The following is a 133835-nucleotide window of genomic DNA, read 5'->3' on the forward strand; positions in this document are numbered from 1 at the left end:
CTGAATTGAAACAAATTTGTAAACACAAAGGAAAACTTTTTGGTCGTATCTCTGGGCTTTCCTCCAGCTCATTTTTTCTCTGTTCAGATGACAACTGAGCTACGTGTACTCCCCATGTGCGTGGTTGCTGGAGTTTTTCTTCTTGCTCGAAGCTTTCTTCGGGGTTTTTGGCAAGCCTTGTCGGAGATATCTTCTCGGTTGTCTGATGTATGCCAGCAAGCACTTTGGTGTGTTCGCTTCGTTCGTCTGTTCGACTGCATTCCACCGAGGAGAGCGCTGGGACTCGGACGGGAAAAGCGGGCAGCGGAGGAGGAATAGCGGAAGAAAAAGAGAGTGTTCCTGTTGTTCTGTCCGTAGTATTGTTCCTAATGCAAAAGGTTCGCTTCTTTTCGCGTTGCCTGGTCGGCATTTCACCCTGCATCGTTGCCTCGACGGAGGAGCGGGAGCAACGACGGACGGACGGGCGAACGGACGGACGGACGGACGGACGAAGAAGACGACGACCGAGGAGGGGCATGACAACTTCCAGACACCCACACACACCTCGGTTTCCATCGCGAGTTTCGCAAATTGGTCTCACCGACTACTCGAAGAACTCGTAGACAACGTAGCTGTGGCCGTTGTCCGGGTCGTTGTTCTCACGTGTTTTAGCTGCAAGCGCCGCCCATCGTCCCCGGTGCAGTTCGCGACTCAAAACGACAGCAGCGAGTAACTCGACTGGACAAAACGTCCCCCCGCTCCCACGTCATTCGCGCTTCCTCGCACATCCCCACGTCTTGTTTTGGAGTCCCCCTCCCTCCGGGCCCGAAAGAGTTTTCCTCAGCTCCATCCCGGTCGCAGCTCGAGGCATCTCTCCTCGGTAGAGCTCTTTTTTCATATCGTTTTCAGGGAAAGGAATCTTTGTCCTGAAAACACCCCGGGCCGTTCCACTCTCCGAAGTAGCTGGTGAGCGGCAGATAGACGAGCCGGATGCTCGCCGTATCCCGACCCGTTCGACTGTGCAGCGCGCGACTTTCGTGTTATTTTTGACATGCCGTGGTGCTATATTTTCCAACGAAGCTCGTTCCTCTGCGTTCTCTCAGTACTTCCCCACCAAGGGAAATTATCATTCACGCGCGTCAGACTGAAGCCTTCCAACTGGATACGTCGCAGGAAACCCCATTCTTCCCTCTGAAATATCACGTTGAATATTTTTCCGAGACGAATGATTTCACCAGCAATAAATCGGAGAATATTCCGTGTGGCTACCGCTTGGGCCGGTTCCAGGAACTTCGGGGCCCCCTCTCGATACACTGCAGGAGCCAACGATCCCTATCTCATTGTCTGTCGTCATCTACGTCAATTTTTTTTCTGGGATGGACATGCGTGCAGAGCACGTCGTGTGACTTCCGCTCTCTGTTTGCTCGTAGCTCCCGTGGGTTGCCGTCTGTGCTTTCCTGGTTTGTTGTCCAGGCAAGCGGGATGCCCGGGGCTAAAAAGCGACCCTTGCCACGTAGACGTCAACTGAAAGCCTACAATGTCAGTGGAAGAGAGCGCGTGCGGACGAATGCCACAAGAGAGGGAGAAAAAATCCAAAGCCGGCTTTTTCCTCTCAATCTCCTGCCCGCCCGCTTGCCTGCCAGCCAGCCCGTCGATCTATCTATCCGGCCATCAATGCAGCCGACCAGCCATGCGTTCGAGTCTGGACGTTCGCAGTTGCCGGTCCATAGATCGACGAACGCTTGATCTGATCGGGTCAGTCGTCCTGACACTAGGGTCTCTCAGGTCAACGGAATACTGCCCGCCCGGCACTGGGGCTTCCTGTCCCGGGAATTAGCCCGAAAAACGCTCATCTTGGATCCGGATCTGCACGTCATGTCGGCTTATGGCACGGTGCTCGTTCCAGGCACGGGGATGATGCATCGAGCGAAAGAATTCCTTTCTCGGGAGCGAATCTCTAGAGGAAAAAATCCTCTTCGAAAAAGCCAGGCGAGGAGGAGTGTTGTTTGAGGATTTCACTCCAGGGTAGTGGGTACGATCTGAGCCAGGACCATACAACTTCTCGAAACTCATCAGATGTTCAGCCAGCTCTCAGACGGCGGGACCGGCGGCAGCAGCAGGAGCAGCAACAATCGCACCGGAGACGACCACAAGTGCGGCGACTGCTTTTGAAACAGCGCTCTTCCCGGAACGATCCATCAAAACACCTTGAAAAATCAACTGCGATGTACCCTCCGAAAGAATTCTCGCTGCGGCAGAGGGAATGCTCAACACCATTTGCGGAAGTTGCGCAATAATTATGCCCGAGCAGCTATCATCAGGGAAGACGAAATAAATTTTTGTTGCTTGCTCTACGTGGCAGCTGCGCTCCTTGTGGTATCTCTTATGATATTCGATAATCTCTATTCCATCTCACTCTCGACGTGAGCGGAGGATCGCTAGAGGAAGACGCGTAGGTGATAGCGATTTTTCATGAACCTCTGAGGAGCTTGGTTGGTAGACCGGCGGACGGAGCAGCTAGTCGACAGGCGAAGTGGGCCGCTTCGAAGTGGCCCTGGCCTGATTTGACATGAAAGCGAAGAGAACAAAAAGCCACAAAGAGAGCTCGAACACGGCAGAGATTGTGGAGAATCTCCGTCTCTTGAGCGCAGTGACTAATGACAGTTATGATAACGAAGATAAAAGCTCTAACCCGAATCTTCCCGTGGACTCCTGGGCGATGGTGGCGCTTCGCTAGCGGTGTCAGAGCTTCTCGCGAGCACTTTGCTTCAAGGGAGAGCTTTGGGCCACGATAGCGAGAGGGAATCGCGGAGTTGGGTGGGGAATTTCGGATGAGACGCACATGAGGAGCGGATTAAAAGCGTCGACCCTGCCATCGTACAACTACCCCGTCTAAAAACAACACTCGAAGCTTTTGAGTGGACCGCGGAAGATAAGGCGGACGAGATAAAGAGTGCGAAACAACTACATAGCCTGATGCCGAAGAGCTCCTCTATCGATCCCAGTGTATGGAGAAAAACATTTCCCGTCTCCGTGAATATCTTGCGAGGCGTTCTCCACCCGGAGCTTCTCCGATTCAGGCAACTTCTTCGTTGAAACGGAGGAGCACGATAATCACTCGGATCCTACAACGAGTATTGGTGGATATCGCGATCGATTCAGAAGAGGCATTCTTAGTTTTAAACTCAATTTATTATATCTTGCGGTAGATACTACCACTATCATTTTTAAGGGTATAAGTTGGAGTTTCATCAATCCTCCAATGAGTTAAAGCTTTCGGACTGTTATCGTGTGATTGCGCTCATAGGAACGCTCTACCTAGATTGGATATAAGAAGTAAACACGGTAGACGACGTATTCACGTGACCAGACTATCGGTGTGTATAAGTTTCTGCCCAAGAGGGCGGCCGACAAGCGAAAATTCGATTGCCGGTAAAGCTTTTCGACTGTGATTGAACTTCGATTCCCTCTCCTCCGGACAACTCCTGTAGCGAGTCGATCGGTCGATGCCTAACTTGGTGCAGCGAAAGAGTTCGCTTCGTTGTAGATCTCGGGTCGTGTGATGATCTCGGCTTTGGTGGTCTCGGCTGATGATTTCATGCTCGATACTTCTTACCAGTTCTCTTTTCGAATTCTAAACGTTTCCGACATCCCACACTCAAGGGAAGAATTCGTTGTCCAAGCTCATCACGATTTACGATCATCGGGACTGCCGGAAGAGTCTTGCGGGATCTCGGAGGGAATACCAACACCTGGAGGTATGGGTAGACCTCCGAGGCCGCTCTGGTATGCGACAATCCTGCGGAGTTCCTCGAGAGCTTTCGTTTGCATGAGAATGTAGTTTTTGGCGAGTAAGAGGGTGGCGATTTTGGATAGCTTGCGCACAGAAGGCGAATGAGCGTAGGGTATCACTGAGCGTAGTTCGTCCAAGGCATCATTGAGGTCATGCATCCTTCTACGTTCACGAGCGTTGATACTCAGTCTCAGAGAGCGGCTTCCTTCACGCGGATCTTCGAGCGCGCGCCGTTTGCGAGTCGATCCACCGTGCACTAAGCCAGGTGGACCTTGGTTCTCCTCACCTGCACCACCTGCAAGCATGTCAGAGTTCATACGTCGTGGATAAGCCTGAGTGGATGATGCCGAGTGGCTCCCATGCGGAAAGCAGAAATGGTAGAATGCGGGGAAAAACGAAAGGAGCATAGGAACGCCCCGCTACAAATGAACTCGTAATTTCTCGGCCCCGGACTGGTTCGGTTTTTTTGAAATCTCTCCTTAGGGTGGGGAGAGGGGAGTTCCCCTCCCGATATTCTGATTTTGTGGAGGGGGCTAACGACCTTGCGAATGGAAGTCGAAGGTACGACGATTGGCCGGGAGCAGTTTCTCGCCGACCGCCCGCTCAGCAGATCTCGCTTCATGGTCTTCGTGGGTGTGACTGTTCGCCGTGACAACTGCTCCGGTACGTGGGAGCGATTCGGAAGCAGAAAACATTAGACTCGAAAAAGAGGAGCGGCAAGAGGCTCTAGGGTGGCAAGAGAACAAAGGAGGCGAGCAACGACGAACGAGGTCTTTCATGAATGGGCAGCGCTCCGCAAAGTCACTCGGCGTGAAGCGACGTGGGATTCGGGAGAGTGGATATACATACTCCTCATCCCGCTGTTCCGTCGCAGCGGATGTGGTGGGTCAAAGCGAAATTAGCGAAAAGCCCTAGAGTTTTCAATGGGAGACACAACAGATGGAACGGCTGGCGGAGGCACCGCTCTTAGACCGAATTCACTCGAGTCATCTAGTTGGATTTTCAGAGTTGCGCGTCGAGCTCGCTCGTAGCGGTTCAACGTCAGCCTGACTTGGGAAGAGATCACTTGCCGTGATGAACACGTAGGGAGCTACCGAGAGATAGGGAGTCATCAGGAGAGCAGCAGGACGGAGCGGGCATGTGAACTCCTGCGTCAGGGAAGACGAGGCACGAGGGAGAAGAGGGCTCGGAGATGGGATGGCGGGCAGCTCACAGAGTCGAGGGGACAACCAAAACAGGCGAACAGGGGAGGGCAAGGGGCATGATGACGCCACTGAGGAGGTCGAGTTGAGGGTATAGCGCTCGCAGGTCGCTCACTCGGTCGAGCTAACTGACTGTTGTATTATTCAGCAAGGAGGGACGACTTTCCGGCAGCTTGCTCGGCAAACTGGCTGCCTGGCAGTTTGACTGACTGACTGGCTGACTGACTGAGCGACTTGCAAGGAAGCGAGTGGCGGAGCTTACCTGGCGGCTGCTGCTGCTCCAGTGGGGGCATGGGACCTCCGCTTCGGAAGGCGTCGTGGTCCGGAGGTACGGCCTGAAACTGCGGCCCAAACAGTCCCTGGCCGGAGAACATTGCTTGCAAATGCAGGTCCATTGGGATCTCCCGGATTTGCTGACGAAGCTAGCGGATCGATAGATGATCAACGGCGATCGACGCTCCACCGGGACGGACAGGACCACGACGTCGACGACAACGACCACCACCCGCAGCACCACGAACACCAGAACTACGGTCAAAACAAAAGCAACAACAACGATGATAACGGAACCGCTCGCCCGTTCCCTATAACCGAGACGAGCACGAGTAGACCGAGCCACGGGCGAACTTGGGGAGAATGAGGTGCCGAATGAGGTGCTTGCGAGCTCCCCAGCTCGCTTACGCTTGAATTTGTGAGGGAATTTGGGGACTACGTTGGTGTGTGGTGCGTTCCACGACAGATGGTGCGTTGCCTGCTCCACGGAGTGTGTTGCTGGAGCTCGGTGGTTGAGTCAGAAGACGCGGAGCTGCGGAGCGCGAGGGAGTCCCGCACCACGCGACGAAGGTTCTTGAATGCGGGACGAGTCCCGAACCCGAGTCTCGCTGTCGGGCTTCGCTCCTTGTGTAGGTAGAGCCAGGAAGCCGTCGGCGCTTGCGGAATCGCCCGACTGCCAACGAGCGTCGATTTGGCAATTTCTTCGCGAGGCCGATTCGGAGACACCGGTGGACGGACACCGAGCTATCGGAGCTCTTCTGAAGAGCGAGTTGTTTGACCACGAAGGATCATTGCTAAGGCACTTCATAGTCGAGCCTTCGGACGAAGGAAGGCCAGGCTAGATATTCAGGGGTTTCGTCGTACCGGCGCCGCTACCACCGGGCGAGATTAGTTGAATTATTCCTGTTTATGGTACGTCTCCGCGTTCGGAGGATGCTTTTCCCCGAGAAACAAGCTCTCCCCGAGGAGTCACAGTTCCTCCTTATTGTTGTTGGGCGTTGTCGGTTGGTAGCAGGTAGCGGGCTCGAATGCCATGACTGCCGGCTCGGCGCAGGTGGCGCCGGGTAGGTGTAGATACACCAGACCGACCAGGTGTGGCTTTTCGCATCGGCGTAGCTATCTACGAGAAACACCGTCGGATTCACGATGCGGCTCGACCCACATCACTCGCATAGTTTTATCTCGCGGATTTTCCTCTCGACGTCGTATATATTGATCCTCTCTCATGACTGCGGTAGCAACCGTAGAACTCGGATACGGTAGATTGCGGTGAAGATGTGGCGACAGGTCTAGGCGACAGGACGCAATCTACTCGAATCGAATCCGTACCTGGAGGCGACTCGAGGGATTTTTCAGCCCAGGGTCGAGTAAACGGAATGACGAAAGATCCGTCGAGCGTGGATACATTGGAATTTTCATTGAGAAAATACATCCTGTCTGGCTACTTCGTTCCCCGCTTCGAACGAAGGCCAGGGAGCGTATTATCATTTTTATTAGTTTTTATTTCACGCCAACTCCTCCGGGAAACGCCTTCGAGCTCCAGGGCCCGATCGGAAGAGCGCTGTCTCCGCTGTCTGGATCTGATGCTCCTCATGACATCCCATGGCTCGGCAACAAGTCCGATAGATATCACGTTTCGGGAGAACGACCGCACCGCGTATAAGGCAAGGGCCCGAGTTGTACATCACGACGGCTAAGTGTCTCCACTCAAGAGCCGCTGGGACGACGTAAATCGGGCGAGCTGCGATCTTGCTCATCGCTAGAATGATTGGACGCGGAAATGTTTTCCAGATAATTTTCGAGATTCGTTACTTTTCGGGAATCGCTAGGAGAGACATCTCTCGTTTCCGCCTGTATTCAGCGAGTGCAGACCGGCTTCAGCGAGGCCTCCTCTGTATATGTACGAGCCAGGTTGTCCCACATTCGTGCGTTCCGTTCATGGATTCACAATTAGCTGTGGCTTCGAGGGTAGAGAATATGATATCAACAGTCAACAGGCTGCTAAAGCTATATTCATCCCCTCGTCGGGGTGGCTCGACAAAACAACAGAATTATCCGGGCGATAGCGTATATTATGAACAACGTGTTTGTGAGTGGCTCTGACGAGATGTGCGAGGCTCGTCCCGCTACGCGTGGGGTTCGAGGGAGAAAACGAAACTATGAGTGACGTTGCTCGTTCTTGCATGAACAACCAGCCATGGCTCTCTCCTATGCGATAATTAAATATTCAATTATTATGAAAACATTTTTCGCTAGACACCACAATACTACCAAAGTTCTCGATGCGTCGCCTCGCTAGCAATATTGATCGAAGCCTGCGGTTCCATCAGCGACACTCAAACCGTCCGACGACGATGATCGGGGGAATCGGATATCGTTCATCCGCATTTATGTCCATCCCTTCCTTTCCGATCCACTTCGGTTTTCCACTCCCTCTCACGCAGAGCTTTCTTCGATGGACTTTTTTGGCGCTCCGATCGAGACGACTTACGACGAGAGCTCGACCGTGTGCGCGCCCTTAGCACGAGATTTTCGCATGAATTGCGACACAAGGGAAATTTAATGATACGGTCCTGAATTCGAAAATAGCATTTCCACGGACAACAAACAATCTGACATCGGTGTGCTGTTGTCGCTGGGTCCGCCAGCGCCGACGTCGTTTTCGTGTTCCTTTGAAACGAGGTGACGCTATCTGAAACGATGCAAGCATGACTTCGTCTATTCTCACCCGGGCGAACAAGACCTAAAAATCTCTGCATTCAGAGTGGCTGTGGAGCTCGCGTTCGTCCCCGCACGAGCTCGGTTCCTTTCCTTCCTCGAGCGCCGTCGTCGTGTCGACCTGGGCGAAACAGGCCCCACATCTGCTAACTAAGCAGGCGTATCAATTGGCCGTCCTACCATCCCACCTACCAACCGAGCAGCCCACCGACGGACGGGACCAGCGAGCTGGCAAGCGACGACGGGGCACCAGCCCTCGCTCATTCTCTCTTCACGAGGAAGTGAACCTCAATGGGGAGAATTCGCTCTCTGCGGAGAAGAACTGGAATCCACTCTTTCATTCGTGTGAATAGGTCTCTCGAACGATCCGAACGAAGCGAAAATAAATGTGGGTAGCATGGGCTCCCAGACAACGGCTTCACGTATCGCAGAAAATCTCTGGTTCCGAGGTGGAACTGGCGGTCGGAGGTTCAACGAAGCACGGAGTAGAACTCGGGACAAGAAAAAGAATTCAAACGAGCCCTCTGGCGAAAATATGAAGGGAGCTCTGTTCGCTCGAGAGAGTTCGTAGCAGACCCACTCGTTGTGCGAATTGGAAAATAATGGCAGACATATTTGCGCAAGTGCTGTTTCTCTACTTTCCTCTCCTTTCTTCTCGATTGTTCCCCAATCTTCGTCGCTTCTCTCAGACCAGAAACCCGTCGATGGATGCGTTGTTCTTTCTGAAGTCTCGTACGACTCCCCGAAACTGAATCGGTACGCGAGGATTCGTTCAATCGTCTCTATGTAGACCCCGTCTCTGCTTCGAGGGTTGAGCATCCAGTTGATGCTAGGAGGTGATCCCATGCGGGTGGTAGCACCTGACTCGTGTGTGAGAGGTACAAATTCCCTGTGCGCCGGCTCCGAACTGAAGGGTTGGGGTGGGCACTCTTGATCTCCCCGAGCTTGCTCCTCCATATAGGAGTTTCCTGAAACGTCTCATCGGAAGTTCCGATTCTTTTTGAACAACTGTTAGCTGTCCTCACCGGAACTGGCGAGCTTTTGTTGATCCCTGGTACTCGGCTCCTGAAGGCTTTACGATGATGGGGGAATTCGAATCCAGGAAGAAGAAGAAACAAAGGGAGGACTCCCCGATATCCGGTCGTCTCCCCGCTGCGCCGAGATCTCGGACCAGACGCTCTCTCGAGGGACGATCCGACGGCAGCTGCCTTCACGGCGACCATCTCCACCGCTCTCAGGAGTCATCGGACGAATCAGCAGTATCGTGTCGTGGCCTCTAAACGATATATGTACGTTGCTGATAGTGTCTACGTCACCGAACGGGCGTCATCGCCTTCGGAGGAATAAGCAAGTCTCCGAAGAGCGAGCATCTGCGTCTCCTGTTCGGCAAAGACTCGCAGCTGTGAAGGCATGCGATCCCTCGCTCCTGAAGGTATCTGCCTGAGCAGATCTGTCAGTCAGGGGCTCTCACTGAGCCAGCGGAAGAGACGGACGAGAGCGCGATTCGAAGCCTTGCTATAATGCGTCACATATTACGCCACGGTGCGCTGAGCCGACTGGGATCGTACGACACTGCCTGACAGCGTAACACACGTCGTTCGTTCCGAGCGAAACGTTTTCGCCGGGGCTGCGACGCATGGTGCCATGGGCAAATCGTCCCACGGCAACTAGCGAAAAGAGTGCAGAACGCAGACAGCGATCATTCGCTTGAGGCAATTCCTTGTCAAAATCACACTGAGCGCTTCCAGCGGTTACCTGAGTTGGATAGGGTTCCAAGCGCGTACGCACGTCGGAACGAACCGAGAGTTCAGCTCCCGACAGGCTCGCAGAATCGTTGTGATCGAAACGCTAGACGGTGAGCCGTTCGGAACGAGACGCGTATCTGTAAGGGCAGGAAGCGAACACTCACGGGCGCAGCAGAGTCCAGTGAAACATGCACGCCTCGAGCGTTTTCGCTCTGATGCTGACCCCTCTGAACGTCGCGGTGCTGCTCAGTCGGAATCGGCCATATTCCAATGCCTAATGCTATCAAATCTGAGAAACCTAGGCCATGATCCATTTGGATTATTCCACATTCCGGGTCATTCCTAGGAATCAAGGCCTCGAATGACGACACGGGTAATTTCGTCGGCCACCTCCGACTATTTTTCCCACGGAACCCATCTTCAGCTCCCAACGATGGCCCGCGCCATGGGCGATTGTCTAGAACTTTTTTCGTTCCAATTTCAACTCTTTTCACTTTTTGCGTCCGCTACAAGTGCTCAAAGCCGCCATCCCGTCGGAGAATAGAGTAGTTCGAAGCGCCGTCAACTTGACCATCCGTCGGATTTAGGACCACACCTCAACGCGTTGTGGTCATGCGATTCAAAAATCACGATAGGATGCCCCGACTCAGTCCTCATGCGAAATTCGAGGAAGTAATTCCACAGTCTCGGTATGCGCGGTCGGAACGGTCATTTCTGACGGCCGCTCTCCGAGGAATTCACAAAATCAGGGAAGTATCCCTCCCCGATGGGATGCCGAACGGAGCCCCGCTGAGAGGAGGAGGTTGAAAAGCTCTTGGTTCAGCCCTCTGTCGCCTCGATTTCCGGCGCTCTATGCCCTATCGGTAGATGTGAGATCGAGCGAGGACCGTACGATGGAACCTGCTGGTCGTCGGAAGAAGAAAAAGTTCATTTTGGAATACATTAGTCTTTATTATGCTTGTCTTGGAGCGTTGGGAAGCTTCTCCCCAGACGAGCTCTGTGCATGCGGCATGAGGGTGTGCGTTTCGAGGTTGGACGCGGAGGAGCGCCGTGTCCCCCTTCTGAAGTAACGCAGAGCGCACACTGTCCCATCCGGGATCGTCGGCAGTGGACGCGAGAACGGGAAGACAAGAGACACTCGAGACACTTGAATTGTGAGCAACTAAGCGGAAGAAAACTCCGCAGAACTCCGCTTCTTCCTCCAGCCAGCTGCCGGTAATTAAGGCAGCAACATGTCACGGAAAAGCTGACGTGAGCCTCAAATCTCCCAGTGAACACGCACCGCCTCCTTCACCCCTCACTTGAGTCGTTTCCTCCGCTGCTCGTAGAGAAAAGAGTCTCGAGTGCGACAACTTGCGCCTTAGTTGAATCATCGCTGCTGAGCTCGGGTCGTCTCACTGTACTCTGCCGCGACGAGCCACAACTCATCCGGGTGGTCACTTGCGCGCACTAAAAGTTTGAAAAACAATCTCCGGACTAGTCCAACAGGACAACCATCGTGGAGATTGGAGGGAATGGGGGAGTCAATGGTAGACCAGTCGCAGGAGAAGGAACTTCCGCAAGATAAGAAAACTCGACAATGTTAATGAATGGACGGAATGTGAGCGCGGAGTGCTCCTCACCTCCCCCGGCATCGATTTGAGGGCGAACGAGAGCGAGCTCGTGCGCCGCAAACTGTACCAGAGTGTTTCAAAAAGGAAAAACGTGTCTTTTCCGCACTCCGATGTCACGGATCGCGGATGCTGGTCGTTGTCGACTCGTGATGTTGCTGCTCGAGAGACTTCGTTGAGTAGTCTTCATGCATAATTCACCACAAGGACAATACTCCTCCTTCGCTACTTGCTTGGTTTCTGGAACAGTTGTTGCTCTCTCCCTAAGAGCTTCGAATTCTAAGGGATGGAAGGCGCCGGAGAGCAAACCACAGCCTGTGAACTAACTCGCACGCATGCAAAGTACGGACTTCAAGTTTGCAAGAAACTCTCCTTATTGAAATCGCAGCGAATTTGATTATACACCGCGGGCTCGCGAGTTTCTGATAACGGTTATTTGGACTACCGATGAAGAGACTGGCGTTCGCTACAATCGCTTGGAAGGACGCTCCGTTTGTGCGCCTTCTGGGGAAAAATCCTGTATGCTAAACGAGACGCATGCCTCGGGAAGAACATCACCGGTTTGATTGAATTTTTTCTGACTGTATGATTCTCTCCAGTGTCGCCCGACGGAACACCGTCGGGACCCGGGACTCATGGGAAGCTCATTCTCACCGAGGGAGGAATCGGGTCGAATCGCATTCCAAAATCCCTAGGGAACAGGTGTGCCTCAGCTCTAATAAGTCGGCGGCCCCTGAACAATGGGCCCCAACCCTTGGGTGTCGCCGAGCTCCCACGGGGAAGACCGAGGAAATCGGTGCCACATCTCCTTCATGTGATGGAGTGGCTAAGCAGTGAGTAGTGATAATACGTCATCTTGGACGGATGTGGCGATGTAGCTCGATCTCAAGTCGGCACTCGATGGCACGGTCTATGATCTAGCGCTGCTGGCCAGGTCTCGTCCCAGCCGGAATCACATCGATGATCCTCGTACCATTGAAAACGAGTCGTCTGCGAACTTGCGCGATATATCTCCCCCATCGGTGAGCTGGTGGAGGAGCGTGTGATGGGGTCTCCTTTCCATTCCCGAACTGAGCTCCCGACATACGGGAGCGGAGCTCTGCGGAAGCCGAGTGCGGAGTAAATTGACTTCTTTCAGAAGACCGCGGCATTAATGACGAGAGGAACTGCTATGCCGGGCGCTTTGATCTTTTCCGCGGAACGGAAGCATAGAGAGGCGTTCCCACAGAAGCTACCCCGATCCGCATCGGAATCGGTGATCCGAATTTCGAAATTTCGCCACGCTTCCTTTACCCCACATACATAGAATCGCTACGACCAGAAAATGGCGCCATACCGATACTTATTGTAAACAGGAGCAGGGCTCTGTTTCCCACAATCCCGAATCCGGAGGCTCCAGAATTATGACTAATTTTTCTTGCAGCAGACCTGGACTCCGATTCGGAGGGAACTCCGCGATTGAATCGGAGCGACCTTAGAAACCGGTGCGCGTGCCGGACTTGGGCGACGGAAGTAGTATAAGTTGCACAACCCGCGACATTTTTTGACGGCTCCCCGGACAGAACGAATAGAGAAGAAGCCAGGGAGTTTCAAGTTCGCAATCATGGGTCTGACACGCTAAATCGTTGGTCGATGAACCCCGTCCGGACCTCGTGAGTGACAACCATATAAACATCGGTCGGGACGAGTGCCCTCGAAAGATCTCTATTCCGGACGGATACATTGCGATTCCAGGTTCATGGCGAGAGATGTGTAGGCGAAGATCTCAAAAGGTAGGAATCCGGATCTTGCCTTCATATTCCGGAGATCTACTCGTGGGTCGCTCGGATGCAGGAAAAACCTATCCGTGCACCTCTTCACCATTCCCCGCGGCCGAGAAAAGTCATGTTTTCCAAGATTCCAAGTCCATTCCATCTGGAGCGAGATGGCTCTCATCAACATCCATTTCGGAAACTGCTCGATAGGTAAACGAATAGCATACAGGAACGGGAGATAGGCAAGAGAGCGAGGAGAGGACGTCACTCAGTGCCCTCGGATCACCAACAAACAGCTCCGCATCGCCACCTCAAGACCGTTATCTATACCCCTATTCGTAGAGCAGGAGAACTGAGATAACATCGAAATGGTCGAAGTTCGCTGTGATCACAGCGAGGTCACGAAAGGAATTTTCGATGAATCTTTATTGGTTTTCCAATCCCCGTTTCTCGGGAGCAGGAAGACGCCTTGCGCACACCCAGAAATTATTCCGGCTTGTAAGAGACTCGCTCTCACCACACAAGACCTACTCTGCTTTTGCTGCATTCCTGTACTCCTTCCATTCCTAAAGTGAGAAACATAGTTCACTATTTCGCTCCAGGCCGATCATCCCGCAAAAGGGTGATTCCTTTTGAGAGTAAGAGACGAAACTGTCTACGTAGAAAAATTGATACATGGATCTGGAATACTACATAACGATTATCAGACTAGAATTACTATTGATCGCTGTTTGCGACTTACGGCCGTGATCACGTTTCGATGTTTCCTCGGTCTATCTGCGCGAAAACCTTTGAGGCCGTAGGAAATTCTACGGCTCTGAAAACGGTAGCAATGGCTGTCGGAGACGATCCCTGGCAGAGATTCTCACGAGGAGACGGTCGTGGGGAAGATATCATCGAACAAAGAAGATGTTCGAAGGCTCATCGTGATTCTGAGTCTCTTCATACCTTTGATTCACGAAAGGAGAGACTCTCCAGACGACGCACAGAGAGTCGATAGCGAGCATGAATCCCACAGCAAGTTTACTGCTCACGCAGAATTTATTCAGGAAAACGAGATTTGAAAACCTCTCATTAATAAGCCTTTCCCGCGGGGACTGTCTGATATGAGATGTCGATACTCGCTGAAACCCCCTCGGAGGCTACGCTCGAGGGTAGGATGATCTTCAGTTTTCTCGCTGAGGATTCGGGGGAAGAGGCTCGAAGATCTCTGAAGAGCGAGCTCTTTATCGACGGCCATCAGCGACTCACAGTATTTTCCCGCCAATGTGCCTGTGTGCTAATTGTACGCTTGTACAACTGCTCAGGAAACCGGGCAATTTTGCGCGTGTCTATGTGAAATGCGGCAGATCATATCCAGGTTCGATCCTGGGTCATCCTGGCGTGATCCGCCGTGATCCGACGTAGTCTGATGTGGTCCGTCGTGATCAAGATAAGATCGATGGTTGATCTGCCGTGATCCGGTGCGGCAAAAAAACAGAATTGAAAAATGGCGTATGGCGCCCGATTCCGGTCAAACTTCAAGCAAAGATCATAAGCATGAGTTACGTCACCCTCTCTCATCGAAAGATTCTCCATTTTTGTAGAATTTCACCCCGCGCACTTCTTTCCCGCTTTTCTCATCGACTCGAAATCCGTACAATAGCACGCTGTCCCGAGCAAACGCACAAGCGAACAGAAGTACGCCGTTCGAAGCGTAAAAAGTACAAAGTGGATCTCATGTCTACCCAGCAGACAGGCATCAGCCAGATGCCGGATCGCCGATCTATCTCTTCGTGCCGTACCGGTAGATTTCAACCCTATTTTCGGCTGCTCCGAGCTCTCTTCTTTTCACCCATTCCCATTTCCTATACATGTCCCGGCTCTGAAGAAGACCCTCTCTCGAAACGGCTGTTGTGGTGACGCTGTGAGAGCTGCGCCTACGGCTTGGTGTGTTGCTGGCTGCTTTTGGCTGGCTGGCTAGCGAGGAAGTCTAACAAAGACGACGACGACAGTCACCATCGCCGCCGCCTGCAGTAGTGTATAGGCGATTCCATCGAGGCTAGTCCACGCGTGATTGACCATTTTCACAGGCGTCTCTATAGCTGGAAACAACTCGGAAAGCTTAGCCTCCACTACGACGGCACAATGTTGCTCACAGTCAATGTCAAGTGTTTAACCAACGAACTTTTCACCATCGAGATCGATGATGACTGCACGGTGAGTAGGCCGCCGCCGCCGTAGACACTCGCGAACAGCGGGATGAGTCGGCACCTTTCGCTGACTGTTGTCCGTTTCTGCCGTTATACGATCGTTATTAGAGCAGCTTGTTCGAGCGAAGGTTGAACGATCGTTTCGGTTCGATACGAGCATCGGTTCGGCGGCACACCGCACGTACCTGGGCGGACAGATGGGAGTAGAACAGGGAAAGATGCATGATGCCGCCGAGAAGAGAGAGTTGTCGAAATCAGTCGATCAAGTTAGGTAGCCTCATTAGCGATTCGATGTTCGAGTGGAACACTTAGGAAGACGAGTAGGGACTCGTAATAGCGTTCGATAGCAACCGGGGTGGGGAGCTTCTGTATATTTTCGGCGAGAAGGAATCCCGGCTTTCGGCTGCAAGATCGATAATCGACTCGTTCACTCGTCGAACTTGGATAAGAATGGTAAGATGGAAACAAGAATCCGTCGAGAACCCGGCGTCTGATAGGTTTCAAGCCGGCGCCCCATGACAACATGAGTCGACGGCTCTACCGGCTTCGATTGCGGGCCGTCAGAGCGGTATCTGGGAGCTCCCCACCGCGTATCGGGCCATAGCAGCATTCCAAGGGAAACTGAACAGGACTCGATCCTGGGAGCGACGCGCCGTTCGCCCTCTAACGTGCTCATGTCGGCGAGGGAGCTCTCCCGGCGCGTAGAATCCGGGAATATTGCACATACCTATGCCCTGTTTCTCCACTCCTCTTAAAGACGTCGCCTAAACATTGAATTCCGAACTTTTCCAGGTGAAAGATATGAAAGAAAAAATCTCGGAGATCAAGGGAGCAGCCTTCCCGGCCGTTCATCAGAAACTAATCGCTCAAGGCAGGATCATGGCCGATCAAGATAAAGTGAAGACCTATGATCTCAAGAGCGTGAAATTTGTCGTTATAATGGTTTCGAAGCCAGCCACTGGTGCTCAGCCGGGGGCGGCGTCTACAGAACAGCCCGCTGCTCCCGCCGCGGCCGCGGAGGCGAAGCCGGTCGAGTCCCCAGAAGAAAAACCGAAAGAAGGTAAGATCACTAAACTTCCCGAGGGATCGAGCTCATGAATCTCGAGGTCCTCGTCCCAGAAGCCGCTCGTTGCGTCATAATCTCCGATTTCGTTTTCAGCTGGTACTCCCACGGCGACCCGACCGTCGACCACGACGCCGAGCACAGATTCGAGTGCCGGTAATGAGAGCACCCTTGTTGTGGGCGAGCAGTACAAGCAAATGGTGGAAAGCATCACCGAAATGGGCTATCCGCAAGACCAGGTTGAGCGGGCTCTCCGGGCTTCGTACAATAATCCTGACAGAGCCGTCGAGTATCTCGTAACGGTGGGTTGGACGACGTGAAGCTCGAATTCGGGACAATATCGAATGGCTCGATCAGATCGTATCAGCGTCTAACAATCCACGATCACCTCACAGGGCTTTCCCCCGGAAGAAGAAGAGGCTCGAGCCGCGGAGAACCCTCGAGCGCCGAGACAACCGGGAGCCGGAACCCAGGGTGACCTCAGCTTCCTCCGCAATCAACCGCAGTTCCAGCAAATGCGGAACGCCATTCGAGATAACCCTGCCTTGCTCGATACGATCATTCAGCAATTGGGCTCGAATAATCCGGATCTTCTTCGTTTGATCACCCAGAATCAAGATGATTTCATGCGACTCCTCAATGAAGAGGACGACGCTGCTGAAGGCGCGCTGCCTGAACTGGGTGAGGGTGCACCAGCAGGCGGTCCTCTGGTGATAGAGGCTCACGTCACGCCGCAGGATCGGGAGGCTATCGAACGATTGAAAGCACTCGGTTTCCCTGAGCACCTTGTTGTCGAAGCGTACTTTGCTTGCGACAAGAACGAAGACCTCGCGGTGAACTTCCTCCTTCAGGATGATTGAAACACACTGATCCCTGACGACGCAACAAGAGGAAGGAAACTAGGTTTTTTCGGGAAACTGGGATGCTCTGGACTGCTTCTCTGCACGATATGGGAGCAGGCGTGTGTATATTTGGTGGAAATGCAAAAGATGTCGAGGAACCGTCACGGTGTTGAGGAAAACCATGAGCTAAAGAAATGTTATGATTTGATGAGAGGAGACACCATAGAATAAAAGAGAGTCAAATCGATCAGCATCTGCCCTCCATCATTACGGACCGCCTATATCTTGGACCCTCAATGTTTTCGAGACAAGAGGAGAAATTCGCAGAAACTCCTCGGGATATCGGAATATCGCTATTTGGCGATTCCACGAAATAGAGAGCTACTCCTCGAGCCTCGTCAACCTGAAACTGTTTTCCTCTTCGGGATGCAACAGCGAGCCTCCCTCCAGGAGGGGAGAAGACCTCGATCCGGGATCCTGCGAAGTGGGATGACGGTCATTTCGCGAGCCGCCATCAGTGGAGGACCGCGACCCGGGATCCCAAAGGAGCGGGATCGCGGTCAATGGTGAAAGACCGCGATCCCATTGATGTCGAGCACGGATCATTATCGCCAGCGTACGTTGAACATTTGTCTGCAACCTCTCACAAGTCTCGACCGGCCTTCTTTTTGAGATACTTCATTGGCTGTTTGTCTCCCCGGGTTGTTCACCACCTTTTAGGACAAATGCTAGAGTCGTGCCCTCCCTCTGTGACACAGGTGCGCGCTCCAGCGCTCCTGCGAAACCGGGAGTTCGAACCTGAGCTCAATCTGCTCAGGGATACATTCCGCGACCAGTTGTGGCCACATTCGCCACTGAATTCAGGTGAGATTTCGGTCTTATTCCTCTTCGATTATCAGTTAATGATGATGTGAGCATGAGGCGGCCGAAAGTTCCTAACTGTCCTTATCACGACCTGGAATTCACCCACGATGCCTTCAGCTCCCGCTGCCGGCGGCCTAGATCACTTCGGACGTACTAATGGATCCCTGAGCCATACAACCTCGTCCACTAAACATACGCTAGACCGACCCCCTTTTTCTCTGGGAACCATCGGATTGACTCTGTGTCCGGATGCCAACAAGGTGACCCCGCAGCCCCCTCTTGTTCAATTTGGTTCTTCAACTCCTCCTCCGGGAGCTCAGGAGCAAACTGACAGTATCGTTTCTCGACGACTTGGCACTCACCGACGCTCACCCGGCAGCAATCGGAACCGATCTCAGGATCGTAGCAAACTCGTGCGACAAATGGTCTCACGATCGCCCCTTGAAATCACGAAATCTTCCACCCGTTACCCGTCTAGAGCCCCTCCTGGCCTGGAGGAGTATTTCACTCAGTCAGACGGGTCCTCCCTCCTCCTGCCAAGCATCCGCAACGAAGAACCTCTGCGCTCGATGAGCGGTGACATTTTTTCTGGGGGCCCTTCTTCACCAGCACTGTGCAGCCCAACCGAAGAGCTATCCTGGATGCAGTCCCGTCTTCCTCTCGTGAGCTCTCAGGCAGACTATTCCGTACTGCGCCACTCGCTACATACACCGAGTGAGATAGCGAGTGAAATGCAGCGCAGGCACAACTCCCGGTCAGATTGGGTGGTCTTGGTCTGACTGAGAGATGCCGGATCCCTGGAGCTCCTGAATTTCTTGTCGTCCACCTATGCCTGCCGGGAACTAGTGGAGAGCCTCGTGGGCCCGAACATCACCCTGGAGTACTCGATTCGTTGCGTCCTCTCCACAGCTCAGGCCCCAAAGCGGCTCCTAGTTGCCCGCGAGACCCGATGAAAACCTAGGCATTCTACTTCTGTACCGTGAGTTCAGGGTCTCTTGCGCTGAAGAACTCGGTCTAAACCTGTTTCCCTCCTTGGGAGACCAGATGATATGAGATTCGACCAGATGGTATGAATCTGACCTCCTGATGCAGGGGCAGAACCAATGCGGCAAGCCACGCAGCTCGTTCAGAGAGTCGAGTTTTCACAGGTCCATTTCGCGGTCAACTTTCCGGCTACAAATCCACTCACGCGGCTTCCCGCTTCCGCTGGGTGTCTCGACCGAGGTTGAATTCGCAAGTGCTTCTGGTATCTTTCTGAGCTCATTCCAGCGACTAGGCGACCTGTTGGAGGCTCTACCCAGGAGGTCTCTCGTTTCGCAACGGCTCGTATGCCCTCCGCTCAGCCATGAGCAGCGTTGGTGACGGCGGGGAAGACGAAGATGAGCCTACTCGTAGATATTTCTGGGATCGTTCCGGGATCTTTCGAGTTGTTTTATGATGTTGGAATTTTTATCCCGAATCAGGACAGCGGGGTTATCGGGATTCGATTAAAGAGGCAGGAGGTGCACGAATTCTTATGAAACATCGCTCGACCTCACGCGGGCGACGAAGATCGAGACGGTTAAATTTTCAAAGTGTTCATGTGTATCACCGTGCTTCTGCGGCCGGCTCCCATCGTACATTCTATTCGCAATTCTGTTTCCGATCCACTCTCACTACGGTCCCAGCTCATCGGAAGCGTACGGGAGGAAAGGAGTCCGAAATGCTGCGACTCGCGAAGGATGAAGAATTGTCCCATAGGCAGATTTCATGCACGTCGAAAACTGCTCTTCTCGAATCTATCGACGTATTCGCTCAAAAATATCGCGAAACTCTTCATTGGAGCTCAAGAAAAGAGGATCAAGCCCTGCTCATGGGTGGGAATCGATCCACGAGCGAGCGAGGATTCGGAGCCCCCAGATCTCATTGATCTCATATCTTGCATCGGCGCGATTTCTAGGAAATCGGATCATCAACACGTTTCCGTTGAATATCTTGTCACGTAGGGGAAGAGCCATTAGGAAATGAACGAGGTGGCCGTTCCTATACATCGCCGGCTTGGCCGGAAGGAGCTCAAGGAGCAGTCTAGTCAATAGCTCTTTCCGGCCGCCCTAAAGACTGGTCAGTGAAGCCACACTTCTCCTCCGTGCCTCTGTTGTCCCGGCAGAGACCAGAGACACAGGCGGCTACTTCTGCGCTCAGTCAGCTGTTCACAGATCTAACTTTTTGCTTGCGTAGTAGAATCTGGCCGAAAAAAATCTTCGCCGTAAATTGGCCCCTTCCTCATGCTCACCTAAGGACCCAAGGCTCCCAAAATGAAGGCGAAGTTCACGTCAGCCGATATAGTGGCGATGGTTGGCGAGCTCAAGGCACTAGTGGGCATGCGAGTAAAGCAGGTGTACGACGTGGACTCCAAAACCTACTTGTTCAAACTCGTCAGACAAGAGGTACGATATCGTCGAGCGGTTCTTCGATCATGGATCACGTTGAGTCCGAAATCGTAGTGAGACGTCACGCAAAGATAATCCTAGGCTGATCCCTCATGATGGAGGACCAGAGGGTCTAGACTCAGACGAGGAGTGCTTTTCAGGAGAAAGCCGTATTGATTTTCGAGTCTGGTATTCGAATTCACACGACAGAGTATGATTGGCCGAAGGGAATGGCTCCGTCTGGATTCTCGAGCAAGCTCCGGAAACATTTGAAAAATAAACGTCTGGCAACAATCTCGCAATTGGGAGTGGACAGAATCGTCGACCTTCAGTTCGGTGAGTGGATTCTACGGATCTATACGATCTCCTCCCAAGTACGCGATGGTCTTGGTGGTCATCTCGAGATAAGGACACGAATACTGACTATCCTGATTCGAGCTTCCTTCATTCTAAATATCGAGAATTTGAATTCAAGGAATCAACGAAGCCGCTAATCATGTTATCGTTGAGCTGTACGATCGGGGGAACGTTGTTCTCACTGACAATAATTTCATCATTCTCAACATTCTACGGCCCCGCCAAGCGGGCTCTGAGGATGTGAGATTCGCTGTCCGCGAGAAGTATCCTATCGCTGGCGCCATTCAAGAAGTACCCGAACCCTCACAACAAGATGTGATCGAGTGGTTGACCGCAGCTAAGGAAACCGATACAGTGAAGAAGGTGAGCCGCGTGAGAGAACGTCTCGTTCGTTCCGCGTTTATTTCGAAGCAATTATAGCGAAGTTTTCCGGCGTATACTTTTCATCGATAAATCTATACCGCTCAGCCTTGAGTTTTTTTGAATTCAAATATCGCAAGCGACCTTCGTCGATGATTGCTTTGACCATGAATCCGATCTGTCGCCTCCTTTCTACACTGAGGCCGATGCTCTGGTATCGGTTTTGTTTGTCGGGGTCCTCCACGGAGCTCTCGGGCTCTTCCTTCGCCTTTGGAGCAGACTCCTCCATCGTGGTCTCTGGAGCAAGTCCAGATCCTGCGGTTTCGTCGGTTTTCGAATCGACTCCGAGTGGTGTCCCCTCCGAGATCTGAGGGGCTTTGTTCCGTCGAGTCCTTCCTTCCCGGACTGCAAGAAGAGAGTGATTCATTAGGAGAATGGAGAGAGAGTGATCCATCATGCTTAACAGGACTATATTCTTCCCCAGATCATCGTCCCAAAAGTGTTCTTTGGCCCCGCCGTTTTGGAGCATGTTCTGCTATCCCGCGAGATCTCCGCCAATACTAAGCTGAGGAAGGCTGTCTTGACCCCGGACTTCTTCAAAAGCATCCACAGTTCCATTGTCGAGGGCAACGCCTTCCTCGAGAAACTGAAGCAGCCCGACCTTTCCACTGGGTGAGGAAATCGCTCTAGGAGTTCAATGAAGCCGAAGGAGCTCTGTGCCGAAAGTCCGATACTAACCTACTCGTCTCTTTCCCCAGTATCATCAGCCTGAAGGTCGAACCCAGAGTGAAGGCTGCTGAGGATGGAAGCATGGAGATTGCTTCGTACAACGAATTCCACCCATTCCTATTCAAGCAATTAGAGGGAAGTCGCGTGGAGCATTTCGCCACATTCGGTCAGGCGGTCGATGCCTTCTTCTCAATGCAGGAGCAACAGAAGATCGATCTACGAGCTCACAATCTCGAAAAAGAAGCGGTCAAGAAACTAGAAAACGTCAAATTGGACCACGAGAAGCGCCTGAACGCTCTGGAAGGAACTCAGAGGACCGACTTGGAGAAAGCAATGCTCATAGAGAACAACCTGGAGCTCGTGGAGAAAGCGCTGTACGCGGTTCGGTCCTTCGTGGCCTCCCAATACAGCTGGGACGAGATCGGGCACATGATCAAGGAGGCCCAACATATGGGCGATCCCGTCGCTTGCACGATAAAAGCACTTCATTTAGACAGAAATCAATTCGGAATGCTCTTGTCGAACTCGTTCGAAAACGATCTCAGCCCATCGGTGGTTGACATCGATATCGATCTCTCGGCCTACGCGAACGCCCGACGCTATTTCGATATGAAGAAGCACGCAGCCCGAAAACAGCAGAAAACAATCGAAAGCTCCGCGAAAGCTCTGAAATCCGCTCAAAAAAAAACGAAGGAGATTCTCAAACAGGTAGAACTCACTACCAATATCGCTCGCACGAGGAAATCGTACTGGTTTGAGAAATTCTTCTGGTTCATATCGTCGGAAAACTATCTCGTTATCGGAGGTAGAGACGCACAGCAAAACGAAGTGATCGTAAAAAAATACATGACCAAAGGCGACATCTACGTTCACGCCGATCTGCACGGCGCCTCCAGTGTCGTCATCAAGAATCCGTCAGGTATTTTCCTCCAGAGCCCAAGATTGTCTCCGAGCTCCCCCTTCCACGACTCCTGGGAGTAACTCATAGATTTCTTTCCGTTTCAGGCGGAGAGATTCCTCCAAAAACTCTCAATGAGGCTGGAACCATGGCGATTTGCTATAGCGCCGCCTGGGAAGCCAAGGTTGTCACGTCGGCCTGGTGGGTACATCACCATCAGGTCACCAAAACGGCTCCGAGCGGAGAATACCTGACGGCCGGATCTTTCATGATACGAGGGAAGAAGAATTATTTGCCCCCTCTGTATCTGATAATGGGCTTTGGCTTCATGTTCCGTCTAGACGAGGAAAGCGTACCCGCGCATCAGAACGACCGCAAGGTAAAAGCTTCGGGCTCAATGGGCCTCGAATTCGGAGAAAATCCGCGCTCGATTCCGGGCTTTGCCTGACGCTCAATTTTCCCTGCAGGTTTGGACCGCCGACGAGACTACCGCGGTCGAGGACAATGCCATCGAGCCGGAGGGCGTGGATGAGCAGAACGAAATCGACGTCAGTACCTCGGAAGACGAAGCCGGGGAGTCGGCTTTTCCCGACACCCAGATCAATCTCATCAACCCGATCGGAAACCTTCGGCAGAACAGTCTCGAGCCGGCGGCCGATGAAGAAATAATCGTTTATTCACAAGCGACGAAGTCGAAAACCACGACGGTTCAGGTCGATAGAAAGAAAGTCAAAGGGTACGTCTTGACTCGACGTAATCACAAAACCATAGCCGGAGTGCAGCAGCTGATGAATGGTTCACTTCCAGGCAGAAGAAAGGAGCCCCACCGCCTGCTGCCAAAGCTTCGGAGGGAGAGCAGAAGCAGCCGAAAAAGCTATCGAAAGCCAAAATGAGGAAAATCAAGCAACGCTACGGAGATCAGGACGACGAGGAGCGAGAACTCCGAATGAAAATTCTTGCCTCCGCAGGGAAACAATCGCAAAACACTGAGACTGAAGAAGGATACGACTGTCGGAGTGGTGGACAGAAGGAAGCGTGCGATGACGAGGATTCAGAGCAGAAAACGACAGATCGGACCCTGCCGGAGAGCACGAAGACGGAAGCACGAACGGAAGAGCAGCAAGACGGAGTGGAAGATGAGGACGACGCAGATGAAGATCTCCCGTCAACCGATGACCTTACTGCCATCTTGAATTCCCTAACCGGAACTCCTCTTCCCGAAGATGTTCTCCTATACGGAGTCCCAGTTTGTGCCCCGTATTCTATCATGACAAACTACAAATTCAAGGTACGAGAGATAGCAGCTTCCATGGAGATTGTATGAATATAAAAGTTTTGCGTTGGCTTGCATGACGTAAGTCGAAACTTTCCCCCGCAGGTCAAAGTGACACCCGGCACGGCTAAGAGAGGGAAGGCTGCGAAAATTGCCCTGAATATGTTCCAACACGATAAAACGGCCTCTCAGCGAGAAAAAGATCTCCTCAGGGTCACAAAAGATCAAGACATTGCGAGGAACATGCCGGGAAAGGTCAAATTATCGGCGCCAAATTTACAGAAACTGCGGAAATGAATCACTCCGAGCACTCAAGCTGTCTCCAAGATGAACTGTTGATAATAATAAAGATAATTATGGTCATCACCGCCGAAGGCTGGCACTCTGTTCAACCCACATCCAGATCCGCACGTTGCCCAACCAGCGATTGATACCATCAGCTGGAAATCTCTTTCAGTCAGACCGAGCGATTCCAGCCACTCCTTGCCGGAATACCAGCGCCATTCGCATCTGTGATGACAACAGACAGCCATCACGATGCCTGGAATACAAGGAGAGAGAGCTTATGGACGGTTTTCCTTAGACTCGATACATACGCTCTCTGAGGGGGACTCTTTACAAGGATTAGATATGTGTTTCATTCCTGGTCGAAGAGTCGAGGCGACTACAACCCACCTTGAGGTAGACGATTTTCGCCTATTGAACCGGTGATGCAACGCAGAGCCAAGTCGATGGCGACCCCGCATAAATGTTTACAGAAACCGACCACCCGACCCTCGTGTTTCTTGAAGGGATCAAGCCGTTCGAGGCAGAGATGTCGTATATCCGCTCGGATTCGATGGATGCTTGCGCCCCATTTGTCGACGAATCGATTGTCTGCCTGTGATTTTGTAAAAGAAAGGAGCCTTGCTGAAAGCGCAGGCGGAATCGCCGAACTGGATGATTGGATCTTCGCCTACCTAGAACGCTCACCTTATAGCGCTGTGATCCTCGATCAACCAAGACGAAGGCGCTTCGATCGACCCCGTCATCCCCCAAGGATCGCATCACCCATGTCGCCAACTGGCCGCGACCTGCGCCAAATTCGACGAACATCTGATTTGCTTCCAGTAAGCCCTTCTCTCTGGAAGCGAGGGGTGCTCTCGAGTGTGCTTTCAAGTCCCTAAATTTTCTGCCCAAGCGGTAGAACATATTGCTTTGACCCACTCCATGATTTTGAGGAGCGCTCCCTGTTGATTGAGATGCTTGTTGACCATGGCGCAGTCCTTGAACTTCTCCAGCTCTTCCAGGATCAGTTCATGACATCCATCATATTCCACCGGCTTGGAAACATGGGCTGCCGTCAAGAGAAGGTTTTCGAAAGTCAGATCATCTCTCGCGTGAGCGAATCGCAAGAATTTATCGGATTTTTCTAGCCTTCAAGATTCAACACAACGAGTGTGAGGAAGAATTCCTGACGACTATTACCGCGGTAGACCCCGTCGATTCGTTCGATGAAAGAAAGTAATTCCTCGTCGCCGACTGTGTGTACGCTGATTCTTTCTGTCGACGCCTCGCTGTCTGCTCCATTGATACCCTCAACGTAATAATCCGGCATCGGTTTCTTACGTGCGTTGCATTTCTTCAGGTGAGCTTCGAGGAGGTGAGCGTAACAGGAACTGCAAACACGTTCATTGTAGTCTCGGCGTGCCTTGAGTGGTGAATTCCATTCTCAAAGTTCGAACAGCCTCCGCTCCTGGGCAAGAAGCATATTTCCGGGAATTCAACTCACTGAGAAGGATCCAGCGGACATGGAATACGGCCGTGATTTCCCTAAGGTAGACAGAAAAAAGAAACACCTTCAATCCAGGCTGAGAAAATTTGTCAACCCCTTGCTCTCAGCACGTATGGGGCTCTCGTAATGCATTCCATGCGTAAGCAGTTTGCTGAATTCGGAATCGCGCTCCGAAATGACACATACATCTTTTTGATTGGACAGAAGGAGGTGTTCCCCGCAGTAGTCGCAGTCTTTGTTGGCACGTTGCCGACATCGTCGATTCTTCCTGACAACGAGATATTGACATTGTCTGCAAGAAACCCGGCTTTACGTCAGACGCGGGGATTCTTCCCGGAAACGAGGCTATACATATATCCCGATACCAGGACGCGCTCACAGATGTTCGACGCCGCTCACCTGTAATCGGGGTTTGCGATCTTTCCCGTGCTCTGATCATTTAGTTTGAACTCTCTCTGTTTTTTCGAACAAGGATCGCCGAACTCTTCTCGCACGGCTCGTTTCGAAGACTCCCCGGTGCTGGTGTCGAGCTCCGACATTTGATTCCGATCATGGAAACTTCTTGCAACAATGTCGGTCCTTAGGGAGCCTGTGCTTGCCCATATAACGAAACGGGGAATTGTGGTCCGAGACAGCAGGCACAGCTGGACGTGAACCAAGCGGGGCTTGTTCACGGAGCAACACGTGGTTTGATGTTTGATAAACATTGCCCTCTCCGTTCAAAAAAAAAGACAGAGTACGGTCAGATCCCCTCAGTCCTACCGAGGATTTTGAGCTTGGACTCCCATGGAGGTCTGGGCCTCCGTGATGATTGTCTTTCTGAGAGTACCCCGACTTGAGCAAAGGGGTATCGAGGAGTGTTTTTGAAATCGCCCGCTGCGCCTCACCCGCACGGGCTCGAAGGAGGGTCCTTCGGATTCGTCCCCATCTGGGAGCGAGCACGTATCCATGAAATGATGTTCACGGGCGCCCGAATTATAGAACTGCTCTCCTGAGCTCACACGTCAGCGGCGCGAGACTCGCCGATTTCTCCGCGCGTGAGGCTTATCATACGAAAGCCACTAAGCAACTTCCAGAGACATTCTGTGATGATCGTGGGTGCTCATTCGGGCTCGCGCGCGCCCGTCCAGCTCCATGATCCTTCTGACTAGATTCAGAAGCATGATGAGTCGGGATTCTGACACCGCAGTGGTGACACGTGTGACGCCAACTCCTTGTTACGCAAACGCACGCGACCCGCCTGATTCTCGCTAGTCGCTACAATGAAGGATCATCTCGCCGCAATGGCGATACTTGCCTGAGAAAGACATGCAAACAACTCTCACCCTATTGCGACCCACGATTGCGGTCGCGATGAGGGCACGTACTAATCTAGCAGCTTTAAAAACCTTCCCGAGTATATGTCCGCTTCTCTTAAGTTCCGAGGAAATGGCACTAGGTAATTCCGACCGGAAAATGAAATCCCGCGTTGTTCGTTTAGTCTCGGCAGCGAGGTCTCGACGGCTAGAGTATAAGCCGAGAGTGGGATCAGGGATCTGCTCCTCAGCCAGCGCTTCGTCCCTGAGTTATCGTATCCTCATATCGTATGAGGATATCATAGGAGCCCACCCGAGAGTTGCTCATTTGGAAAAATAGGAGAAGAGTATTGTACAGCGGGTCAAAAACTCGGAAAGAAGTGTCTACTATTCTTCACGATGTCCTCGCGAGCAGTGAACTCTTCTCGGGGAGGGGGGAAACGTCGCCTCATACCGCGAAAGCGTCTATCTAGCGGTATCCACGGAGAAGGAGAGAAGTCTCTCCTTTGATTCCCCGGGCTGGTCGGTAGAGGGAAGAGTCCCCCATTGATACGGATCCTCCACATTCACCGAAAGAAAGTTTTCGACTGCGCGAACGATTCACTGAAAACGATTGATGTCTTGCTGTATCGGAATTTCGAATCCACCGCCGTTGCTCCGACCGTCTGCTCCTCGCCGTCTGCTCACCATCCTCCTCCGGTGGCGACGGCCATCTGGAATTCGTGACCGGTTTGTTTGTAAATACCGGGATATAACGAATTCGAGAACTTCTTCCGGCGGAGCCGGTGTATAGTGCACTCTCGCGGCGTCGCAATGGCTCGAAACGCGGAGAAGGCTATGACCACTTTGGCCCGGTGGAGGGCCGCACAGTTAGCAGATGAGCGGACAGACGAGCGACGACCGTTCTTGGCCACGTCTTGTCACGATGTCAAGAAAGCTGAAAAATGGAGGCGCCAAGTGATCTCCGAAATCTCCAGAAAGGTGGCGCAAATTCAGAATGCAGGTCTCGGCGAATACAGAATTCGCGACTTGAACGATGAGATCAATAAACTACTCCGCGAGAAATCGCATTGGGAGGACCGAATCAAGGAGCTCGGGGGACCCGACTATGCGAAGGTTGGTCCGAAAATGTTGGATGCAGAAGGTCGAGAGGTTCCCGGTAACCGAAGCTACAAGTACTTCGGAGCTGCAAAGGATCTTCCGGGGGTCCGAGAATTATTCGAGCTTGAGCCCCCGCGACGCGCTAGAAAAACCAGGGGGGAGCTCATGAAACACATCGATCCGGACTACTACGGGTAAGCTGACGGGGAAACGATTGGAAAACGCTGCAGGATTGACAGCTGAGAAGACTCACATCACTGACATCAGGTCCTATCCCATCCAGGTATCTCGATGAGGATGATGGCGTGCTTTTGCCTCTCGAAGCGCAAGCGGAACTCGTAGCCAGAAAGAAGGAAATTGAAGCGTGGAAAGCTCTCGAGGAAAAGGCGGTCTCTCAAGAAACTCGAGAGTCTCCGATTTCGCTGTGATCGTAAATGAATTGTAAATGAAACCCTCTTTAGAAATCCATCTCATTTTCACGGATCAACCTCGATGTTGGTTGTGAGTAATGCCACAACTTTGTACATATATCGGTACGGAAAATTATGAGATGTCCAGCTTGAGATAAGTCGGCAGTCAGAATGGCATCGATCCCATATGCGCATGAAGAAACAGAAGTTTGGAGATAAACCATTTATTATGTCATCGAAAACGGATGCTCTTCCCCAAAAACGGATGCTCTTTCCGAAACTACGTCATCAGCCAAGGCACTGTCATCGGTTGAGGGTTCTGAAGATAAGTCATAACCACCGCTGACACGGAAAGCCTGTGGACAGAAATTGCACCGATAATGAACCGATGCATGGATTCGCGTGGACACCTCACTCAGAGCTGCCCGCTGAGGAGCTTCATGCTTGACAGATTCATTGCAGAGAACTCACATGAAGCTACTGAATATCTGTCTGGTGTCCTCATTGTTTTTGGAATTGCTGAACGTTATGCTCGAGCAAAAGATGGCCATCCATGAGCACCATTTGATCTGGAATTCAACATGATGTCGTATTGCGAACCTCGATGCGCGGTGAATCTTTGACAGCTTTCATCGTAAGCTCAATCTCTTACGATTAGCCCTGCACCCATAGCATCAGAAAACTCACTTTCATCATGAGTCCGAACATGGAGAACGCTATGCTGAGGACATTCATGTAGTCAGAGATGGGATCGACAGCTCCCGGTGCATTGATTTCATCGGGACTTGGAGCCTTGTACCTGGCAGAGGAAAAATTTCTCGAATCTAATAGGACTTCGCCAGTGTACGGAGCCCAAACTCCGGAGGCAAGTGACTTACCGCACGATTTTGTCGTGACGAACTAGTGATTGAGAGTTCATTCTGTCTTCTGAGGAATTATGCGGCCCGTGGAACTTTCAGCGACCTCCAGAAGAATATCCTTGCGACGTGTCAGAGTGGAATAATTGTTCAGTCCGTACCCCTCGGTATGGAATGCCTGCTAACTCGCAACCTTCGTTGGTCGATTGTCGGTATAGCACGTTAGACCTTGCCGTGTCAGTTCCCACCACCAAGATCTCGATGAGCCCTCGAAAAACTTCCCTCGGAGACTCTGATACAGTAGCGCAACCCGTTTCTCTAGCTCTGACCCCGAGTTTAAGAAGAGGATGCCGGGCGATCTCAGCGAAGTCTAGAGAATGTAGTGTCTCTCCTCGGGCTCGACTTGGTTAACGTTCAGAAGCTGTGTGCGAACCGCGGCCGGATGGAGCAGAAATCGGATTTATGGAAAAAATGGAATCTGACGACGGCGGCGACGGGCTGTACGGGAGAGGGACAATGATTTCGATGATCTCTGCTGGGTGGTCCATCTGAATCGCATCGTCGAATGACTTCTCCCAAACGATGCTCATCGCCAGACCAACCTTCGAGAACCGGAGTTCCAGATTCGACATGTTATCCGGAGGTCGAGCACGCCCGCTCGCTTGCTCAATGATCCGCCGCAGCGTGCCGCCCATCAGAGATCGCCCACTCTTTTTCCCTATTCTCCGAAAAGAGACTCTAGTCCTTCGCTAAGGAATCGGGAGCCGGGTTCTTGAGTGGATCGAGGGGCTGTGTGATTCGAAATCGGGAGCCTCTCTTAAGGGGGTGTCCGTCTGTGGGGGATCGTACCCCCAAAAGATATCACCCGCGAACAGTCCGAGACATCCTGCGTCGCTATTCCCTTGTTCAAAGCATGCGTCGAATGTCTCAACCGAAGAGTGCCATTTCGAAGACGCTAATCGCCGGATTTCGATGTCATTCGTGGGAGTTCTCGATATATAGTGATTTTTTGGGCTTCCGATTCCTTCCGCCGAGATCAAGATATCCCCTGCCTCCGGGAAGATCGGAGCTAGCCTTGGAGGAGTCTCGCATCATCGACTCTGAGGGCGACCTCGGGGACCACCTGTAATCCTCCTGAACTCTCCATTCCAAGGCTCATTCTGTTGCCCATCTCCTGTACTCGGCAGATCGCGCGAAGAATTATGATTAATGACGGATGCTCCTCACCGACTCCTGAAGATTGGTAGGCAAGTCGAGGCTCCCGACAGAGGGCAGCTTCAACGATCCGAAGAAGGACCATCGAGCTAGGACTCTCCGATCGACGTTGAATTTCGCAGTATCGGAATCTTACGACGAGGTAGTATCAATGTTAGATCCGAGAATGCCTTCGCGAACGAGGCATTGCTTCATTCTGAGAAGCTGTCGATGATTCATTCGGAGTCCGAAGTGTTATCAGCGAGCGCCTTCCTGGTTCGCCCCCGGAAAGCAATCATCGACGGACGATAGATCCTGATAGGGATTTCGGTCGTCGGACTCAGGATGTTCGGGGTTAATTACATAGCGATACGAGAGAATGATGAGCCGGAATTTATCGGAAACAATGAGTTCAATATCTGCATTGCAGCATTTGAATGTCCCGCTCATGAGAGATCATGATGATCATTGTCCCCTCTGTCAGTCGTCAAAGTCCATTTCGAGAGAGTTCAGATCTTGTTTCAAGGAAAGGCTGTCAGATAACTCCCTCCGGACGAAGGTTCGCTATGCACAGGCAAGTTTACAAGGGTATCGGATCCGATTTCTTGGTATTCCCGTCGGACGTACCCTCTCGAGAGCAGTACCGAGTCACGTGCGAATCGACTGTTGCGCCCCCTGGCGCTCGCCATCTTGCGGGTGCTGTCAGGTGATCAAAAGTCACAAGACTGAGCGCAGATCCCGTGCTGCAGTGAATCGTTCACACCGTCGGAGCTCTCAGCAACGAGCTGCTAAGCTACTCCAAGTGCGAAGATTTTCGAGCGAAGTTCTAGTCCTACTCCATCGTTCCCAGTCGTGATGGCTGCTCCAACGACCCTCAACCGAGTCGAGGCTTTCCGCGAACATGGAATGGCTGTAACTCGAGACTACATATCACAGCCCCGTATGATCTACAAAACCGTTTGTGGAGTCAACGGACCCCTGGTCATCCTCGATCAAGTCAAGTTCCCCAAGTACGCCGAAATCGTCCAACTGGTTCTAGCCGATGGAACTCCACGCACGGGTCAAGTTCTCGAGGTTTCGGGAGACCGAGCTGTTGTCCAGGTGTTCGAAGGAACGTCAGGAATCGATGCCAAACATACCGTGTGCGAATTCACCGGAGATATCCTGCGTATTCCTGTGTCCGAAGACATGTTGGGTCGAGTTTTCAATGGATCCGGGAAGCCCATCGACAAGGGCCCCGCCGTACTCGCCGAGGATTTCCTGGATATACAGGGTCAGCCCATCAACCCGTGGTCCCGTATCTATCCCGAGGAGATGATTCAGACCGGTATATCCGCTATCGACGTCATGAACTCGATCGCTCGAGGCCAGAAGATCCCGATCTTCTCGGCGTCCGGTCTGCCGCACAACGACATCGCTGCCCAGATCTGTCGACAGGGCGGTCTCGTAAAGCGACCTGGAGCCGCCAAGTCGGTCATGGACAACTCGACAGAAGACAACTTCGCCATCGTTTTCGCCGCGATGGGTGTCAACATGGAGACTGCTCGATTCTTTAAGCAGGACTTCGAAGAGAACGGCTCCATGGACAACGTGTGTCTCTTCTTGAACTTGGCCAACGATCCGACCATCGAAAGGATCATCACTCCTCGTCTCGCTCTGACGACCGCCGAGTTCTTGGCGTACCAGTGCGAAAAGCACGTGCTGGTCATCCTGACGGACATGTCCTCGTACGCTGAAGCTCTTCGTGAGGTCTCGGCCGCCCGAGAAGAAGTGCCTGGACGTCGTGGTTTCCCCGGCTACATGTACACCGATTTGGCCACCATCTACGAGAGAGCCGGACGTGTCGAAGGCAGGAATGGATCTATCACCCAGATCCCTATCCTGACCATGCCCAACGACGACATCACCCACCCGATTCCCGATCTGACGGGATACATCACGGAGGGACAGATCTGCGTCGACCGTCAACTCAACAACCGTCTCGTCTATCCGCCCATCAACGTGCTCCCATCACTCTCTCGTTTGATGAAGTCTGCTATCGGTGAAGGTTTCACCCGAAAGGACCACGCCGATGTTTCAAACCAGCTGTACGCTTGCTACGCTATCGGCAAGGACGTTCAGGCCATGAAGGCCGTCGTCGGAGAAGAGGCACTCAACGCCGAAGATATGCTCTACCTCGAGTTCCTCGCCAAATTCGAAAAGAACTTCATCTCGCAAGGCCGCTACGAAAACCGAACCATCTTCGAGTCGCTCGATATCGGATGGAATTTGCTCCGCATCTTCCCCAAGGAGATGCTCAAGAGAATTCAGCATAAAATCCTCGCGGAGTACTATCCCCGAGGCGAGAGCAAGACCGCCGCCTCCAGCGCTCCCGACGAGAAACACTAGAGCGCGTAGCGAAACTCATCTTTACTTCTCGACGAGGGAAACTGAGCAACATTCATTGCGCAGGAATGCAAGCTTGAGGAGGAACGCATGAACGCATTGTTATTTGATTCCGTAGGCTGAAAACGTTTGTGATATGGTCGTCCCAAAAAAACGGCCGATTCCATCTTCTCCCCCTCCACCCATGATCGAGGTTATGTGTGGTCAAATCCGATCTTGAATCTGATTTCCGAAGTAACTGTTTAACACCCGGGAGACCGCCGGCATCCTCCGGACGAAATTCCTTTGTTTTCGACTGAAATCACCCGTAGAACTCATTCAGAGTCAGAGGAGACTAGGTTGCATATCAGATGGTCGACAGGAGAGTTTCGCGACGCTCAGACGGCCCTGCTGAAAACTCGCTCCAGGGTGACTGATGCTTTTCGGAGGAGGCTCCGGAGAAACGCCTCTTCGGAGCCTCAAGGTTCCGGTCCAGAGCGTAAGAGCAATTGAACGGGAAATGTGAGCGAGAGAAGTGAACGTGACGGAGTTGATTATTATTTTTTCTGTTGAACAATATCGATGAATTTTCAAATATGATGTCAGATTCCTCATGGTGGTAGCTAGATACACAATTAGCGCGAATCGGTCGGGGCTGCTGAAGAAGGCGGACACTTCGATTCCTGAGTGTCGAACCGGCTCGGTACCGTCCGATCCGCATGTATGGTCTATCGATATTCGAATACGTGTCTGGTTTATCGATGGATTGATAAAGGTCCTTGGACGTCGATTATATCACCGAAAGCAGTCTCTTCATTTTATTGAAATCACGTGGCTGGCAGGAAAAGCATGTGACGGCGTTTTCGTAGGGTCTACCGCGATCGATCGTAGGGATTACTCGTTAGGTCAATGGAATTACGGATTATTAGGTAATCGGAGAGTTCTCCTGGAATTCCGAAAAGTTGGCGGACTCCTCAGTCCATGTGGTGCTAGACTTACTCTCCCAATTTGATGAGTCCAACTGACGGTTTCATTGCGTTGAGAAACGTCGCAAGCTCGAGGAGACCCTCCGGACCGAAGGGAGAGCCGTACAGTTGTAGTTCCGCGGACCTCGAGTCAGCGACAGCAATCGGGATATATTCCGGCAAGTGAAGGCTCATCCGCCTCCCCGATCTGCTTCCTCATACTTCCGGATCTTCCATGGTATAGTTGTCAAGACCGAGAGGATTGGTACCAGGGAACTCCCTGTTCAAACAAGATTGCGTAATTTCGATTTCCTTTGTTAGAAAAGGACCTCCTCCCCGCTCATGACTTGGGAGCAGTCGAGTCCCTCCAGAATCGGAGTTCAGAATCGGATCTTTGCAACTACCCGGAGATTTTGTTTTGATGGTTTTCAAACGTTCGCGCGTTGCGGTCTCGCGGATAAGTGGCGCGGCGACGGGGAAACACACACACGGGGCACGCGAATGTTTGTAAATACTGCTCCTGTATCCACACACGTCTTCTCCCAGTGCATCGGAGAGGTCAATAGGCTGTCGGCGGTTGACGATCGACGATCATTGAAAGATGATTATCGACAAAGTCCATAAGACTCTCCGTGTCATACAGGAGAATGGAGGTTGGCTGAACTCGCTCCTGAAGCTGTATCGATACGATACCCTCAAGTCAGGAAGATTGGTCGGGACAGACGATTACGGTGAGAGAAACTACCGATACAGCTGATCACCCTGAAGCAGCTATTGTATATTTCCACTTCTTGTGACCGAAAGCCATACTCGAATTTGAGGCGATCGCCGAGTATGGAAGGATGCATTGATCCCAAGCGAAATTTAGCCTGGAGCCCCGGCACAGCGTCGGAGATAATATCCCCTTTCATGCAGTCCTGAGTCCTGCTACGTAAATCTGAGTCGAACCCTTTCCGTCCGCGCTCCAGGGAACCGCTACTACGAGAATAAGGAGTACTTCATGGGAAGAGATCGTTGGGTCGAATACGCTGATAAGGTGAGTGAGATACGGCTCCAGCTGGGTGATGCCTATCCAAATGTATCGAGGGTATTTCTGTCAGGTTCGGATATCTCTAACGCCAGTTCGTCGAAACCCTACCTCTTGACTTCATGGTGCGTCGAATCAAGTCTCATCTGCTCCTAGGTCCGCTTAGATTACGATGGATCCCAGATCCCTGCCGAGTGGTACGGATGGATGCACCATAAAACCGATATACCCCCCACTCTGAGACCCCCTCCGAAATACAAATGGCTTGCACAACATACCGAAAACATGACAGGAACTTCCCGGCAGTACGTTCCGTACGATACCGTGCCGCCGAAAATTCAACCCTGGATACCCGGCAAGAAATAGAAAGTCTTCAATTAGCGGCGATATGGCCTAGTCTCGCATATGTTGTTGATAAAGAATAAAACACAGAAGCTTCAGATGTTTGTAAAAATCCTACGACACCATGGCGCAGTCGTTCATTAACACAACTCGATTCAGGATTACGTTTCGTATGTACATGCGTCAGGGAAAAATCGTGATGCTGGAGTTCTCTCCCGAAAACGAGTCGGAGAGCTCGGCACAGTATAGAAAAATATAATATCTCACAACCATCACCAGGAAAATATTGCTTCACCCCCCCCCCCTCTTCGAATGCACCTTGTATCGGGAATCCCGCGGTTCTCGCGAGGATTTTCGCGAGTCTACGGGCGCTTGGCCTCATTGCGGAGTGCCTCGATCCGTTTTCGTACGATCTCCAGATGCTTCTTGATGTAAACTTCTTTCGGAGCTCTGCGTTGAACTGAAAGCAGACATTTCTCCGCTAAGTCTAGTCTCCCGGCGTTCACATGCACAACACAAAGATTGTGCATGGCTTGTATGTTGTTCGGGTCGCTCTGCAGAATTTTCTCGTAACACTCCCTGGCTCGCTCCGTGTCCTTCAGCTGATTTATGTAAATATCTCCTAACAAGATCAGAGCTTTGGTGTGATCGGGATATCGCTCCAGGAGAGCCTCGAGATGAGGTTTTGCATCGAGAGGTCTACCGGTGTCCGAAAGGAGCAGAGCCAGGTTGAAGAGTGCGCTCCGGAAGTTGGGTTTGTGTTTCAGAGCGAGTTTGAAGTATCGTTCAGCGTCAGTGAACTGTTTGTTATCCGTGGCAAGCATCGCCAAGTTGAACCAGATCCTTTCGTTCTCTTGGCCTTTCTGGAGGAGTTGGTTGAGGCGTTGAACCGCTAGGTCGCGGAGTTTAGCGTTCCCAGACTCCTGGATGAGGATCGCCGAGTTCATGAGAGCTTGCTCGTGATCGGGACTCACTCGCAGCGCCTCCTCAAAATACTGCAAAGCTTGAGTGGGTTTCCCCAATTCGATGAGAACAACACCCATGTTATAATAAATGTCGGGATTGCTCTTGTCAAGCTCGAGAGCCCTTTCGTAAACATGCCAAGCTTCTTGAGTTCTATTGAGTTTGATGAGGACATCGCCTCGATTTATGTATGCCTGAATGTAGTCTGCTCTCATGGAGATCGCCTGACGATAGAGGGCATCGGCTTCCTCGAGCCTCGACGAGTTCCGTGCGTACAAATTGGCCAAGTTGAGAAAAACATTCAAGTAGTTGGGGGCTATTCGCGTCTGATATTTCTTCCCCTTCCTGGGTCGAGGCAATAAAAATTTAGCTGCCAAGAACGCTTTCTCCGCTTCGTCGTACAACTTCAAATTATTCAACGTGCGACCCACGTTTATGTGTGCTCCTACATCGTCTGGTTGAACCTCAACGGCTCTCCGAAAATATCTAAGCGCCTCGCCGTAAAGGTGGTTCTGTTCCAGCGCGTGACCGATATTGTTGTAAAGCTTAGCGTTTTGAGTGTTCACCCGGAGACCACTCTTGAAAATGTGAATCTCCGAGGTCCAGTCGAAGTTCCGCTGGAACGTTTTCCCGGCGTGACACAACACAAGAACGACGACGAGAAAGTCGATGAGTTTCCCCCATCGGCAACGAAGTCTCTCACAACCGAACGCGACCAATAAACAGAAACCCATGCTCGGAAGGTACAGTACTCGCTCCGCCACAACGAACCCGACCGGGAAGAGGAAATTCGAGGCCGGCAAGAAAGTGAAAACTAACAAACTCAGAGCGAATACGACTACTCTGTACTGTTCCGAGCTCAGAGAAAAACAACAGCTGGAGGCTATCGAGATAAATACCATGTAAAACACAATAATGCTTGAGATTCTCGGATCGGTCAAACTTTCGACCAGAGGTATCGTTCCCATAGTCCAATCGCAGCACAGGTGGAAGGGGTTCAGAAGTAGCCAGAAGTTCACCGGGAGAAGGTAATTGAACGTCAATTGGCGGACCGGGAACTCGGCCATAGCTGCTGGATTATCGAACTTGGTAAATATCGGCAATTGCGAACCCATCACCTTGATTCGAGCGTACATGAAGAAAGCTGCCGCCGCCATCAGATACAGGCATCTGAACAGGGAAGCTCTCAACCATGACGGGAGGCCTGCTTTCGGTGCCGAGTAAAAGTATGAGATCAATTCTTGAGGGCGAACACAACGAATCACTAACAGCTCATACGCCATACAGAGTCCGACGACGGTGATTCCCTGCTCTTTGCACAGAGTCGCCGTATAAGTAAACAACACACATAATAGAAACTTGAGCGGTGTCTTCAGAGAGGTCCTGTACGTTTGAAAAGCCGCCAGGAAGAAAATCGCGCTCAGCGATTCGGCTCTTCCGACAACTCCTGTGACCGCTTCCGTGTGAATCGGATGTACGGCGAACAATATACCGCAGACGAATGCCGTCCAGGGAGAAACGAGTTCGCTGACGACAGACATAAGAAAACATGATACTGTCGTGTGCAACAGCACGTTCGCTAAGTGGTAGCCGAACGGCTCCAGTCCATGGAGAAAGTACGTGAGACGGAAACTGAGAACTGTTAGGGGACGATATGATTTATGGCTGTGCTCTTTGTTCATGGGTGTCCCCCAAAAATCGTTCAAAAACAACCGGTAGATCGGGGTCTCGGGCCGGAGATCCTTGTTATCGCGGATTGCGGAGACGTCGTCGAAGACGAAACCACATCCCACGGCGTTCGAATAAACGAGACAGCATGCGACAGCGACTCCGATGTAGTGCCACCGATTGAGGCCGGGTTTTCGGCGGAATTTCTTCACCGGTGTGGAGCGAGCACTATTCGATGCTGAGCTCGATGAGAGTTGTCTTCTGTCATCGGGAGAGGTCTCCCTCGACATCGAATGTCGCTCTCGCACAGGAGCATCATCCGATCTTTCCATTTTCTCGGTCAGAGCGGCGCTACGCGAGCACGGCCTCACATGGTCTCACAACGTCTGGGGCATCGCACTGTCGGAACGCACTGTAGAATCCTCACGGAATGAGATATTCGGTCCGCCGACTGAGAGCTTTCCCGCGGTGAGGAGTGGCAAATGTTATAGAGCTCGCTCTCCCGTGGTTGCGCTGAGAGCTGCTGCGAGCTGCGGGTCTTCAAGCAGCAGAACAACATCAACAAAGGGGAACTGTTGTCTGTTCCGAGCATTGTTGGATACAGCTCATATAGGCGGATTTCGGTATGAAGTATCGAACACGGCTCCTGAGTTCTACCTCTCCCTTGGTCGAGAAATTCGAGTGTTGATCAGTTGTTCGCGCCGATCAATCAGATGTGAGTTGCATGGGAGCTAGCGGATTCCTCGGGTCTCTCACCGGTACCACCCGTGGCCACGGAGTCTGACTCAATCCATGGAGCTGTCGAGCTAGGATCGGCGTTTCTTCCTTTCGACGGGTGTTTTTCCCCCCTCACGAACCTTCGAATGCTTCTTTCAGAGGATTTTCAAATCTTTCCATTCGCACACGCAAGATGAGTGAGCTCCCGGTGGTGACGTATGACAAGCAAGAATACATAGAGACCGCTTCTGGAAACAAAGTCAGCCGGAAATCTGTTCTCTGTGGTGCGCACAACATCATTCTCAGTGGCAAGACCATAATTCAAGCAGGTGAGTACTGAGACCCTTCCTCGGGGCTCTGGCTCCGTTCATTGACGTGGAATGTTCAGTCTCACTCATGTGTCATTCCCTAGGTGCAATCGTTCGCGGTGATCTTGCGAATGTCAGAGTCGGTCGCCGCTGCGTCATCTCGAAGCATGTGGTCATCAGGCCACCATACAAAAAGATATCCAAGGGTTTGACTTTCTTCCCCCAACAAATCGGAGATCATGTGTTCATTGGCGAGGGCAGCGTTATCAGCGCCCAGTCCATCGGCAGCTACGTGCATATCGGCAAGAACTGCGTGATCGGTGAGAACCCGGAATATTGACCCTAGGTGGCAACATAGGCGCAGAGACTCGATGGAGCAGAGTCGCATTCCCTGAGCTCTCTCACTAATTGAGCTTCCCCCTGAAACAGGTCGGAAAGCGGTTCTGCGAGATTGTTGCATGATCGCTGACAACAGCGTTGTAAGTCCAGAAACCACGGTACCTTCATATGCGATCTACGCGGGTGTCCCAGCAAGATATGCGGGAGAACTACCAGGGCCATGCCAAGACATAATGGCAGACTACACCAATTCGTACTATTTGAACTTTATACCGCAAGATCCGATGACGGTCGAGAAAAAGTAATATGTACAGGTCGGAATACGCCATCATTATTTATTTCTCAGTCTTAGGTACACCCAGAGCGGAATAAATTATTTCCTAGATGTTCTGGTATTCTAACCCCCGACCTGAGTTTCGGAGAGTCTCCGATCACGAATATACACGCGGCCCGCAGAACTCGACGACCACACACAGCTCCTAGGTCCCTCTCATTCGCGGAAAAGAGCCTCCGCCGGGTAGTACGCGAAATAGTCTGTAGTGCCTTACTGTCTTGAGCATGTCGAGTTCTTATCTACAAGTTTACAAATATATATTTCCTCCATTTCGCAAATCAACTAGATTCGACGTCAGGCTCCGCATTTACTCCAGGGGCTGAATCCTCCTTTGATCTCCCTTCTTCCTCTCCGCCAGTTGCGTCTGCACCCTCCTCCGAATCACTCTCTGACGACGACGCTCCTGAAAGAAACAAACAAACATTCTCAAGGTATCAGCTGCTCGCTCTGACTAGCTTTCCCCTGATGGGAGATAGGAGGACATCTCCAAAAATTGACGTAAGAGCCTCCTCGCTGGTTCCGGTCATGAGTAAACGATCCCGGAAAATGGGAGTGTCAATTTCACTGCAGAAAATGAGGTTGGATAATGAATACTAGATTGAGAGGAGACTCACGCTCGGTTTCAGGTGCCGAAAGTTTGTTCTTCTTCAGTTTCTGCTTCATGTTTTGCTTCTTTTTCTTCCGCTTCTCGCGTTTCTTAGCTGTGCGCTCTTCGGCAGCTTTCTTCGTCGCTTCAACTCTCTCCCGGAATTCTCGATCGAGACGCTCTTTTTCAGCCTCTTCCTCCATCATTTTCATTCTGCAAGAGAGAACTTCATCATTTTGTTCCGCTTGCAGAACCCATTCTTCTCGAAAGAGCTGAATCTTCTCCTGCTCCAGACGGGTTGCTTCCCCAAGCTCACCTGACATTCTCTTTCTTTCGCAATTGCCTGTACACGTGAAACTCCCCGCTTCCCGCGCCGGCGGACGAGCCCATCACGTTCCGCACGAAGTCAGGCGTCCTATACTGCTTAGTCTCGACTTTGCGCTCTGGTATGAAGACTTCTTTATCAGGATTCCTCATGAGTTTTTCCAGATGGAATTTCTGGGCATCCACCGCTGATTTGATGACCACCACTTCACGCTTCTCGCGAACTTTCTTCGACTTCGGTTTCGGGAGACCGAGGAGATCGAGTTGCTCCTCCGCCATTCTTGACAATAGTTCTGTCTTGTTGGCGGCTCTGATTCTTCTCGTGGAATCCGCAACAAGAGAAAAAACACACCACCGGTGACTTTGTTTACTTTCTCAAATTGTCAACAACAGATTCTCTCTCTGCAATTATCGTCTGCGTCCTATCTAAACTTTTGCGGCCATGGGAGCAATAACTGGCGCCAGCGCGCACGCTCCCGTTCTACCGCGAGTCCTCCATGGGAATGAGAAATCATGAGTGCCCATTGGGCAATGCTAATGGAGCACTCGCTGAATCATCGACAGGCGTGAGAGCAACGTTCTAGGTCAGCTGAAGCCGAATTCAGGCGGAGAGGGTTCAGAACAATTCAAGTATCGCAATAGTTCCAGCTGTATCAGAAATAAGATAGAGATCAACCTTGATCCGATCATTTCAAAGGACTCGACTTATGATACTTTTGATGGATTTTTTATCCTTCTTTGATATTTTGTTCCACCTTTAATATTTTTTCCTGACCAATGATGGAAGCTCCCCCGCGCGGCAACCCGTGAACGCAAACAGGCCCCGCCTTCTTCGCAACGGGCGGGAAAGTCGTCTGCTACGATCGAGCTCTGTATTCTGTTTGGCTTTTGTGCGGTTTGAAAGTACAGTCAGTAAGTTTTCAGGTGATCGATAAGTCCCCGTCTTGGGGGAGTGAGCCGCGTCTGAAATACGTGAGTGAAGGTGCTGACGACCTACCCAGGAGTAAGACTCATTGGGAAGAGTCGGCGGCTTATGAAGCGCACCGACGATGTAGTTACCTGGAAGTTCTGAAGCCGAGTCAAAGTGCTATTCGATTGCTATAATACGCATATGACCAATCAGGACGGCCGGGGAATAGTCTCACTAAAATCTAGAAAACGGAGGTTTGTAAACGGCACTATGCGTAATCATCGTTCTCCAGTGCGTCCGTCTGACCTGTTGAGTGTTTGTGGTGCAAGTTGAGCGTCCAATCCGTTCTGGAAGACACTTCTCTCCAGCAGCCGTTCGCTCTCCGTCCGAGTTTTCTTATAAGGGTTGAATAGTCGATCTTGTCTTCGAGAATTATGCCGGAGGCTCCCCGAGTGGGTCTCAGTGGTTGATTCTAACGGAACCTCATTTCTCTAATGAGCGCATCTATGTTTCTTCTCCATGCAGTATGTCTTGCATGGATCGTACTCCGGAACTTCCGAAGGCTCGTCGGACGACAGCATCTCTCTCATGGGATCGAAAGCGACCAGCTCTCTTCCCCGCGGTCCGACCCACCGACTCGACAGAGAATGCCACTCCGGGATCCGCGACAATCCAGAGTGGTCATTCGAAACCCCTACAGCCACACCGCTTCAGAAAGAGACTTCCTCCAGAACAGCTCTCGGAAATCGGAGAGCTTCTTAAAACGATCGAGTTGGACGAAAGTAAGTTCCGAGCTCCCTTATCCCACGTTCGAAGATATCGAGTCAGGAATATAGACATCAAGAGAGTTACCATAGTAATATTCCGGCGAGCTGTGTTCAATTCGTATCCAATTGCGATTTCAGCTCAAAAAGAAAATGAACCCGAATCGGTCGAAGCCATTTCTCGCAAACAGATGCCCCCGCCACTCCTCACCTCGGTCTCAACGAAAGCGACTCGAGTCCCCCAAGTCGAGGTCACCAAACCCCTCAAATTGTTCCTCCCTATGTCAAAGGTCATGCAAGTAAACGGGAAGGATTACATGATAATCGGAGATCTGGGGACAGGCGGCTCGTGCAAGGTTCGTGCCGGAGCGAGAGACCGATGTACCGCTCTCAAATGCCCATGACTCATGATAGTCTCGTCAAACGAGACCGATTTCTCGTGACACGCGAAGAAGTTCAATAATACTCGAATTGTCTGCAGGTATTTTCGGCTCTATTCGATGGTCAAATAGTAGCCATCAAAGACGTCACCCTCCCTGAAGAGGCCGTCGTGAAAGAGAACTATCTTCGCGAGATACAAGTCTTGAAAAAATTAGAGGACTGCAGTCAAGTTGTTCATCTGATGGACTTTGAAGTGCGCGACGCCGAGAATAAGCTCTACATGGTGATGGAGAAAGGCGACTCAGATCTCGAGACTGTTCTGCAGCAGGCTGTGAAGGATTGGATTACGGTTCGCTTCTTCTTCCGAGACATGCTGATTGCGGTCGCTCGCATCCACAGGCTAGGGATCATCCACCAAGATCTTAAGCCCTCCAACTTTATTGTGGTCCGTGGCCGTCTGAAGCTCATCGACTTCGGAATTTCGGACGATATCGGTGACGCAACATCGGTTTTCCGCGAATCTGCGATCGGAACGATGAACTACATGTCCCCGGAGATTATCCAGCAATCGAGAGAGACGTCGATCAAGACGAGTAGAGCGTCCGACATATGGAGCCTCGGCTGCATCCTATATTCGATGGCCTTCGGGCGTCCACCGTTCGCTCATATAAAACATCCCGCGAGCAAAGCACTGGCGATCGTGGATCCCAAACATGAGATCTTCTATCCTCCGGACGCCGACCCGGACTTGATAGATGTTCTTAGAAAATGTTTAATAAGATTCCCACGCCAGCGCGCCTCCGCCGAGGACCTGCTGCAGCATGACTTTCTGCTCGGACCACCGTGCGTGCGGAATTTCAGCGGTCAGTGATTGTATAGCATTTGTAGAAGTGACCTTTTCCTCATGTACATAATAGTTTAAGCTGTGACGAGGTACCCGATGTTGACGCTTTTATTCTCGAGCCGCGAATAGAATGTTCCGAAGACTCTAAGCACTGCGGGAGGTGTACTGGTGAAAGCTAAATCGCGATTATCGTGTCACACCTCAGCCTGGCAATAAATCTCGGTCTGGAAGAAATCGATCGTAAAGGAGGAACATCTGTCGTTTGAGGAGTTTATGAAAAACATTTATTAGTGAATAACGGATCAGTTATAACGTAATGACTTCTCGTCATTAACTCATTGTGTTTTCCTAATTCGTAAGAGATTCAAGTGGGGACCGGTGTGTGGTTCACCTTCCGAACGCTTCGAGCGTGCCTTCGATTTCGAGTAGGACTAGGTGACAGAGAAAAGGATATTTCTCCACATGTCATCCGTCCTTGGCAAAGCTCGATCTCTCCGGGACGGATCGGAAACTGAAGGTCCCCGACGTGATCGGCGGCTTTGACGTCACCCACGACTTGATGAACATTGAAAAGAATAATCTACGTATGAATGAATGAACGAATGAATCCACGAATAGCTGTCTGGCTAGGAGGATGAGGGAATAAGACAGATATGACAACTATAGTCGACAATCTATCGGTAAGACGCCCGCGGCTCTGCAATTGCTTAAAATAGGCTCTCATCGACAAAGTTTAGGCGAGGAATTCCTTAAAATTCTCGAAGACTCGAAGTCTAAAACAGACGTCCGATGATCATCATCTACATATTTGGAGCTAATAATGGATAAATTCACTATGTCACCGATTTGTTGCGAGTCGACTTTCCCTCATCGCCAATCGTCGAAACTTCGTCGTTAAGCCTTTGCCCGGTCTGATGATCTTCAGGTCTCGAACGAGACAGGCGAGTGCTTCCGGAACAGAACGTCCCAGCGTGCACGTCCTCCGTGCGTTCGTGTCTGTTCCTTGATTTTTTTCATCATCGGCACGAAAAGCAATTAGCGGATCAATATCAATGTTGTGGCTAGTGACTAAGTTATGGTGACTCGAGTCCGGTCTGCCGGATATAATTCAGAGACCGACTCCCCTAAAAGTATTTTCAAGAAAGTATAAGATATAGTAGACAAATGGAGCTGATTTCCATCCACGCCATAGTTTCAATAGCTGGCGGGAATCAGCGGTTTCCGATGCTAAGAGATACGTCGCGTACCACGGATCCCTCGGCGCATGAAACACGAACCGGCTGCGGTAGGTGAACGGACCGAACCAGCAATAGTATCTGTTATGATGGCAACTTGGGGGGCTTAAATTACATCTAGACATGGATTGCTGAGATCCGCGAAGCGAAAACCCTCCCGTTTAGAGGGTCTTCGCTCGATTAGGACGATTGACGTTATGATTCGAGGTCGAATGCATGCCCGTGAAGCCGTTATTGCGATTCCTCATTACAGGTGGATGATACTCTGGCATTTCACGACGGTGTTTCTCGAAACACATTGGACAATAGTAGCAGAAGCATGACGGGTGGCGACAGAAGATCGGTGTCGCGGTCTTGCATTCGGTACAGATACCGTCTTCGATGTAAGCATCCAACTGAATGATCTTCGAGAACCTCGGCGTCATAACCTGGACGAATTCGGCCAGCACAGCTTGACGGAAGGAGTCTCGCGACACAAAGGTCGCTCGTCCTGAGCCGTTGGGGTACCTGTTCGAGGCATTAGTCCGCGTGTTGGTCAATCGAATGCCTCGACAATTGTGATCATATACCTTTTACATATACATGTATATAGTGAACAGAAATCCAAATTGACTCGATCCAGTCGAGCTGTCGATAAGTCCAAATAATGAGGGATTGATCGCTAAACTTTCCTCACCTTTGCTTATCGCAGTCAATAGCTACGTGAGCAACTGGTCCGAAGAGATCGGACAAGATCTGTTGGAGTCCTTCAGCTGTGATTTCACCATGGAGGGCTCCCACGAAAACCGTGTTCTTCTTGTAGGCGTTACTCTGCGGCTGAGTCTTCTTCGGTGCAGAGTTTTTCGTGGCATTTTCGAATTTTCCAGAATCTGTGTCCGACAGGGAATCCGTGGACTCGGTATTGGATCCGGTCGACAGCGACGAATCACAACTTGATTCGGTCGACATGATCCAATCACTGTCCTCAATCGCCCACGGAATAACCTGGGCATGACGGTCCTTCCCTCGACGGGACGAAACCTGCGATAACGATCGGTATTCTCAGTGGAGAGTCTCAGCTTCCTGGACTCGGATATCTCTGCTGTACAAAATGATCTCATGACCGATCCGGAAGAATTATCTCACCCAGTAGAAATATTGTCCAGGACCCTTGTTTTCGCACGCGTTCAGGAGTGCCTGCACTTGCTGTTCACTGTCGAACACAAGGTAAGCGTGTCCCCTTCCCCGAGGGGGAAACTGCACCGTGACGAGTCCGAATTTCCCAAAAATCTCAGTTAGAGCGTCAGGGGTCACGTCGTAGGGCAGTCCACCGACAAAAACTTTGGGTGCGAAAGTCGGTGACGGGTGGAAGCGAGTGGTCAGTGTACCTTTCCAAGAGAAGGTGGTTTCCGACTGGCAAGCAGAGGTTCGTCTCAGCTTCGCCTCGCGTTCGATGCGTTCCAGAACGAGATCGTTCCCTGTCGGTTGGCTGTTCGAATAATTATTGTAAGTCCCATTCACGGCAGCGAGAGCAGGGGAGAACGACGACGACTGGGTAGAGCTGTTGAATTCGTTCCGGAAATGGCTCCTCTGGTTAGCCATTGCGTTCACGTGTCTTTCGCGCTCCAAGAAGTGACCCCCGCTGCACGCTACTGAGGCTCGTCTACAGCCATCGCTGGTGAGGCTGAAGAGCTCTTTGATCGTATCGACTCGATCGTGGACGCTATTGCCGCGTGTCATGAGCAAGGAACTTATCGCTTTTGCGATCAAGTTGAGCTGCTCTTTTTCATTGACCATCTCCGAATTGTGAAGATGGTCAAACGAGTCGTATAGGCTCATAGAGTCACTCCTCGTCGGGGGAGACAGATCGAGGGAGTTATCGGAGCAGCTACCGGTCGAGAACAGCGAACTGGCTTGACCGGATGAATAACCTGCGGACGAAAGATATTCTTGGCCGAGCTCTTCGTTCCAACGGATCACGTGAATTCTCGCGGAGAGTCAGAGAGCAATCGATTCCGAATCTGAGTATTTCTATAGACTGACCTGATGAGTAGTCCCACAATGACGGCGAGCGCTTCGGGGAGAATCCTGATTCCATGCCGCAGCCGAGAGAGCTCAGATTCGACAAAAAAGATCCGCTGGAACAATCATACGCCCCCAACGATTTCTTTCTCATCGGGGATCCCACTGGTCCAAAGGTACTCAGACTGCGACGGTCATTCCCGGCAGCCGGTATCGGTATGCTCGAGTGAGTCCTCTGCGACTGGTTCGAATTAGCGAAACTGATCCTGCTGGTCGACAACGAGCTGTAGCTCTTCGATGGTGAATAGCCGTCTTCCCAGATCGAGCGGATCTTCGCTGCGTCCAAACCGGAATCGCCTTGTCGACAAGTCATGCTTTCCGACGCTTGCTCGTTCGTTCGCTTGCTTGCACACAAACTCACTAGATGCTAGTAACGAAAGGCCACAAATTTCGGGCACAAATATTTCAAGCGCGGCGCCTCGAGCAAATGCTTCAGGGCATACGAAAGGTCAAGAAGACGTACAAGCGACATGTGCTCTGAACGAACGTCTCCGCCGCAGCTAGAACATGTGCCTAAGTCATGCTCGACGTACACGTGCTTCACAGCCACAGAACAGCCGGGGATTTCGATAGCAAGTCTGCTCGGCTCCGAGAAGTTCGATCGGATTCTCCATCAGAATCTTTCGGAATCTCCCCTAACTATAACAGAGAGTCGACAGCGCTGGTCGGGAGCGTCTACGTCTCTGTGGATGGAGCGCTCTCGAGAAGCCTAGGGGAACCCGACACCAAATTATTTTCTCGCGTTCGACCCTTCCAGCGCTCCCATAAACGATTTGCAATCCGAGCCGAGACTCGAAAACCAGCCTGTCTTGTGTCGTCAATTATTGGTCACGGTTTCCAAAAATCCTCCGAGGAGACTTGAGTCCTGCTGAATCAAGAATGCGCTCCCAGTCGAGATCTTGGGGTGAAGGTTCGGAAAAACTTTGGGGGTCCTCTCCCTCCCCATGAATTAGTAGACCGTGCGGGGAATGAGGAATTCTCTAAGGAAGATCATGCCTCTACCTGTTGGAGGAGTCCGGGTCAGGGGCCGATGGATGTGTATTTTCCTCCAGATTGGAACGGAGCCGAAGGGAGTTCATTGCGCTCGTAGAATATAATCCGGAGGCTCGTCGAGGTGGGAACCAAGCCGCGTACGCGACGTATGTCGTAAACGTCTCCGTTCTCGAGATTCCTGGAGCAGGTTCTCCGAACTTGGAGATTTGACGGGCCACATTTAGGCGGCGGCAGAGCTCGCGGGCTGTTGTCAAGTTTTCCTTCGTATTAACTAGTTGATATGCTGCCGCGAGCGGGAGATGCGAGGAGTCAGGGAGGACATGAGCCGCGATCCCCGATGTTGCACCTTACAGAGATACTGAGAGAGCCGCCGAAATCTTTTTCGGGACGAAATGAGCCATGCTCCGCGCTCTCGCTTTCGAAAGCTCCTAGGGCCCCGGGGTCGACTCAGCGCCTCGATCCTGACACCCGTGCCCTGGCGGACTTCAAGGGGGAAAACTCGCCTAAGCTGCAGCGACTCATTGGTATTTAAGGAAGGATGCTAATTTAGGCAAATCTTTTCTTTATTTACTTATGCTCCGTATGGTTCATCGTCGGGCGAATTTGTAATCCTTGATCGATATCCGTTCCCGCAATATCCGTAACGATGTGATTGTTTTTACACTTTCCAGTTATAGCATCTCATCATCAATGACCTCCGTAGCCGTTCAGCAACATCTAATTCCTTTCGCGCGACAACGATCAACTATCCCCATTTTTAGCATACGATATACACTACTGATAATGCGTTCGCTCAGATAACTTCACGTAGGAAAATGTAACTTTTTCCTATCAACTCCGAGATACTCTTGACACGGTGTATAAGGAAGGCACATGAGGTGTATTTCGGCACCAATGCTTAGATTCAACAAATTCAGCTTTCGTCTGAGGAATCGCGGTTCGTACATTCATTCCGTTCCCTACGGACGCTCTCAATCCAAGTAGAAAGTTTCGTCTTGGAGAACGCCGTGTGGCGTTCTTCATTCCACACCACCGAGGATGCTGCCTGTGTCAGTGTGTGATTCCGGAGATAGGAAGATGAATCGTCCGCGAGGGCGCTCCGAATTCGAGTACGGCAATGAACAACGTTTGGTCGGACATCGGTCGAGTCGTCGCCAGATCAAGCTCTGCGTATTTCGAATAAGATTTGCTGGATTGAGTCTTTCCCATCCTCGGCAGTGTTCCCAGGTATCTAGCCAACTCTCTCAACGCTCATTCAATCCTTCCTGGCGGAGTTGCCAGATTGGCCTACGAAACAAGTGCAGACCACCACCAAATACGCTCGATGCAGCATTTTTGCCTTGTTTAACGATTTCTCAAGCGGTGCGACAGCAATCCTTGTCGTCGTGTTGAGCTTCCCGACGAGTTTCGCTGTCGTCATACAATTTCACTTCGGAATACAAATGCAGCACAAAATCTCAAACTCACACGCTGACACTCAATCGCTGACAAGTGTTTACTGCTGCCTTCTTCCGCTTCTGAATCAGAAGCAATTGAGAGAGGATGGCGGATGCCGCCCAAAGGTGTAGGCGGGCGATCATAAAAAAATGATCTCGGCTACATGGGAGGTTCTTAAATAGCGAAATGCAGGGAATATATATATGTGTATGTGTATAATATGCTGGTGTCTGTCAGTGAGGGTCAGTGCGGACAGTCAACGGCCAAACCCGTCTTTCAGCGAATTCTCGAACTTATGATCAGAAACTGCCCTGATCGAAGTCAAGCTCCCACGTGGTTACACCCAGTTTTCTCAAAGAAATTACGCCGATCTTGGTAGCCTAGCAACACTTGGTAATTTAGTTTTATGAGAGACTTGATTGAAAACCATCCTTCCTCCGTCGGCCATCGGTCGAGATGGGTCTACATAACGGAACAACGGGAATCGTCCATTCCAGTGTTGTTCCCATCCGTGTGGAACACCTCGCCGGGTGCGAAACTCACCCTCTGCTGGGGCGAGAGATGACTGCGTCTTGTTCTTGTGACAAATCTGCGTTGCTTGCTGACGCGCTTGGCCATCTCCGCGTCCTCTTGATTGAGAATGGTTGTCGTCACCTCGATGTCCCCTGTTTGGTTCTCGTCCGGTGGGAAACGAATCCCCTTGAGGACGTAGTCGGACGGCGGGTTGTGAGAAGCGCCCGAATCCGATGACCACAAAGTCATTTTGCTTTTCGCTTTGATACGGAACCTCTGCGGGAACTTGTGGGCGGCCTGGAAGCAGAGAACATTCGATTCAGTGCCCGGAGAGGAATCCGTGCAGCTCACGGGAGCACCACTCCGACGGAGCCCGAAACGACGTTGTCGTCGTCGTTGAGATTGGTATTTGAATCTTTATCGAAATTATTCTCAAAACCATTATTCGAATTATCAACTGAAATAGGGAGATACCTCGTGGGCTCCGCTCTTGTGTGTAATTTTCCACCCCCCGAGCTGGATGTCCTCCTCGGAAGTGTTCTCCAAAGTGACTTGTTTCCCGTGCAGGACGTCGTGATCAACGATATTGAGCGGCCCGACGCTCTCGTGGACGCATTCAACGTCCCCGTGGCTCTCGGTCGAATCGAATGCAGAGGAAAGACGTTTCCTCTTGCGGGACGATGATGACAAGATCGAGGCCGGAGAAGAGCTCGGCGTAGTGATATTGAGACGCGATTCTTCTTGCTCGAGCAGAACTCTGTTGATTAGATAAAGTTTCAGATATTCGGAAATCAAAGCGACCGGAAGGAGTCCTTGAGAGGGGCGGTAGATGGAATCGATTTTTCTCCGTCTCACGGTGATTCTTGGTCTACCTGTAAGTATCGAGTTCTTTCTGCAGACTCTTCTTGACGTCGACGATATCATCGAACTCCTTCTGGAGATTTCGGAAGCGTTCATTGCCGTCACGAATGAGATCGTCCTTCTGTCTCAGCTGTTGGGCGTTCCACGCTCGTTCCTGCTCAAGAAGACGTCGCTTCTCGTTGAGGTCGCTCCTGACCTGAGTCAGCTCTTGACTTAAAGTTTTCAACTGACTCTGGGCGTGAACGTAATCGGCCGCAGGCACATAGTCAGCGAGCCGATGCGCGAGCTCCTTCTCGAACTCTGCGCGCGCTTCACGTTTCTCGATCTCGTAGATACGGCGGAAATCCTCGATCTTTTCTTGGATAATCGAATCGGCATTAACTCGGGCTTGTTGATTGATCTCGGTTATCTCCTCCTCAGTAAGAGTACGGGCTTGGTGTAGTTCCCTCTCGTGGGTCTCCCTTATGAATTTGGTATCATCTTTTACTGAAATGAGAGGAAGGAGGGTCCCGCTTAGGTCATCGCTTCACTCTGTCTCGGTTCGGAATGCCGTTGGGACGAGCGGCCTGAGACGCCGTACATCCCGAAACGAGGGAGCTTCTCTATGGAAGCGCCGCGAGCGAATTTCTTTGCGATTTCGCTGGTCTATCACGGTTCCGTCGCCCTCCGAAAATTCAGCGGGTGATCGTGGCCGAAATTCACGGTGGAACGACCCCGTGAGACGGATTGTTTCTGTATGATACGTTTCAATTCGTGGCCGACCACGACGAATGACATCACGGCTGACATCACCGCGAGCACTTTGCGCTCCGTCGTCAATGAGCGTGCGATGGACAATGAGTCGCGAACTTCTGTAGGTAGGCGACAGCTCACACTGCTGTCAGCATCGGTATGCGAACACGCGTCAACAAGCGCGATATCGCGAATAAGTTTCTGTACGATATTCCAAGGAAACCGCGGCAATCGCCTCCCCGGTTGGCATATTCTGGGCAGAAGCCCCGGACAGGATGGAAACTTACGGCTCTCGACAGTGTTCCGGAGCGACGCGTTTTCAATCGTTGCTTCCTTCAGACTATTCTCAGCGTCCTGAAGCTGTTTCTTGAGGTCCGTGATTTGTTTCTCTCTCTGAGCCCCTTGAATGGAGGCGTTCTCGTATTTAGCTTTGATATCGGCATTCTCCTTCTCGAGGTCGTTGATACGTCGAGCCGCTCTATCGTAGTCGCTTCGAAGTTGATTCGCACTGCAAAAGCACAGAAATCTTTGAGGCCCATCCGAAACGGCAAGCTGTGAACTTGACATACTGCACAGCGTTGATCTCCCTCCGATCAGCCGGTATATCGTTAGCATGGAGGCTCTCCGAAGCGACAACGTTCCCCGGGTGAGACTTACAGTACGTTTGTACGTTCGATCTGTTTTCGGAAATTGTCGGTCTCGGCTTGCGCGGTCGCGCGACGTTTCGCTTCTTCATCCGCGAGTTTTCGAAGCGCTTCGATCTCTTTTTGGAAGGTTCCCTTCAATGTCTTTATTTCTGTTGTCGACTTCTCTTCAATCCTTCGTTTGCTCAATGTGAGACGTTGGTTTTCGCCTTGAAGTTCATTCACGTGTTCGATGTATGCCGCGAGTCTGGAATGAGAAGGAGAACAATTATTATTCACGGGATTTACGATCGACAGACCTGAGAATCGCTCCGACAGCGCCTTTCAGCTCGAAGCGTCGCTCGCAATCGTTCTCATGTCCAACGGTCCGGTCAACTTTGCACGCTCTCCCGGCTCGCTCGACCCGCTGTCATACTCATGTAGGGGAGCGCCAGCTGAACGTAGATAATTTCACAGATCAGGGAAAACTGCAAGACGTCGGACGTAGAAGGGAAGGTTCGAATGAGCCAAAAAAGCAACAGCCGGTACGAAAATTATGAATCAATGATTTTTCAACGACAGATGCAATTTCGGAAGGCACAGACAGGCTGCGTCCCGCTCTCCTTCTTCGGTGGATGAACGCTCATGAAAAGCTTGACAGCGTCGCTGGCGGCGGCTTACAGTGGGCCCCACGAGCTGAGCAGCCGCGGAGGCCACGCGAAGATCCCGAGTATTTTTCTTTTTCCTCCTTCGGCAAGTATACTCCCTCATACGGCGATGCAGCAGTGTCGGGGATCTTGCCGCCCGACCGAGTCGGTTCCGCGAGAGATGCGAACTGCTATAACTAACCCCATATAACTTCGATAGGGAATCGATCCCCGTTGCGAAACTACTGTATTCTATGGAAGTCCTCAGCAGATCCCAAGCCCGACCGCACGCCCCCTCGCGGTATCGTAGTTCTTATCGCTGGACCACAATTATTTCATGAGTCCTAATATTTTCCGAAAATTCAGTATGTCGGTCAATGGTCAAGCCAAGTGGTGTGAACCGAGAGCCGCATCCGCGCTGGTACGAGGCGAGCTATTCGCTGCTCCATAAAAGGAAGTGAACGCGGCATGGCGCAGACCGCCATTCAGCGGAGCCTGAATAACGAAGTTGTATAGTTCCCTTCGAAGCTCGTGCCTTTCGAAAGCTCATCCAAATGACCCGCAGACAAGCGATGGAGGATGTTAAACATCGGAAAGTGGACGACCCTCACGGCGAGGGATTTCCTACGCAAGGATTGAATGAAACACCTAGTTCTGTACGCAAGAGAGACCCCATTAGACTCTGAGAACACCTCCTTCCCTGACTGGGCACTTATGGTCTTACGAGGCAATTTCGGATCCATCGCTCATTGAATCGGCCTCTTCCCATCGGAGATCTCTACCATCGATACGTTCGACGCACCGTGAACTCATAGGGGTTTATGAAGTTCTCCTCCTCGCGCGACCTCATGCTCGTGGTCAGTCGCGTAAATGCCCCATTTCGCATATCCGGTACGGAATATTGAGGGATACCATCGGCGTACGCTTCATGAACAACAACTCTGCAGCCGTTTCTCCGGCGTGGACCATAGACGCATCAGAGCATGCTTTCAAATGAAGACTCCGCCCTCAGTACCAACGACAGGCTCGAGGAAAATATTTCAAGCGAGATCTTCTGTCAACGGCCGGTGTCCATCTCACACGCCGAAGCGCGGTGCGCGTTTTTGGAAGCCGGCTGCCGGGAATTCAAGCTACCGGCAGGCGGGCACTCGGACGAGAGCTCGATCCAAGGGTTTGACCTGCGTTCGAGAAGGATTCACGGAGACAGACACGCGGGCAATTCTGGCAGCTATCTAGCCAGAAAAATGTCTCGCGTCGAAAACGCTGCGCCAGCATGACTAAACCGCAGATCCAATACTCACCGATTGTTCAACAAGGATAGTTGTTTTTCTCGCTTTCACGAACTACAAGCCCTGGACTCACTGGTCTTTCGGGCGTCTCAGGAGGTTCCTGTACCGAAGGACCCGGTGAACTACGTTCGAGCGGCGTCGAAGTCACGAGGCCGCGGGTTTGCCTTTGCGGCGTCCCTTTTCGAGGACTGTCTTTCGGCGGTGCTGCTGACATGCTGTCGAGTCCGGCGTCGTTGTTGTTGACACTCGCTTACAAGTTTGCACCACGCTGTCGGATGATAATGAAGTTTGTTGCTTTTTGCTTACACACTGTGACTCGCTGCTACGGCCAACTCTAAGATGCCGCTTCCAAAACAAGCCAAAAACGAAAACCCGCCGCGTTCAAACAAACGGGCGAATGAGCCGCAGCCGTACCTTCAACAACAGCAGCCGAAACACACACACTACCGCACCCTGAAGAAGAGGAGCCGCAACGGTCCCGATGTGCCCGCTGACGTCATAATCCCGCCTCATTTCGAAACCGGAACGAAACTCGGCGCGCCGAATTTGAATGGATGCCTCCCCGAATCATCCTTCTCGACGGAGTCGCTCACCGCGGGCCTAGAAGTCACCGATCGCACTCGAAAGCACCCGAATTTTCGGTCAACGCCCCGGGCGGCAGTCGAATTCACCGACCCCCTGCACGCTGCTGGAAAAGAATCGGATGGCAAGCAACGCCGAACGATCGGAAAAACCGAATTGAATCCGGCATGAGTCTCATGTGCTCGATCGGATGAACTCGGATCGGACTCACTCATACTTGGCGCGAGTTTCTAAACTATTTCCTTGTCTGGATGACAGATCGACCGTCGCCGGTTCTACCACAAAACCAGAGCGAACTCACGTCGAGTCATATATCTCCGATATCAGAGCTGTAGAGCTGTAGCCCCGTATAAACGAAAGCGGAAACTTCGGAAGCCGCGCACGTCTCTGCCCCGTTGACGTAAGAATGGAGGTTACTCGATTCCGTGACGCGGAAACCCCAGCTTGACCATTGACATTGACGAAAGATCAGATTTCTCACTCCTCTCTTCTGGCGGAGAGCCCGGGCGGCTCGTCCTTCCGGAAGTCATCTTCGGAGGAGCCACAGTACGCGCGACTTCACCACTTGAACTCAAGCCTCCTGATGGGCGGCATCGGGAATCAGTGATCGATTGTTTCCCATGTTTCAGTTGCCAGAGAGGCCCGATAGGCCATATGAGCCATTCGTGTCATTTGTGCCATAATTGATAATGAGGTCTTGGCTCAGGTCGTGTCATGTTCCAGAGAACTCCAAGGAGGTAGCATATGATCATCAAGGCATCACCTGAATAGAAGTTCTACATGTGGTAATACAGGAATCTATACCCTTGTTGCACTGCTCCCTCACTACATCTCGGACTCGGAACCGGAAATCTTGCCGCAGGGAGACGGTTGAGTACGTCTTCGTCGCTCGTGTGAGAGCCGGGCAGGGTACCTCCTGGAATGAAATGTCATTTTTTCCTAAATGAGTTCCAAGGCATCACCTGGGACCCGGATACCTAGGAGTGCCGCATGAGGAAGATACAGGAATCTTCCGCCTCTTTGCACCGCTCCGTTTCGACGTGTCGGAAGTCTCGCTGCATGCATCTCTTCCTCGCTCGTTTACGAGCGTAGCGGGTGTCTGTGAGAAATTCAATTTGGATTAGGCATTCTTCTCGAAACCCTGCAGAACTCTCGCCCGCGACCCAGAACTCTAGAGGGGGCGAAACTCCCTCGTTGTTCGATTCGGCCGTCACTCGAGTGCTGTGATGGGAAGTGTCTGGCCAGGAAAGTGTCAAGCTCTGACCGGTCGTCGAAGATCACACCTGAAAGACGCTCAGAAGACGGTCTCCAACAGACATCCCTCAGGGGGCAGTCGAGGAAATTGAGAGAGGAAATCTATCGGAGACAATAATGGATTCTGTTCATTCCTGCGCATATCTTCAGGCTTGGAGTACTCCGTCGTATCTTGCGACAAGGGCTGTCGCTAGCTAAAATGTACCTACGAGTAGCTAGCGATATCAAGCTCCCCGCTCACAATAATCCAATATACCCACGTACACCAAGATCTCGGGGACGGTTGACGATCTTCGCAGAGACGTCCGAGACCAATAATTTATTTACAACCTTATATTTTACAACAGTTTCTTAGAGAATTCAGACTGTCTTCAAGGGGCTTCTTTGGGTCGGCCTTTCCTCCTCTCAGACTTTTTGAATTTTTTTTTGGAGGCGTCAGATCGCTTCCCCATCAAGTCCTGACTCTTGAGTAGAAGTCGTTTCCTCTTGTATATCAGCTGGCGCTCCTCGAAGTCTGTCTCATCCATCCGAATTTCGGCTTCTCGAACGGCAACGTTCACTTGGGCCATTATTTTGACGATTTCTCTATCGTCGATCTGCAATAATCGAATGTTAGTAGAGCGGAATATTCCCTCTTATAAATAGTTGACCAGCCGGGTAATTTCGACACATGGCGGAATGCACCCAAGTAGAGAATGAGCTGCGTCACCTTTAAAATGGTCACTCACTTTCATTTTGGTCATAGTGACGCCGACATGCTTCTCAATCTCGTGAAGAAGGTGAATGTCCTGGGGAGTAGCGAGCGTCACGGACAAACCGCCAGCTCCCGCACGAGCTGTCCTGCCGACTCTGTGCACGTAGAGTTTCGGATCGTTCGGGACATTGTGGTTGACAACGAGCTCCACCCGGGGTATGTCCAAGCCCCGAGCTGCCACATCTGTCGCGACAAGAATCTTCGTTGCACTCGACTTGAACGTCGCCAGAGCCGCCACGCGCTCGCGTTGAGTTCGTTGAGCGTGCAGGGAGACATTTCTAAAGCCCAGCGAATCCATTCCGAGAGACAACGCCTGGCACTTCTTGCGGGTGGCCACAAATATTATTATCAAACCCTTCGAGTTTTTCTCCTGGAATTGCTTCACGACCTGGATCAAGTAGGTATCTCTCGCATGATCGGGAGTGAGAACAACTCTCTGAACCAGGCTATCCACCGTGGCGATAGAAGACGGCGCCATGTAGAAGAATGGATCCGTCATGGCCAACATCTGCAGCTCTTGTATTGTCCGCGTCAGTGTGGCAGAGAACAAGAGCGTTTGACGTTTCTTGGGGAGAGCAGAGAATATCATCTTCAGCTGATCGTTGTATTTTCCGCTCAGGAGTTGGTCAGCTTCGTCCAAGATGAGCATTTGGATTTTCGAAAATAGGGGTTTCATATCTTCAGCCGCGAAATCGAGGTGATCCGCAAGTCGTCCCGGGGTCGCGACGACGATATGAGGTCTCTGTGCTAACTCGCGACCTTGGTCGACGATATCCGTGCCTCCGACCACGAGACAATCTTTAAGGTTGACCTTTTTACCCAATATCCGAAACTGCTCCGCTATCTGAATGGCCAGCTCTCGAGTCGGCGAGAGTATCAGAGCGAAAATACCGTATGGCTCTCGGAAAAGCTTCTCGAGAACCGGCAGTGCGAATGCCAAGGTTTTCCCGGAACCTGTTTTCGCACACGCGAGGCAGTCCCGCCCTTTGAGGATCTCGGGCACGCAGTTTCGCTGCACGGGTGAAGGGGATTGTATGCTAATGATTTTCAGCCGTTCCAGCAACCAATCTGAGAGCTTCAGCTCTTTGAAGGTTTTGATTTTGTTGTCGTCCGAGACCGGAGCCGATATCTCGTCGTCCTGCGACATCGCTTATTTCTGGAACACGGGAAGAAGCCATTGATGAATACTTTCTCGATTCAGACTCAAGGGATGTGTCCGAGAAGTCGAATGTGACATATTCTAACGGGGGTTAAAAGTGGAACAATGGGTCGGGATCTTCCTGGGGGGGGGGATTAGAGCGCAGCGCTGGCCCGCTGACAACTCCGCTCGCCGGAAGCATGCCTTCGACTATGGGGAAAAATTCTGACCTGTTCAATGTCGGACGCAGATGGATGAAGCAGCTTTGTTTTCGACCACCATCCGGACGTCTTCCAATCAGTTACCGCACGTGCTTCTGTCGCGTCGTCGATTCTGTTGTGTTGACGGGTGCGATTTTCGCGGCGGGAACCATGAGCTGGCAGTTTTCACCGAGCCACCTCTCAATTCTCTCGAGACGTTCGACGCCCGATCCTCGGATGAGAAAAAGTAGGATCAGAGAGAGAGCATTGCGTTTTGGAATCGTCGTCCCCGATTTCTCCTTTCACAGATGGCGCGAGATGAGAGCGCTAAGAAAAACATTTGCGCGTATCCTGTATCTCTGAGCGTGTGTGTGGTGTCTGAGTTTCGGAAGAAGAACAACAAGGAACGCTCACTCAGGGAAGTATTTCACTCCTCCGGGAGTTGAGTCGACCAACACTAGAAATCTCCCCTTTCGTAAGTGATGAACGACTCATTCATCAACATGGACGTGTCAAACAAGCCAGGTGAGATAATTATTCCCCTTCTCTGCGTTGTCGCAATCCAGCGATCGCGGACGGACTCTGTGCGGTCTCATCCGGGACCCTATCCTGTCTCGATGTCCACCGCTGGCTGACTTTCGGTATTATCTCTCGATTTTGCTGATCGATCCACGACTATAAGTGATGAGATAGGGCTATCTCACATTATGCTCATTGCTTGATTCACTCGGCGATTCTTTCCGGAATTTTCTGGATCGCAATACTGAGACGTTCTGCAGCACTTGTCAACAACGCACTCTACGCAGAGACACAGAATGAATGCAATGAGCATTCCGTCGCTATCGACAAGAGGTCTGGCCGGAAGCTGTGAGTGAAGCGGCTTCGATTCCATCATTAATCTTCGTCAAGGATATCCTAATGAATCTGCTGCTGAGAGACTTCGGTGTTTCTCATGATGGCTACACTCCGCTTTGGCGGCGTCGACCCCGGCATTAGAGATGAGGGATTTCTACCAAGGAGCTTCCGATGAAAGGCTTGACCGATGGGCGAGCTTCTTCCGATTAAACAGAAGCGAAATACGGAACCTGTTCCTAGAACATCGAATCGAGTCATTATCGGTCTGGGCCTCGCGCGATCGATGCCTGCTCTAGATCGATGGCGGATCGTCCGAACGGCATTGAAAGTCATGGAAACTCGACCAAGAGTCTCGTAGGGTGAACTCTCTCTCTGGGCAGAGTCGAGGCTCGAAAGGATTGAATAATTTATCTCCTGCTCGGGAAGATCTGCGCTTGTTCCAGGCGGAGATCTGGAACGTACGCATCTTTTGCTGTTGGCGGCACTCACGGCGGAGGTATCGAAGGCGCGGTCGTCGTTGAGTTCCATATCTCCTATTTTCCGCATCTGTGATATGAAGAAGGCCTCACAGCGGTGAAGTGTGGACGTCAACAGCAAACATACTCTCCTCAATTTTGTGGGTGTTGTCCGATTATCATTTCAATGATGACTTCCGTCAGTACTCTCGAGCATCGCTGTCGTCTGCCAGTGTCTTTCCTAGCATCGTCCATGGAGATTTTCGGCAACTTCCTGACGCTCCGAAATCAGCTTGCTTTCCTCACTTCCAGAGGCGCGCACAGGAGGGGGGGGGGAAAGGGGGGCAAGGAGGCCATGGCCCCTACCAAAATTCTCCGGTTTCAATGCTAAAGTATGGACTCCGAGAAGGCGCGTCATCATTTTTGGTCGTCTGGCCCCCTCCAAAAGTCTAGTCGCCCTCCCCAAAAAAAAATCCTGTGCGCGCCCCTGCTCACTTCTCGAGACTTCCGTCGAATTCGGAAGCCAGACTCGTATGACCGTCTCATGATCGAGCGTGTTCTCAAGACGCCAGGTCGAATCGCAGGAGTGAGAATCTCCGAATTTCCCTCCGTTCAACACAAGAGTGTCGCTTGAGCTGCATGGAAGTTCCCGAAGCTTCGGTTTGAACTCCCAGATAGGGTTCTGTCGGAGTTAATTAGAGAAATTAGTACGACTCGCGTTCATCTGTGCCAGAAATGCATGACTTGCAGTTCCGGACAGATGACTTCATCCGGTTGCTCAGACAGTCGACTAACGAGGGAACTTGTTTTCCAATGAAGGTAACTCGTCAACAGTTGCGGATGAAATGTTCCCTGAAGGAGCCGGTCCCTACGCCGACATGGAAGAAGCTGGAGGGTCATCGAATCTCCTCATGGACCTAGCTGCGTATGAAAAGAGCATCCATCAAGATTTTTTCAACGACTTCGATGACCTCTTCGACGACGAAGACTTGAGTTGAACGCTCACCGCGAACGACGCCGTGGAAGACGCTCTCGGAGCCTTCGGCGGAGTGAAACCTGTACATTCTTAGTCGAATGAGAATAAGGAACCTCGAATAAAAAATACAGCTGTATTAGATTGTATCCGCTTCTCTTTTGTTCTTCTCTCTTCCCTTGGTTTTTGGATCATCCGAATAGACCACAAATCCGAGGCGGCTGTCTTGAGTCGCTACCGTGGGCCTTCACACGACGCTTCTCCTCTCCCAGACGTTCTTCAAATCCTTGACGTCACGCCTGCTCGCAATCCCGAGTGGTTCACCCTCCCCCTTTCGTCTCTGGGTACTTCTGAAATATCAATGAGAGCCGCGCGGGACCCGCTCCAGTAGAGAAGGCACTGTGGAACGACCGGCGTCGGAATGCAGCGAATCTTCGCCGTCTTCGCGCTCTTTTTCTATGCTGCTGCGCATAGTGTTTCCGGTGCGGCTTTCGTCAACCTGACATCGGGCGGCTGGAATGGACTCGAGCTCGAGCTCCCGGGTGTGTCGAACAAAGTCGAGGTCTTCTACGGAGTGAGATACGCCGAGCCCCCGGTCGGGGATCTTCGCTTCAGGCATCCGGTACCGAGAGCCTACAGTGGAGCATCCCTAGATGCCACGAAACCCGGTCACGCTTGCATTCAAGGCAACACGTTCTACATCCGAAGCAACGTGAGCTTCGGTTTCGCCGAGACTTCGGAAGACTGTCTGCACGTGAACATTTATCGTCCCAAAGGGGCTCAGAATGCGCCCATGGCGGTATACTTGCACGGTGGAACTTTCGTCGCCGGGTTCAACAAACTCTTCCTCTACGACGCCGAAGAATTGGCCGCGCGTGAGAACATCATCATAGCCGTTGTCAACTACCGGCTTTCGGTACTCGGATTTCTCTATCTCAACCACACCAACGCCCCCGGCAACCAGGGTCTGTTCGATACGTTGCTCGCGGCAAAGTTCGTTCAACAAAATGCCCGAGCACTCGGAGGAGATCCGGACAGAATCACTCTGTGGGGACAATCCGCCGGAGGAATGGCGGCTGGATTCCTGTTGGCCAGTCCTCTGGCCAAGGGTATCTTCAAGCGTGCCATCCTTCAGAGCGGCGTGACCGCTGCGGCAACGCCAGCACTGCGACTGAACAACGTCAACAACGCTGTTTCTGCGGCGAGTGTACTCGACTGCGTGGACAGTAACAGAACCGTCGATGAGCAGCTCGGTGACATGGCTCAGTGTATGAAGAAAATTGACGCTCAGAGATTATTCGATGCCGTTAACGTGGATCTCGGAGAAAGGTACACTATAACGTTCCAGCCCATGTACGGTATCGATGATATGCTCCCGGTTTTCCCGTTCCCTGCCAATTATTCCGAAGTTCCCCTCAACGACGACGTCAAAGAAGTCCTCACCAGCACCGTCTCCGACGAAGGTGCCATGTTCATTTGGGGTGTTCTCGAGCGCTTCCAGTACGCCGACTCGTCATCGGTGGAGGATTTCATTAGTCTGAGTCAGGTTGTTCTGAAGGTTGTTCTGGAAATGCCAGCCGAGTACGTGAAGAACGGTATTCCCCGCTACATTTCGCCGAGCGTGACCGATCAAGCAGAGATGAGGAAGCAGGTCAGCGATCTGTTCAGAGATGTTCTCTTCGAGTGCCCGGTCGACATGTACTCGGATTTCCTCGCCACCAGAGGTGTCAAAGTATACCGTTACCTCTGGAATCACAAACCATCAACGAGCTACTGGCCCGAGTGGGCGGGAGCGACGCACTGCGACGATATTCCGTTCGTGATGGGCTCTCAGTTCGACATTGGAAATAAGGCGGAAAAGTCCAATCAAGCCAGTGCAGGACTCGTTCATTTCCTCAAGACACCGATAACCGAGGCCGAGAAACAACTGATCAGAGACTCGCTCAAAATGATCGGTGACTTTGTCAAAACAGGGTGAGTTGGGATTTCCGTTTCTTATGCTCAGCGAAAATTGTTTCTCAACGTTCTGTCACATTTTCTGTGGCACAGATCCGGTGGAGGAAATGAATTAATGGTTCAACAAGTTGTGAAACGGAGAAAACGCGACGAACGGCAATGCGGTGCCTTTAATGAGATCTAAGTTCTTCTGTTCTAATCACTTCCTTAATCGACACCGATTGGATATCGATCACACTGAGAAAGGAACCGCGCACGTTCTACCCTTCGCGATTTTGGCAAACAGAAGAAAAGTCCGCTTCGGTCTGTGCGTCACACGGTCCGTCTGGATATTCTCCGATCGCAATTGCTCATGTTGGAAATTTCCGAGCAGAAAATGCGATGATCGTTCTCAGATGCAGATAGAAGACCCACATAGACGATTGCCGAGTTCGCGCAAGATATTTTTTCTCTCATCGCTGAGACACATGAATCCATCAGAAGCGCGGCGACGGACACAAAAAAAACGTTTTCCAGTGCTTAGCGCCGGATGTTGCTATGACTTTGGCAAGCAAGCAAGTTCGTTCCATTGCTGCCATCAGCGGCGGCATCCCAAGTCGTCTCGATCTTTCATTAACCATGTACGCCGGATCTTTCATGTTCAGTGAGTTTTTTAAGTGACAATCGTTTCTGCTTGGTTACCGTATACAGGAGTTATCTAGACACCGGATAAACATCAGAGTTTGCGCGATTCCCGATTGTTGCGGCAAAACATTCTCCTAAATGTTTCTCGTATCCGGGAACGGAAAGAGCAGCAGCCATCCATCAGATGATGAGTATCTCGATTCCTCCGGATGTCTTCTTTTGCTGAGCTCCTATTCGGAGAGAGGCATCCCCGGGATTCTCTTGTACCCATGAAGATCGGAATCCCAGACCGTCTGAGCGCGGGAGTCGAGTGATTTCCGCCGACTATTGTCGTCGCGGGATGCCGTCCGTCTCAACGGAACTGGTATGGAGCCATTATTTCCAGGCTCATCACGATTTCCGGTGCAATGAATTCTCGACGTCTCCACGGGGACGGAGCCATCAGATCCTCTTGAAAATCGGCGATCTCACTTTGTCGCTCTTCGCGGAGAGTTCCATGTCATCGGGTTTGGCGCGCGAAGAGCCGCGTCCGATTTACCCTCCAAGGTCGACATTTAGATATCGGCATAGGCTTACACCGAGCCGACGGGGCATCGGTAGAACCCACAGAACAGATTTCTCCTTCGGCACGAGTGGCTACGAGATGAAGAATATCGGCGCTAAGGTGCTGAAATGGATTCATCTTGTTCAATGCGCTAAGCCCGGAACGGCTCGAGGTTTGACATCAGAGAATGACTGCGATTTCTTAGCTGTTAAGCATGGGCAGCTTTTGTTCTTCAATCGCGTCCTGAAATCGATGAGTCGGAAGAGCAGTCTGCTCCCAGAAGAAAATGCGTATGATTCGAGCGTGAGTGGATTCGTCTCATTATTGATGAGCGATATTACGAAAACGAGCGGAATTTCGCCAAGCATCACGACGGTGGTCGTGGATCGTCGCGGGCAACGACCTCGGGCAAATTCACCTCACAGCGTGCATTCACTTCATTGCGTTCCCGGGCCCTCGACACGGCTCCGGGTCTTGAGTCCCATCGCGGCGTAATGAGCCAGCTGCGAAAGAGCTCCCGAGCTCGAGACGCCACTTCAGCTCAAAATCCTTTCTCGGCTAGCCGGCTGAAATTTTTTCCTTATTAACCGGATCTTGTTCAATTTTCCACAGAGTACCCAGCAGACCCGATGGTTCGCCCTGGCCGCTGTATACGGCAGAGAAGAAGGAATTGGTGCGAATCGAAGTTACGGCGTTTTCCAACATGACGGGACCGCATTCGGGCAAGTGTTCGACTTGGAAGGATTTCGTCACCAACAAGTAAGCAAACATCCCAAGTTTCGTAAAATTTCATGTATCCCCAAGCCGCGACGCTGCTGATGAGGGCACCTGGAGCAATGCCAAGCAGTCACTCACTCAGAGGAACTGTTCATCCTGTGGAACTCTTAAAAATAAGATTCTGTACCATCAGACCGAGACCGTTGGCTGCTTCAGCGGGACAAATTGCTATCGAGTCGCGATAACTGCCTCTGACTTTGCTCTGCTGCGCGAGATCTATCTAAGATCAGGATAATAACTGCCAAGTCACTATCTCTCCACATGAAGATAATTTTTTCTCTGCTCCCGCAGGAAGACGACCAGACTCCCGATATACACCCTGGAGGACACCACAACGGCGAAAACCCCAGCCGTCGAATCGAATGAGATAGTCACCAAACGACCTCGCAAAAAGAAGGGAAGATACAACAACGGTTCTCCCGGGACGGCCTCATCGCACCCTTGGATTCTGTCATTAATCTTGATGGCGACGATCAGATTCCTGTGATAAGCTCCGTACGCTCTTCTTCATTCCTGTATATACATTCCATCGAATCGCGAGTCGGTTGTGAGGAAATACATAGTTTTATTAGTCGCGGAAGTAGATGTGTTCTCAATTCTCATACCCTCCTCGGTCATAGTCTTGGACAGTCCTACGCTTCGGTCGTGCTTTCTTGAAACATGTACATGATGACAAATCGATTCATACTATTTCAAGCCTTCGAGGGATCGGGACCATTCGCATCCTGATCCGTAATTCCATCCACAATCCATTTCAAAACCTTTTATGTTCGACCTGGGGAAGACCAACCCTCCCTGAATCGACTCCAACGTTCGCAGCTCTTTGCTGGAGCAACCTTTTTCTCCAGGCAGGTGATTGCTAAAACGAATCACCATAAAATGAGTTCATTAGGCGGCTAAAATATACCTAGTCAATCACGATGTATACTGGGGTTTCTGTCAGAGTTTGCTGTTGTAAAGGGGGTTCTTCGCATGGGTCCCTTAAGGCCGGAGGTTCCTTGCAGTCTAATCGGCGACGGAGCTGCGCCTGAGGGGCGCTCTCCGGCGCTTGAAGAGGCTTCCGCAGACTCTGGACATTCAAATTCTCGTCCAGACTTGGACAGAGGGCTCCCCGTTTCCGCTTTCGACTCGCAGCTCCGGAGGCCAATGTCTGGTTCAGAGAAAAGAAGAAAAGATGAGGAAGAAATGTTCTCCATCTTGTTCCCTAGCATGCGAGGTGAGAGCATACATGAAGGAAATTGAAGCCTAGAAAAGTGGAATTCTCGAGAGAAATTCTCACCGGAGACAGGGGCTCGACGCTTTCGGGAGTGATCCTGTAGCTTTCGCAGCTCTTATTGCTAGCGATGATATCCGCGGTGAACTCACAAACCCCCAAGCGTCTGAACTCTATCAATTTGTTACAGATGGGGCACCGTCCTTTCGGTCGTTTCTCTTCCATAGCTAAGAAATTGTGCAGATCGAAGCACTCCAGATGCTTGCAAGCCTCGAAACGTGCAGGGGTTACTATGCGAGTCCCGAGACCTGAATGACGAGAAAACCATGCCATGAAGATTCTCTAAGACCATATGGTGCGTAGCCGCTGATTCTCGACGTTCGGAAAACTCACAGGGACACTTCAGGCTCACTATTTCTGATTCGACTCCTTCGTCTCTCATACGCTTCCGTCGTTCCTCGACTGTGTCCCGCGACAGTGGATCCGCAGCTAATACCGATCTATTGGGCGGACGAAAAAAATTCTGTCGCGTCAATCTATCTCAACAGACGCATTTGCATGCCGACAGTAAGGCGATGTGGTATCCACGGAACCCTATCTCGGAGCAGCGATGCATGCCCAATACGCGCCGGATTCTACCTGATCAGAGTCGCCGTGCTCACACGCCGACTCAAGAAAATGTCGGCGACGCCGCTGGCGTTCGGGCTGTCTAGGATGGCGATGGTCAAATCGAATTCTGTCTTGAAAGGTTTTCCCTCCGCCTTTTCTCTTATTAGGAATCCGAGATCGACGGGATCTTCGTGCACCCAATAACCTGCAACATTTTTGAACATTCTGGATCACTCTATTCCGAACCAATCTCTGTGAATATCGAATGTTCCGATTTGGAGCAGATCCTTACCTGAGAATTTCGTCCATCGCGGTTGAACTATTCCTTGTGTAGATTCTGCGGATGTGACGGTAATTGTTTGTGGCACCGGTTTGTCTTTCTGCGTCGGGGGTACTTCTATAGAGATAAGCACTCGAAGCTCCAACCTCGTCTTGGTGCTGATTTGACGCATCTGAGCAGGATATATCAATATCCGGTCTTAGGTACTCATGTGAGACATATTCGATACCGAGAATCATGGTGAGACAGACTCCGCAGGATGTTGATGGGAATGATAGAGGCGCGACTGAAAGCTCCGCTGATCGGAAGCAACTGGATAAACGCTCGATACTCACAATAGACTGGGACAGGTCGAGCGCGCATCGTGTCGTCGCCGTACTCAAGGGAAAGGAGCGGCCGATGGGACCATCTGATGGAAATGGGAAATATCTTACCCTCTAGTCGACGCATTCAATCATGTTCTTCTCGTCTGAAACCTATTGCCATCCTCTTCCGAGAACATCGCTCGTCTGAATATCGAGAGATTCTCCCTATCGTCCGTTGTGACTCTCGGAGAGATCAAAGAAAGTTCAAAGACTCACGGATTCGCATGTTGGGAAGAAAATCGGGGAATTTGAGAGCTTTCGGAGGCATTTCAGAGCGGGAAGTTTAGAGTGGTCTCTATCTATTCGAGCTCTTCTCTGCCCGCACCGACGCCGTTGGAATCAGATCGAGCACTAACACCGAGGAGGGGTTGCTTGTTCTCGCCCACATTCACCGATGAAACTCGTCCGAGTGTAGATTTTCATCCAATAATTACAGGGGAGAAATACTAGAATGCGATCGGTTTTTGTTGTGCTGATTTGTTCGGAGGAGCGCGCCTGATGATTCCGAAACCAAGACTCTCCCTATTTCAAAACAAAAATGGCGCCGAATGCTGTCAATAGAAGAAGGTAGGATCCTTCGATTCTTGTCATCTCTCACCTCAATTCATGGATATTGAGTTGGATCAGCACTGTCGCGTCTTCCGCCCGCTAATCGATCGAGCAGCAGATGCTTCGCCCATCCCGGTGGAACTCGATCGTCAAGGGGTTTTGATGGTCTCCTAATTCAGGGGCGACCAAGATCGAATTGAGAATCGAGAGAATTCGAATCATCGCATAATCCTGCGAGCTCCTCGCGAGTTACAAATATTTCCGTGACCTTCATCTCAAGAATTCACATTTGATGATTCCATTCGACGGTGTTTTTCGAGAGGTGCGCGAGAAACCTTCATCTTAATTTCCTCGCAGAGCGTGTAAAAAAAATTATCCAGAGTCAGTTTCTGTGGCACTGACGATAGTTGGCCTGAAACCGTCCGATCCGGTGTTGCGCCGACGTTCGTTGAGTTTATATGGAGAGCATATCGTAAGGGATCTTATCGAGTTTGTGGTGCATGGTGAAACCGCCTCATTGGCTGAGATAGGATTTGATCGGAACCGATCGATTCGAAAATCGCTTCCGTGGCTACTGCTGAAAATCCGTGATTAGGACAGATGCTGCCCGGAACCTCGTGTGGCGTCTCGACAACAATATGAATAATTGTTCCCCCAACAGCCTACGGCGTACTCGATACTCAGCTATTCTCTGGGCGCTCCTTTTCGGTTTCCTTGCGGGATTGTTCTCGTTTCTTGCCCGCTCGTGTTCATGACACATCCGTGGAAAAACATAAGTAGAAATCATCTTTGCCTGAAGAGCTGGATCAAAGCTCACAGAAGATGTTGCCGCCGCGCTGCCGAGACTGATGTGCGGTTTTCCGTCGCCGGAGTCCATATGAGGCAGGAGTCCGCTAGAAGATTCTCGACTGGGGATGCGTGGTTCTGGACGGGGTGGAGGTGTATTTTGCCCGAGTTCTCATCCCCCTCGATTATCAGAATCGCTAATAATTCTCAGAGAGTATCAATCCATGGACGAGAAAGAAAGGTTGTCAATGCGTATTCTGCAGATCCAGAGACGTCCGTTACAAGCTGTTATCTCTAACAGCAGAACGATGCCCGGAACGATGACCAAACTCCACCGAGACTGGATGCTGAAAACACCGTAGATTCGCTACCAATGAAAAGGAATGAGGAGACGGTCCGAGCCTCCTGGATTGACAAGATTCGCTGCATGGAGCCACGTTCGCCTTGCAGAATCGTGATATTCTGCAAGGCGCAAGATGCAAGGATCTCTTCGATTTCCACATCAAATGGCAAATCGAGTAGACCCGGAATCAGAATCCTCAGCGGTGGGAGCTCGAAGCTCGTTGTGCACTGCCCGTCGACCATTCGTATTGAATCATATCCATTACGGTCATCCGACTAATGCAATTCATACATGTTACGATGGACAGTGTCTGAGGACAGCCTTAAGGACGACATTAAAACCATGTGCCCATCTGTACATACTGATTGGAGCTTGAAACAAGGGCGTTCCGCAGGGGGGGGGGTTGTGGCCCATGACGCGATTCCAGCCCGAGCATGAATTTGACTACGAACACGTTCAGCTCTGCAGGCCCAACGGGCCTCCTATTCGACGTTCGCGCGGCGATAGCCGAGGGAACAGGAAAGTCAGATTTTCCCTATCTCATCCTCGTAACGGGTCGCCGTTGAGGAAAGAGGGTCGAGGTACGGGAAGACCAGCTCATCCGGTCGAGCTACGATAATGAAGACATGTTGTGAAGCTAAGCGCTCGCCGTTGTTTACACCTGAGAGATTTTCATCGATCTTGAATGTTCGAATCGCTTAGACTCCTGCAGCCAGACTTCCTGAGCGTCCGACCATGTACCCGAATGAGGCGACTCACGGCACAAGGAGCCGTCAGAAGTTCTGTTTTCCCCTGCGTCGGTAGGGGCCCATAGCTCAGCTTCACCGGCGACAGATCTTGGCGATATCATTTTGCGTTTCCCCCTGGTCTCCATGGGCACGCTTTGCCATCCGCAACGCCCATAGCTTCTCTCCATTTCCGATGTGCATGGGCATCCCGGAAGTACCTAACCCTGGTCATTGTCGATCCTCGGCGAGGACTGGAATCGTCTCATTGATGCCTATCACTCCCCGGATCTCGTGGGTCGTCAAAGCCGGACAATAGGAGTTCGGGATAATCCTGGGGTAATCCAAAACGTGTTGAACGCCGCATACTTGGAACTCTGATGAATCGGATGGGGCGAAACAAAATCTTGGAACAGCGCTACCAGTTAACGATTCTCGCTGCGTGACACGGGATTTTCGAATGCTTCCAGAAAGTCCCATGACGTGAGCTCCATACGCGGCCGATACCAGAAAATAGGGATAGAAGCTCCTTTCCCCCGCGGATCAGAATCTGACAAGCCTGGCGACTACGCGTCCGAAAAATGCACTGACAGTTGCAGAAGTCAGTCTCGAAATTCTCTGGGAAGGTGACAGACCGTGCAGTTTGTTCAGCATTTCCTCGATTCCCATTGTCCATTGTAAAGCATCTTCGACGACTCGACCTACGCACGCGTCATCGTATGTGCTATCTGTCAGATATCCGCCTGCACAGTGTTTTCAGATCAGTATAAAACTCGCTTGCGATGAGGCCTTTCTTTCGGAATGGCGCACAGGTCTCAGCCACGAGGCGCGGCGTCCAATCCCACCGGAATGCATCGGAACGATCGGCTTCACATTCAAATTCATCGCGAGTCATACACCTCGAAGCTAAATGTATGCTGAAGTTCCAGGGTCGTACGAGCTGCGATCAATCAAACATGCCGGACGACGAACGATCGGGAGCTGAAGGTGGAAAGCATCGAGAGCCCCCGAACCCGACTGCGCGAAAAAACCGTCGAGGAAGGAGTTCCTGAGTCAAACGTCTTCAGTACGCCACCATCGGAGCCCAGCCCTGCGTTTCGCGATAAATGGAAGACGACCACTGAGATCGATTCTCTTCCCGCAGAAAATATACTCATCCCCCTCATATATAAGATGCTTATACCAAAATAATGCGACGTGTTCTTCGGACATGTGCTCGCAAGCGAGATTTGCGGTCGACGCGTCGATCTCTCGATGCGTAGGGGAAGCTCCGAGAAGAATCCTTCGCGAATCGATGCATGTTTAAAAGTCGAAGCAAGTCGTTCGGGAAATCATTCGCAGATCGAGTCCTGCTTCGCAAGTCGAATCTTCGTCTAGAAACGGAACTTTGTAAGTTCGGCTTTGACTCTACCCGGTCGTTGAGAGAAACCAGGTCAGGATCATACGGATCGTAAAATGTACATAGATTGCTCATCCCATTCATGGATTTATTTTGATTCGGCGAGCAAACCTCAGCCCTCGTCAGATTCATACTCCCCACCTGAAATCACTGCCCTGTGTGCGGGAAAGGCTGTCGAGGATGGTCACCAAATAATTATTCCCCCATTGGCGACACTGTAATCGTGATTCCAGATACCTATCACTGATGAGCGCCTCTCGGGAGGATGGCGATTCCCCTCTCAATCAATGAGGTCGCTTTCAATATCGTCGAACTAATATTGGACTGGATTGACTATCTGGTATCGCATTAAGCTGTATGATAATCGCACGAGCGCAGTTCTATAATGACTCACGGGAGACCAGCTGACGAGAGCCTTCGATTCTAGGACTGATCGAGGCCCAGAGACTGTGGAAGTGAGCAAGTACACGACAGAAGTTCGCCCACTTGAATCTCCGATCAACGTATTATCGGTCGTTTCCCTACGATATCTGTCGTGCTCCGAGGAGTTCCTCCCCGCACATGCGTCAGTGTGCGTCGCCTTCACGAGTCGGTGCGGAAGTCACAAAGTAAAATTTATTCAACTGGTTCACATCGAATCAGACGCAACATTCGGTTTCTAAAGTGATAGGAAAGGGTAATAACTGATTTCCCGCAGGTTGTGGGGTCTTGTGAAGGCCTCAGCATTCGCAAATGCATTTGAAGAGAATTTTGTTCTCTTCACCGCATTTCTTGCAGTGTATGACGCATTTGCAGAGGCACGACTTCCTCGGTTTGTCGACGCTGCACGACGTGGAATTACAGCAGGACTTCTCGCTTGCGGTTTTGCGACAATTCTTGCAGGTGCATACACATTCGCACCTTTCGCAGCATTCCCCGTCTTTGCAAGAGGTGGGAGATTCACAGCTGCAGTCCTTCTTCGTGTCACCGCCACAGGCACCGCAGGAACAATTACACTTGCAATCTCCGCAGATTTTTCCGTTACCACAGCACAACTCGCAGTCGCGCGTACATTTGCAGACGCAAACCTCCGATCTCTCCGGTTCCTTGCCGCAGCTTTTGCAGGTGCATTTGCACTTGCAACCGTCGCAGCGTTTCCCATCCTTGCAGCAGTTCTTGCATTTGCTCATGCACTCGCAGGTGCATTGCCTGCGTGAATCCGATGACTTCTGACAGCTGTCGCAGACACAACGGCATTCACCGACGCATGTCACCTCTCCCTTGGGTCCATTCTTCTTCGGAACTGGTTTACAAACACAAATCACTACGTGTTCGCCCCCGTCTGACGCTCCTTCCTCTCGTTTGAACGCTCCCTTGCAATTGCCTCCGCATTCCGAATCACCCATGGTCGCAGCCTGAAAAATATGGGAATTTGCCATCGTATAAAGGTGCTGACTCGAAACCGAATCATCGTCGGACCGAGAGCTCACTGATGGATCGAGGTCCAACGATAAATTCTTGTGTGAAGAAGGCTTTACTCACTTTTTCAGATGTCAAGATGCCGGTGCAGATGGGGCTACTCCTTTCTGCTTCGTAATATATACCCTTTTTTGACAATGGCGACAAATCCAGTAGTGCCGTGTGCAAAATTCTAGCGAGCCGTGTGCAAACTGCGCATGCGCTTTCGGAGCAGAGTGCTTCCTTGGTGCCACATGGGTGGATTTGAGCAAATACTCTAGCACTGAGGACATGTGGAAAATCTATTCACCGTTGAGAACAAGTCTTGTGGCGACCACAGGCTCTCATGCGAACCATGGGCACCATTAGCAATGGGCCACACTTAGCACCGGGCACATCAGAGTCAGGGAGGTCATGACCTGAGCCGAATATCCCCCGAGAGCGTGAAATGAAAAAAAGAAAACGCGGCACCAAGCCGAGGGGCGCTTCAAAATTCGTTCTCCTTCGGATTCTTTGATCCACGGATCTAGCCTGAGGTATGAGTGCATCGCTGACTGAGTAGGAGCGCCGATCTCCGCGGAAGAAAATCCTGGGGCGGTGTCCTCCATGCGGGATGATATTCACATTATTACTGAAGAATGATGCTGGATAGAAGAATGCTGAGTAGAAGAATGATGAGGCCAATCGGGAGAAAAGTCGCTGGAAGCCTCCGCTCTGAATACTTAGGAATGTTCAACTCAAAGGGATTCGCTTGCTTCGCGTTGCCTACATTCTACAAGCAATGTCAGCACAGGGGGTCTGCTGAACAACTCATGGAAGGGCCGGGTGCAATGGAGGAAGGCTACCTCGGGAAGTTGCTGGGAAGAAGCATATCGTACCACCCAACCAGAGCCGCAATCGAGGGCAACCGGCGCGCTGATGTACCCGGGACTCTCGGGCTCCTTACCAGCAGGAGCTCCAACAGGGACAATCATCTGCTCTTGACCATGCGAACTTGATGGGAGAACGCATGGGAAACTCCTCGGAGCCCGGAGGGTCCTCATCGCACAAGTCACGACTGTGTGTTGAGGGAACGATACGGAAGCAGAAAAGGAGTACCTATTCGACGGAAACATATTTATTGTTCTATACGACCTGGGTTCGGACCTTCGCGATCGGAACACAACATTCCACCGCTCGGAAGACCTAATAAGCTCCGCAGCTGTGATTATGGGTACCATCTCAATCATTGGGTGACTCCTCTAAACTCTCGCATATTTTCCGATTCACATCTGCCCCGTAGTGAATGAAGACAAGGAACGATTTTTCCGAAAACAGGTTTCATATTCCGTCTGCCCGGTACAAAGTAACGAGAGATATTTGCATTCATATGTACAGGAGCGTGTGAAAAGAAAGGGACTCTCCCTACGTCTTATCAGGGTCGCCCTCTTGGGACTTTTTCACTCTTCTCTGTTTTTCGCGCATAAGAAAACTCTTGAAGGACTCATATTCTTTATGCTCTTCGTCGTCCGCGTCATTTTCGTTGACGACGACTTCTTCTTCGGAGTCTGGTTCCTCGAGATCCCCTCCGTAGCTTGGCCGAATGAGAATTTCGGATCCGGGTTCTTTCGCAGGAATGTCCTCCACATCTCCGATGACTGTCTCACCGAGCGCCATTTTCTGAATGACGACTTTCTTCTCTTTCTCGAGCCGCTCGTTCTCCTCCCGCAGCATTCGTTCGTATTCCGGTCTGTACTCTTCTTCGTATTCAATGCGCGCTCGATCGATTGCACTGAGGAACTCTTCGCAGCCCAGTCCAGACACTGCGGAGCAGCCAACTGAATTGATGTTCTTATAGAACTCATCCAGAACCAGACCCAACGATGAAGCCAGAGTCGAGATATAGGAGGTCTCATTCCGGAGCGATGCCTCGAAAGCTTCCGGGTCTCTCATCCATTCCTGGGCGTAACTGTGATTGACGATGTCGATCTGCAACAGAGGCGTTTATCGATGAGAAACGCATCGCAAAAAGTCGTCCGTCCGGACCTGATACTCGTTCTCGATGTCTTATAATTTATGTTCGAGGCCTCGCACAGATACTCGCCTTGTTCATTGCGATCACAAAAGGCAATCGTGTTTTGTATAGGATCGAACAAGCGTACAACATATTCGACATGAACGTGACCGGTTTCGTGGAGCGTACGACGTCCATCACATAAACGACGACAGTCGGAAATACTGAAGCCAGAGCTTTCGTGATGATGTCCCCGGACGCTGACCATGTGAAGACTTCAATCTGTCCCGGTGTATCGAATATAATGTATTCGTGCTCGTCGGCACGTTTCTGTAGCAGGCTCATCATCTGCGAAACCCAAGCTGATTATTGCGCGGCCTGCCATACGTCCCTCCACTGCGCGGGATGCGGTAATCTATCGGTAGAATCCTATCATGTGAGTTCTCAACAGAAGCGTACTAGTACGATCGGCTAAGAATGGTTTACCTTATCGAAGCGCGTGGAGAACAGATTGAGCGAAGTGACGATGGCGCCGTTAGGTCCCAGCTTATACTGCTTCATGACGTTTTTGTACTTGACAGTATCCCGTATATCGATGTTCACCGGATAAGGGACTTCGTGGCAGGCTGGATCTAAATTGACAAGGAACGGCCGCTTTTTCTGCGCGTAAAGATGCGCCGCCAATCGTTGTACCCAACTTGTTTTGCCGCTACCTGCCATGCCAAGAACTATTATGCATACTGGCAGTTTTTTCGATGCACACGCACCTTCAGCCATCCTGAATCCCACCGCGGGGTCGTTCGGAATTCCCACACTCGATGAAGTATCGGCAACAGGTTCGGGCCTCAAAAATTGTTCCGATCTCCGGACTCAAAACAAAAATGAGGAGAGAGGTTGCAGTAGGACAGGAACTGACGACGACAGGCAAGGGTGCATTTCCGGCACATGTTTACGGCGCGTGATTTCGAAATTCTCCAGCGACTGGATGGTCCTGACATTCCAAGTATTGCATTACCTACGCAGATATACGCAGGCCTGACGAAAGGGGGCGGTTCAGGTGACTTCTTACCCCGGACCCAGAGTTCCCGTCGCGGCCCCTAGCTCTCGCTTCAGTCAGATGGTTTCATCTGCGTCCCATATTCTTCCTCATCTTGTCAGATGCATGGAGTGAAACTGCTGCTCTAACCCGTTCCATCCATCAATATTCTAGTGGCGGTCAAACGATTAAGAGGGGACCATGTCCGAATTTCCTCCCGGGCCCGGAATTTCTCTCGGCGGCACCGGATATACAAGTTCTTTCAAGGCATTTCAGGCATTCGCGAAAGGAAGTCGGATCATTACTTTCCTACTTATTTATTGATGAATGAATGTTCGTCATCGTTCGGTATGAGAGAGCGAGGATTAAAATTTTTAATTTCGCGACGCCCCGGGTAGTAAAAGTTGTTGTTAAGATCAATTCGACGAATCGCGATTCCTTTCCCGGGGTTGTCGGTGATATTCATCATCACAACGTATTTCATTTGGATCTTTCCGCCGAATAATTAGTCTCAACAACAGAGCATACAAGCAAGATCAGGTGAAGGAAAACTCGTCGAATTCCCTGTCGTCGATGTATCTCTCGCTAATCGTTTCGGGGACCCGCGATTCCATCGGCGTGTTGAGGAAGCTCCTACGTCGTTCCTGAGTGATCTTCAAACGTTCGGTGAGCGACAAGTACAGGTCATGCCAAAGAAACTGGGGGAAATCACTCAATAGATCGTTGCACACCCTCAAGTAATTATCATTAAGACAGTTTCTCGTCGGACCCAAATTATAGGCGCGGAAATATCCAAGCTTGCGATAGGAGGTTATATAATGGCAGACTTGGATCCGGAAAGCAAGTGTCATGCGAGAGATAATTCCCTGTGGAAGAAGTTTCCTGAGTTTAACCCTATCTCTCCACAAATATCGAATAGCCGGCCGACGATCGCCACCGCGGGGAGCTCCAAGCGTTCGAGCACCGATCACAATGACAGCTCACCTGCAGGTAGGACCAAGCGATTTCTTCGCTTTGTTTGACGGCGCCTTTGACAGTTGTGTAAAAAATGGTAACGATGACAGGAACCATCGAACGGCGTATCCTTCCCTTGAAATCAGCCGCGCAGAGCAGGAGCACTCTTCTTTCATTCGATGTCAAGCGATACATCCAATCTCTGATCCTCCGTATAGAGCTACGAGTTCCGTTCACCCTGGTCAGCAATGATTGCAGCAACATCCAAGTTTCGTGAGGAGAAACCGGTGACGAAAGATCACTCCGAGCGACTTGGAGCGGACCCCTTCCTGACACTGCCGTGATGATTTTCACGGCGATTGCGAGCGGGTTGTGGCATTCCTCCACTGGCAGTCCTAGGAACTCATTAGGACGAACACGGTTGTGGAGCATGAATTGACACGAAATCATTGCCTCGATGATCGACTGTCTTCCGCGCGGTGTCGTGTGGCTCGAAGTAGAAACGTATTCGGCCATGCTGGTCGTCATCCCTAGCTTGATAGAGCGATGTGCCCACATGACGAAGTTCAGGAACATCACTGCGTCCTCCCATCGGCCCTGTCTGGGCAGCGAGAACAGAAGAAACTCGTAAAAATTCTCATGTCGAGGACAAACCAAAGATTCCTCACTCCCATCGGAGCTTCGAGCGGTGCTTGGAGTTTGCCCCACGACCCACAGGCACACGAGCCCGCACCGGAGTCCGCTCCGGTCCAGTGATTCCCCTGCGAGTCATTAGCTGAAGTTCTTACCGGATAAGATCATCCACTCCCAGTTTTCCATTTGCCAATAGCCACTGCCAAGCTCGAGCCTCGAGTTCTCTTTGTGATGGAGTCCGCGGAGCTGATCGATCGTAGACGGAAGGAGGCACTACTCGAATGCCTCGATAAAGTCTCTGGTGCATTTTGGGGCCGACCCTGATGAGTTCGAAGGATACCGCTTGCCACAAACCGAAGCTGTATTTGTTTATTTTTCTCGATCGCTCATGGGTCTGCGTGAGGTATTCTGAACGTCCACATTCACGCATACATTGGTGATTGCGTTCGGGCAGGACGAGAAGTCCGCCATTCGGGGATTCGCTGCAGTTGACCCTCAGGGGACCAACGGAGAGCCCCCGCCCACACTTCAGCCTCCTGGGTGATCGGGATGAGTGATTGGGATACGTAAGTCGGGCGTGGATGACCGAGGCGGCGAGTCCACCTTGAGCGTTGGGGTCTGCTACGTTGGGGACCTCTGAGTGAGAGGCGACTCCACCGAGCGTCATCGCTGAGAAATCGTCACCCTCTATTTCGACGGAAGGTTGCAAAGTCTGGAAGAGCTTCTTCCTCTCGAACAGATTTTCCGGCGAACCTGGTGCGATTCGCCGGTGTCCGAGTTGTGCGCAAAATACAATCGCATGTCTTGGTTTCGCAGCACGAGAATCAGCCCACTATGGGAAGATCGTCAATTCAGATGTGATAACGAAATCAGATGCAGTCTGCGGACCCCTCCGTCACCGATCCGCAAGCTGTGGTTTCCCAGCCTGGTCCCGGGAAACCTCCGATGCCTGGAACCCGACCCCAAGTTTTTAAGGTCTTCACAAGGTCTTCGAGGTTTGACGAAAGCCCCTCGTTCCCGGAGAGTCCTGACCAGGCCCATGTGAGAAGTCGGCTCCCCACTGTCCGTGGCGACGCGAACGGTCACCTGAACGGAAACTTCCGAATAAATCGCGCTCCGACGAATCAAAGACCCATGGCCCTCCCGGTCCGAGAGAACGCGCACACAATGGCAGCACTGTTGGACCTCGTCGACGGTGTTGGGACCTACCCTCCAGACCACTTGCTCGACCTAGACTGAGGCTCGGTCTCGAGAAGGTCGCCCTGCGCATCAAGAAGATTCATTCGCAATTGCCACAACAAAATCAATTTGTGACTCGAATAAGTTATTATGACTAGAGCCCTCGCTCTGCTCGGCTCGTGGTCTCCCCCATTGGCCTTGGGACGGCCCTCTAAGTCAGTGGTGCACTCTTTCTTATCCCCTAGCCCTAGATCATTCCCCGCATATTCGGGGTACATGGGGATCCCCAAGCTCTGAACAAGGATTCGAACCGCAGAACATCATCTGTTGGTTCCCAGTCAGTCACCGTTATGAGTTTCATGACTCATCAGGCATGGCAGAACAACATCTGTTATCTTCACGGAGACACCGGAGCCCGCCTGACGCTGGGGCTCGGGTAGGGGGACCGCCCTCTCCCCGAGGGTGCCACCACCGCCAGAGACCAGAACATACATTCCAAAAGTACATGTCCCCATAATTTTTCAGCTTGCTTGTGTCGGCGTCCGCTTACGCCGTGGAATCGGCTGCTCCGGTGTTCAAGCCCCTTCTTCGGGGCGCTCTCCATGGTTTAGTCCACATAGTCGTGAGCCAAGAGCTCCAGTTCCAAGGCTGATCGTGAGAATTCAGAGGCGAGAATTCGCGGTCGAGGGTCTGTGTAGCCGCCGCCTCCGCTGTTGCTGCCCAACCGATAGTCTATGGATGTTAGCCATCACGTGTGACAGGTTGGGCCCTTATTCGCTGACTCAAATTGGAGCGAAAGGAGTCCGCCGTAGCTGAGACTTCTCCAAAACAAACGGAATGCCTCGGGAAAGTGGATGATATTTCATGAAGTTTAGAATAACTCCTTGGTATCATTCCATGTTTTGACCATATCCGGGTTCGGAGTGTTCACGCTGCGCGCCATGTTGCCAACGCCCCCTGGAAGTGACCAACCTAATCAGGAGTAAACGGGAACCTCGCTGAGCTTCCCCTACCGGACCGATCGAATCCAGTGCTTTCCTCCCCAATGATACCGAATGGATTTCTGCGAGGGGAACATCGATGAATGCGCGCCGTGAGCTTCTCACTTCTCGTGGCGGAATCGGCTCCCGGGGCCGACAGCAGATCCCGACCACCTGCGCGAAAGCCCCAAGTTAGCGCAAAGTTCCGATAGCGTGGCTAATAATTAGCGAAACATATTCCATGCGGAAAGTGTTCTCTATGAGCAGTGAGATAGCTCAACTTCCAATATGATGTGTTCGCAATTAGCCGGAAGTGTCAACCAAGCTCACACGGACCTCGAGGATGACTCCAACCGTTCGGACATCGAGCCCGAGTTGAAGGAGTCGTGTGAAGAGCAAGCACAACAGGGGAAACATGAGCGATACGCGACTGAAGCTCCCAGCAGTGCCGAGAAATCCCCGTCGTCCAACGATGGCATGTCCGAAGTCGGGCTCGAAGCCGACGAGGAAGTCGAGAGCTTGAGCATACCGCGGAGAAATTCCGAAACCGAAGTCCTTCTGAACGGACGGATATCGCGCTGCACAACTGAGAGTCATTCCATGCGATCGGATTCAGATATAGATCTGTCGTCGGATGAGAACTCCGCGAATCGGCAGTTGCAGATGAAGCTCCTGACTTTGGAGCGACGTCTCACCGAAGTGACCACCGAACTAGCAGAAGAGAAGGAACGCCGAATGTGCGACACCGCTCACTTCCAGAAAGACAAGGAAGAAACTCTTCGGAAACAAGAGCTGCTCGTCCGAGATTTAGAACGAATGAAAAAAGAGAAGGAGGCCGCTGTGATGAAGTACGCCAAGAGCGAACACGAGGCGATCACGGCGACAAAGTGTAGAGAAGCGTCCGAGAAGAAATTATGTGATATGACTAAGGAACGAGACGTTTACGTGACCAGGGTTCGCGCTCTGAATCAAGATTATGCGAAACTGCATTCGCGGCTTGAAGCTCGGGCTTCTGATCTCAACAAATTGGAGCGCATCATCGACCGCTTGACGGACGAGAAGTCCAGAGCTCAGGAGCGTTTACATGACCTCGAAAAATACTGCGATAAACTATTAGCCGAGCAACAGCAGGAACTACTGAAGACAACGACAGAGCAATCCCTTGAGTTTTCGACGAAGTTGGAGGAAACCAAAGCCCGATTGGCTGAATGTCAGAGAGAACGAGACGAGCTCTACACCAGAGTTACTCATTTGGAGGACGCTAATCGAGCCCACCACGAGAACTTGTCCCTTTCGCAGATCGAAATAGAAAGGTGAGTTGAGTGGCTAAGCCCCTCCGCGGGAATCATCGCAGTCGCTCGCAGCACTCGCGTCAGCGTTGCAGTTTTCTCCGTGATCGCCGTCGATGGCAGGTTCCGTGTTTAACCGAATAAATTCGTGATTTCAGGTTGAAAGCAGGCTTGGAGCAAGCGATCGAGGACCACGCCAACTGTCCGAACCGTGAGGCTGAAAGTCTGCAGTTCACCCAGCAGCTTACAGAACGCACTCTCAAGAGCCAGGCTGAGAACGAGCAGCTGAAAGCACAAATCTCGCTGCTGACTGAAGATCTAGACTCTTTCAAGGAGAAAAACTTCAATCTCGATCGCGGCTATGCGGATGCATCTGAAAGACTGCGAATCACGAGCAACGAATGCAAATGCCTAAAAATCAGACTGGCTGACACGGAACGTGAGCGGGATACCACTCAGAGGAGGGTGCGCGAACTTGAACACGAGAAACTATCGGTGAAGAGAAAGAGCGAGCAGAATGTCAAGCAGCTCAGCAAAGAGCTCCAGATAGCCCGCAAACACATCGACGAGCTAGACTCGAAGAGCGCTCCCAAGTCTAACGGGAAGGAAATTCTCCAGCTGGACCAGCGGGTTCTCGTTGAACGAATCGTTAAGTTGCAGAAGAATCTGGCTCGGAAGACGGAGAAAATCGAGTTTCTGGAAGAGCACGTCAAAGAGCTGACGGCGGAGGTCAACAGGAAGCGTACTCGATGACGTTGATAGTGTGATACCGAGTGTAAATAATACAGCCAGCGCTCGATGAAGTAAACCGCGATTCAGTGAAAATTTTGAGCGAGTCAACCATTGTCCTGGTCCCGCCCGTCGGTAGCGAAGGTTAGTCGAAGACAGGGCGGATGGTCAATGGAGGTTACTAACGAGTTTACTGAATCGAGCGCTGACGGTGGTCGTTCAAAATAAATTATCGTTTCAATCTCTGAATGGAGAGGAAAGAATCGAATCTTTTTCCTACACGCACAAGTTCGTTGATTAGGGACGATGAACGAAACTATTTTTCGGATGTTCATGGAAGGTCTCGGCGAAATCCTTCACAGGAACGCTATACTCAGCAGTTTTTTCTTACAAACTCCTCCGGTGGAAATTTATTCAACGTCGAAAACATAAACCTCTCCTCGAGCTGCGTGTTTCCGTTCTAAATATAATACCAATATGTTGACAGTATCCCTAATTCACTCAATATATACACATCATCACGCTCGGGCGCCTTTAGCGTACTCTGCGGGGAATATGAACGTGTGTTCGCCTTGCCCTGCGAAATTCGGCAGGAGTCCTGCATTTGGGATGACGTTCCAATTCAATGAAAGTTTCACCGGAGTCTGGCGCAAACCTCGACCATCGTCCCAGAAATAGTATTTACTGTGGACGTTCTTTGCGCTGACGATTCCGGACTGCCCTCGCTGAATAATTTTGTCCCATAAGACAACCTGGAACGAAAAACGATATAGCTCATAGTTTCCGCTCGTTCCAGAGTGATGATTGCGGAACTCTCGAGCACGGATAATGCAGCGCGGATGTTCACAGTCTGAAGCCAACATATGGCTGAGGCGAATGGGCAAGATGCTCGGGCCGGAAACTCACCTGGTTGATCTGGTTGTCTTTGGTTTGATACTCGGCAGCGAGGTAAACGAAAAGTTCTTTCACATTCCAGTTGAAGAGATCGGTGAGGTTAGCGTCGATGTCGAAGGTAATCACTCCGAGATCCAATTCATCGCGTGAAACTGTATAATCCGGAACACTTTTCCTGTATCGAGAGAGAAATTCATTCGAATTTACTCATGACAAGTCGGAAATAATTCTATAGGACTCATCGAAGGAGAGTCGGTTCGAAATACTCTGACATGGAATTTCTATCACGTTGGAGACACAACAGGGCTCATGTTCCGCCTGGAACTCACACAACAACTTTCCCGGTTCCCAGTTTGACATCGGTTGTATACTGGTGGAAGGCGGTCGATAGGAAAAACAAGAAAGTCATTGCCGTCAGTGAACTGAGGGTGAACGCGAAAATTGCGTGGAGCCGCGTCCATAATGAGTACATCTTCTCTCAGTCGAGTTCGTTCGTCGGTGAGCTCCACTTGTGCAACCTCAACTACGTGAAATCTACGAAGCAGACTGGAATTTCAGAACATTGAGGGAGACCGAAGGAACGACACGTCAGGAGAATTGGAGTCCGTCGATTTTGCTGCACCCGGAACCGGGACTTCCGCCGAACAGACCGCTCCGCCACGTATATGGAATTGGCCAATGTGCCGGTCGCGGACGCGGTCGCGCGATTGTTCTTGGGGCTGTCGTCGACGGAAGACGGAGAGATCGAGCGTTCTGAAGCCGTGAGACCGAATCCACGAATACAATGGCAGAGATCTGCTCCCGGAAGTCACGGGCACGGCTCGGGCGCACGGAACCGGCTCGCGCTACTGCAATGGACAACTGTTCAAACCGAGCTGGCCGCGCTGAAGCACCTGATCAGGGGAGTGAGTCGACGGGAGGACATTCATTCCTATGGTCGAGGACGTAGCTATCGCCGAGCTCCGCAATGTTGTTGGATCCGAGCAATTCGACACAGCAGCGAGAAATGAGCAATAGAGATTTTGAAAGAAGAGACAGAGAGCTCTTGTGAGAGCTTGTCACTTGTCAGCTGAGTAGAGCAACATGAACAGAATCTCACCGATGATCTTTCTCCGATGCGTCTGAGCCGAACAGGGCGGCCAAAAGATGAATCATCTGGAATCCATCGACGTTCGAGGGCTGAATAGACTGAAGAAGCGTCTAGCGTCTAGTCTCCGATAGGACGGTAATCAAGGTCGGAAACATTCGCACAGGTGGATAAGCTCCACGAGGGATCCCACCAGCAGGAGAATTTCCAAAAACTCCAAGTTTGCCCGAGTGTTGCTAGAACCTTATCGAGTGTGTCCCCGCTGCGGTATGGATCAGGAGACGTGATTGACGCAAAAATGGATGTCGGGCTCTCGCCGCCGTCCACAACTTCCAGGACTTGGTTCTGGGTATTCTTTACGCAACACATTAATTTTATTCCGGAACTAGGCGGAGGAATGCTGATGAGTGGTCAGCCACGTTCCCCGTCTTTCGTTGCGAACTTCATATGTATCGCATCTTCTCAGGTGCAAATCGAGTATTCGAGATTTCGATCGACCTCCGCGGCTTTTAGAGAAGTATGATTATCGCATGGCTGACGGCATGCTTAATGTAATCGCCGTCCGCCGTAGTTACTTTCGCTTTATCGAAAACGCATGGCGCGACCGCATTGAAGAGCTCACTGGCCAAAGAGGATCCCATATCGAAGAACCTTCCGCGATATCTCCAGTGAGAAGTGTGGTTCAGCAGTCTCCAAGCTGATACGATCCGCCCGAGAAAATCGAAAACTATCGATGTGGGAGTCGACTCTGGAACTATCAGGCCGCCATTCGAGGCAATGAAAGCGTATCCGATGTTCGTGCACATACACAGGAGCCTCGCGAGCTCGACGAGGGCTGCAAAGATACCGGATCAGGGGAGGATAATTACACGATTCCTCATTTTAAAGCTGGGAGAGGACTCTAACGGGTTTAAACTCACTCCACAGAGGAGCTTCGGGGGTGAGGAGCTTGCGATATCACTGGGAACATGAATGAATGAGGAGAAAAGCATGAAAACTCAAAATTCTGACCGAAAGCGGGAAGCTTGAACTCCGTTGCGATTTTAATAACATTCCGCGGTCCGCATTTCCTGAAGACGGACGCCGCAAAACCCTGCGCCCTGAATGTTTCGACAGGATCGAATATCCTCAGCTTCTTGCACTGATCGAATCTTGAAGCGTAGTAAGGATCGCTCCAATTGATTGGCTTCATTTTCATGCCCCTGCCAGGCCGGGCTGCGAAAGAATTGTGATCAATCAGCGACAAGGAGAACAGCAGAATCATTCGAGCACACCGTGAACTGAGGAGCTCCATCAAAGCACTTGAACTCTTGATTAGAAGCGAAGCGGGTCCGTCGGGCAACGAGCGCACGTTTCTTTGAGATTCGAAATTCCGAAAAGAAAATGGAAGCTTCCAGTTCTGAGGGCGTATGAGGAAGGTTTCGAAATGTTCGGAGCAACCATCGATTTGAACAGCTGCGCCCTGCGCCCCATGAAGCCACCCGAGTGCGCATTTCCATTCATCTGCTCGTTGAATGGAGGTCTACAGCAGGATCAAGTCCGTAACCAAGGCAGCCCGATTCCGAAAGATATCTCTCCCAGGTCTTCTCCCTCCGAATACCCGAACTCCTTCGCTACGGAGTTAGCCGATTCTGCGATTGGGAGCCCGACACTCCTTCAACCAGCTCCTTCAATCAGTTTCGATTTTCAGTCAAGATGTGTACCCGCCATTCGCGGATCGCCGAGATTGAGGCAGAAAGGAAACCTGATCAGTCTGCGGTGCATCCGCGTTGTTGCGGCGGGGCATCGAATGCAGAGCGCTGGATCTAAAAGCCCCAAGTTTTCCCCTCATCGAGCTGTTCTCCTCGAGGGCGCCGTCGGAGACCGAGCATCGCTGATTCCCATGATTAATTTTTAGCGGTATTTACGCGTAACCATGGTTGTGAGGTGGAAACCGTCGAGGCCTTCCCGAGATACGTCATCCTTCTCTAGACTATCGGAGTCCATCAAGACTGAAAAGAGCTCATTGTCATTCCGGAGGTGCTATGCTTGAGCATGGACGCGGCTCGGACGATATGGAAATCTTGGAGGTATGTTGGATGCGGCACCTGCTGCGTTGCAGCGGTCTTCTTGTTCGAGATATTCTGGACGACAGAGAAATTCGATACGGAGCTCCTCGACCCGATAAGGTCCGAGCTCCCCCCCTGGAGATTCTTCAAATCCACTTACGAAACGAACGAGATCGAAGAGAGCATCGTCGCTTCGATCGTCAGCCGTGTAGAGAGACAGCTCGCGTCGAAGAACGATCTGCAGATAGAATTCGTCGACTGCCGCCTGAGACTCTGGTTCGAGACATCGCTCCATTTGGTTCTCACGAGGGACCACAGGAATTTCGCTGATGATGACAGCTTTGGTCACGATCGAGACTCCCTGCACAAGCGCAGAGCGGTTTTCTTCTGCTACAACAACACCGCAGAATTCAGTGATCTGAACCTCGCGCAGGCTTTGATGACAGCTGATTCGAAACTTCCCCGCGGGAAATCCGCCACGGACTTGCTGGTCGTCATTGCCCGCGGTGAGCACCGGATATCCATCGTCAGGAAAGAGATACAGATCTTCCCGAACTACTTCAAGGGAATCATCTTCGTGAATGCTTCATCTCACATCGAATCCTCCCCGGTGCTTACCTACATCATGAATACATTCCGCAAGATTCCATTCGGCTTCAAGATAAACTTTGAAGATTCCAAGAAGACACACCGGATCGATGAATGTCTCCGTGATTGGTTTTCCCCCGACAATCCGAAGGCGTGTCCCCATTTGCCCACCAAGAGGCAAATGATAAGGAACGCGTTGCGGTATAGCCCTTGGGGGTATAGAATCCATTTCTCCACTGACCTCGAGCCTTGCTTGAACACCTCTCAAGACTTCTTTCTTTCCAACCGTATCGTAAGAGACCCACCCAAACTGGCATCTTTCAAAGACAATGACGTGACCGCTCACGGTTTCGACGAACGTGAATCCACCTCAGAGAATCGCGGACATGTTTTCAATGCAGCCACCCTCACCATGATGACCCTACTAGGTTTTTCAATCTGGTTTCTGAGTGGTGCATCATTCACCGATGCGTTCCTGGGTCTTCTCTGTGCAGTCTCGAGTTCTGGAAAAGTTATTGAGAGAATTAAAGGCAGCGTCACCATCGCGGCTTACTCGTGGATTCTAGGAAATATGTTTTTCTCCCTTTTTCTTGTGGACGATATGACCTCAACAATCAGTGTGCCGGTCGGATCGCGAGTCGCGGAAATCGAACAGTGTTTCATCGGGTATCGCTATATCGGCCAAAAACTCTACAGAATCATGCCGATCGAGATCTTCACCGGTTTCATCACCGTGGCAAAGGCAGAAGCAAATTCGAAAATAATCGTCTGCGGCTCTCGGCTCCAATTCGCGGAGATGCAACGCCTTCTCAATCTCCCCAACTCATATCGTATCCGCTTACGGAAGACCGATGTTAAAAGAGTAATTTTCCCGATAATAGACAATCGAGTTCCTGATCTGCTCCGGCAGCTCTCGATTGGCCTGAAGATATGCGAGCTTGTGCCCGGTCACGCTGACAACGGCGAATGGAATGAGTACGCTTTGATACTACTTCAATTCGACCTTATAAAGGCTCTGCATCGGAAAAATCAGAGGGACGTCATCTCTTCTACGGAATCTTACCTCGAGAAAAGATACGGATGCTGCACCGACAGGAAGAAAGTCAATAGGGAATTTCAAACATTCCTAAACACGCTCGGAGCGCGCGGGAACGTCTCGAAACGATTGGGGAATAGCTTCCCGACCGAGTTCTTGATCGTCGCCTTCTCCAGCGGCGTAGTGTGCTTCATAATCGAAGCCGTCATGAATTCTTGTACCTCAGGAGTCGGACCGGAATGGAGATTGCGGTTCTCTCGTCTGTTGCAGCGCTCTCGAGATCAGGTTTTCACCGTGGACCGTTTTCCCAATAGGCGGCGCCGCGTTCAGATTGCCCCTGGTGAGCTCGCTTGGTGCGAAGTCGTGTGAGTCCCCCACGAGGATTTTTCCAGGAGTTTCAACGCGTTTACTCTAAGAGGAGCGTCTATCGATTTCACATCCGCTGCAGCGAGGGCTCTTCTCGCATTGGAGTGCTTCCCACGATCGATTTGGAGGGTCTGAACTCTTTGCTCGCACGATTTAGCCGAGCTTTGCGGTGATATTCTTAGATTGTCGCTATCTTTCGCTCTTGTAGTCGGGATGTATCCGATTTCTCGGCCTCTGCCCAGTTGCACGGATCGAGGAATCGATCCCGACGTTTTGTGCATTGAAGCACGATCGAATTTAACTCCTGATCTTGGTTCGGGATTCCCGAACAACGCCACACGCCGGTCGACTTGCGACTCGCGATTCCGAAATCCGAAACCTCTCAAGACAATGACGGATCTCCGAGATGCCACGAGCATCCGTCTTTCGCCATGAACTATACAATGACTGCGGCTCGCTGATTTCTATTTCCATATTGATGAAGCACCGAATCATCAAGATGATTCGGCATCAATGCGCGGAAAGGATCAAGACTCCTCCGCGGAGCGGATCGCCGATGATTCAAAGCATTCCTGATACCGCGGCGGACCACAAATAAGAACTCGCATTCCGGATTCCTACTTATCAGGAGGTAGGAACAGAAATCGGGAACAATGACACGCAGAGCGTTCGCCCTCCGAGATCAAATCAGTAGCCAAGCGGAGTTCCATATGTTTCAGTTCGTCAATTTTGACGTGAAAACGTCTTTAGTATGGCTTTGAGGGGTCGGTCGAGTGTACTTCGTCCTCTGTGTAACGAAATTTGTCCAACTAAGGAGGCGTGTAACGTCGCTTATGCGGCACGGATTGTGTTCTCGTTCGTCACCACTGGTAGTAAATTAACAGAGGTTTCTACGATTTGATTCTGGCGGAGTTAGGTCGTCGCTCTGGACATCCTCCATAGCTTTGAAAGGACCCCTCAGAAGCTGAAAATACGCATAAATAACATTTTTCCTGGTCGGTGAATCAGAACCCGAAGACTTGTCACAGGCAAAAAGATAGGCCACGATGGAGCGCACCCGATAGAGTATGGATTCGAATACAGGACACCGAGGAGGGTGCCAAGCTGGGCAGAAGTCACACCTTCTCGACCCAACCCGACATGGTGTCTGCTTTTCTGTACAGATCTAGCTTCAAGCCTCATTCCCTCATTTGGTTTCCGACGACGATGTACCAAATATATCACTTTTGGCGAATGGCAATTTCCACGGCGGCGGAGTGTCTCTATGCTTGAGGGAGTATCCTCTTCTTGATAATGTTGTCTCATCCGCAGTCCTCAAGATGAGGCTGGAGCTCGAAAGGAAACGAACGGCGTATAGGAACACGAACGGCCCGGCTAAGGAAGCGAACACTAATGCCAACTTGCTGAGCATGGAGCGCGCTGAAGGAACAAGCGATGTCGCTTTCGTCCTTCTCCCTCCAGATTGAAGTCCAACGTGCATCGCCTAGATCCAAGCCCTTGTGACAGAAGAATGAACGAATGATTCAAATAAACTATTGATCTCGGGGCTCGGGGCCCAATTCGTTTAAGACTCCTCTTCGGAGACCCCTCATAGCTCTAAATATTTTCCAGAAATCGGTACACTGGGTTTTCGTTTGTTGAAGAGTTGACTATATCACAGGAACGCCAATGGAGGCTTCCGGCACAATCTGTCATCCATATAGAGATCCATCGGTAGCCACGGAAGCTAGATTAAGGTTCCCGTACCTAATGTTCTCTTCGCGATGGTTCTCGCTTCGGAGATTCATGGGCCCCTCTGGGGAGGATTAGAAAGACGTTTTCACGCCAACTCTACGGTACTGTCCTAGACATTACCACCGTGAATTTTTTTTGTTACTTGGAGCCTGCCCCCCCTATGCGTCGGTATTAGGATTCTTGCTCTGCTCCGGCTGAGCTCCGTCGGAGTCCTCATCGACTCCCTGAAAAATAAATCCAAATAGTTCCTCAATATCCCACAATCTGTGACCTTCCCATCGAGTCAGAGGAATGCATTAGTCTCAAAACATAAGGAGGTTGAGAAAAGAGAATTGCCAGAGGAACTTTGGAGCTCCAGTTCTCCCAGATATCTCATCCGGATATCGATTGAAAGCCCGGTCATAGGAAAGAGCTCGGGGCGAAAATCAGTGGAAATCGCAGGGGGACAAGGGACTTGGGAAAAAATAGGATAGAGTACCTTCCTCCCTCCTGGAACATGCTGTGCACCTGTGTTTCATGCATTTCACCGGCCGTGCGCATAATCCTCCGTCGGGATCTTGTACAAGGATTTTCGCATTTCCTCCTACAGTCAATCTGCACTCGAGCATCCATTCGAATCGAAAGGAAACAATCGAATCCGTTTATTCTGCGACGACTCACCGACCCACCAGGGGATGGCATCCCACACTTTTGCCGTCCCATCATGTCGACCGCCACTGGCGAGTGAGAGAAGGGTTCTGGGGGATGTTTCAAAAGTTTTTCTTCCCTTGAGTTCCTCCTCGGAGGACCGCATCGGAATGGGAATTTACCGAATAAACGATTATGACTGAGTCCGCGCGTTCAGATCCTTCAAATCGATCATCGAGGTGAGCCGATATATCGTTTCGGGAAATAAGGGTCCTAAATGGAGGAATCGCGGGGTTGTGCCGCATTTCGGATCCTCGCAGCTCAGATCATATCTCCAGGGAGATGATTGATGTCAGAGGCGTCGCTCAATAGCAAGCGGTCCATACGAGGTTTTACGGAATCCCCAGGGGGCCTTGTCGGTGTCTCTTATGTCATATGTCAATGGCGAGTGGAACGAGTACTCCTTCATTCTATTCCGATACGCCCTGCTGGAAGCTCCGCTCAGAGATGATGAGAGAATGTTTCTCAATAAGTCAGCTGAATAATTTCCTCGAATTGAAATACGGCTGGTGCGGCGGCAGGGAGGAAATGAGCGAAGGCTTCCTGAAATTTCTCGCCGCTCCCGAAGCAGACGGAGAGCCTCGAGACAACTGAGAGACTACTCCCCGGTGAAATTTCAGATGGCAGTTGTTCTCGTCTGCTCGGTCATCTTTCCAGCTGGAGTCTTTATTCGATGTCTTCACCGGATCCGATCGGAGCCTGGAACTCAGCGCCGCCGGGCTCCGTGAAGCTTCCGCCCACATCATTTCACGAGGAAGAATTCGCTCTACCGACTTCGCGGCATACCATCTGATTCTGAAGTGATTTTCGAGTCGGAGCAGAGTCATCGAATTGAACTCTCAATTTTTCAAGCTCCCTGCTCCCTGCCTTCGCGTGCAGAGCCGTGTAGAATTCCACGCCGTCCGCGCGGGGAACGGCCGCGCGATCCGCGCGATGACGCCCCACTGACGACGACGGTTTGGGATCTGAGAGTCCTCAGCAACTCATAGCATAGAGTTCAACCTCAATCGTCATCCTATTATCGCGAGAGAAGATTGCGGAGGAGGAGTAACAGAACCTCTGGAAATCCGCAACGATGACCATACGATTTCTTGAGACAACGCTTGGTCCGATTTTTCCCTGAGGGATGGAGGTTGCGGGAAGGAAGGCCTCGAAATCGCAGTGCTCTACGGAGCATGGATACACTCGAGCGGATCAGGTCCGGGGTTTGACCTTCGGGTCGCGCTACTGTCCATAAGCTCTGAGGAAGCTGACCAATCCGCTCGCCTGTCGTCTCCCAGATGAATTTCGCGCTGGTATCATTACACGCTCGAATGGATCGTCCGTTCGCATGTCATACGCTCAAGCCACCCGGGACCGTCCTATCCGGACATTTCTTCGAAATGCGACATAATCCGGACTATTTTCTTCTCGGAGGAAGATATTCTCTAGCAGAACCCATTTGTTTCCTATGATGATACATGTTTTCGATTATGTAGCCTCCTCCGCGAGTGGCCCGAATCCGAGATCATTGAGCCTTCTCCAATTTTCTCGATAGACGTCGAGCTTAGAGCGAGAGATCCGATGATTGAGAGTGTCGAGAATCCCACGCGCTACTATAGATAATAATTAGGGATGTGAATTTTTCGCGGACCGCCATTTTTCCGCGAATTTCCGCGGAAATTTCCGGCTACTCCTCATAGAGTTTCAACGGGGCCGCGAATTTCCGCGAATTTGGCGGAATTTTTCCGCGAAAAATTTTCATCCCTAATAATAATCCATCGCCTATCATCGTCCGCGACCGCCATGCCGCAGCGTCAATCAGAAAAAAAATTGAAAGGACGGAGACCTGCACGTTGCGCTTGAGCAGAGACAATAATCGTCATCATCACTTTCCTGAGCTTACTCGGCCCTCAACTTCGCTTAAGTCTGGGATCTGGAGCTCACTTTCGCAGTTTTTCAGCCCCTTCCCCCGTTCAACGGTCACGTATCTTGAATATACCACTCCCGCCGTTCTGCGGGGAACGCCGTACCTCCGTATCAGAGAATTGCGAGTCTGACTCCACCCCACCACTGAGGCGAAGGCTTTTTCTTCTCGGAGCATCCGTATGAATCTGAGTCGGACTGCTTCGACCTTGCATGAGCCACTTAGCGTAGGCCGGTCGTCTTGCTCCTCCCTTCAGTTTTTGAAAATTCCGCATCGCGGAGAGCGAGAGGAGCCAGATCTGTTTCTAGCTGCCTGCTTGAGCACGTGTGTTTACAAAATCTGGCCCCCTTCCCCCGCGATCATTGAGCAGTGTGCAGTATTCGAATCGGCGCAGGATAGGTCTATAGTGCGTCTGAGCTTCCGAAATCATCCACAGTGGTCAGAACCCAATACTCGAGAGGAATTCGATGGGGAGATGAAGTTCCCAGTTTCTAGCCCATCCCACGGAGGGAGCGATCTCCACGGACCAGAGCAAAACTAATGCGAACAGAATTTTCAGATGTCCGACGAGGAGATCGTCGAAGTGCGTGGTATTGATCTGCTGGAAGCTTCTTCGGAAGTGCAGAGACGACTACCCAGGAAGAAGAAGAGGACGAAGAAATCCGGCATTCAGGCCGTAGGCGGCAAAGCAAAGAAAGACAAAGATGAAATCAATCTGGAAGACATAGTTTTCGGGGGAGACCTGAAAGCGAGCGACAGTGAAGAAGAACCTGCTGAGCAATTGAAGGCAAGCCCTCCCCTCTTCGCCTCATACATCCCCCAACAATGTTGTTGCGTTGCTGATCGTTCGGTGTGGTTTGATTTTTCAGAAACCCAGGATCCATAAAAATTCTTCAGGATCCGACCTGGAGCTTGAGAACGATCTCCAAGCCGAATCCGGAGTAGCCCAGGATGCGGCGACTGAGGAGAGAGTCCCGGCATGGGAGGATGACGATGACAATCGCTTGGTTGAAGAGTAAGTAAATATGCTGATACCCTAAAAGCTCTCGCTCCTTCTGACACATTTACAGTTCTTCTTCGGAATCTCGGAGATTCAGACTCCCCCGGAATTATTGATGATTAGTCTTTCATTTCCTTCACAGGGGGAATGATTCTATGGACGGTCAAAAAACGATGACAGCTCTGCTCCGCGAGAAACACGAGAAGATATTCTCGAGGCCTCAGTGGGCTATCAAAGCTGAGAAGAAAACCCGAGATGAAGAAGCTGATGAGCTCCTCCGAAAAGCGTCGACATACATCGATAAGAGTTCCTCAGGGCGACCGCTCGGGTCAGGAACTCTCGACTTCACCCGCTGCCCGCAAATGAATAAGTTCTGTTTCCAGCGCAGTCCGTTGTCCTCCTTGGCTTTCCACCCGTCGTCCGAGATCGCGATGCTGGCTCACAGAAACGGGGCGATAACATTCCTCAGCGTTGCTGCGAAGGAGTGTAACAAAATTCAAAGTGTGTATCTGAAGAACTTCGAGATCTCCTGCGCGAAATTGAGTTACGACGGAATGCAAATGATGTGTGGCAGCGCTCGGTATAGGACACTGCATTGTTACGACCTCATGAGCGGAGCACGAACCCAAGTGACGTTCCCGAAAGGTGATGAGCATGCTGAACTGGATTCTTGCTTCTATCTGATTCCGTTCCGCGAGAGTGTCCTCGCTCTAACGCATCATGCGATTTTTTTAACGCAGCTCACGAGTTGACTCACATGAAAAAATTCGATGTCAGCGCCGACGGTCGTTTCATGGCGATTCACGGACGGTTCGGCAATATGTACGTAATCTCTGCTGACACGAAGCAGCAAATCGCAACCCTCAAGATGAACGAAGAAGTGTCCTCTGTGTGCTTCACCAGAAATGGTCACATGTACTCGCATGGAGGGAATTACGTCTATTTGTGGGACATCGCCGCCAGAAGGTGAGCTCTACTTCTCCAAAATCGAATGAAAACAATAATTCGATATCACTTACTCCCCAGACCGTTCCATGGGACAAAAACTCAATCGGAAACCATGAATAAGCGTTCCCTCATGCAGGTGCGTCCACAAGTTTCTGGACGAAGGCTGTCTGAAAGGGCGAGCGATGGCGCTGTCCCCAGATGAAAGCTTCATCGCGACGGGCTGTGACAGCGGGATCGTTAACTTATATGATGCTTCAAAGTTACGCATCGACAATTCGCGTACCCCTCAACCGTTGAAATCCGCCAAAAATCTTGTGACACCAATAACCAGTCTGGAGTTCAATCCTTCGAATGAGGCCATCCTGATGGCTTCGAAGTATAAGCCTGAAGCTCTAAAAATCGTGAGTGGGGCCGGCTGAGGCTGGAAGAGTGGATTGAAGAGCTCTGATCTTGGTCTGTTGCGCATATCAACCAAGAACCGTTTTTCGTAATTCCAGTTGCACGTGGGATCGCGCACGGCTTTCTCGAACTTCCCCAACGCCCAGCACAAGTTCAACTCGACAACCTGTGGCGCCTTCTCAGTAAATGGTGGTTTCCTAGCTCTCGGCACGAGTCTAGGAGCAGCGAATCTGGTCCGGCTGAATCACTTCGGGAGTTATTAGCGGCGTGAAATTCACAGATACGATAATGTAGTTTATCCGGATCAATGAGAATGCGCTGCCGGAGCGGGATGTATATAATAAACCTTACGGACTGTTTCGCCTCGAGCCTCGAATCTTCGTCTCTGGATCATTGAAGTCTCACAAAAACATCGGATGACCCTTCACGCTCTTTTTAGCACTCGGTGGACATCTTTTCCGGTCGCCGCGCCGTGATCCGTGATAGGCTATCGCCTGATGGTTATAGGCTGTCGTATACGGCCTTGAATGAGGCCGCGCGGTCTTGTCGAGAGGTCGAAGCTCGTCACTGAACGCTCCGCACGGAGATCGGTTCCCTCAGCGGGAGCGTTTCATTGACGCTGCCTGGAATCGGAGGCCACGGGAGATTCCTGGAACTGCTTCATCCAGGTTGATTCAAGGGGGGCGAGAGATTATTGGAGTCGCATCTCGTAACCGAAACGTTTCTCTCTAATCCTGCGGCGGAGAGGCCCGGGTGTGAGGCAGAGCCATTATGACATCAACCATTCGAGGCTGGTTCCTCCCTATATCGGTTCACCGAACGCATCCTTCGACGGCATTGATATCGTGGGTGAACATACAGAATACTAGAATTAGTGTATGCTGTTCCCTCCAGCAACGGGCTGAGGAGGACTCCATGAGCATCTGCCGCTCAAGGCATGCGATTTTTTCCGAAAGTAATAATAATAATTCAAGGAATCGTCGAGAACTGATTTTGGAATACTTCCGTCGTTTATTGTAGATCCTTTGACCGGGAGTGTGATATAACATCAATAATTGGCATTATGACTCAGAGAAAAGGTCATGGCGATATTTTTCCATCATGACCACGATTTTTGCAGTATCTTACGCAGGTGAGCAGGAGGAAAATCAACAAAAAACCAACATCCTCCCCGTGGAGCTCTGCTCGGGTAATCGTAGAATTCCAGTATCACCATTGGCCTCCGTCATTTTCACATTAATATTCGACGATCATATCGATCTCACTGTCAAGAGTTTGCTGCACATGTATCCTGTAGCCGGCTGCCTCTTTTCGCACGCTCCTTCCCTTGCCTTTTCCGTTTGAGACTAAACATCACAATAGCCGACATAAACAGCTGTTTCGATTTCTGATCGATAGTCACTCCGGAGGAGTCTAAGACTCGAGTTTGAGAGAAACCACCACTGAACAAACAGTCGGGTCGAGCGAGAGCGGACCCTCAGGAACTGAGATCGCTATCGCTCGCATCGAGGCTCTGGCACTCGATTTCCTAGGCTCGAGATGAATGTATGGAGCTTGGGAAGAGACGTGTTACTCCGAACGCTGAGGCTAGGCTCGCGCGCGCTCTGGATTCGAGCTCTTTTGCCGTTCGGGACCCGTGTCTCCGATTCATCATGAATCATGAAAGAGAATCGCCACAGATCACTCCTTCGATTGAGATTACTCTTTCAATAATGTACGCATACATCTCGACCCTTCCGCACAGTCACGTCGAGAGTTTTTCGAGCGGAAGTGTCGTATAAATCCGTCTCCAGTATAATTTACAGTTTTGCCTCCACACAAACATTCATACATTGGCATCGTTTGCATTGAGTGTACAAGTTCCAAGAGAACGTATGTATATGTAAAAATATTATCTGATCTATGGGGTGATGAGCATCACAGAGCGACCCGCGAGGGCTCTGTAGCGATTGCGGTATAGGTCAAAGCGGGAACGGACGCTCCTGTGATGGCAATTATGCATTCCGTCGAGCTAATCGCTGTTCGGAGAAACGGTGCCAGATGAGTTCTCCTGGGAGAAGTGCTGTTGAATGTACTTGTAGATGTCGTAACCATCAGACCACTTCTGGACCTTTGCATTGATCGGACGTTCATCTAGCTTCGTCGATAGAGGTGAATCCATTCGCGCCAGTACGAGATCTCCACGTTTGCAGTTTGCGGCTGGACAGAAATCGTTCATTCCGTCTCCGATGTAGACGACTCTGTAAGATACGAGTGTACAGTCATCTTACGAGATAAAGCAAACGTTGCTCAGCAGGAGGGTATTCTGGCACACGCGAACGTTTCATGAGGGAAAATTACTGGAGGAACGAGATAATTTTCTCGCAAGGGATCCAATCTAGGATGATACGCTCAATGTCGGCTTCAAACATCGCTAGCGAGCACGCGCTCACTCTCGATCAAAGACAAGATTAGTCTCTTTCCATGTACTCTAGTTTTCTTGATATCCGCCAGCCGCGGATTCCACCCGAAGAAAAAAGCCCTCGCCCACCCACGCTCATCAGTTCCGGAACTTGTCATCGGGAGGTCTTCCCTGAGGGCGATGGGTCGTCGACGCGATTCCCTCCAATGATCCTCCATATCGTAAGGTCTTAGGTTGTTCACATGAGCCAGGACTCTTATCAACACCACGGCACCGATGACGAGCCATATATTTTGTGAAACGAGTCGTTGTTTTCCGGGCTCTCTCTTCTACGTCATCAATCGGATGACTTTCAGATGCGAGCGGCTGTCGAACTCGAAAACACTCTCTTGAGCTACCGAGCGGCCGAGACGCAGGTCGGTCAGCCGACAGGCCGGCTGAGCGGCCGGTCGGTCAAGTCGCGAGGCTGAGATTCGCTCAACGAGCGACGCTCAGATCACGGAAACGCGCGTCCGACATAGAATCGATCGTTCATTCACAGCTGTAAAACCGAATGATAGTGCATCTTTCCTAAACAATGCACAATCACCCGTCGGTCCGAGGCGCATCTTGTTCAGGGCCAGTTGTTCACCACAGGGGCGGCAGAGAAAGTCGTTGATTGCGCGAGGACGAACTCTCATTCATCTCATCAACCGCACGGATGGCTCTCTTCGATAAGATCCAGGGCGATGATGAGATGGCATGGGATCGAGAGCATTCCCGCATGGGACGCTATCGACCCCGGGCAAGAGCATTAAAATAATCGAAGAAAAACTATGGTCCTCTCGGAGTGCATGCCAATCCGCGACTATCCGTATCAGCGCCGGAGGATATCCGCTGAGACTGGGACCCGGCCGCAGCAAAGCGAGGAATTATATCGTGTATCCAGATGGCTTTAGGGGGATCCGATAAATTGATCACACACCCTCAGGGATTGATTCAGACCGTCTCACACCCAAGACTCGTAATCTCATGCGTAGGTTCAGCGGTCGTGAGAGCTTGTTCGAGCTAACGGGAATGGAATTGACAGGAAAATCCTAAGCTACTACGAGGATTGGAAGTTCCTGACTCTCTCACGGGGTACCGCAGCCGATGACGTCTATCGACTGATAAGCTCATCCTCGAACATTCGACGGTGGGCACGCTCGGAATTTCGACTCACGCATGGAGTCACATACGATGATCATACTTCGCTAATTCTTCATTTCATTGACCGGAAGAGTGACGACGAGAAGGTCAGTTCCTTCTCCCGACTGTTCATGTGAGCTCTCCGGAAACCGAGGGATGGACCCCTCGCGGAGGAGCATCGAGAACGATTGGCTGATTCAAGCCGGAGGAGGATTAGTCGTTTGGTGGATCTCATCGTCGACATGGGCATCGGTACTCACTTTTGAAGGTTGACGCCTTGCTTCTTCCGTCGGTCGATGTAGTCGCTTACTACGCGACTCTTACAGAGATTCACGGCACAGATCTTACACTGGTCATTGTGATGGAATTCTTGAATTGTCAGACAGCCGTTGCCGTCGAACTGAGCATAATTCGAAAACACCTCGTGGACAAGATGCCGTACGCCCTCCGTGTAAAGTATGTGCTCAATGAAGACCGTGTTGGCATCTGAGATCACCACAACCTCGTATTGACCAGTTTCATTCAGCGCCTAGAAAGAAGTTTACGATTGAGCTTTATCTTTACAGGGCCCTGGGAGTGGTTGACGGACATTGCGCGGCCCTGGATCCTGGATCGATGAGCCGCGGATTAATCACGAGGTCGCGGACGGAGCTCAATCCGATCCCGAAGCATTTGTACTGACCGGTTTTGTCTACGATCGAAGCTCAAAGCTCCAAAGATTTTATATCCGATGCCAACTGCTGCATTCTGTTTATAGAACCAGTTGAACGAATAGATTCGACGCGTCGATAGCGCCGAGTAAGAATGGCAGAAGAACAAGGCGGTCATTCGGACGAGATGCCATCGACGGAACTGGTTTCCGCTCTCCACGGGTTCCTTTTGCTCCCGAAAAGAAATTGGATTGACTCGTTCAGAAGCCGGAGGCAATAATTGAACAACGGAAGAGCAGAAGAAAGCTCGAGTCGCCGAATAATGGAATCGAGAATACTGTGACTGTATAGGTCCGCGGGTACGAGAAGGGGACTCGTGGGCTGATTCTACTTTTCGCATACGCGAATAATAAACGCAATACAGACCGGGAGCACAATCGCGCACGAATTGACTCTCTGAATTCCTCACATCCGTCACATATCGGAAAGGAGAGCCAATATATAATCATACGTCCATGTAGATGCTCACGACGAGTCGCCGAAATCATTAGGCCTCTTGTTCGATGCCTCCAGTGGGTAGGTTACACATGAGGAAGCCGCACCAGAATTTGATGATTTTTTCCGATAGAGCATAAAGTACGACGCAGGGATTTTCCTTGGACGATAATAAGCATTTCGTTGACGATGCTCCCTGTCAGGTAGCGAGACTCTACCGCTCGGCGATACTTCCACAATTCGTGAAAACGATGGGAGAAAGAAACCATTCTCGGACTAAGGCTTCTTGAAAGACTTCCGAAGCCTGATAGAGAGGTTTGATTCCTTCGCCGAACCTTCTCGTCAGCGCCAAGCAGTGTCATTGGGGCACGTAGGCTTGTTCGCGGCTGATTCTCGAAAGAACGGATGTTGAAAGTACGTACGAATGCCGCGCCCTCCGTGGACGGTTCACACCGTTTGTTCCAAGCGTCGCATCTGACTGAGCTCTACGACACGATACCATGAGCCTCGAAGCAGCTCGATGGTCCGGGTATACATTAGGGGGTCAAGCTGCGACGACCGACCGACAATGGAGTCTGCACGTCGCGCATGATATTGCATGGAAACCGGAGAGAATCCGAGGGAGCCGATATGCGAAAACGGTGCTGACTCCTCGTCAAGTCATTGAGACAAACGAGTGGCGGAAATGAAAGGCAAACAATACACATCGCTTCCCCGTACTCCAATGTCTGTATAGTCCAGACGCTGCAGCCTTGTACGCTCCGGCTAAAGAGCGCCGTCGGACAGCCTCCACTATTGACGAAAAATAGGCGCACACTGACTTAAGCCCCCTGTACATCACGCCCGATGGCCACTCCCGATCTCAGTGGCCAAAAAAAAAATACACATATCACCCACCTTGAACCATTCCTTGGTTCCGGAGATCAGCGGGATTTCGCCTATACAGTCGAGTAGTTGCTCTGGTCGCACGCCACATTCGTAGAGGTAGCGGAAGATTGCTCGCATGAATTTTGTCCACGAACCTGGAAATCAAGAAACTGTATCAGCGGGCCTCGGAATGTGTTACGATACGACTTTTACGCTACTTATGAATTCTGACAATTTGGATCCTTCCCAAGAATTCGCTTCCTAGACGAAGTCGATAACAAGTCTCGATTACAATCACAGACACCTTCGCCGGTCAGAAGATTGGAAACAAACCTTCTGAGGGAACGGAAATGACAGGATTCGACGTGGGCACGGGAAGTGCCCCAGACCCTGATAGCTCAGTTTTCCGTCGTACTCCTTTCCAGCAGGAGTGCCCGACCTGAGTCGCTCATTAGGTGAAACCCTTTGCTTCGCTCCAGAATCGGAATGAGATGAAAATCGAGCCGAGATTCCCGAAGGAATACTGAAGGATCAACCGAGCCAGTGATTCCGGCGACACTTCTCTCCATCGAACCCTGCCCGTTTCCCTGCCGCGGATGGCTAAGCGAATGATTCCACTCCGGTTGAGAATCGCAACGGTGGCGATTCCATGCGGGCGATGCACGGCCGCGATGAGCCAGCATAGGGAGCGATTCTCCAGCCGTCGAGTCAAAACCCAAAAACTCAAAAAGCCAATCAAAGTCATCGGATTCTCAGGAACCAACAACGCCTTCCATTCGACGTATTTGCGGAACGACCAAAAATTGGCCACGATGATCGTCCGAGTCGGCATTGACGCATAGCGGAAAGTTGCCTGCTCGCGATCATCCCGGAGCGATATCGGTATCCTTGAGTGTCGGTTCGATTGTGAGAATACCCGCGGAGTCGGCAGTCACTATTTTCGGGGCTGCGAGAAAGCTCTCCGAGAGCATTCCGAGCTCTGGGGAAACAGTCGGGGAAAAGTCTCTGAGATTTGCTGAGACTGTATTTAGCTCACAGTTGTCAGTCTCCTTATTGGTTTTCTCTCAGCCCTAAGCTGAGCCACAGTGTAACAAGGTCCGACTCGGGGTACGCTCAACTATAATGGCTTTTTCTCCGACACGTCGGCGACTCTCCCTCAACTCTCTTCGGAGGGTAGACTCTAACGCTTCGAGATGGCGACCGGAGTTCGGTTCTCCGTCGAACAGCCGATGAAAGAGTTGTCGTGAGTTATGTAGCTTCTTCCGAGGAGAGCATCGCTTCCCTTCTGGATGTTCAGGGTGCGTTCCACCCACGATGCTCTACGCAGAGAAAATGTTTCTCGCTTAAACTGAAATCCTTTCGACAAGCGGCATCCTATCGTACTCATACAGCGAGCCTGACGGCATGAAGAGCCATCGGAGGCGCGATCAATCTCGACGATAAGTTGGAGGGATCGGCTATTCTCGGACCGTTCAGGAACTAACTCCACCAGGTCCATCAACCGGCTTCATCAAATAGTTCTCACTCCAGTTCGTTCCGTAGTTTTGTTTACGCACTCTCCCTCGACGCTGGATGCAGGGTCAGCCGGAAATTCAGCGTAGATCGTAATGCTATGTCGTGCTTTACGGCGGAAGTTTTACGGTGTGACTCTCGAGAGAAAATGCGGTAATCTGCTCCTCAGCGGTAATCTACTCCGCAGGGCACTTCAGAGAACCGTGGAACTCTTGCGAGCAGCGCACAGGCGCCGAGAAGAACGAACGGTTCTCTGGTTCAAAATTTCCTCCACCAGAAGCCACTGAAGTTGCCATGTTCGCTGGCTTCCCCTGTAAAGAGCGAAGTAGGAAGGGAAACGGGCGCTGCGCGGAACGTTGACCTTGGAAGCGCTTTAAAGCGAGTGAACGGACAAACTCAAGAGCGTTAACGGCAGGGAGATTCGAATGAGAGCCGCGCAGTGCTCCTTGGATGGAAGTGCTGACAAGCGTCTCTGGAGCGCTTCATTACGAGAATCCGAGTCCAGCTCGGCATCTTTGGGGTGGCTCTGCCGCTGGCTAGACTGCTACGTCGCTTGGTCGTCTGACTCTCTTCCCCTCCCCCTGTCAAATGCATTGGGGCGCTCGGCAGCGCGGTTCGCGGCTACCAAGATAGGAGCTGCTGCGCAGCACGACGGCTAGCACCGATCGCACACGTGGTCATCGCGTTGAGTATGGATCGGAGAATGCCGGCCCTACCTGGTTCGGAGGAACGGAAAACCGAAATGCCCCGATCAGTTAGGATTGAATGGAGTAATATATCTTCGCTCCAACTATTCGTTTTTGGTAATTAAGCGGGTTGCCGGTAATCGAAAACAAGTGATCTTCCACGAGACTCAGATGACCGATATAACTCCGCCGATTTTATGTTATAATTATCGGGAGTAGAGGATGCTCAGATGGAAGAGAGAGCAAAGCAATTCAAGTCAATGATTGAATCCGGTGAGACGGTCGTGAGCTTAGCTAGAGCGTCAGGAGGAAGTAAGTATTCGTATGAAGAGAAAATTCATTTCATGCACTGCCGCGCTCAATCCGTGAAAAGACGCCGCTCAACGCGGGAGCGAAGATTCAGATATCTCTCGGCGGGAAACTCGGGGTGCTCCTCCTGATGTACTTCGGACATCATGGCATCTCGGTTCGTTCTGACGAGCTCGGGAATCCGTGGACAAATACTCAGAATTTCTATTTCTCTCTGATTGGCGCCCAGCTCCTCGTCTCAACCCTGTCGATTTTTTCACCGAAAAACCCGGGAAATCCGTGAGTCCCCTCCGATCAGTCGCGATTTGGAAGAGAAAAGCTCGAAAATGAGGCGACACCAGATTCTCGATCGTAAGGCAAGGCTTCCACCGCAATCCGTTACGTACGTCGTGGGACGCTACCTCTTCAGTGATACTAATGATCATTACATGGAGGAACACAGATGAACGATCGATGCCGTTACGTGATCTTTCAACTCCTCGGAGATGATTATTCGCGAGTCAGCCTCCTCTCTGCGCGTTGTTCTCCCCCACCCTACTCTCAATCAGCAGCTAAAGCGTTTCACACGCTCAAACCAGTTGAGCAGGCGCCAACAACATTCGATTGCTGCGTTGATAGATCGCCACGGTGATATTTTTCCGCGAGGAAAAATGCGAGAACATTCGCCTGCCGCTCTTGTTCGATTTCCTAACCTGGGCCATGGCCACGGAATGAGATTCCGTAATATGTAGTGATATACTGAGTTTGCACCGGAAATTGTTTATCAAGCTGTCTCAGGCAGCTCATGGATTGATTCGGGCAAGCTTTCGTGAGGGAGTCGAATCCGCAGCGAACGACCCATCTGAATTTGATCAGTTTTTCCACTACGCGGAGCAGCAAGCTTCAACGAAGAATAGTATTAGTTGAGACATTTGCTGGCAGCAAGACGATGGTCTGCTGGCTCGGTAAACACGCGTCAGCCCAACTTCGAACCGAAAGGAAGGAAATAGACTCGCAGTGAGTGTGACAGAAAGCCGAGCGGAACCTCAGGGGATTTCAATGAATCACGCAGCGGGTCTCTAAGACACAACGTGATACAGCGTCGAGAATCACGAACATATACAAAACGAACGGTGACCCTCAACTTCCGCGCAATTCATTCCCATAGGGGCGAGCGAATTACGTCAACGAGCATGTTCAGAGTATGTTCCTCCATCCATTCGGGGATGCTGACAGGTAAGCAGCGGAAAACCCGTTCGTAGCGATTGACTCTTTGAAACGGATAGACCGAGCGGCGGGACGAATGCCGTAAGATCTGCTTAGCGAGCCCGATTGTGAGATCTCATTCGAGATTAGAACCATTACCAAACACTCCTCAGCTACTCGTTCTATCTCGAACACCTCGCGCTGGGTGGGATGTCCGTCGAGATGCTCGATTCTATTTCACTTTGTGAGTATCCCCGTTTCGCTAGTTGTGGTATTGCAAGCGACACGGAATGCGGGGGTGGATAATAATCAGTGGCGCAGAATCGAGGTATCTCTTGTGAGCGCCATTTCCCGTCACTCATCACAAATCGGGAATATGCGTCTCGAATGAGCTCGCGAGCGGAAGGACTTTCCTCCAGCTCTAAGGACGCTGGACTCGGCTATCTGTCAAGAGAGTCCGATACTCTTAGCCCAATATTCAAGGAAATTATTTCTACATCAGGGAGCGCTCAAAGCGCAGCTCCGCCGACCTCTCGATGACCATTTGAACTTTCGAGACTACTGAAGAGGGATATGGGCACCGGAGGCTACACGCGTTATCCATGTTGACGGAGGCCGCTATTTGTTAAGGCTTCCTGCTGTATCGTCGCGGTCACGGGGCGCGTTAGATTCAGTGGTGCTGGTCACGGAAGTGATAGCGGATGGGAGCTCGTCGCAGTCAACAACGGTCGGGAACTCTTATCGTTCATCAATGCCCGCTAGATGATTGCTCCTTATCCGTCAGCCGCAAACAAGTTTTTTGAGCGTCCGACAAGAGTCCTTAGTCGACATCCATGCATGAACGGGGAATGGCCTCCAGAATCAATCGCTCTAATGAGCCTCGAAGTTCAGTGTGTGCAAAGAGCAAAGTTCCCGTATCCGGCAAGTTCCCTCTGTCCCCGAAGACTTTTTCCTACTAGGCACTGGATGAGAATCCCCTGGGGAACAATTTTAAGTTCATCCTCTTCGCGGCTCTCCAAAAACCTCGGGCTCGGTATTCGACCTTATGGGACACTCGACTCGGAGAGCTGCGAGGCCGAAAGACGCTCTCTCGATCGGTGGCCTACCCACCATCTCAGTGAAATCGGAGCCCGAAGGAGTCGTCTCAACGGAACAACTGAGTCGGTGGAGGAGCAGAGAGAGTGAGAGTCGCGTGCCGCCTTTCTGGAATGAGCCATAGGGTCATCGACCCTCAGACTCGAATAGCGCTCCCAGTGACCAACAACGTCTCGAGCGCAGGCTCCTCCGGGCGCAATCCGGTAGCACGCTCGAGATGGGCGTCTCCCCAGATCATCGACTCACAAAACTCATGAGAAGGGTCACACGACGGTATTCCGTATCTTACGAATACGAGATAGCTTACTCACCTGGTGAGTATCTTTTGCGTATTTCTTCCGGAATTTTCTTCCCGGGGGCGAGTTTCACAATATATGTATCAGAATTTGCGTCTATCAACGTGTGGTCGAAATCTACGGCCACAAGGATTTTGTTGCTCAAAGGGATGCCTCCCGCCAGACGGATCCGCCGTCCCCTGAAAAGAATAGCAACTTTTTATTGATGATGCCTCAGAAGTCACCGGACTCGCATATCTCAAAGAGGGCTATCGGCGTCCGAATCGATCCTAACCCTAAAAGAAGCCCCCGAAATTCTTAAACAGTCTAAGACAGTGAACCGGAGGCTCTTCGACTTCTTCAGATCATTCGAGTAGTAGGCTCGAAGCCCGACCAGACTTCCCATGCTCTCACGGAAGAAGAATTTCGAACAAATTATACTTGTCGATAGCCACCACCACGGTCGTCGCTCGTGGCAGTCAATTACAATTACGGAGTGCTTGATAATAAAACTGTTATACGGAAGCGGATTTTTGCTCGGCAGCCGCCAGGACCCGGGTTACCGCTCCACCATGATATATCCTGACAAAGTTGCAACATCGAGCCGGGGTTCGGCCCGGCGAACGTTCGCTGGAGCCGAAATGCAAGTGAGGATGTCTGCGTGAATCCAGTCGATCACTGTCTGTCATACGAGGCTCGAATATGCGGGCCAGCAAAGCGAAACATGGAATCATACAGTAGAACCTCGTTATAACGGACCCGGAGATAACGGACACCCGATACAACGGACCATTCTGCACGGTCCCTTTGAGTCCATCATCAACAGTGGCTGATGGCTCAACAGTGAATATGCGAGTTGAGGAAAAGCGTTACGTCGAAGATCTTAACGCGTGAAGAATTCATGCTGATACTCGTGGCTTTCTGTGGGCGAATGAAACATGCCCAATCTGAAGATCCCAAAAAAGTGCGACCCGCTGCTCGGCCTCGGTAACCGTACACTCAATGATAGAGATTTTCTGGTGGAAACCCTTATCGGTATCGGCGCGCGTTGTAATGCATTCCATTCGACTCGAGCGTTCTAGGCTTCGCGAGCTTTGCGAAGGAATAAACTGTGTTTATCGGACGCGATTCATTGGATCGGCGAGCGACGGGGAGACAACGAAAATCTGCTCGATCTGACGAAAGGCTACATATGAATCCATTGAATCTTCGTGAAGGCTTCGCCGGACGAACGTCTCGTGCCGTTCTATCACATTGGATTGAATCGCGAAGCTATCACTAAATCTGTTTAACTTAGCGAGTCATCGCTCTCGATTGTCTTCGGAAAGTGAGAGACAGCGATCGCTGCCTTCCCATAGGTTCGGGTTCCTACTTAAGTAAGATCCAGAATGCGCCGCTCAAGAGCAAGTCTGCGATCCCGTGGCTGGGTAGTCTATAGTATAGACTCTATACTACTCAAGGAGCAGCAGTCTCGGATCTGATCTTTGATCAGCAAAATGATCTCCAGCGATGTCACTTCATCTCGTAATATCAAATGTGTGGTCTCCCGCGAACAAGTCGACTGCTTCGACACGTCAGGAAAATTCGATAGCCGGATTCTCTCCTGTCCAACTGACAGCCGGTAATTGATGCTAGTGGAGCAGCACTAATCGAGGACAATTGTTCGGGAATCTCACCGAGCGGTAACGAGATCGTGCGCAATGGCACCGCACACGCAGACGAATCGGTCCTGAACGACTTTCTTCAGTTTCTTTCGATGGCGATCCGTTTCAAAGTACAAGGTCATCTTCAACAGTAGTGCCGCCGCAGACGACGCGACGGCGCTACAGCTCAAGGCTGCGCAAGGCTTGTTTCCGTTCTTGTTTATGCTTCCTTATGCTTGGGCGCTTGGGAGCAACTCGAAGAAAAGAAGTTCGATGACGTCTTCTCGGAGGCATCTGATGTCATTGCGCGAGAGTCCTCAAAAAGAAATTCTGAGTTCCTCTCTTAGCTCAAAGACGATCTCCAACGCATTCCACGCGAGCCTTGATTGGGAAGCTCCTCGCTAGGGATGGGGACAGGGGGATCGTTTTTCCATCAACGAGGAGGTGGACCAGCCAGCTGATCTCGAGGTTTCCGAGGAGAAGCCATCCACTGCCGGCCGAAGAGATTCGTATCGATATAATTGTGTCTGCGATGGTTGGCAGCCATCAGACACCGTCAATGACAAACCTCCTTGATTACACCGAGACCGACATGGTATCGAACCTCCGATAGAAGCTCGCGGGGAGAGCCGGGAATCCTCACGGAAGGGAACACGGAATCAAGAAGACAATAACAAGATCGACACATCCGCCTATCTAGGGAATTTCGAAGACGGGGCATGGACAGGATTGTGTCCCCTAATCCGGGATCGACGGGAATGAAGATTTAGAGGAAATTCAGTCTTGCGTAGATCGAGTCCAGCCGCCCCCGCTCCTCATCGTGGCTGTCTCTGATCCTTCTAGAAACGATCGGAGTCGGAAGCCTCCTCGATCGGGTCGGTGAGAGTCAAGGGGTCCCGTGCAACGCCAGTCGAATCCGCCCCCTATAGCGAACGGAAAACACTACCGCGACTGCCTCTGATGCACTCGCGTGCGTCGCGCGGGAGCTCCCGCGCTCGCTGAGGATTCACTTTTAAAAAACAAAAGATGTTGTTCGCGGTAAACTCCCTGAGTTGTCTCGAGGTCAGGATAACCTCTCTCGTATTCCTCGGTCTGATGGCCTCGAAAGCACAGTGTCGCGCAGCCTCAAAAAAGGCGGCAGTGACACTAACACTACGTTGAGATGGAATCGAAGTCGATAGACACGAAATCAAGCTGACGGTCTTAGCTAACACGGCGCCAGTGTATCGTATGCAAGATAATATCGAGACTTACAGAACCATTTCGAGCCGCAGACAATTCGGGTTGCTCGTCGCCCGAAAATTTTACGCACTAGGAAACGATGTGCTTCAATGATAAGCGTTTCACGAGCTCAACAGCTGATCACATTGGTGTATGACAATTCCGAACTGTCGTCTCGACGATGGTCTTGTGGGCACTGACAATTCAGGCGTCAACACCAGAACCGATAACCGATCCGATAACAAGAACAGTAAGGTAGAGCGATCGACGGCAGCCTGCGTGCCACCAGTGCGTCGGGGATCTCCTTTGTATTTCTTTACCCTTGCCACCGTGGCGAGGGCAGCTCTACTTCCACAACAAGAGAGAGAGGGACGATAAGAGTATCGCGGGAGAATTCGAAGGTGCATCGAGCAACAGATTTTCCGGCTCAATAGATTCAATCGCGGCATCAGATAATGGAGCTGCTCTGTGAATCGGGTCCAGTGGAAACTTTTGTTGTTCGAGCGAGATGTGTCAGATTGGACAAGTGAGAGCGAGGATCGACGACTCGCTCACCGGGAGTGACATCGTCCCTCCGCGCTTAGAGTAACATCCCTTCTCGTAGTCAATCCCGTTCTGGAAAAGATCTTGGCCCTCCTCACCTCAGCCTCCATGCGGAAAAATATCATAAATATCGTCTCTGAGACCTCAAGATTGCGTATTCCTGGGTGTGGGAGGGGGGAGGAGGGCTTACCGGCAGATTCGAATCTCCCGTTGGAAAATTTCCTCCGAAAAGAGCTTCTCGCAGATTCGAGCACATACCGCGGGATGTAGTTACGGTCGTTCGAGTCTGGAAGCTCGGTGATAATCTCCGTCTCGAAGCTGGGGGCTCTCGTCAAGCGGATAGATGTGATTTCGCGGCGGCGTGTGCTATAGAAAGCTCATCTCCAAGACAACCCCCGTTCCGCGGGGTCATTTTGTCAGAGAGAGCGCGAGAGGCGAGGAGAGATTCTTTACCGGAGTCATCCCTCGATTCGACTTGAACGGATAGGGCTCCGACTCCGGCTCAGTGGTCGGGAACAAGCGCCGGCGCCACGTGATGACCCAAAATTTTGATGAGTGAACTCACCAGATAAGGCGCGCAGCGGCGACCCATATGTCCTCTGTGCTACAAGGTCTACTTTAATTTGTAGCAGCTCTTTCTGGGCCACAGGGAGCGGGATGGCAAGCGCTTGTAGGTCAGCGATTCCTCCAAAGCCAGGGTAGATCGACTATCTCGCGTGTTGTTCTAATAGGCTAAGAGAAGATTCCGGTGCCCGTTCGGCGCCGTTCTATCCCGGAGTTTATATGAGGGGTATCCAGGACCCGCTGTATGGAACCGCCACTCACCATGAGTTTTCCCAACCCGGGCTCGACTTTCTCCAAGCGTCTCTCCTCTGTCTCATGACTAGTACGACGTCAGAAGGGAGACAAGCTCCGGCGGCGGCGTCGCGAAAAGATGACTCACTTAGCGAATGATTCTCGCCTCCGATATTTGGAGTATACTGGGAATCATCTATACTTCGGTCGGTGATTTATAGCAGTGAAATGTACTGTAGTTTGGTCCAGCTGACCAAAATAAGCAATCTTTTCTTGTATTCGACATAAGCACTCGTGACTCCGGGCCGGCCAGTGGTCACCGGGCTCGCAATCAATATCATCCCCCCGGTCGCCTTTGATGCTCACGGATAGATATATCCTCAATAGCGGCCTTCGGGCGAAGGCGGGATTTCCCTATCGGGCGAGTGTAGTCTCACGACCGAGAATCGGAGCTGCTAACAATGTTCTGTGGTCCACTAAGTCAGCCACAGCCACAGGGATTTAGCCGACATCGGAACTCCGTATGCCCGGAAGCGATTGGAACTTCTGCCTTCGCTGATGGAGTCCACACGTCGGCGTCTTTTTCCCGCCGGCGTCTAAGATATTCAAGATCGAGACTGAACATCGCGAGCTAAGTAGCGATTGGAGTCGCGAATATTCTACCCCACAAAACTTTCCTGGCGTCTCAAGAGTCTCGAGCACGCCTCAGAACCTCCGCTTATGATTTCACCTCTAAGCGACGAGCGTCCTCGATCCATCTGTCGATATTGAACCGTCCATGAGCAAAGTCTTTTTGCTCGTGATGCCGTTGCTTAGGCTCATAAAGTGGCGTGGGTGATCGCAGAATATCCTGTTATAGAGACTGCACTCGACCGAATCTCCCTGATCAATCAGGGGTGCACCCTCACTCGGGATCATGAAGCGATAGAATCCTTAACTATTTCGGCACGGCATTGGATCGGGGTCATGAGGAGGCAATGGTTTATCCCATCGGAGGCAATATCTACCTGACCTGCTCACGTGGGGCTATGAGGACGATTCCGGCGCGCCAAGTGAGAATTCCGACTCAGGGCCGAGGATCTTGTGGGGGAAATGTAGTGGGGAGCTCAGGGGTTCGAGACGGCTCACGTCTCTGCATATTCCTATAAGTTGCCATTTTTCTTCGGGAATCGGCCCAAGAGTAATCGCAGCCCCCTTCCCCCTCCCCCCTGCGACGCTCCGGAAGCCGTCGATGAAGTTCCTACATCGTGGTAGACCTTTGACAAGTTCGGAAATCGGCGCATGGCAAAATGCTGACCCTGGAAGCAGGTTACCCGCGGGGCTGGACTCGTTCTCATTCAGTGTGATCAGGCTCTCTAAGTTCAGTACCTGGAACGCATTACGCAGCGTCGGCTCTTCCAAATCTTTTTTCTCGGGAGGAGAAAGGGCGGCTCCGTCCGATTCTCCTGCCGTTCCGGATCCCGTAGGGGAACGAGTCGCTGAGAGTGTCTATTCGATCCGCTGTAGCGCTAGATATTCCGGAGCGGACTTGATGTTGCTGTGCACAGAAAAGACGAGGCGTCTATCATTGCAAAGTGAGTTTTGGTATTCCCATTACGTAAGAAAGCATGATCGCGGTTTGGTATCAACTTTTCATCTAAGGGCCTCGAAGACCGGGCTCGTGCTTCCGAAATTACACCCGATGACTTTCGCGCAGGTTCGAAGCAATGTTGAGTTGCTACTTGGGTGTAGAGCTGTGGAAGGAAAATCTCTCTGCCGAGTTCCGCATCCCCTCCGAGTACTCATACGCATATTTCAATCATGCCGACTCCACCAATCTCCCCCAACAGGTTAGGTGAGCTGCAATATCCGTGGGAGCACTCGTCGACTATTATTCCGCCTTGGAAGTCCTGCGGGAAATAGACGCTCCCGCGATCTGGAATCGAGAATCATGGAAATGAACAGGACTTGATGTGCTGAGCTGGAGCTAGGGGCTGAGGAAATGCTCGAGTTTCGGAGCGCTCGACATTGGATATTGGTTTGGCTGGGAACAATTCACGGCATTTTTCGCGAAAACTCACGGCAATTCCCACCCCCAATCGACTTCCTTTGGAGGATCGCCGGAAAATACCGTCACGGATTCACGGCTTTTGGCGCGACCGCGCCAACTTCCCAGCCCCAGATATTGGTATCTCAGCCGAGAAGGAACCGATCCCGCAATGCTGTTCCGAGCTAAGAACGGGAGAAACCCTTGCTGGTTTCACCCAAATGTATCGGCCGGATACGGACAGGGTAATGAGCTCATGAGGACGAGTGATGGGAGATTTGAGATTCGATTAGACATTTCTTCCTCAGAGATTTGCGATTCGATTCCACCTTTCTTCTGACGCAGCGGTTCACATCAGAGATTCTTGGTTGTCCGACGAGGTCTCCTCTCGGAGAAACTTATCCAATGACGTCGGCATCTCGATGCAGGTCCTCGCCAATGAAACTGCAAGTCGCTCCGGGAACCCGATAGGGAGAAGGCGATCACGGGAGTCTCAGGAGAGCAAAAGTCCCGCTGGATGAGCTTCCTATACGGTTTCTTCCCATAATCACTATGTTCGATAGAAGTGGAATTCATGGAAAATCTTGAGTCATGATATTCAAGATCAGGTGACGTGATTAATCAAGTGTGATAAGGAACCCTCAGAATCAATCAATTCCGAGTGAGATTCAAGTGAGATCGTGCTTCGCGTGAAATAAGCCGCAGAAACTTACGAAAATTACGGGAAATTTCAAGGATCAGGCCAAATTTCAACGTAATTCTTTGGTGCTCGCTCGCACCGTCTCAAATCACAAATGAAGAGTAAAAGACCGCTCTCAGATGTCGCTTCGAGGGGATTCTTCTCAAACCCCATTGGTCTATCTGATCGCTGTTTCGAGTCCTACCATTAACCGCGTGCACCCGTTGATCCGGCAACCCCTTTCCGTGAGTCGCCCACCTCGAAGTTCGCCTATCGACGTTCTCACTGATGCAACGCTCGCACATATCGAAGCCTCGACTCGAATCTGGCGGAAGTTTTCAAGATAGGGTGGTCGACTTCTGTAGTCGGGCTACGGATAATTGAGTCGATTGGCTAAGGTCGGAGAGGAACGAGTCTTTCTCTGGACCGAGAGAGCGCCGATGACGCGACGCGCGACGGGAGGGTGTGATGACTTGGCAGCACGCCTATCTCGACCCGAACTCGGGTTTCTGGCTCGATCCGAACCCATCCCGACAGAGCGTGTATGAATGCATGCCTACCGCAACGCCGCTCCCATCGAGCCGATAGCACTGTTACTTTCTTGGCCAATTTTGTCGCGTTGATCGCGCACTTCCGAAGACGGTAGAGGAGACGAGTATTCGTTCCGGCCACCACAATGAACGCGGCACAGCGACCCCGCGATATTGTTCTAAGGTGACTCTGGTTGCTATAACCTGTCTATAATTCGATTCCCTCGAGGAATATGATCAAGTAATTGATAATCGATCGATGGCGAAATCAGAGACTATTCCACCTCGTTTCGCGAACCCGATCTATGCGGGAGGATTCGAGGAAAGATACTGAAGGATACTATTCGGAAGCTCCCCCGGTTTTGAGGAACTGCTTCTGATCATTTCCCTCATCGAAACGGGTCATCGTGACCACTGTCTCCGGGCAACGATTGGCGATGACCGCCCTCCTGTCTCGTGACCTCGTGACTAGCATTGCCATTATAGCGTGGTCAATGTGGAATCGACATTATGATCCCTCGTAACAGGACTCGTATGATCGATGGAAAATTTTCGAATACTGAAAGTCCTTCTCTCGCCAACAAAGTTGGCAGTCCTGAATCCTATGCAATAGTCATCCATGTAGCTCAATGATTGAGCAGAGGTGGGGTAGATTCGAGGGTCGCGAGCCATGCCCTTCGTTCCTCGAGCTCCCCGAGCACCTTGTTGGACTCTCTGGAATCGATGCTGAGAGTAGCATTATGACCGTCGATGGAGCCTCCCTCTGTCCTCGAATGAGCGAATCGCCCTTTGTTCTTCAGCGTCAAAATTACGATTCGCAGCTGCTTGATCTCCGCATTAGATGAGCCTACTCGGAAGCGGAATCAGGTGAGGAAAAGCGTCGAAAGGTCGCGAACGGACAGACGGACACAGCGCTTGGGATAGAGTGATATGAGCTCAGTGTGGCGGTTGAATTTATTCATCGCTAGCTTTATTCCGCCGCCGAGTCCGCGTATACTGATCCATTGCCTAGATCTGGTAACTCGCATCTTCTCGTGGGATCAGAATTTCTCGTCTTTTTGTGTGCCTTATCTCCCTCAAGATCTTCTGCTGCAGGAAAGCAAATCCGCCACGTAGGTGAATGAGCATCCTTCCCGTTTGAACTCGAAACCTCAGGTTGGAACAAGTGCGGTCAAGAGCTATTTTCTGTGAGCACGAGGGCAGCTCTCGCCGAGAAGGAATTCGACCTCCGTTAAGCAAGCAAACGAACGTCAGAGCGAGCGCGGGCGACTTTGTATCGAGATCTTATCATCGTGTGCTATCCACCCTATCGATAGAGCCAAGAAGTTAGCGAGGAGTACAAAAACCTCAAGAGCTCTTCTGCGGCTGCGAACGTGGCTTCTCGTCTGAGGGGCTCTCGCTGAGCTGTCTGGCCGACTGTCCAACCGAGCGGCCGATGAGCGTCCAGACCGCCAACTGGCTCTATGGCTAGTTAGGCTAACTAGCAACTTGAATGAGTCGCTGACTCCGTGGCTTGCATTCTTTTGTCGACGAGTGCGCACAGCGAACGCTAACCGATCAGATTGCTTTCTCGCGTCCACAACAGGCTAGATAACATCAGCGACCAATCTTCTGCCGTCCCAGCTACCGCCGCTTGTAACGAAAGCCACTCATCATCAAGAAGATGGATGAATTTCTTCAAGGAAGCGAGACTGATCTCCGAAGGCAGCCAGAGATTCGGAATGACGGAAATCCCCTGGTGACCGCCCCCGGCCTTCCCCTGAAGGTCTAAACGTTCTGACCCTCTTTCGGAGACGATCTCTGAGATCAACGTGTCTCAGCGAGAACAGGCTTCAGCTTCAGACCTATCGACTGATGCAGTCGTTGGCGGAAGGACAGGATGCCTATCTGGAGGTCCGTGGGGAAACATTCTCCAAGAAACACACAGCCCCGACTCTAGTTCCAGATTGCCTCCGCTGACGGCCTCCGACAAGACCCAGTTCCTCTCCGGAAGGGGTCCTCGCCCCGTGTACAACGGGATCTTTCTAGTAGTTCCGTCGTGGGAGGTTTTGGCACTTAGCTCATCTGAGCTGCTGGTTAGCGGAGATGCATCCCCCGCTTTTTAGGGTACATATGAAGCAATGGAGAGCGATGCGGTAAGCCTTGCTAGGCAGTCTTTCTGATAGTTTCGCATTCGGGCACGCGCCTCCCTTGGTAGTGAAGGGGTGTCCTCATTCGTGAGGGGGGTCCTGTACCTAGTCCTTCCTCGACGGCCAATCGTTCCGCAATTCGAGCCCTGCTCACGAGGGTACACCCGAAAGCATCCGACATCGCACTTGCGTTCCGTTGTGGCAGCCCGAATGCACGGAGTGAGGATATTGGCAACCTCCCTCGCATCCTTCTTCCTTGCATCTCGATATATGGTCGGACAGGGCTCTGGTAGCTTAAGCCTTATTCTTGAACATCGGCGACGCGGTCGCGTTATTATGAGGTACGCAATGCCACTCGGTGAGTCCTGCTTGGGGACGGGGGAAGTTGTGACCATCATGCAGCCCATGCAAGGCTCTCTGGTGAGCTCCCACGATTCCCGATCCTGATGATCCAAGCTCATGGAATGATCGCCTAGGGATTCGGATCCGGAATATCTAGGCGGAATATACAGGCGGGGATATTCGAGACTTGAAATATTCGTCGGAGGGCTGCGCGAGCCTTCCTCGTTATGGCCACCGATTACTGGGTGAGAAAGAGCGACCGCGATAGTTATTACTTTCGATGATATCGATCTGGATTCGCCTTGATGTCTTCCACTGGTCCTAGTTCCGCTTTCTGCCTCGCATGAGAATGAGCCGATTCGCGAACTTGAAACCAAATTGAGGGAAGCCCTCTCCGGTGGTCACTAGCCACCACCTCTCATCTTCTAAGCCATCGGCGATCCGATCGCTCTGCGGCACTGAGGCTCGATTCGCTAGGAAAAAGCAGCAATCTGAGTTCCAATGACTGTATCGCTGATGCCAGAGTGGAAGCTTTCGGAAGCAAGCCAAATCTGCACAGGGAACTCTCACTGTCAGACCTCCGACTCACGTTCGATAAAAATTACCGTAAATATTCTAATTGAAGGGCATGCCCGTCTATTTTTCGACCCCTCCGAGACCTGCCCGTACGGAATCCGGCCAGAATAGCTATCCGAGAGAATGTTTTGGAGCGTGCCTTATGTCGAATCATAAGTCGTCATCAACGACGGGCTGGCTACTTGCAGACCAAGGTCTGTGAGCAATCGATGACACCACAATCAGACTCAGAAACGAGGATGACACCGAACAATCAGGGTAATCTGCAACGCTCGTTGAGATTACTGTCGCACTGGACGAAGGAAACACTCGGTTCGCTGCTCCCCAATGAGGACTCGCAGCCTGTGACACCGGCGGACCATCGACCTGATCGAGTCCGCTCACCGCACTCGAGGATTTTCTCGCCGAATCTTTTGAAGATCCCTCAGACTCCGGTCCTTCCGCGGTGGCAGTCGGACGACCTTTTCTCGCTCGATCGCGATCGTGGGACCTGTCACTGTTTCCGCAGAGCCTGTTCCAGCCCGAGCGCGATAAGATGACGGCGATCGCCGAGTGTCGGTTTTCATTGGCGTCGAGAGAACTAGAGACGTCGAAAGACCGAGTTGTATACAATTCATTCGCTTGCTCTGCACTTTACACGAGCATAGATGCTCGCAGTAGTGACTCGAAAGTTATTTCTTTCATCCGCAACACAGAAGGTTTCCCTTGATAACGATCGCAACGGGATCGGCTCGCTCGGCGCTCGCGTTTGAATTCATAATCTTGAAGTTCCGCCCCACAACGAGACACCCCCCTCAGAATCGGGAAGAGGAAGAGAGGAAGTAAGTTTTCGGAGCTCGCGGAAAAACGAGAACTTTTTTCGACGCTCGGTTCTTGTGTCATCGAAGAGGTTCTCGGTCCGCCGTCTCTTTTAGTTAAGGCTGCTCGGGTCGACTTTGGATCGGAATTTTTTTTCCAAAGCGAATCGAGCCGCGTTTCGAAAACATTTATCCGAGATCTTCAATCACGCGCACAACGGAACACGTGGTGTCATTCTTATCCACGAAACGAAGCGTGACAAATATGTACACGATTCCTGACTCCTAATGCGGAGGTCTGGCTGGAGTCCGTGAACTCTTAGTGGAGCCTTTCGAAGCTCGGGATGAATCGACCGCAGCGAAAGCCAAAAAAGGACCTCCTGTTCGAGTATCTCCAGTATGTGACACCATGGGGGCTAGCGACTGAAGTGTGACGAGCTCTGAACACTTTCGTTGCCTGTAGCGAAGTCCATTATCGTCGAATCCAGTTGCACTCTACGACGACTACTGCCTTCGCCCCTATTGTTCGCTGTACAAAGCAGCACAACCGACCGAGAGGGCGAACTGTTCTCTTGGGTTTCTCGACGATTCCGAGCCCTGAGCTAAACGTCGCCCCTCGATTCGGGAATGGAGAAAACCGACTTTCAATTTCGTTCTTTTATCCAGTCAATTCATTTATTCGACATCGCATTCTGAACTTACAAAACTATAGCACACATTAGAAAAGACACAACAAAGTTCTCAATCCGCGTCTTCTGGCAAGTAAAATACAACTAATATTCAGACAATAAATACAATGACGTCTAAGACTCGTCTGAGACTTTTCCGGACACGGCTGCCGGTGAACTTCCGGAGGCAACATCGGGAGGTGTCATTTCAGGTATCCCGCCAAAATTGCGCCGAGTGTAGTGACGAGGCTCGATGCTCCAACTAGGCACCGACGGGGCCGGGAGCGTCTCTATATTCTCGAGTTTTTCTACAAAATGAGTTCCTTAGCGACAGAACTTCCCCGGTCTGTTCCTCGCTGGTGTCCCGCTCTCTCGGCTCCCGGACCTGAGCCTGACCAGCGTCCTTGATTATAAATAATAAATACTCCTCGGGAACTCCGTAACTAACGGCTGATTCTTCATATATACATTCTACAGTGGTTCGTTGTGCTCAAGTTGAAGCACCTTCCTGTTTTACACATGCGAGTTATCCATCAGGCTGTTGTCGTCGGCTTTATGCAATTGAGTCCTCGACTCCGTGGATGAGCCGGCGAGCACCGAGGGGATTTTGAGTTGAGGCGGCGGCGGTGTTGGAGGTGTAGAGTGATTCTCGGCCTCCGAGGTGGCTTGCTGCGTTGTCCGCTCCTCTATCGCGGGGACCACGTGAGCTTCCAACGCTACATCGGGCACGCTCGCCTCGCCTAGAACAACAATCATATTCTCTCTTCAGAAACTTCTCTTGGAGGACCTCTCCGAGCGAATTTTTCTGTTCGTGACCCCATCCGTCTGGGTCCACCTTAAGCCGCATATCCACAAGCAGGGAACTCACCGTAAGGGTTGGGTATGACGATTTCATCGTCGGGCTCCACGGAGTTATGGAGCATGTCTTTGCTAATTGGGCACTGCTGGCAGCGACCTTCGTGCAGTCCGTAGTTTAGGCAAGTGCTGCCAACACATTCACAGCAGCCATCGTGAAACCATCTGGGGAGAAGAGATCTCTTAGAACCGACGAACATTTAGCCTAAACAAATCACTCAACAATTCTAAAGCCGTTTTGCTGTGAGCAGCACCAGAAGCAGTCTGACTTTCCGCCCTGAGAAGAACGTCTCGATTCCTCTCGGTTCCACTCACCGATAGCTCGAAGCTCCGAGACTCATGCAGTCTTCACGGCATTTATTGAGGGAGAGACAGGTTTTCATGAAGGCCACCGTACAGTTGACATCATCGCTTTTGGCGTTCGAATCGTACGTCGGATTTATGTCGATCGGTGAAGGAGTTCCATCGATCGAACCATTGGCCCCGACAGGATGCGGACTGACTAGAAGAAGAATTCCGGAACATTAACATCCGGTACATCTCTGCGTTCTCGGAGTTACGCTCCCCCTTCTCATTTTCGTTTTTACTCACTTCGAACGAAATGCAGATCCTTGTTCAACCCGATCACAGTGTGGTGAGATGGGAACGAGAGCGACGTCCATCGGCCCTGCGATGTTTCAGGACTTTCCATGAGCATTTGGAACAGGGCGGGCACCGGTTCAGGGAGATCTTCAACGTTCGACTTCTGATTTAGGGAGAAGCTGTTCGCGTTGTCTTTTCTGCAGACATCTACAAGCGGAAAATACGAGAGCATGAGCGGTGGGGCTCGACCCGATAAAGATTCTCCGAGTCGAGTGGATCGGAAGAAGTGAAGATGCGAGCGACACTTCTACGGAGTGCTAGTGGATGATCAGCGCTATATCCTCAATTTAATGACAACATTAAGATACCAGCGCTATCTACAACAGAAGATGGCGCTTTGAGCCGTTTTCTCTTGAGACACTCCTACATCAAGAGCGCGACACCTAAGCAAGTCCTCAAGATTACTCACCTACGCACGAGCAGCATTCGGTGTAGAGGTAGTCGAGGCAGTAGAAACAATCCCGCGCACATGTGATGTTATTGACGGCAGGGTTTGGACCACATTTACAGGATTGTGTTAAAAGGCATTTCGAGACCACGCTTCCACAGATGGACTCCACACAGCCTTGGGGCAGGGTCACCTTCTAAAGAGAAAAGGAAAGGACGGTGAAAACAAGCTATATCTAGGAGGAAGTCGACAATACGAGCCCGACAGAGCGGGAATCGATCGCCTCTGGATAATAATCGGAGGCATTCATTTTGTCGAATTACTCGAATATTCGTACCTCTTTGGTTTCTGTCGCGACCGTCGTAGAATGCGTCAAAACTATGGTGTACGCGATGATCGCCGTACCGAAAGCAACGATTTGACCTCGTGATTTCATTTTGACTGGAAGATAGAGTCGTAGTTAGTTAAACCGCTAACATTGAGTACGAAGCATAGGAGTAGCAAGCATCTCCTCTGAGAAGAATCGACGCTATACAGCCTGTCAATTGGATTTCGCGGAACATTCAGCTCGTCCGTCGGACAGCTATCCGGTCAGAGTGAGCCATTCGAGCCGAAAAGCTATCAGCAGCCTGAAGCTCTATTTCAGCCGTCTTATCTCCCGGGGAAGGACCTCACTCGCCAACCTTCGACAGGTTTTCAATCCAATAAAACTAGAGGCGAAACAAGTTCTTCATCCCATGCCCCGGATGCGGCCAGAGTCGTCCGAGTAGGTATGGCGTTGATTCGGATGAAACAACTCAATTGTCGCAGTGAGCAAAGTTTCCGTTCTATATGGCAATTTGCCATGAACTTCCCCTCAGACGGTCCGCCGGAGCCAGACAGACAGTCTTCTAGCACGTCTGACGGTCGCTTCAAATTCGCTCAGTCAAATGGCCGGGCGACCCGCTGTACGGACTCCGAGTTCCGTGAAGTGGCGCATGCGCGAGATCTGGTCGACTACACGGTAGTCAGCAGTGTTATTAGTCGCGCCCATCTTCGATTCGTACCCTAAATCCCCGCCGTTTTTCAGCGAGCCACATAATTAATTGAGTGCGGGGGTGAATGAGGAGCCCTTTACTGACTGACCGACTTCAGACAGTACTTCCCAGAGACAATCAAACGCGAAAACGACGGGTCAACGATGCACTGTCTAGCCAGACAGACTATCTCTTGGGATCGGGTAGGTGCCGATTTCGCGTCGTGATAGACAATCCAATCAGACACCAAGCAATGTAGGTGGCACCGAAGTTTTTGAGAGAGAGCGAACGACGGCCGCATCGTTTATTGTCATATCTGCCGAATGTCGTTTCTGTTAAGGCGAAGGACCATTTCGATGAGGGAGAAACGTGACTGAAAACATCTCGATCACCGATGTGGGTACATTCGTTTCCGTGGTGATCGACCATTTGACGTGCGTTGCTTCCCTCGGTTCCCCTGCGTCGATGGACTCTTTGTGCGTCTAGGTACCTGATGGAGCTCTCGACAATCTGCAGTGTCAGGGGAGCCGCTAATGGAACTCGGGAACCTCGTCTAATCGTTCCGAGCTCTCGGACTTCCTCTCTGTGTGGACAAGCTCTCAGGATTCATTTCGGAACTTATCATTGGAATTAGTAACTAAAGACGTCCTTCACGGCTATAAGTCTGATGACGTCGAAGAAGGAGGCAATTGTCTCAAATCGAGAATCAGCACGCCAGGCAGCATGAGCTCGCACCGAAGTCACAGTTTGACTGGGGAATTTACGCACATAGCATTGCGCCGACTGGAGGTCAACGTCGCCCGAAGTTCTTCTGGAACTTCTGGCGTTCAACGTCCAGCTGAACGAAAACAAGCCGACCGGCATTCTTCTCTGTGAGAAGCTGATTTTTCTCAAGAGGATATCGCTCCCTCTTTAGGCGCATGGTTCGGCAGATACTGTTTTTCGAGAAGCCGCTCGCTGGGCTGACAGGTTGATCTTCCATCCTTCCTCTACCAAGGCTGTGGAAATAAAGAACAAGCTCCGAAAGACTCACCAGTGAGAATTCCCTTTCTTCTAGAATAGATCAAGAGATACGATTTCCTCCTCGTGATGCTTCAAAAACTTCTGGGATTTCTTAATGTCTCGTTTTCGAAGACGAGCACTTTTCCGACCACAGTGAATACGGTAGATCGGGTCTAAGTTCAGTCAGTGGAATCGATGGAACAAATCAGGCTGCTCCGACGATTTATCCGCGGGGTTGCACTCACTACTCAAACCGCGCACAGCATTAGTAGAGCACAGTGTGAACACATTCTCTGCATCGGTGCAGTTCGCGCTCGTGGATGGTCAACTTCCTTCCCGTTCGCCGGCTCACTGACTCGACAACACATGAACATGGGAATCTGGATGCATATATGGAGATGCTGTTTTCCGTTCCACTCCTCGCGATGGCTCCCCCTACGACAGGGTGACAGAATTCAGTCAACAGCAACAATAAAAACGACAAGTCGAGTGCTTGCGATGACTCGGAGCAGCAGCCGCAGTAATTGTGGGATGAGGAGGGGACGTCAGCGATGACGGTGCCAGTCGATCAGGAATTATTTTTAGTCCTTGAAAAGGTTCCGTCGACACTCGCGCGTTCTTCCCCACTTTGAGCTCGAGAGCGGTTCACAACTCTGAGTAAGAGCGTTTCTATATCTGGTAGCTCTTGATGTGTTCTGCGGGTGCTGGACGACAATAGATGCGCGTTTGTCTCTCTTGGCAGGCTGGATGGGTGGCGGTCGGCAGGCTGGCTGGCAGGCAAACGGGCTGACTTGACTGACTGAATGACTGACTGGCTTCCTTGCTGCGTCTTCGGAACAGAATGCTGCATATTTTGAGCTAACCAAGAATAAAAAAGTGGAAAGGAGCAGCCACCACAGCCCTCTCCGGGCGGCAGCCGTTGCAGCCGTACCAGCCTGCTTGCCTGGCTGCCCGCCCGTCCGCCCGCTCGTTCGCTGACTGGCTGGCTGGTTGGCCTGGTGCTGCCTGTGTCTATGGAATCGACTGGTAGTCGGCGACGATTGCCGCAGCCTGTCTCGTGCTTGCTTGCTCGCTTGCTCACTTGCTCTCTACGAAAGAGTCACGTCGTCTTTCGTCACCGACGACTTGTTGATTTCCTGGCCGCAAACCGAGGCATTGGAGCCTGACGTCCAGCAAGATCTTCACTCTCCAGCGGGTTCGAGCGGGAAGAACTCCCAAGAGGGGAGGAAGCAGAATTTCCAACCTTCCGGCGAATTGCATGCACAGAGGAATATCGCAAGGGGACTGCGAGGACATGTAGCCCCCGCGATCGATCGGCGCCAGTTTCCGGGAGTCGGATGGGAACAGGATTATCTTCCAACAGTTCCGACTGAAGGTCTCGAGACGATCTTGATATCGCTCCTGATGGAGAACGTCGCTGCGAGTTCGCGAGCCATAACGGATTCGGTGCTCTGGCGCAGTCGGTGAGGGTTAGACGCTGTCAAACGGAGCTTTCGGGCATTTCGGACGAGCCTAGAAGAGGGAACCTGGAAGATCAAGCGTCAAGCGACCTACCCAGCTTCCCTCCGGCAGAAGGCCTCCGTGTGATACTGATCTGATAACGGGGAAGGTAATGGTGTGCGTACACATGGGATCGGGCTATATCTCGCCAAGAAATCTCCCCGGGTTCGAGAATGTTGTTACACCGCGTTTCCTTCTTTGAGAGCTCATTCCAGAGTCATCAATTGCAGAACTTTCCCCACCGAGTCTCCCGAAGCGACATAAGAGGCGAATGATACGGAAGGAGGGTGGTGGTGATGGAATCCCCGAGAGGATTCCTAAACGGAAAATCGGGCCGTTGGTGCCGATCAGTTCTCCTTCGATACTTCATATATCTCGTAAGAGAGTGCGAGCTCTCCCGGTGTTAGATCGAAGGCTTGTTAGAAGATTTTGCGAAATATTTTGCTGCGGCGAGCATTGACTCGCTCACCGCGTTTGGAGCAAAGCTCCTTGAGGTTCGTTTTGCTCCGGCTAGCAGCCGTCGACACCTTCTCGAGCACTTCAAGAATTGTTGTTGACTCGAACAGGAAGCACTTCATTCACTAGGATCAAGAAGACGACGACGACGACGAAAGCAACGATGACGACGACGATCTTTTGTGGATCTGAATGAAGCCAACCAGAAACACAGAGCCCCTTCAGTGAGAACAGAATGCCAGCTATTTCCTGCCTCTCTCGCTCTCGTCTTAAGCGAGACCATCTACAGCCTGTTACTTCGGTCGCTTCTGTAACCTCCATTCAGGTGAACTCCGCCTCCTCTCGCAGCTCCTCGTTTCCCTCGTTAATCTTCTCGCTTCTTGAAGACATCCTCCGCTTGAGCGCAGCAACCTGCCTCAAGATTATCCTCTGGAATCCGAGGGGACACTCTCAAACATCGCCCTACAACGAAAGAATTCAGATGCGCGGTGATCTCCTTCGAGAGTAAAGAGATGATTTCCTCTGCTGGTGTTCTCAGAGTACGGTATCGAATGGCCGAGGTTCCGAGGTGGAAAGTCGTGTCAGGGTGGCTGGAGTTACAGAGCCGCGATCGAGCCAGAAATTGACCACCTGAGCTGCACAGCCGCATCGGAACCCTCTTTTTTCCTCATCATTTAGTTATTATGGAGCCCTTCGATCAAGATGTTTCTTCTGCTCTGTTTCGCCGACTTTCATATCGATCGGATTGGGCTCGCAATCGCTCGAGATCTCGCGCCGTACTTTCGGCAGAGTACGGATTCTTCCCTGAAGTCGGCCTTAGCTATTCGGGTTTTGTCTGCAGCGGGATATGAAGTTCGTCTACGAATATGGGAGGCAATTTTCGGGATTCCCAAAACGTCAGCTGATCAGAGTAGGGGATCTCAGAATGTAAGTTGACACTCTCTAACATTTGAACGATACCCGAACATGGGATGGGTCGGCTACGCACTGATTGATGTTATTCCGGGTAATTGTTTCATGTCCTCGGCGATTGCCTCGTTTCGACTGGGTAATACGACGCCATTTGAGAATAATCTATCGCGAAGAGCGCCTTTCAATTTTTCTATCTGATAACAATCCGGAGCCTCGTCGTCGACGCCGACTCATCTTTGGCGATCTCCTGCTAATGGGACGGGCTACTCTCTAAATCCAATTGGATCTTGCTGTGCACGGATCGAGATCGATTGATACCACCAAATCGTTCGACTTCAGTCCACGCTCTGACTGCCCAGGGAAGCATCCGCATCCAGTCCACTTGCACCTCAACCCAGCGAGACACCGCAGATCAACGAATTAGATTGGACGGCCGGGAGAGCGGTTTGCCCTTTCGAATTTCCCAGAATCGAAGACGACTCAATCATTTTAGAGGCCTGGCAGGCCTTCCGAAGCGTTTAGAGTTCAGAACATCAGGCCTGCATGTACTGTCAGTTCGGTGTTCAAAACTGCCCAAAACGCTGCGTAAGATTCCGAAAATTCATTTTTCCCGCCAAAAAAAAACGTTTGCCGGAAGGCCGAATCAACGCAGAATCCGGAATGAAATGATTATAACCTCTCGACTCATCATCATCCCGACCATCATTCGAGCATGATTGTGCGCACATAAACACAACTCGCCCCGTTCCATCGGCGAACTTGATAACGATCGGGTTTCGATCCGAGGTGCTGACAACTGACATTCGCCAGCGCTGAAAGTCACAGCGGAATGAGAAACCTCAACGAGGTCCCCACGTCGGCTAGCGGTCCCTCAAAGGAAACTAGCGCGAAGTTTTCTCCGAACTGATTCGATAGTGTTTGTCGAATCAGGCGTCTATCGCTGTAGGTCGTCGAGGCTGAGAAAGAAGGTCCACGCCAAAACCGCCACCCAGAAAGCTCTACGGTTCGACGCAAAAGCTTCGCAATCGAGCGACGGACGTCGCGGTTCGGTGAACCGAGCTTTCACCGATCATGTCTCGCCGTAGGCAGCGAGCGAGGAGCTGCTCTGTGGCTCGAAGCTTACTTCTAGCTTGCCGTACAGCACCTGACACGCGAGTATCGACTTGGCATTCGGACGATTTGGAGGGCCGTTCGTTCGGTCGACCCTGCCAGCCTGCACGCCTGCCGACCGGCCGGCCGGTGGATCGAGCGGCCGTGCTTTTTGAGGAACGGCTATTACGCCTCTTTGATTACTCTATTTTCTCTTACTTCAACGAGGCAACCGTCAGCGGCAGCCGGGATCATGACGGTCGGCGTCGACGACGAGGGTAACAAGATGTGGGAGCTTTCTGCGGAGCTACACCCGTACCAGCGTACTGTCTTCTTCGACCTCTTGTTTCGGTATTTACAGAGGCGTCACGAAAGACGTGCCGTCATCACCGACGCTACGAATGACCGACGATCAGCGACGGCGTAATTTTGAATGGACGCGTGCGAGTAATCGATCCGTCCGTGCATCCATCCGTCCGCCCGTCCGCTCGGTCTCAAAGAGAGCACCCCGATGAGCGACAATGAAGAACGCAAACAGACAAACAAACAAGCAAGCAAACAAGCCCTTCGACTCGAGACAGTCCGATGGAGAATCCTACCTAGGTACAGACGATACTTCTCGAATGCGTCCGCTATGCAAACAAGCTCTAGGAGGTCTACCGTTATGACGGGGAGGCGGGAGAGCAAACACGATTATTTGTTGATGCTACCGTGGTGACTATCCTAATGAACAGCCTCCATTACCGAATGACTCCGCGTATTCCTTTGACGACTGCAAGGAGAAACCGCAGGTTTCGCGACACCTGCCTTGCTGTGCACAACGCAGACGTTTGCGTACTCATCTATTTTCATCGAAATTGCTGTTCTAGAGAAATATTCCCGGAATACGGGCCCGATGCGTGGATTCGCGAGGAGCCGCGATTAACGTTCATTTGGAACGACACGGTCGCCGACGAGTCCGATTGAGGAGCCGGAAAAATTCGCCGCTCGGGCGAAGGAGGCAAAAACGTAGGAGTTGTTGAAGAATGTAGATTTTCAACTTTTCGTCAAAGTGTCTACTTTGTTTCAAAAAAGCTGTCGTTGCCCGATGACCACCATGAGAGTAGGTTGACCGAGCGACGTCAGAACGCTCGCCCGCCCGCTAGCTCGCCGCTCTGCCTGCCTATTGGTCTGTGTTTCTTTTTGGTTTCTTTTTTCTTTCAGTCAACAACCACGTTCGAGGCCTCTTGTTGAACGCGTTAGCCACCGTCGCTGTCACCACCGCAAAAGCAGAAGCCGCGTTCGCTTTCTGATTTGAGAGATGAAGACGTCACTTTCGAAAGGCTCGTCGCTCACTCCCGGAGCGTTCGATGGTCGTCCTAGTCGGTGCGAACGCTGACCTGTCTGGGACTTCTGTCGAATACCAGACTAGGCAACTCGATTGCTTGGGAACTCCCTGACCGATAGAAGGCTTCGAAACTTCTAATGATCGAGTTACTCATCGCGAAATCATCCCCAGCTCGTCACGAACTCCTACGAGACTGCATGAATGAGTGAAGCCTTCATCGGGCTGTGTCCAATGCATGAATCGCGACGTTCTCCATGAACTCGAGGGCAAACGCCAGGTCGATTACGATGGCTGATTTGAAGGGGACGACAACGTTTACAGAATCAGGAGAAATGAGGGGCGGCTGCGACACACTGAGAATGCGCTTCACGGAAACGGCAGATGCTTCTGCCGCCGCCACCGCTGCTGCTGCTGGTGGTGGACCTCACACACAAAAGAAGAATTCATCCGCTTCTTGTCGGCTTCTTCGAGCGGCTGCTGTTAAATAGATCTCGTTGATTGCTGTCTTTAGGAATCCGGATGCCTGCCAGCGAGCTCGCCTTCGTACCTACCTCCAAACGCAACTTCATGTCTCTGCGAAGTCACTTCGAAGTCACTCACACATGCCTCTCTCACGCTCGGATACATTTCAACAGTCGATCTCATTGTCGTTCTATCCTCGGATCCTTATACCAATCTCGTTCTCTTATTCTGAGTTCTTCGAGTGCGTCTCCATCTGGAACGATTCTACAACGCTGCGGGCAGTTCCCATAAAAGAAGCTCCAGCGACAGGGAGCTCTTCCGGGTCGGCAGGGAATCCGATGGATTCAATCGAGCCTGGGAGCGAGCTCCTGATGGAGCCTTCACTCGGAGCTTAGGAATGCGCGAAATCGCTCCAGGAGCATCATTGGCCATTCAAAAGTCACTCGGATCGCTGCAAGCAGGTTTTTCGTGCCTGACTCTGCCGGATCAGTTCTCAGCTTGCCCAGACGAGTCGATTCTGTCTCGATACGGCATCGTGTTGTCTGTCAGTCGTAAGGGTTCATTCTCTGGGAGGCTTAGTCGACGCTTTCTCCGAGAGCAGCGGCATTTTCAAGAGCCTGAACATAAACATCGGCTCACGAACGACGACGTGCGGCCCTTAATCGCTGACTTTTCGAAGCTACTCGATCCAAGAACAGGTCGCCGTTCCACTGACATTATCCCCGACTCATTTCGAGATTAGCGAGGAACACTCGAAATGGTGAGGCTTTGCCGCGTAGGAGCAAAAGACGCCATGAAGTCCGTTGTCAAGCCTCATCGAGACCCTTGAGCGTTGGGGATCGAGCCAGAGACTACCCCATTTAGGAGAATGAGTCCTCGCAGAGATCTCGCCACGGAAGAATAATGTCTAGAGCTGAAACTCCTACGATCACCTCTGGGCGAGACCCCTCCCATCAGGATCTCTCCAGATTCCGGCGTCCGAACTCATCTGCTTCGGAAAATCGAATTCTCGACATGATAATGTGCTTGTGATGTAAGGTCGTTTTTGTTCTTCATGTAACTCTTTGTTTGTTTGCGGTGGATTGTTCTGTGGTCGGAGTGAACAAGTCGGCAAGGGCTCGAGCGATCGGGGCGTCAGCATGGAAAGTCTCTGAGCGGACGAGTTGGGTGGCCAAGAAGCGACCGACACAGCGACCGTCCGCGAGTCCAACTGAATTGAACGAAGACCTTCGCTTCTTCAGTCTGCCTGGCTGCCTTCTCATTCGGTTGCTTGTTCGTTGGATAAATATTTGGCCTCCCCATGAGAGCGATTAGAGCTGTTCTTCCCGGCGACGACGTCCTGATGCACGTTTTCTCTTGCTGCTTAGCCCGCTTCGCTCTCATTGAGTCGAAAGCCGCCGCGAGCTGGCGGTACAGCCATCGCCACCATACCTCGTCTCCTCAAGAGCGACTCTGAAATGAGGAGATACGAAGGACGATCGATACGATATGAATGCTCATCATGGAGGCATGTGCACGGTGTGGACAAGCGAGAACCGGCTCGAGTGGTCTCGGTGTGCTCGATACGAAATCGATCGAGAATATAATGTCGATCCGAGCGAAAATTTTCCATTCACACTGTTTCAGGGGACAGGACGGGCTCTGAGAGCGGACATGCCATCCGAGCTTTTCGATCCTTTTCCTCGAGTTTTGGGAGCCTCAAAATATTGCATGGCTTGTCGTTGAAATGATGCGATTCAGGAACGTGCAAAATCAGCCTCTGCCTATCTCGCACTTCTGATCGAGCATAGAGTCGAGCCTGTTGAGTCCTCCAGTGAGCGACACCAGCAATCCATGTCCATCCACATGTCCGTGGGATTCCCTGGATCACCCTTGACATCTTGTCAAGCTTCGCCTCACCGCCTCCAGGATTTTCTTCGCAGTGGTAAGTTTCTCTAGGAATGAATCTAAAGGCCGAGGTTCAGTCTAGCAATGAGAGCTGTGGGACACGTTTTTCCTCGTAGATTCAGAGATTCGCCTGCCCTTTCGCGGTTTCGCCCTTTCGATGAAGAGGTGGATCCAGATTGGCAATGGTCGATCATCTTGATGGCTACTGGCATTTTCGTGCAGGCTCCCCAGCCACTGCTGAAGTGATCGGTATGAAGACGAACGGATCCGGCGAAGACCCGAGGATGCCACTTCCGGACCAAACAGATTAGGTGGTTCTTACAGGCTCTTCGGGATACTTCAGGCAATGCGAGAATTTCGGAGAGTTTCAAAATTTTTCGAGGGTTCAGATATTGTCAGTTGAAGCGCATGAGCCAACAGCGAAGCCAGATACGGGGAGGATCAAGGCAGGTTCTCCGATTTTCCTAATTGAGTCCGCTCCGATCAGAGCCCATCGACGAAGGCATGCTTTCAGGTCACGGACGATGAGCTCCGTTGGCTCCGTGCTCCGAGGGATGTACGGACTACCAACGAGAGATAGGAAAATCAACTTCGGAACCAGAGCTTTTTGCGAACGACACCGCGAGAATTGCCGCGAAGTGTCCGGTGCCGCCCAAGCGAGCTCATCTCATGGATCCTCAGCTGAGGGAGCCGTCAGAGGCATCGTGAGCGTCGATCCTCGACTCGGGATTCGGGACACGATCCGCAAGTCTCCAGGGGGGACGTTTCCCCGCCTGAGATGATCGTTGAAAACCTGAACATGACAATTCCGTGATCCGTGAGTTTTTCCGTGGAAGTCGTCCGATATTTCTCTCAGCCAACCAAGAAAGAGCTTCAGCTTAGCAACATCTTCGAGCTTGGTTGATTCTAGGCGTCAGCTCTCCAGGAATCAGGTCGGGGTTTCTTTCAGGGGGGGCGTCCGTGGAGAGATCAATATTGGTACTCACTGCTCGGCCGCTGCAGGACGATGTTTGCATATCGCATTTCCTACTCGCTCGATTCCACACATAATGAGGCTCCCTGCCACTTACTCGACACCGTGCTATTGGTCGGAGGCGTTAGGCTGCGTCTTCCTACAACGAGGCTCTGATGCGCGCCAAGTTTACGCGGCGGCCGTCCATGCCGAGGCCAGTAATGTTGGCTATAAACAGGGAGGTGTCACATTTCCGAACGGAGAATCAAAGGAGGAACTCCTCCGCAGAATTCACCGCGAGGCAGATGTAGACTCAGCGGAAGTTGAGTACGTCGAAGCGCACAGTAGGGGAACGAAGGTCATTCTTCTGCGCCGTAATCCACGGTGTGGTTCAAGCGTCGGCGATCCTGATTCTGTTCAATAATAGTACATATTATATGATTTCGATGCGTACTTGGACATGATTCGACGCGGAACGGGAGCGCTGCCATAATAATAATTGAGCGACAGTTGGTTTCCGGGCATATGCATATGCATATTTGGCGCTAGCGGTAATCCCTCGTCGCTGTTCCGGGGATTCTGCGTATATTCCCAGCGTGGACAATGAGCAGCCTGAATGATGTGGAGCCTGCGTATCCTTGTGGATACCGGTGTCTATCTTGATCCTCCACGGTTGCGAACGCTCCAAGAAAAAATAGGAAGTAATAGAATGGAGTCGAGTGAGCTGAGACATGGAGATTTCGGGTTGATCGGAGTCGATTGGGTAGTATGATGGAGATTTCAGCGAACCTGGCGCTTCCTCAGAAATGTTGGGTAACGCGTTCCGGAGAGCTCGAAGAAGATGTTCTGTCACAGGTTGTAGATACTCAGGAAGTTTGCGTTCTCAAGAGGGTTACTTCCGACAATTTTGCCGGAACTCTCCGTATCGACCCTGTCAAGTCCAACTGCGGTCATGCGGAAGGCAAGTCTCACAAAATTTGGGATTCGGATTCGACCGATCTCCGGAGGAACCATGAAGGGATTCTTGGAAAGTGAATTGATTTTCGCTGGCAAACCGCGTGATCGGAGTTCGCTCCGAGCGCTGGGCCGCATCCTCCGTGCCTCGGGATTTAGGGGCAGGGCCACTTGCGACAACTTGTTCTCCTGAATACCTCGCAAACGATTTGGCTCCAGCCGTTCGATTCAAAGGATGCCTCAAGCAGAAGCAGGCTGGCAGGCTGAGTGCACACTGAAGAGAGCGATCGGCCCGAACTGTGATGCGATTGGTCTCATGAGGATTGACTCTTCGAATGTCGACACCGTGCTCTCAGCTCTTGCGGAACTGCGCACGCTTAATGTGGATGTTCGTTCTCTGTATCCTGAAGGAACGTATCCCATACCGAGGGGATCTCCGAGTCTCCCGAGCTTTCTGGAGAGCGACCGTTCCGAAGAGTGTCGTGTTCGAAAACGAACGACCTTGGATCTTCTGGTAGCTACAATCGAGCCGTTAATACCTCAATCGATACTTCGAGCGATGACCAATCGCCATCCGAGGAGGCACGGGATTGACGGAAGGTTTATCCTGCCTGCGTCGGGCTACATTGTCTTGGCTCAGCGGGCCTCAGCCAGGAATGTGGAGAAGAATAATGGGTGGCAGATCGATCCCAGGAGAAACCTGGTCAGGACTTCATCGATTGATCCTACTCAACACGCTCTGCTTCTGAGTAGAGGTCCTGAAAAAGTGGTTTTCTACCATCGTCCCTCAGGAACCTTACCGACCGGGGTAGTGCTCTTTGGAGACTTAAATAGCTATGGAGACCCTCGACGACCTGTAGGGCCAGTGCCTCTGCTAGAGTTCTATTCAATTCACGCCCGACGCGATGGAGGACATCGATGAAGGACTCGCGCAATATATCGAAGCCTGCTGAATCGTTCTGGAGGAGATACAACAACAATCAAGCAACGGCAAGCTGCCTGGTTCACCTGATTCTCCTAACCTGAGTCACCTAAGTGCACCTGATTATACTGCTCATCTCAACTTGCTGTGTCAGGGTATAAAGGAGGTTTTTCGGTCCGTTCCCATCACTGTTTCTCCGGCGCAAAACATCGTTGTGACCCCATTGTCGTACATATATGAGATCATGTGGGCGGGGATATATTTTATATCGGGATCGGAGAAGGGTGGCTGCTAAGAGGCTCCCGGCTCGGAATAGCTGATAGGCCGAGATGAGTTCATCATGGGGGAAATCCTGTATGAAACGCGCTTCGAGGAGGCCGCTTCGGAGGAACAGGGTTTTACATCCAGCTCAATGGTCTCCCGAAGGAACCCTGGGGTTGCGGACAGAGAAAATCCGGAAGGGGAGACAGGGAAGAGGCAGAGTAGCTCATCCCGTAGCTTCGCCGAGGGAATCCCGCGGGCTTCACGTTTTCCGATCGTCGGGGCGTTTCCGGATTTAAACTTGTTATAGCGGTTTCCACTCGGACATTGCGCGTGAACCCGGGCATCATCGTCAGACTCGGTGCATGAGACGCCATACTCATCTCTCGATTCGGACATACACAGGCTAAAAGAAGCTTTCGCTGCGAACACAGAGTTTGGCCGTCGACGGAGGAGGAGATGGCTTGGCATCGCCAGTCGCATTGATTTTCAACCCCTCCGCGAGCTTCAGGGGCACACCCTGGAGTCTCCCGAATCGCTTTCCCCTACCGGACTCGGAGGGACACCTAACCCGTATCGAATGTGTTCTGAGAGCACCGCGCTGCTTCGGACGATGTCGCCACAGTCTTATATGATTCGAGAAGCGAAAGGCGAAATCGAGTCCCCGCGAGCAAAAGGGGTGATGAGGAAAGAAGATATCAGAGAGTAGGGGAACTTCCGTAGAGAATCCACAAGATTGGATTGTTCCTCAAGAGTGGGTGTTTTCCCGGCATCACATGGCTTCGTGAATGCTCGTGAAAGAAGCCTGCTTTGAGGGGCATCCGGGTACCCTACTCGAGGATTCCAGCCTGAATTCTCTGACGGGTTCCTGCTTCTCATTCTCGAGCCATCGCTGGAAATCGGCCCAAATCAGGCTCGAGATCAGTTGCGACGACTTCGAGTGAATTCTCTCCGCTCGCCATCGGGATTCGGTGAAAAATAGGGATGTTGTTTGCGTCGATGATCGAGATACGAGATGATGATTCCTTCCTCTCACTCTCTCGAGGCGCTCCACCGGATACGTGATACCACGGCAAGACGCCGCGGATGTTACACCGCGACCATCGTTGAAAAACAACGAGTCAGTCGAACTCGTTCCCGCTGGGCAAGATTCTCGTCGCTGGGTTCCCATCGTATGAATAACTTCTTGAAAGGATATTCACGATACGGGGTTCATGTTCTCCAATAGCGGAGACTACTCACGTCGATTCATCAAGCGTGATTCTCGAATTTTCCTCAAGACGGCGGTACTCGGTCTCGAAGCGAGATCCAGGCCCGGGGATCCAAACCGTACACCGAAGATACACAACGAATATGGGAGATTGTGACGATCGCTGAGAGTCAGACTGAACGTCTGCCGCGTCTATAACGTCCACGCATCGCCCCTCCAACCTCGATGCCCCTTTCATGACTCACCCGACCTCAGGCTGCCCTCTGACGCCGAACAGACTTGGAATCACGACGGTCGCAGTTGACGGGAGAATGGTCTGTGAACGACTTCAAGGCTCGGTTTCAAGAAAGAGAGCTTCTCATTCTCACGCTCGAAGTTCTGTCCCAAAGCTCGAAATGAGGGCTTCGGTCAAATTGCCAAATTTCACCTCTATCGAATTTTCGCGCGACTCCCCCAGTACTTTGAATGTACGGGTCATAAAAGTACCCCACGTGGCCTGGATGCGCGACGAGATAGTCGAGTGTTCAGCGCGTCCAGCGCTTTGTCATGCCTGCTGGCACGTTTTGGCAAACGAGATCAGCCAACGCCATCTCAGGGAATCAATAGCTCGCTGCATTCACCACTATCCAGTTCAGGCGTTACGCAGACTACCGGAATGCCTGAAACATTCTCGAGGGACCGAAGTCTGCCTGAGCTCCGTGCTCTCTCTCTACGGTACTCAGGTTAGGGCTCGCTAGGATTTCATATCTTAAGAAGGCTTCGATTCGAAAGCCGAGACCGACGACTCTCCGCGTGCTCGCCGTAGATTTCACAACATCGTCGACTTCCCCGCTGCTCGGCAGCACGCGGTCTGGTTGAGGCCGGACTCGGAGGAGCGATCTCATGTTGCACCGTCATGACGCAATGTTCGCGCTCGACTAAGATTTCCAGTCGGGCTGCTCTGCGATGCATTGGAAGCGCCAGTTGTCTGTTGTCAGCGACTGAAGAAGGCGGAGAGAATAATTGCCGTTTGCCATTAGCCGCTCCACTTTCATAGGGCTGAAATTCAAATCTGATTATCGGAAATTGATTATTCGGCATGGCTCATCTGCGCATTGTCCTTTATGGAGGCTCATCCGACCGACTTGAAGCTATGGATTCCGTTGAAATCGAGAGTTGAGAGAAGAGATCGAGGCATAGAAGAAAGAATGTGACGCTCTTTATCTGGAGAAGCCAATCTGATCTGATAGGAGTGCCTCATGATTCTCTTCTTTCGAAATTGGTCTTCAGAGTTTTCATTGATGGCACGAACAAAGCCGCAATCGGTACGTGATCGATCGGAGTCTTCGACTAATATGGGAGTGACGAACTCCGGAAGTCGACGCTTCCGCGATTGCGGTGAGTGAGGGGGAGGCTGCATTCCGAAATGCTGAATGGGTCACAGATCAAAAGCTGATACGCAGAGCTCGATTGAATGCCCAAAGCTTGGCGTCACTTGGCGAAGGATACCTTCTTTGAGAAAGCGAGAGAAGATGGGCTCGTCCCAGGCGAGATTCGACATCCGCGGTTTGATAAACTAGCAATTAAGCACACCGGAAAGATTGCAGATTGTGGCACGGTGTATCTCTTTGTAGTAGCTGTTCGCGGGGTCCGCAATGCAGGGATCGGATGGCTTGGAAATGCCCAATCGAGGATATTCCGCGCACTACGGGAGAACCTCAATCAGTAAGTGGTCCCAACGAGCTGACCACGCAAACGATTGGAAAATGTTACTGCTTCTGGCACATCGAAGCTGGAGGCAGCTGAGGCTTGGACGAAGATCATGCGAGAATTATTCGTTCCGCACTGGCCGCCTTCGTTCAGAAATCAGGTGTCTTAAAAACTCGATGGCAGAAAGAACTCATATGCTTACATAGAGAAAAACTAAACATCCCCCTCACAATATCGTTATCGCGACAGTCTACGGCGGCAGTTTCGCTCCCGTTCACTGAGCGAGGAATCTGCGGGTCGAGAGTCCAGAGGCCAAGGATTCGGCTTGCCTCGCACATGGAACGATATTCCTCGAATGAGTTTCGTCGAATAGGGTCCGGCTCATAGGCACTTCAATCTGTGGTGCGGCCTGCGCAACTTCTGACAATGGATGGAGCCGAAATCAGTCGGTCTAGTCAAATACCTCAATCGTCTCGCTGGTCTTCGCGGCATTGAACT

At 51.4% G+C, this 133835-nt stretch overlaps 24 protein-coding genes across 24 annotated transcripts; 9 read left to right on the forward strand and 15 right to left on the reverse strand.

Moving 5' to 3' along the window:
- Positions 1-3401: 3401 nt before the first annotated feature.
- On the reverse strand, positions 3402-5369 carry LOC100898774 (class E basic helix-loop-helix protein 23-like). Its single transcript, XM_003739883.2, has 2 exons — positions 5237-5369; positions 3402-4067 (listed from the first exon to the last, which is right to left on the reverse strand). The coding sequence occupies exons 1-2, from the start codon at positions 5367-5369 to the stop codon at positions 3667-3669; spliced, it is 534 nt and encodes a 177-aa protein (XP_003739931.1). The 3' UTR covers positions 3402-3666.
- A 9639-nt stretch (positions 5370-15008) lies between these two features.
- Rad23 (UV excision repair protein Rad23) lies at positions 15009-17414 on the forward strand. The gene is given in 3 exon segments (XM_029110497.1): positions 15009-15273; positions 16059-16326; positions 16426-17414. Coding segments are annotated over 3 exon segments (1104 nt in total). The 5' UTR covers positions 15009-15201; the 3' UTR covers positions 17190-17414.
- Positions 17415-20198: 2784 nt separating this feature from the next.
- Clbn (Nuclear export mediator factor NEMF homolog Clbn) lies at positions 20199-24422 on the forward strand. The gene is made up of 9 exons (XM_029110515.1): positions 20199-20461; positions 20605-20779; positions 20919-21163; positions 21645-21832; positions 21919-22808; positions 22895-23166; positions 23255-23523; positions 23595-24075; positions 24166-24422. The coding sequence occupies exons 1-9, from the start codon at positions 20330-20332 to the stop codon at positions 24355-24357; spliced, it is 2844 nt and encodes a 947-aa protein (XP_028966348.1). The 5' UTR covers positions 20199-20329; the 3' UTR covers positions 24358-24422.
- Positions 24372-26458, reverse strand: LOC100899210 (tRNA:m(4)X modification enzyme TRM13 homolog). The gene is made up of 8 exons (XM_029110501.1): positions 26234-26458; positions 26021-26126; positions 25832-25872; positions 25528-25718; positions 25267-25396; positions 25033-25183; positions 24736-24940; positions 24372-24622 (listed from the first exon to the last, which is right to left on the reverse strand). Exons 1-8 carry the CDS (start codon positions 26371-26373, stop codon positions 24372-24374), a joined length of 1215 nt encoding a protein of 404 aa, XP_028966334.1. The 5' UTR covers positions 26374-26458.
- Positions 26459-27942: 1484 nt separating this feature from the next.
- On the forward strand, positions 27943-28873 carry LOC100906542 (pre-mRNA-splicing factor ISY1 homolog). Its single transcript, XM_003739853.2, has 2 exons — positions 27943-28424; positions 28514-28873. Exons 1-2 carry the CDS (start codon positions 27943-27945, stop codon positions 28656-28658), a joined length of 627 nt encoding a protein of 208 aa, XP_003739901.1. The 3' UTR covers positions 28659-28873.
- Positions 28874-28910: 37 nt separating this feature from the next.
- Positions 28911-30009, reverse strand: LOC100906107 (protein Asterix). The gene is made up of 4 exons (XM_003739850.2): positions 29519-30009; positions 29328-29439; positions 29112-29209; positions 28911-28996 (listed from the first exon to the last, which is right to left on the reverse strand). The coding sequence occupies exons 1-4, from the start codon at positions 29557-29559 to the stop codon at positions 28921-28923; spliced, it is 327 nt and encodes a 108-aa protein (XP_003739898.1). The 5' UTR covers positions 29560-30009; the 3' UTR covers positions 28911-28920.
- Positions 30010-31374: 1365 nt separating this feature from the next.
- Vha55 (V-type proton ATPase subunit Vha55) lies at positions 31375-33859 on the forward strand. The gene has a single exon (XM_003739847.2). It carries the CDS (start codon positions 31547-31549, stop codon positions 33077-33079), a length of 1533 nt encoding a protein of 510 aa, XP_003739895.1. The 5' UTR covers positions 31375-31546; the 3' UTR covers positions 33080-33859.
- Positions 33860-34548: 689 nt separating this feature from the next.
- Positions 34549-35649, forward strand: ND-B17.2 (NADH dehydrogenase (ubiquinone) B17.2 subunit). Its single transcript, XM_003739852.2, has 3 exons — positions 34549-34751; positions 34989-35056; positions 35204-35649. Exons 1-3 carry the CDS (start codon positions 34622-34624, stop codon positions 35411-35413), a joined length of 408 nt encoding a protein of 135 aa, XP_003739900.1. The 5' UTR covers positions 34549-34621; the 3' UTR covers positions 35414-35649.
- A 39-nt stretch (positions 35650-35688) lies between these two features.
- Tmtc3 (Transmembrane O-mannosyltransferase targeting cadherins 3) lies at positions 35689-38310 on the reverse strand. Its single transcript, XM_003739887.2, has one exon. It carries the CDS (start codon positions 38308-38310, stop codon positions 35752-35754), a length of 2559 nt encoding a protein of 852 aa, XP_003739935.1. The 3' UTR covers positions 35689-35751.
- Positions 38311-38627: 317 nt separating this feature from the next.
- Positions 38628-39767, forward strand: DCTN5-p25 (Dynactin 5, p25 subunit). Its single transcript, XM_003739851.2, has 4 exons — positions 38628-38735; positions 38897-39066; positions 39150-39365; positions 39475-39767. The coding sequence occupies exons 2-4, from the start codon at positions 38931-38933 to the stop codon at positions 39687-39689; spliced, it is 567 nt and encodes a 188-aa protein (XP_003739899.1). The 5' UTR covers positions 38628-38735; positions 38897-38930; the 3' UTR covers positions 39690-39767.
- Positions 39768-39781: 14 nt separating this feature from the next.
- On the reverse strand, positions 39782-40979 carry LOC100905958 (PRKR-interacting protein 1 homolog). The gene is made up of 3 exons (XM_003739849.2): positions 40621-40979; positions 40333-40517; positions 39782-40121 (listed from the first exon to the last, which is right to left on the reverse strand). Exons 1-3 carry the CDS (start codon positions 40905-40907, stop codon positions 39997-39999), a joined length of 597 nt encoding a protein of 198 aa, XP_003739897.1. The 5' UTR covers positions 40908-40979; the 3' UTR covers positions 39782-39996.
- A 528-nt stretch (positions 40980-41507) lies between these two features.
- On the forward strand, positions 41508-43759 carry Mps1 (dual specificity protein kinase monopolar spindle 1). The gene is made up of 4 exons (XM_018638154.2): positions 41508-41792; positions 42064-42320; positions 42444-42658; positions 42784-43759. Exons 1-4 carry the CDS (start codon positions 41740-41742, stop codon positions 43552-43554), a joined length of 1296 nt encoding a protein of 431 aa, XP_018493670.2. The 5' UTR covers positions 41508-41739; the 3' UTR covers positions 43555-43759.
- A 26-nt stretch (positions 43760-43785) lies between these two features.
- On the reverse strand, positions 43786-47276 carry LOC100905810 (uncharacterized). The gene is made up of 4 exons (XM_003739848.2): positions 46785-47276; positions 45888-46672; positions 45439-45782; positions 43786-45269 (listed from the first exon to the last, which is right to left on the reverse strand). The coding sequence occupies exons 1-4, from the start codon at positions 47134-47136 to the stop codon at positions 44924-44926; spliced, it is 1827 nt and encodes a 608-aa protein (XP_003739896.1). The 5' UTR covers positions 47137-47276; the 3' UTR covers positions 43786-44923.
- A 2439-nt stretch (positions 47277-49715) lies between these two features.
- LOC100899636 (lamin Dm0) lies at positions 49716-54132 on the reverse strand. Its single transcript, XM_029110502.1, is given in 7 exon segments — positions 49716-50063; positions 50241-50523; positions 50639-51113; positions 51647-51867; positions 52017-52250; positions 53931-53958; positions 53961-54132. Coding segments are annotated over 7 exon segments (1761 nt in total).
- A 1993-nt stretch (positions 54133-56125) lies between these two features.
- On the reverse strand, positions 56126-58111 carry Dbp45A (putative ATP-dependent RNA helicase Dbp45A). Its single transcript, XM_018638133.1, has 3 exons — positions 57877-58111; positions 56483-57664; positions 56126-56350 (listed from the first exon to the last, which is right to left on the reverse strand). The coding sequence occupies exons 2-3, from the start codon at positions 57653-57655 to the stop codon at positions 56126-56128; spliced, it is 1398 nt and encodes a 465-aa protein (XP_018493649.1). The 5' UTR covers positions 57656-57664; positions 57877-58111.
- Positions 58112-60516: 2405 nt separating this feature from the next.
- Positions 60517-64603, forward strand: LOC100906919 (cholinesterase 1). Its single transcript, XM_003739855.2, has 3 exons — positions 60517-62103; positions 63866-64012; positions 64322-64603. The coding sequence occupies exons 1-3, from the start codon at positions 60551-60553 to the stop codon at positions 64515-64517; spliced, it is 1896 nt and encodes a 631-aa protein (XP_003739903.2). The 5' UTR covers positions 60517-60550; the 3' UTR covers positions 64518-64603.
- Positions 64600-66884, reverse strand: LOC100899911 (uncharacterized). Its single transcript, XM_003739891.3, has 7 exons — positions 66714-66884; positions 66468-66541; positions 66145-66304; positions 65883-66057; positions 65637-65743; positions 65310-65551; positions 64600-65180 (listed from the first exon to the last, which is right to left on the reverse strand). Exons 1-7 carry the CDS (start codon positions 66763-66765, stop codon positions 64938-64940), a joined length of 1053 nt encoding a protein of 350 aa, XP_003739939.1. The 5' UTR covers positions 66766-66884; the 3' UTR covers positions 64600-64937.
- A 4008-nt stretch (positions 66885-70892) lies between these two features.
- LOC100907356 (keratin-associated protein 5-8) lies at positions 70893-71854 on the reverse strand. Its single transcript, XM_003739858.2, has 2 exons — positions 71821-71854; positions 70893-71693 (listed from the first exon to the last, which is right to left on the reverse strand). The coding sequence occupies exon 2, from the start codon at positions 71682-71684 to the stop codon at positions 71019-71021; it is 666 nt and encodes a 221-aa protein (XP_003739906.1). The 5' UTR covers positions 71685-71693; positions 71821-71854; the 3' UTR covers positions 70893-71018.
- Positions 71855-73038: 1184 nt separating this feature from the next.
- LOC100907068 (GPN-loop GTPase 1) lies at positions 73039-74612 on the reverse strand. The gene is made up of 3 exons (XM_003739856.1): positions 74216-74612; positions 73820-74077; positions 73039-73704 (listed from the first exon to the last, which is right to left on the reverse strand). Exons 1-3 carry the CDS (start codon positions 74504-74506, stop codon positions 73141-73143), a joined length of 1113 nt encoding a protein of 370 aa, XP_003739904.1. The 5' UTR covers positions 74507-74612; the 3' UTR covers positions 73039-73140.
- A 460-nt stretch (positions 74613-75072) lies between these two features.
- On the reverse strand, positions 75073-76055 carry LOC100907498 (uncharacterized). The gene is made up of 2 exons (XM_003739859.2): positions 75750-76055; positions 75073-75631 (listed from the first exon to the last, which is right to left on the reverse strand). Exons 1-2 carry the CDS (start codon positions 75981-75983, stop codon positions 75302-75304), a joined length of 564 nt encoding a protein of 187 aa, XP_003739907.2. The 5' UTR covers positions 75984-76055; the 3' UTR covers positions 75073-75301.
- A 2744-nt stretch (positions 76056-78799) lies between these two features.
- Positions 78800-80784, forward strand: LOC100900052 (coiled-coil domain-containing protein 186). Its single transcript, XM_003739892.2, has 2 exons — positions 78800-79824; positions 79959-80784. Exons 1-2 carry the CDS (start codon positions 78800-78802, stop codon positions 80551-80553), a joined length of 1620 nt encoding a protein of 539 aa, XP_003739940.1. The 3' UTR covers positions 80554-80784.
- A 125-nt stretch (positions 80785-80909) lies between these two features.
- Positions 80910-82047, reverse strand: Spase22-23 (Signal peptidase complex subunit Spase22-23). Its single transcript, XM_003739857.1, has 3 exons — positions 81753-82047; positions 81436-81598; positions 80910-81281 (listed from the first exon to the last, which is right to left on the reverse strand). The coding sequence occupies exons 1-3, from the start codon at positions 81893-81895 to the stop codon at positions 81048-81050; spliced, it is 540 nt and encodes a 179-aa protein (XP_003739905.1). The 5' UTR covers positions 81896-82047; the 3' UTR covers positions 80910-81047.
- Positions 82048-94216: 12169 nt separating this feature from the next.
- Positions 94217-107007, reverse strand: LOC100907646 (pyridoxal phosphate phosphatase PHOSPHO2). The gene is made up of 5 exons (XM_003739860.2): positions 106762-107007; positions 103901-104064; positions 98833-98957; positions 97051-97319; positions 94217-95462 (listed from the first exon to the last, which is right to left on the reverse strand). Exons 1-5 carry the CDS (start codon positions 106767-106769, stop codon positions 95234-95236), a joined length of 795 nt encoding a protein of 264 aa, XP_003739908.1. The 5' UTR covers positions 106770-107007; the 3' UTR covers positions 94217-95233.
- Positions 107008-115786: 8779 nt separating this feature from the next.
- LOC100900336 (protein twisted gastrulation) lies at positions 115787-118134 on the reverse strand. The gene is given in 6 exon segments (XM_018638134.1): positions 115787-116553; positions 116682-116833; positions 116984-117170; positions 117260-117457; positions 117720-117927; positions 118036-118134. Coding segments are annotated over 6 exon segments (1071 nt in total). The 3' UTR covers positions 115787-116326.
- Positions 118135-133835: the final 15701 nt, after the last annotated feature.

Source organism: Galendromus occidentalis, unplaced genomic scaffold (assembly GCF_000255335.2).
Source record: "Galendromus occidentalis unplaced genomic scaffold, Mocc_1.1 scf7180000076600, whole genome shotgun sequence".
Classification (NCBI taxonomy): domain Eukaryota; kingdom Metazoa; phylum Arthropoda; class Arachnida; order Mesostigmata; family Phytoseiidae; genus Galendromus; species Galendromus occidentalis.

Coding starts and splice junctions, on each gene's coding strand:
- LOC100898774 (XM_003739883.2), bottom strand. CDS start 5,369: ATGGACCTGCATTTGCAAGCAATGTTCTCCGGCCAGGGACTGTTTGGG. Junction 4,068..5,236: donor GGAGCAGCAGCAGCCGCCAG/GTAAGCTCCGCC, acceptor ACATGCTTGCAG/GTGGTGCAGGTGAGGAGAAC.
- Clbn (XM_029110515.1), top strand. CDS start 20,330: ATGAAGGCGAAGTTCACGTCAGCCGATATAGTGGCGATGGTTGGCGAG. Junction 20,462..20,604: donor TCAAACTCGTCAGACAAGAG/GTACGATATCGT, acceptor AGTGCTTTTCAG/GAGAAAGCCGTATTGATTTT. Junction 21,833..21,918: donor CAGCCCGACCTTTCCACTGG/GTGAGGAAATCG, acceptor CTCTTTCCCCAG/TATCATCAGCCTGAAGGTCG.
- LOC100899210 (XM_029110501.1), bottom strand. CDS start 26,373: ATGTCGGAGCTCGACACCAGCACCGGGGAGTCTTCGAAACGAGCCGTG. Junction 25,397..25,527: donor AATCGACGGGGTCTACCGCG/GTAATAGTCGTC, acceptor TCTTGACGGCAG/CCCATGTTTCCAAGCCGGTG. Junction 25,184..25,266: donor GCGCTCCTCAAAATCATGGA/GTGGGTCAAAGC, acceptor CCTCGCTTCCAG/AGAGAAGGGCTTACTGGAAG.
- LOC100906542 (XM_003739853.2), top strand. CDS start 27,943: ATGGCTCGAAACGCGGAGAAGGCTATGACCACTTTGGCCCGGTGGAGG. Junction 28,425..28,513: donor ATCGATCCGGACTACTACGG/GTAAGCTGACGG, acceptor TATCCCATCCAG/GTATCTCGATGAGGATGATG.
- LOC100906107 (XM_003739850.2), bottom strand. CDS start 29,559: ATGAACTCTCAATCACTAGTTCGTCACGACAAAATCGTGCG. Junction 29,210..29,327: donor TGTTCGGACTCATGATGAAA/GTGAGTTTTCTG, acceptor GTTGAATTCCAG/ATCAAATGGTGCTCATGGAT. Junction 28,997..29,111: donor CAGATATTCAGTAGCTTCAT/GTGAGTTCTCTG, acceptor TTCTGTCCACAG/GCTTTCCGTGTCAGCGGTGG.
- Vha55 (XM_003739847.2), top strand. CDS start 31,547: ATGGCTGCTCCAACGACCCTCAACCGAGTCGAGGCTTTCCGCGAACAT.
- ND-B17.2 (XM_003739852.2), top strand. CDS start 34,622: ATGATTATCGACAAAGTCCATAAGACTCTCCGTGTCATACAGGAGAAT. Junction 34,752..34,988: donor GGTCGGGACAGACGATTACG/GTGAGAGAAACT, acceptor TCCGCGCTCCAG/GGAACCGCTACTACGAGAAT. Junction 35,057..35,203: donor GGGTCGAATACGCTGATAAG/GTGAGTGAGATA, acceptor ATCTGCTCCTAG/GTCCGCTTAGATTACGATGG.
- Tmtc3 (XM_003739887.2), bottom strand. CDS start 38,310: ATGTCGAGGGAGACCTCTCCCGATGACAGAAGACAACTCTCATCGAGC.
- DCTN5-p25 (XM_003739851.2), top strand. CDS start 38,931: ATGAGTGAGCTCCCGGTGGTGACGTATGACAAGCAAGAATACATAGAG. Junction 39,067..39,149: donor CAAGACCATAATTCAAGCAG/GTGAGTACTGAG, acceptor GTCATTCCCTAG/GTGCAATCGTTCGCGGTGAT. Junction 39,366..39,474: donor CGGCAAGAACTGCGTGATCG/GTGAGAACCCGG, acceptor CCCCTGAAACAG/GTCGGAAAGCGGTTCTGCGA.
- LOC100905958 (XM_003739849.2), bottom strand. CDS start 40,907: ATGGCGGAGGAGCAACTCGATCTCCTCGGTCTCCCGAAACCGAAGTCG. Junction 40,518..40,620: donor CGAAAGAAAGAGAATGTCAG/GTGAGCTTGGGG, acceptor TCTCTCTTGCAG/AATGAAAATGATGGAGGAAG. Junction 40,122..40,332: donor TTCGGCACCTGAAACCGAGC/GTGAGTCTCCTC, acceptor TGTTTCTTTCAG/GAGCGTCGTCGTCAGAGAGT.
- Mps1 (XM_018638154.2), top strand. CDS start 41,740: ATGACCAATCAGGACGGCCGGGGAATAGTCTCACTAAAATCTAGAAAA. Junction 41,793..42,063: donor CTAAAATCTAGAAAACGGAG/GTTTGTAAACGG, acceptor TTCTCCATGCAG/TATGTCTTGCATGGATCGTA. Junction 42,321..42,443: donor AACGATCGAGTTGGACGAAA/GTAAGTTCCGAG, acceptor TTGCGATTTCAG/CTCAAAAAGAAAATGAACCC.
- LOC100905810 (XM_003739848.2), bottom strand. CDS start 47,136: ATGACTTGTCGACAAGGCGATTCCGGTTTGGACGCAGCGAAGATCCGC. Junction 46,673..46,784: donor ATTGTGGGACTACTCATCAG/GTCAGTCTATAG, acceptor TTTCGTCCGCAG/GTTATTCATCCGGTCAAGCC. Junction 45,783..45,887: donor CTGGACAATATTTCTACTGG/GTGAGATAATTC, acceptor TCGTTATCGCAG/GTTTCGTCCCGTCGAGGGAA.
- Dbp45A (XM_018638133.1), bottom strand. CDS start 57,655: ATGTCGCAGGACGACGAGATATCGGCTCCGGTCTCGGACGACAACAAA. Junction 56,351..56,482: donor TCACTATGACCAAAATGAAA/GTGAGTGACCAT, acceptor CGATTATTGCAG/ATCGACGATAGAGAAATCGT.
- LOC100906919 (XM_003739855.2), top strand. CDS start 60,551: ATGCAGCGAATCTTCGCCGTCTTCGCGCTCTTTTTCTATGCTGCTGCG. Junction 62,104..63,865: donor GGTGACTTTGTCAAAACAGG/GTGAGTTGGGAT, acceptor AATTTTCCACAG/AGTACCCAGCAGACCCGATG. Junction 64,013..64,321: donor AAGGATTTCGTCACCAACAA/GTAAGCAAACAT, acceptor CTGCTCCCGCAG/GAAGACGACCAGACTCCCGA.
- LOC100899911 (XM_003739891.3), bottom strand. CDS start 66,765: ATGCCTCCGAAAGCTCTCAAATTCCCCGATTTTCTTCCCAACATGCGA. Junction 66,305..66,467: donor TCGACCTGTCCCAGTCTATT/GTGAGTATCGAG, acceptor TATCCTGCTCAG/ATGCGTCAAATCAGCACCAA. Junction 65,552..65,636: donor AGTGAGCCTGAAGTGTCCCT/GTGAGTTTTCCG, acceptor CTCGTCATTCAG/GTCTCGGGACTCGCATAGTA.
- LOC100907356 (XM_003739858.2), bottom strand. CDS start 71,684: ATGGGTGATTCGGAATGCGGAGGCAATTGCAAGGGAGCGTTCAAACGA.
- LOC100907068 (XM_003739856.1), bottom strand. CDS start 74,506: ATGGCTGAAGGTGCGTGTGCATCGAAAAAACTGCCAGTATGCATAATA. Junction 74,078..74,215: donor TCTCCACGCGCTTCGATAAG/GTAAACCATTCT, acceptor TGGGTTTCGCAG/ATGATGAGCCTGCTACAGAA. Junction 73,705..73,819: donor TTGTGATCGCAATGAACAAG/GCGAGTATCTGT, acceptor CCTCTGTTGCAG/ATCGACATCGTCAATCACAG.
- LOC100907498 (XM_003739859.2), bottom strand. CDS start 75,983: ATGTTGCTGCAATCATTGCTGACCAGGGTGAACGGAACTCGTAGCTCT. Junction 75,632..75,749: donor TCGCTTGGTCCTACCTGCAG/GTGAGCTGTCAT, acceptor CTTCTTCCACAG/GGAATTATCTCTCGCATGAC.
- LOC100900052 (XM_003739892.2), top strand. CDS start 78,800: ATGATGTGTTCGCAATTAGCCGGAAGTGTCAACCAAGCTCACACGGAC. Junction 79,825..79,958: donor TCGCAGATCGAAATAGAAAG/GTGAGTTGAGTG, acceptor TCGTGATTTCAG/GTTGAAAGCAGGCTTGGAGC.
- Spase22-23 (XM_003739857.1), bottom strand. CDS start 81,895: ATGTACTCATTATGGACGCGGCTCCACGCAATTTTCGCGTTCACCCTC. Junction 81,599..81,752: donor GGAACCGGGAAAGTTGTTGT/GTGAGTTCCAGG, acceptor CTCTCGATACAG/GAAAAGTGTTCCGGATTATA. Junction 81,282..81,435: donor AAGACAACCAGATCAACCAG/GTGAGTTTCCGG, acceptor TTTTCGTTCCAG/GTTGTCTTATGGGACAAAAT.
- LOC100907646 (XM_003739860.2), bottom strand. Junction 98,958..103,900: donor ACGCAAAAGATACTCACCAG/GTGAGTAAGCTA, acceptor CTTGATTTCCAG/GTTCGTGGACAAAATTCATG. Junction 95,463..97,050: donor CAAGGCGTCAACCTTCAAAA/GTGAGTACCGAT, acceptor CGTATCTTACAG/AGTCGTCTACATCGGAGACG.